Source organism: Propithecus coquereli, unplaced genomic scaffold (genome assembly GCF_000956105.1).
Source record: "Propithecus coquereli isolate 6110/MARCELLA unplaced genomic scaffold, Pcoq_1.0 Scaffold372, whole genome shotgun sequence".
NCBI classification, from domain to species: domain Eukaryota; kingdom Metazoa; phylum Chordata; class Mammalia; order Primates; family Indriidae; genus Propithecus; species Propithecus coquereli.
The window spans coordinates 1,401,563-1,522,390 of NW_012149419.1; the positions used below are offsets into that span (position 1 = coordinate 1,401,563).

Consider the following 120,828-nt stretch of genomic DNA (forward strand, 5'->3'; position numbering starts at 1 on the left):
AATCTCTATTCAATAAATGGTGCTGGGAAAAGTGGATAACCACATGCAGAAGATTGAAACTGGATTCCGACCTCTTACCTCTCATAAAAATCAACTCACGATGGATAACAGACTTAAACCTAAGGTGTGAGACCTTAAGAATTTTAGAAGAAAATGTTGGGAAAACACTTATAGACATTGGCATAGGCAAAGAATTTATGAGGAAGACCCCCAAAGCAATCACACCAGCAACAAAAATAAATAAATGGGACCTGATCAAATTAGAAAGCTTCTGCACAGCCAAGGAAACTATCATTAGAGTAAATAGACAACCTACAGAATGGGAGAAAATATTTGCATGCTACACATCCAATAAAAGGCTGATAACAAGAATCTATATAGAACTTAAGAAAATTAACAAGAAAAAAATCAAACAACCCCATCAAAAAGTGGCAAAAGGACATGAACTGAAACTTTTCAAAAGAAGACAGAATAATGGCCAGCAAACATATCAAAAAGTGCTCAGCATCTCTAATCGTTAGGGAAATGCAAATCAAAACTACAATGAGAAGGCCAGGCGCAGTGGCTCACGCCTGGAATCCTAGCTCTCTGGGAGGCCGAGGCGGGCGGATTGTTTGAGCTCAGGAGTTCGAGATCAGCCTGAGCAAGAGCGAGACCCCGTCTCTACTAAAATTAGAAAGAAATTAATCGCCCAGCTAAAAATATATAGAAAAAATCAGCCGGGCATGGTGGCGCATGCCTGTAGTCCCAGCTACTCGGGAGGCTGGGGCAGTAGGATCACTTGAGCCCAGGAGTTTGAGGTTGCTGTGAGCTAGGCTGACACCACGGCACTCACTCTAGCCAGGGCAACAGAGTGAGACTCTGTCTCAAAAAAAAAAAAAAAAAACTACAATGAGATATCACCTAAGTCCAGTGAGAATGGCCTTTATCAAAAAGTCCCAGAAAGACAAATGCTGACGTGGATGTGAAAACATAGGAACACTCTTACACTGCTGGCGGGACTGCAAATTAGTACAACTCCTGTGGAAATTAATTTGGAGATATCTCAAACAGCTAAAAATAGAAATACCATTTGATCCAGCAATCCCACTGCTAGGCATCTACCCAAAGGAAAAAAAGACATTCTATAATAAAGACATCTGCACTTGAATGTTTATGGCAGTACAATTCACTATTGCAAAGATGTGGAAACAACCCAAGTGCCCATCAATACATGAGTGGGTTAATAAAATGTGGTATATGTATACCATGGAATACTACTCAACTACAAAAAACAATGGCGAATTAGCACCTCTTACATTATCCTGAATAGAGCTTGAGCCCATCCTTCAAACTGAAGTATCACAAGAATGGCAAAAAAAAAGCACCACATGTACTCGCCATCAAATTGGTACTAACTCATCCACACTAAGGTGCTCACATGGAAGTAATATTCACTGGGTTCCAGGTAGATGGGAGGTGGTGGGGGAGGAGGGTAAACTCACAGTGTATGCAGAGCACACCATATGGGGGAAGGGCAAGCTTGTAGCAGGCAGGGCAGGCTTGAGCGAAGCAAAGGCATTATATGTAACCAAAATGTTCGTACCCCCATAATATACTGAAATTTAAAAAAATAATAAAACACAAGACTTAAATAAGATCCAGGGTTTCACAACATAATACGCAAAATTTCCAGGATATGATAGAAAATTACTCATCATACCAAGAACCAGGAATATCTCAGCCTGAATGAGCAAAGACAGTCAACAGATGTTCCAGTTATCTTACAAGGATCTTAAAGCAGCCACTGTAAAAATACTTCAACATACAATTACAAATATGCTTAAAGCAAATGAAAAAATAGAAAGTCCCAGCAAAGAAATAGAAGATATAAAGAATAACCAGATGAAAATACTCCTGAACTGAAAACTATATTAAACCAAAATTTTAAGTGTCAGTGGATGTGCTCAACAACCAAATGAGGAGAAAGGATGAAAGAATCAGTGAATTTGAAGATAGAACAACCAATTACCCAATCTGAAGAACAACAGAGAAAATAGACAAAAAGTTTTAACATGAACAGAGCATAAGGACTGATGGGGCTATAACAAAAGATCTAACATTTATGTCATCAGACTCACAGAAGGAATGGAGATGAGGACAAGACAGGAAAAGAATTTGAGGAAATAATAGCTGAAATGGCCCCAAATTTGGCAAAAGATATAAATGTGTAGGTTCAAGAAGCTGAGCAGACCACAAACATAATAAATAAAAAATAAAATGATGGACTTAGGCTCTAACACATCAGTAACTACTTTGAATATAAATGGTCTACTTTGTTTATGATAGGCAAAAATGGAAACAACTAAAATGTCCTTTAATGAAGAATAGTTAGACATTAATATATCCATATCATGGAATACTCTTCAGCAATGAAAAGTGATAAACTATTTTTTTGGGGGGGAGCAAGGAGATAGTTTTTATTTTATTTTATTTTTTTTATTCCAGGGTATTGTGAGGGTACAAACATTATGGTTACACTTTATGTCTTTGCCTCACCCAAGTGCGGGTTAAAGACATGCCCTTCCCCCCCTACAGTGCTCCCCGTGTCCTTTAATTGTGGATTTACCCCCCCTTCCCCCTAATCTCTAGAGAGTATTTCTGCCATGCGATAAACTATTGGTACAACAGCTTGGATAGATCTCAAGGGCAACATGCTAAGTGAAAAAGGCCAATCTCCAAAGGTCTCATACTGAATGATTCCATTTACATAATATAATCAAAATAGCAAAATTTTATGTAAAGATGGGAAAGATTAGTGGTTGCCAGCAGTGAGGGATGAGGGTGAGAAGGAGGTATATATAATTAAAAGAGATATTTTTGTGGTGATAAAATAGTTCTGTATCTTGATTGTGGTGATGGTTACACCAGTTTACATATGTGATAAAATGGCACAGAACTGTACACACACATTGTACAGTGTCAACTCCTGGGTTTGATATTATACTATAGTTATAAAAATGTAAATATTGGGAGAAAAGTGAATGAAGCATACATAGGACCACTCTGTACTTTTTTTTTTGTCATTTTCTGTTAATCTGCAATTATTTTTAAATAGAGTTTTTAAAAAAAACTCACACAAACTAATCCAGCTAGAACTCATATCTCCTCGCCTCATGATCCAACGTTTTTTCAACGTCTTGCCTTGTCACTATCAGTCTGTCTGCCCTGTGAGTTGTCCTGGGGCCAGACGAGACATGCAGGCTGGCAGAGGCCAGCATCCCAGATAGGATACACATGTGTTTTCCCCATTTTCCCTCACTCCTTTCCCTCCTAACACAACTGTCACAGCAAATCAACTGTTCTTTTCTATTGTACATGACTTTTATTTATGTCATGTCGGTCTTTTACCATTTACTAGGCTATGTAACAGAAAGCCCTTTAAATGTCAGCTAGAAATTAAATGACTTGAAAATACTTGATTATTAAAAATGGATCAAGAAGGAAGATGACTCCTGGAAAATACCTCATACCCTTTGTAAGGCAGTGTGACTCAGCCTTTGGAGTCAAAACTCCTTGGATTCAAATTCTGACTCCATAATTAACTAACTTCTAATTTTGAACAAATCACTTCCTTAAAATTGACTTTCTTCACCTGTAAAATGGGGACAAATGGCAGTACCATTTATATAGGTTTGTTTATTCTTTCAAAAATTATTAAGCACCCATAGTGTACAAAAAACTATACACTAGGTACTAGGGGTGGAGCAGTGAATGAAATACATTTGTACTAATCTTCATAGAGCTTTTATTTTACCAAGTGAAAGGAATCGTCATCATGCAATTAATTGTGTAATTACTATTGTGATACATGATACAGAGAAGAAATAGAAGGTGCTAGGAGAGCATAAAGGAACCTGACCAAGCTAGGAGCATCAAGAAAGGCTTCTCTGAAGAAGTACTGTTTAAACTGAATCCCAAAGGATGAGAATGAACTAGGCAAAACGTGGAGGCAAGGGGCTGGTCCAGGCAGAAGGAACCACTGAGGAGGAAGAGAGCTTGTGAAGTTTAGCGCACCAAGCGAAGGCCATTGAAGCTAGATGCTTGTGAGAGGCGAAGGGGGCCGATTTAGACTAGTGAGGGAAATAGGGACTAGAGCATGCTGGACTGTGTAGGCTAAATTAAGGATTTGGGACTTTAATCCTAAATATAGAAGGATGGTACTAAAAGATATCAAATACGATCAGATGTGCAAGCTGAAGCGAATTAGAGGGTGCAAGTATGAATGCAGGGAAACCAATTAGAAGATTCACAGAATAGGAGAGAGGTTGTGGTCACAGGGACTGTGAGGGTGGCAATTGAAGTGGAGAGGATGAGAAATATTTAGGATGTACAATTGATAGGACTTGATAATTGGATATGTAGGGCAAGGAGGATGAGGCCACAGTTTCTGGATTTTGCACCTGGAAGGACAGTAGTGCCATTTTTTGAAATAGGAAAAATTGGAAGAGGACCAGGTTTATAAGAGAAGAGCCCCTCGTAGTTAAGCGTTATTTTTTTATTGATGGGATTTTGAATGGCAGCTTTAAGCAAAAGCGATATTATTTGCTGTAAAATGTTAAATAATTGACTTAGGAATTGTCCACTGCTGTGATAGGAAGCCAGGTGTTTTGCCTTCACAGATATCCACCATCTGCCACTCCTTCATGTGTGGGTACATGCACACAAGCACACACACGTGCACACACACACCCTCTCCTGTTCACACCCTACCTACCCCTGGCTTATTAGCCGCAGTAGCTTCCGTTTCACAAATGGCCTGGTTTGCATTTCCAAAAGAGAATGAAGGCTGTCTTGGTCAGAAGTGCCCCCGTGTGGGTTCAGTGGTTGGCTGTGTGCATTCAGAGCCTTTGAGCTTAAGCCCTGTGTTCACAGAACACAGGCATATCAAATTCGAATAAAACTGTGAGGGATAGGCCATTTTTGGAGTGATAGAATCACAACCGGTCATGATCTCAGTGGGCTGGTATTTAAGTTGAAAGAATAGCTACGGGGTGTGGTGGTAACTAGCTTTTCTGTTGCATCAGTGGAAAAGACTCAGGGCTAGAGGGTCTTTACCTAGAGGTTTAGATGACTGTGAACTCAGTATGTCAGGAGTGTGACATGACTTCTGGAAAAAACTAAAGTCATATCGTACAGTTAAATGGTGTTCAGAGCAAGAGGATGATGGTCCCCTGCAGAATAGAGAGTAGCCTGGAGGGTAAACAGGTTGGAAACCATGCCATGTACAAAACAAATGACGAAACTGGGACTCCGTGTACATGAGAGCTATTTTGAAATTCTGAAGTTCTCCTAGGGAAAGGGAAACAATCCTGTTCTAGTTGCCAAAGAGGAAAGAAAAGGCCAGTGACCGCTGGAGTGGCAGGCGTCCACAGGGCTAGAGGCAGGAAAAGACACTGACTTAAGCATAGTAAATAATCGGAATTCCTTAAAGTTGGAAAGGCCCGCCTTGGAGGACGACTGGTGAGCACTCTGGCTGGGGACGTCAGGCCAGCATTAAGGAGCCCCTGCGTTGTTTGGGAGGATGAACTAGATAATGACCACAGTGGGGCTTTTCAACTCTGAGAGTCTCTGATGTTCTCAGTTCTTCAAGGTCCTCCCTCTAGTGTAGCAGTGATGATGTTTTTTTTTTTACTCCACCCTTTACTGCTTAATTATTTTCTCACTGGTGTCAATATACCTGCTTCCACCTCCTTTTTCATTGGTTTTTATTATTTCCTGGTTTTTGCCTTTAATCCAGATAGAGGTTACTTGGATAACTTCATGATCATAAATAAATACCTACAGAATTATAGAATTTGAGAATTAAAAGAGATCTCAGAGATTAACCAGTTCAGCCTCATACCAGGAAAGATACAATGGTGTTGGGGGCGAATCACCAAACACAGTCAGATGTCCTGACTTCACGATATTGTGTAAGGTGCTTAACTTTTCTCAGCTTCTGTTTTTCCATTTGCAAAATGGGGTTAATAATAGATATATTAGAGGGCTTCTATAAACATTTAATAAAATAAACGTATATAGAGGCACCTAGCTCACCATCTTACTGAAGTAGACTCTCAGGAAGTATTAGTGAAAGCCAAATCCCCATTTTACAGATGAGCAACTAGAGACACACAGGTCATGCTGGTACTAGCGGCTGAGCTAGAAGGGGACCCAGGCTTCTCAGCTCCCTGGACAGTGCTCTTAGCACACCGAAGCTGCTTTGTCAATGCCTCTAGAAGCTACTCATTCTTTCACTGGACAAATATTTAGGCTCTGGAATTACAGAGACAAACTGTAGCTCCCAGTCTAGCAGGAAAGACAGATAAGAGATATTTAAAATGTCATGTGATACATGCTACGGTAAACTGGAATGATATGATTCAACATTTGTAACAAAGAGTGGTCTAAGCATCATGACCGTTAAGGCATGTACTATAAAGTTCGCTGACATTTTACTTTGTTAGGATTTTGGCTACATAAAATATATGAATAGAGACTCAAAGACATAAATATGTTAGAAAGGGCAATGATATTTAGGATAAATTGTAATGTCTTCAATATTGTCATAATACTGTCTGTGGGATAAAAAGAAGGGGAAAATTTAAGAAAAGCTAATGTTGAAAAACTATGAGCCCTTCCTGTGTCATTTCCTTTTATATTTTCAAGCCAAGTAAATCATTGAGGTAAATATCTTTCAGCAGTTCTATTTTTAATACATAATATAACATGGGCATAGATGTTTTATAAAATATCAGTGGCAAAAAGATCGTTGCATGTTTAATGACAGTGTAGCTATAGGAAATAAAGCGATGCCAGCAATGTAGGAATCTGTATCTGCTGCTGGAGCCCTCCCACGTTTTTGCCTTCTTGCCTTCTGTACTCCGGCACCGTCTTGACAGGAGTTTTCTAAATCCCCCTTGCTTCTCAGTGAACTTAATTCTATTCTGACCATTGTGAACACACTGCACAGCTTGGAAAATACGTAAACCCAGCTACAGAATACTAAAAGTGAGTTGTGTAGAATTACCGCTGATTACCAATTTTCTCTCTCATAGAATCCTGTCACAGAACAATAGATTTATACGGCTAATAAAAGCATCCTTTTTTATTGCAAACAAGAATATAGCAAGTATTTGAAACCACTTTGTGATGGGAAGTAGTGGGAAAAAAACAGTGCGAGTTTGGCTTTTAAAAGTGATAATAACTTTTAATTTAATTTTGCTAAAAACATTTTGCCTCTGGGCTTGGTCCTATAAATACCGAGTTTCTTTTTGAAGTAGGTTTAGAGAATCAGCACCAGTACTTACTCCAGCCCTGGTGGTTTCTATATCCTCAGCAAAGTCCCTTCCTCCTCTGGACCTTGATTTTCCCAAAGAGGAAATGAAAAGATTTGATTATAAGGTTCTTTCTATATCTAAAACTATATAAAATATCCACAAATTTTAAGAAGGCCAAATATCTTTGAGGGGAAGGAGAAAATTTGCAATAAGATTATGTAGATGAAATCACCTTGTAATTTCCTGCTATTATAAGAATAAAGTAATAACCACACTAGTATATTCTAAAGAAATATACTAAAGGAAATACCTTTCATCCATTTGAAAAGAGAGTATGGTTTTAGATTTCTGCCTCAGGGGAGACAGACTGAGAAGGGCCAAAGTCTACATAGCTCTGTCTTTTCCCAGGCCAGGCTGGGTATGTATACACCAGCAGGTGGTAGTTACAAGCACTGCCGCATACTAGGAAAGTAGCCTTCCCAGGCCCTCCACAGACCACCCACCCCAGGATGGAATGTGTGGCAGACTCAGGTAAGCCAAGTGTACAATAGAGCAGGACGGGGGGTTGGGAGGACGTTGCTTACACACCTTTCCTAAAGGACAGGCCCGTAGCTTACAGTGTGCCTTTGGCTCAACAGCCTGCTTGAATTTAAGTTAAGTTCAAACTCAAATGTTGGTCTATGAGCAGATATCAGAACTCATGTAAGTGTGTATCTCATCTATTAAAGTTGCCCCAAAAGAGCAAGCTGCTCACGAGTTATTTTTCTCTGGCAGCTAACAGTGATATCCGACTAGATGAAAGACAGCAATGTGGTGTACTGCTTTGAACAGAATATCCTTTACAGTATGGATACCTTCTCCTTAAAGTTTCTTTTTATCCGATCTCATTTTTAAGGCTAGAAAGAGCCCTTTTGTCTCACTGAAGATGAGCCCCTCCTTACCTTAATTCTGGCAAGTTTGAAACTCTTTCGTAGATGAAACATTGGTTTCTGTTAAAACATTGCTGATGGGCACTCTTGTAGCTCTGGCTCAGGTGATGCAAAGGCAATATTTGTAACCAAAATGTTTGTAGCCCCATAATATTCTGAAATTTTAGAAAAGAAAATAAATTTTTTAAAAAAGAATTTAAACCCAGCAAAAGAAAAATCTATACAAAGGGATAAGGAGATTTTCTGGGACTATTTGAATAAAATAATGTCCTGTGAAGGCAGACCAAAAAACACTCTGTCAAAGACTGCAAGCAAAAGAACGCTATTCTCTGTGGTAAAGAGCCAATACTAAATGAGGGAATTATAAAAAAATGAAATTTTCTATGAAAACGTTTTCTGTGAAAACGATGATGAGGTGATTTAATGGGATGTACGGCTCCCTGAGACTATTAGAGAAAAAGGAGATCACGGAAAGACTGTCCACTGTAGTAAAGGCCTGTAGACCCAGGCCTGCCATCCCAGGATTCATCCCAGCAGGCGGAACAAGGGAGGCTTGGCTCCTGCCGGGCCACAGGGGTTCTTTGTATAACTGCTACATTGTTATAGAGGCTTTTCAATGTGTGTTCACTTCATGAGAAACTGACAAAATGGTGTTTATAAAAGCACAAAGCCCCAGTGAAAACCGGACAAGGTGGCTCATCCCTGTAATCCCAGCACTTTGGGAGGCTGAGGCAAAAGAATCAGTTGAGACCAGGAGTTTGAGACCAGCTTAAGCAACACAGCAAGACCCCATCTCTACAAAAACAACAAACAAAAAAACAGCTGGGCATGGTGGCATGTACCTGCAGTCCCAGCTACTCAGGAGTCTGAGGCAGGAGGATCGCCAAAGTCCAGGAGTGTGAGGTTGCAGTGAGCTGTGATCCCACCACTGCACTCCAGCCTGGGTGACAGAGCAAGACCCCATCTCTTCAAATAAATAAAAAGGCCCAATGAGATAGAAAATCAAAAGTTGTCACCTACAGGCAGAAAAGATAAGAATAGTGTGAAAATATATATCTGACTTGCTTTACATTGAGCTGATTCTCTTGGGGTGGATTAAGAAGAAGTGGCATTTGGTCCCCAACCACATTTATAGTTCCTGAATAATAAGATTAGTATATTTCCCCCAGAATTATCCCAACAGCCCTTAAATATTTTCTTACTCTTTTGGCCAAGAATAATGCTCTTGTTTTATAATGAAAGAGATATCAATAAGGCAGTGTTTGGCCCATGACCAATTTTCACTTCCTCCACCAGAGACAAAGTTGCTCCAGAATCTTCAGTAAAAGAGATACCCAGTGGGAGGGGGTCAGTGTGGGGTACGGGAAAGCACACGGGCTTTAGAGTCTTTAACAGATCAGGTTCAAGTCCCAGCTCTTCCATAACTAGCTATGAAACTTGGTCATGTTGCTTGATATCTCCAAACTTTGATTTCTTAGTCTGTAAAAATTAAATAAGATGATACAAGGAAAATGCTTAAAAATTTGGCATTGTGAAAAAACCCAATAAACATTTGTTTTTATTCTTCCTTCCCTGCCCCATAAGTGTGGCTCATAATTTAACTTGTGCTTGACATCTGAAGGTTGTCATTTTGAGAATTAGCAGTTATTATAACACGGATTTGTAATAAAAAATAATTTCATAGGAAATAAAGATGAATGAGTCTAAGTGTCCCCGCATTGCAATGCCTTTTGCATTCTTGTATCTCTCTCGTCTTGTGCTTCCAGAATTAGTGTCACATTTCGCTACTGCCTACCTCTAAAATGGTCATCACTTTTCTTTATATTATTCCTTCTGTTGTGTAAACCGAGAAACCACAACTTACTACAGTATTGTAAACTCAGAGTCTGTAGGATCTGAATGAAAGCCTGAGGGTGAGCAGAGCCTCCCTCTGCTCCCTTGGCCATGTATGTGTTAGGTATTCAAATGCTAGGTGAGCAATTGATCAAATAAATGATGTCATTGTAATAGTTTGGTATCTCCGAAGTCTTTTTTATTTCTTCTTGATTCTGAACTGTATTCTTAAAAGATGTAATTACTGGATAAAACACTTCTAGATAAATAAAAGATTGCTAAAGACACCATGCATACATGCATAATGTTTTATTTTAAATATTTCATGATGAAAACCTGTACAAGGTTGTTAGGGGAAAAAGGAATATGAAAATTTGTGATGAATGAAGAACTCTGACATTACCCAGAAATGTATTACTCTAGTGTGTAAAAGAAAAAGAAAGTGATGTCTTTAGAGAATTTACTGAGTTAATTTTAAAATGTGGCCAACTGAACACATAAATTACATTCTGTCCAGAGGCCCCACAGACATTCTAGTATATAGATAAAGTCATAAACCCTCAAAGAAAGAGCACAGGAAGGAAAGGAAAACAAATATTTTTAATCTGGAAAGCAGATGATTGAAAGACAATTGCCTAAAAGCTAAAGCCTAAACTAGCAGGAGGAAGTATGGCAGAAGAAAATTTGTGCCACAGAATCCCAGAAGGCTCAAGAATTAGAGTTAGCAACTATCTCAGAAAATGAGGGTGCAAGTGGGCTGAAAAGAGGAAGAAGATTGGTTGAAAGTCTAAATAAGAGGCACTTAGGTGCCCGAGATCCCATCTACATATATAGCCAAATAACTGCCCTCCTCTACCTTCGTGGAGGACACTAGCTTGAACAGAGTTGCTCGGCATGGGCAACCAGGCGCAGTCATGCAAAAACAGAATGATTCAGTGAGGATCTATCCCAGAACAGTGAGACAGACACTCAGCCCTCTTCTCCTGTGAACTTCTGGGAAAGCAGGCACCATGTTATATACTCCGGGTTAGGAGGATATGGGGTTCCATTCTATATAAGGAAATTACCTGTCCTAGGAGATCAAACCTATACATATTGAAAGTTGGGACTCCCCCCGTGGAAAAGCTGAACCTCCGCCTCATCACCCAAATTAAAGTCCCTCACCCAGAAGTTTGTATCCAACTTGTGATTAGATCCACATTGTGATACACTGATTGATGTATCTGTTCATCAATCCTAAGTGTGAACAAAAAGCCCAAGATTAACCACACATTTGAGGAAAGCCTTCAACCTGAAGTACAGAGAAAGAACTTGAAGGAAACAGAGACCATGAAAAAACAAAATCTTTTTAAAAGTATAATTTCACAAAGATGAGAAGATACTGTATTCATGAACGAAAAATAAGATACCATAAAAACAAAACATATAGGAAGCCCAAAAAAGAGCTCTTAAAATTTAAAAATATAGTTGATGAAAGGAAAAACTCAGTAGATGGACTGGAAAATAAAGTTAAGGAAATCTCCAAAGAATTAGGACAAAACACAAAAAGATGAAAAACGGGGAAAAAGATATTTTTTAAAAAATTAGAGAGGGTGAGTCCAGATTCAAAATCCAACACAGAAAATTAATGGGAAGAAATTAGCAAAGAAGTAATGCAAGAAATTTTCCCAGAAATGAAACATATGACTTTCAAATTGAAAAGACCAGGGTGTTTTTGTGCAATAAATGAAAGAAGACTTTCTACCAGGGCACAAGAAATCAGGGATAAGAAGTTCCTAAGTTTCTAGGGAGGAATGTACAGGGCATGCACTGAAACAGTAGGAATTAGAGTGGACTTCTCAACAGCAGTGTTTGAACTGGAAAACAATGAAGCAGTCCTTTAAAACTAAAGAAAAATGGGTTCCAACCAAGAATCCAACAATACCATCAGTCAAGTATAAGGATAGAATAAAGATATTTTCAGACACACAATATCTCAAAATGTTTCTTCCCATGCACTCTTTCTCAAGAAGTTGTTAGAATATGTCCTATAACAAAATAAGAGAATTATATGGGAAGAAAAAGAAGGCATAGGATCTGAGAAATAAGGGCATCTAAGGCAGAGGAGAGATGAACGGGATCCTTGGGATACAGATGAAGGGCAGTCTCAACGTGAGAGCCGAGAGCCGTGTAGCAGGCCTAGGGAGCAGCCAGTCCAGAGTAGAGCAGGAGGATGGCAGATTTCAGGAAGAATCTCTCCACTGGGGGAAGAAAAAGAATCAACAATCCCTGATGTGTCTGAACTTGAGAGAAAACTTCATTTTAACCAGAAAGCTTGACGATGAATTAATGATACATAACTAGGAAATTCAAGTATGAAAAAAATGGTTATATAAGTGAAACCATAAATTTGGACAAGAAAATATAATCATTTGTTAAATAGACTACCCATGAATATTTGCACAGTCATAGTGGAGAAAACAATATCACTATGCAGTCAGTACTGTTGTGTACGGAATATTCTGATTCTCTCTCTCTTCCCAAGTACATAATAGGGTGACGTTTCCTGGATCCTTTGTGGTTGAGTTGAACTGTGTAACTAGTTCTGGCCAATAAGTTGCCTGTGTTTATAAAGATCCTTCTTTTGGATCCAAGTAATCATTTTATTCCTCTATCTTTGATAGAATTAGTACAGGTAAAGAGTGAAAATGAGGCAAAGGCTGGTTGTCACTAAATAAGTCTTATTTGTGGAACATAATAGTTTACTAAATATTTTCCCATTCATCTTCTTATTTGAACTTCACAGTAGTCCTGGGAGATAGGGAGATGCAGAAAGCAAGGAATTTGTCTCCAGTCCTACAGCTGCAGAGCCAGAACCCAAGCCCAGGTTCTGTCTCCAAGCCCCGCTTTTAATGACCACGTTACTTCCTATGAACTGTTCACAGAGAGTGCTGAACGTAACCATATGTACTAGGAAAAGACCATTCTGCCATTTTTTAATAAGAAATGCAAATTTAACCCAAATAGAGGAATTTAGGTTAGATATTTTTAAAATTCACTCTAACAAGAAACAATGCTGTCAGTTTATCAATTGGTTTGTTTTCTGAATTCATATAATTTTTAATGTAATTTATTCACTTAAATATTGAATATTTACTACGTGCCTATGCATATACTACAAATTTTATGTGCATTAACTCATTTAATCCTCCTAAGAACTCTAGCACATAGGTACTGTCATTATCCGTCTTATTAGGATTTAGAAGTATGAATAGTAACCTTCTCCAAGGTCACCCAGCTAGTGAGGGCAAAGCTGAGATTTGAACTAGCAATCTGACTTCAGAGCCAACACGCTTGAACATTTTAGATTGTCACCTATAGAATTTCAAAATTATTTATGATTCCAGAAATGTTCTAAATCTTCTCAGTTTTTGGTGGTTTTATTGAAACACATTTACTGTACTTTTTTTCATCTAGGTTTATGTTCCAGATAAAAATAATGCTATTTTGGGAAGAAATACAAATAAACAAGTTTTTGAAGGCTTAACAACTGGACTTCTCAAAGTCAGTGCTGTGGTTTTTAGCTGCCTGATTGCCAATCGACCAGATGGAAACAGCCGGCCAGTTACACCAAAAATATCAACACAGGAAATGAAAAACAAACCCTCACAAGGTGATGCTTTTAACAGTCGAGTTCAGGACCTTATCAGGTAAAATTGCTAGATTTCTTAAAACTTTATTCTTTCGTTTAAAAAATTATCTTAAAATAATTTAAATCTTAGGGCCCACGTGATGACAGTGGCTCTCGAAACACTATCCACAAATTCCCAGTGGAGGAGTTTGAACACCTTGTAGATTTTTCTCAGATTTATCACCTTCAGTCCACTGCCACTTCCTTAGCTCAGTTGCTCGGGCTCTGGCAGTAGCAGATGGTGTGTCTGTCTGTCTCTTTTCCACCTCTTTAAAATAAGTTCATTTTCCTAATTATAAAAATGATACGTACTTAATGACAAGAACAATTTAGAAAACACAGAAGAGGACAATGGATTTTTTAAAAACGCATTTTGTACAGAAGGAAAATTCTCTTAATGAAGAGCAATATAGTTAGAGCTCAGCTGTCATTCTTGATATTTAAACATGTGATATTAGAATATGTAACGTTGGAGCTTTTACGATTTCCTTGATATCCACTCTTTCCAACTCAGGGAATTTCTGAGAATCCCCCTATCTCAGTTCACCTCTGGTTATAAATTTGGTTCGGACTTAAAACAACAATAATAGCTACCATTTATGGAGTTGCCATTACATGTAAGTTATTGTAGTAAAGGCTTTGCAGCCCTATAAGTGGAGGATTTCTAATTCAGACTTTGTAGGTGAGGAAATTGCTCAGAGAGATTAAGTGCTTTGCCCAGGGTTGTATAATAAATAAAGTAAAAATCAGATAGGAGATCCGAGACTGGAACTCATGTCTATCTCGACTCGCAACACCTGTATTCTTTCTACTACGCAAATGCAGCGGTTTCTGACACCTGTTAAAGGTCAGCCCTGCTTCCTTCTAAGGTCACCTTTTCTCCAGGGAAATTTACTCCTACTTTGGCATCTGAACTCATTTTCCCTCATGAATTTTGAATCAGGTAGGACATTTAATTTCCCAACAGGGTTCCATCTGGTGTTAATCAGTTACCTATTCCACCTATCAGCAACTCTTCTGTGGTCTGCATTAATCTCTGGCTCCCAAAACCCATGCAATTTATTGCTCTCTGAAGCTTATGGTAGGTTAATAGGAGTGGGAGAATGCCCTCCTCTGCATTTGCTTCTTTTGCAGTTCATAAATTTCTTCTGCTTTCTTGTAGTACTTTCTCAGGAGCAGTTGTTTCATTCAGTATCTTTCTTACCCTTGATGACTTTGTTCACTTATCCCTTCCATCTGCCTGCCCTCTTTCCCCAAGTGTATTTATTGCCAGAGAGCACGAGGCCTTTTGGGTCTACAACCATTTATCTTACAGCACTTGACTTTTAGCCTCCCTGGCCTTGCTCTCAGTTGCTTGATCCCATTCAATTCCCCATGTCCTTCGGTCATTGTAGAACTTAGCCTTCTCTGCTGATGAATGCCATTCTGTCCCAGCATTCTCCCTTGGGCCACCCTGTGAAGCAGCAACCCTGCATTCTTGTCGTCCAGACAACTTAGCCACATGCCTCAGCTGTGATGAGGCGGAAGACCCAGCCAAATGCTTCACTGCAATTCCAGTGGGCCTTCCAGGGGAAAATACGAACATTTTCACATATTTAAAGAAAGAAGGTATTGGGGTGAAAAACTGCAGTGGTAATCTGCCAAACCTAATAACTCATGGGACTTAAAAAGGACGATTGACCACCGTAGTACTTCCGAATAAACCCATGCCAATCTTTCTCTGATTTGAACCACATTGGTGGTGAATATTGTTTTCTTACAGTTAATGCATTGTTAGTTGTCTCGATGATGCCTGTGTATAGAACCACAAACCATATCTCCTATCTGCCTAGTGTAGCAAACAGAACATGTTTAATCATGTCCATACTTGCTTTCTCACCTTCCCAGATATGAACTGACAAGAAATCTCACTCCACTCCTGTTACCACCTGGATACTTTTGTCAGCTGTGAATTTGAGTGGAAAGGGTTCCAGTAGAGTCTTTGGAGTTGTTCTGTGGCCTTTATCCTTGATGTAGAACAGGAGCAGACCCTGACAGCTGTCCCTTCCTTCTCATCTGGCATAGAGAGGTAGGAAGGTATCTAAGAGAGATAAGATAGTTACAGTATTTATTCTTATTATTTTGCATGGTTTAGTCAAGTTTCTACATCTAAGGGATTCTTGGAAAACATATTTTTATTTATTTATTTACTTTTAAGAGATAGGGTCTCACTCTGTCACCTGGGCTGGAATTCCTGGGCTCCAGTGATCCTCCCACCTCAGCCTCTCAAGTAGCTAGGACTAAAGGGGCGTTCCACCATGCCTGGCTAATTTTTTTATTTTTTTGTAGAAAAGGATCTCGCCATGTTGTCCAGGCTGGTCTCAAACTCCTGGCCTCAAGTCATCCTCTCCAAGTGCTGGGATTACAGGCATGAGCCACCGTTCCCGGCCAGAAATATTTTTCAAAGTATGATCACTTGTACTCATTTTGTGCCAGACACTACACGAGGTCCTGGGATACAAAAACAAATAAAAAGGCCTTTCACAGTATATCCAACCAATATCATTCGGCTATTAAAGATCCAGATTTTTTAATTTTTTTTAATCGACACATTGTAATTGTACATATTTATGAGGTATAATTTGATGTTTCAATATATATGTTTGTATAATGATCTAATCAGAAGAGTTAGTTTATAACCTCATGCATTTGTCATTTCTTGTGGTAAGAACATTCAAAAGCCCCTCTTCTAGCTATTTTGTAATATACAATACTTTATTGTCAACCATAGACACCCTACAATGCAGTAGAACACCAGAATTTATCCCTCCTGTCTAATTGTAACTTCGTACCTGTTGACCAAGCTTTCCTCATCCTTCCTTCCTCCCACCCATCCCCAGTCTCTGGTAACCACTGTTCTACTCTCTGGTTCTAAGACACCAACTTTTTTTTTTTCTTTTTGGATTCCACATATGAATGAGATCATGTCATATTTGTCTTTCTCAGACTCCTGGCCTCGAGCAATCCTTCTGCCTCAGCCTCCCAAAGTGCTGGGATTACAGGCATGAGCCACCGCCCCTGGCCCATCTCTATTTGTCTCTCTGTGCCTAGACTACTTCAGTTAACGTAATGACCTCCAGGCCCATCCATGTTGCCACAAATAATGAGATCTTATTCTTTTTATGGCTGAATAGTATTCCATTGTGTATGTACGCCACATTTTCTTTATCCAGTCATCCATTGTTGGATACTTAGATTGATTCCTTATCTTGGCTGTTGTGAATATTGCTGCAGCAAACATGGGAGTGCAGATACCTTTTCCTTTTTTTTTTTTTTTTTTTTGAGACAGAGTCTTAACTCTATCGCTCCAAGTAGAGCTTGAGACCCTGCATCATCGTAGCTCACTGCAAACTCAAACTCCTGGGCTCAAGCAATCCTTTTGCCTCAGCCTCCCAAGTAGTTGGGACTATAGGCACATACCACAGCACCTGGCTAATTTTTCTGCTTTTAGCAGAGACAGGGTCTCGCTCTTGCTCAGGCTGGTCTTGAACTCCTGAGTTCCAGTGATGCTCCCACCTCAGCCTCCCAAAGCGCTAGGATTACAGGCGTGAGCCACTGCGCCCAGCCTATCTCTTTGACATACTGATTTCATTTTCTTTTGATATATATACCCAGTAGTGGGATTACTGGACCACATGGTAATTCTATTTTTAGTTTTTTGAGGAACTCCCATACTGTTTTCTGTAATGACAGTACTAGTTTACAATCACACAACCGTATGTAAGTGTTCCTTTTCTCCACATCCTCACCCACACTGTTTTCTTTTGTCTTTTTGATAATAGCCATTCTAACTGGAGTGAGGTTATGATTGATCATTGTGGTTTTGATTTGCATTTTCTTGATTATTAGTGATGTTGAGCATTTTTTCTTGTACTTGTTGGCCATTTGTATGTCTTCTTCTGAAAGGTGTCTATTAAGATCTTTTAGCCAGGCATGGTAGAACGTGCCTTTAGTCCCAGCTGCTCAGAAGGCAGATACAGGTGGATTGCTCTAGCCCAGGAGCTCAGGGCTGCAGTGAGCTATGATCATACCTGTGAATGGCCACTCCACTCCACCCTAGGTGACATAATGAAACCCTGTCTCTAAAAATAAATAAATAAATAATCTTTTGCTCATTTTAAAATTGGGTTATTTGGTTTTTTGCTGCTAATTATTTAAGTTTCTTATATATTCTGGATATTAACCCTTTGTCAGATGTATAGTTTGCAGATTATTTTCTCCTACTCTGTAGGTCATCTCTTAACTCTGTTAATAATTTCTTTAGCTATGCAAAAGCGTTTTATTTTGATGTAATTCCATTTGTCTAGTTTTGCTTTGTTGCCTATGCTTTTGAAGTCTTATTTAAAAAAGCCTTGCCCAGCCCAATGTCATGAAGCATTTTTCCTATGTTTGCTTCTATTAATAATAGTTTCATAGTTTTAGGTTTTAAGTCTTTGATCCATTTTGTGTTTATTTTTGTATATGGTAAGAGGCAAGGGTCTAGTCTAATTCTTCTGAATATGGATATCCAATTTTCCCAGCACCATTTATTGAAGAGACTGTCCTTTCCCCATTGTGCATTCTTGTCATCTTTGCCAAAAATCTGTTGGCTGTAGGTATTATTACATGAATTTATTTCTGGGCTCTCTATTCTGTTCCATTGGTCTGTGTGTCTGTTTTTATACCAGTACCATGCTGTTTCGGTAACTATAGCTTTGTAGTATATTTTGAAATCGAGTGATGTGATGCCTCCAGCTTTTTCGCTCAATATTGCTTTGGCTATTTGGGGCATTTTGTGCTTCTATATGAATTTTAAATTGTTTTTTCTATTTCTGTGAAGAATATCATTGGTATTTTGATAGAGATTGCATTAAATCTGTAGATCGCTTTGGGTAGTTTGATCATTTTAACAATATTAATTCTTCCAACACAAGATCTCTTTCCATTTATTTGTGTCCTCTTCAATTTGTTTCATTAAATTTTTATAGTTTACATTGTAGAGACTTTTTACTTCATTGGTTAAGTTTATTCCTAGGTGTCTTATTTTTATTATTGCTATTGTTAATGGAATTGTTTCATGATTTCTTTTTCAGGTTGTTCACCACTAGCATGTAGAAACACTACCAATTTTTGTGTTTTGATTTTGTATCCTGCTAATTTACTGAATTCATTTATTAGTTCTAACAGCTCCTTGGTAAAACCTTTAGGGTTTTGTCTTTTTTTTAATTTTTTTATTTTTATTTTTTTTTAGATAAAATGTTTATTCCTCTTTTTACAAACCTTTGTGTCCTGGGCTGACTTTCAGTAGGTTGCAGCAGGGGGGCTGCTCTGCTGCGCACGAAACCCGGAACTGCTTGCAGATTGTCTGCGAAGGGTTTGACACCGCGGTTCGCGAGGGAGCGGCCGCCTTTCCAGCTGCACCCCGTTTTCCAAGACGCGGGGTGCTGCACTCCAGACCGGTCCGCCGTGCAGCACGGGGTGTGTGGGCAGGGACAGCCGGGGACCTGCTAACGAGGCTATAGGAGGCCAACCCAGGCCAACCCAGGCCAACCCAGGCCCCGCGGCGCCGCCGTGTGGTTCCGCCTGCGCGGGATCGTGACCTAGAGGCGCTCAGCCGTGATCCCACAGATGGTATCTTCGCCCCACTGCTCCTCAGCCAGGGTTTTCTGAATGTAAGATCGTATCATCTTCAACAGGGATAATTTGACTTCCTACTTTCCAATCCGGATGCCTTTTGTTTCTTTTTCTTTTCTAATGATTATGGCTAGGACTTCAAGTGCTATGTTGAATAGAAGCGGTGTGGTGAAAAGTGTCTCCTTCCTGATCTTAGAGCAAAGTTGTCGGTTTCTCCCTGCTCAGTAACGGTGTTAAGCTGTGAGTTTGCCGTGTATGGCCTATATTGTGTCGAAGTACATGCCTTTTGTATCTAACTTGTTTTTATCATGAAGGAATGTTGAATGTGATCAGATGCTTTTTCTGCATCTATTGAATGATCATATCATTTTTCTTTCTGTTAATGTGGTATATCACATTTATTGATTTGTGTATATGAAACCATCCTTACATCCCTAGGATGAATCCCACTTGATCATAATGACCTTTATAATATGCTGTTGAATTTGGTTTGCTAGTATCTTGTGTTGCATCTGTGTTCATTAAATATGTTGGCCTGTAGTTTTCTTTTTTTGTTGTGCTCTTCTCCAGTTTGGGAATCGGGGTAATACTGGCCTTACAAATGACTTTGGAAGTATTTCCTCTTCAATTTTCTGGAATACTTTGAGAACTGGTATTAGTTCTTCTTCAGCTGTTGCGTAGAATTAAACAGTGAAACCATCAGGTCCTGGACTTTTCTGTGATGGAAAACGTTTTATTACTGATTTAATTTCCTCACTTGTTACTAGTCTATTCAGATTTTCTGTTTCTTCATAACTTAATCTGACGTTGTATATGTCTAGGAATTTATTTATATCTTCTATGTTATCACATTCGTTGCTGTACAGTTGTTGATAATAGTCTCTTATGATCTTTGTATTTCTGTGGTGTCAATTATAATGTCTCCTTTTTCATTTCCGATTTTATTTGAGTCTTTTCTTTTTTTCTAAGTATAGCTGACAGTTTGTCTATTTTGTTTATCGTTTCAAAAAATCAACTCTTCATTTTCTTGATCTTTTGAATTTTTTTTAATCTGTATTTCATTAGTTTCTGCTCTGAGCTTTTATTATTTCCTTCCTTCTGCCAGTTTTGGGTTTAATTTGTTCTTGGGTTTTTCTTTTTTTTTGTTTGTCTATTTTTTAGTTGCTTGAGGTTTATCATTAGGATATTAGACGTCTGTCTTCTTTTTTAATGTAGGTGTTTATTGCTATAAACTTCCCTCTTAGGACTGCCTTTGATTTGTTCCATAGGTTTTGGTATTATGTGTTTCCATTCTCGGTAGTCTCAAGGAATTTTTTAATTTCCCTTTTAATTTATTCTTTTTGGGGTTTTTCTGTTTGCTTGTTTTTTTTTATCTTTTTTTTTAATTTCAGAATATTACAGGGGTACAAATGTTTAGGTTACATATATTGCCTTTGCCCCACCCGAGCCAGAGCTACAAGTGTGCCCATCCCCCAGACAGTGCATACTGCACCATTAGGTGTGAATATACCTGTCTCCTCAACCCCCCACCTGCCTGACACCTGATGAATGTTACTACCATATGTGCACATAAGTGTTGATCAATTAGTACCAATTTGATGATGAGTGCATGTGGTGCTTGTTTTTCCATTCCTGTGATACTTCACTTAGCAGAATGGGCTCCAGCTCCATCCAGGATAATACAAGAGGTGCTAGTTCACCACTGTTTTTTTCCTTTTAATTTCTTCATTGACCCATTGGTTGGTCAAGAAGCATGTTACTCAATTTCCATATATTGTAGTTACCAAAGTTTTTCTTGTTGATTTCCAGTTTTATACCATTGTGGTCAGAAAAGATACTTGATATGATCTCTATCTTCTTAAATTTGTTAAGACTTTTCTTGTGGCCTAATATAGGACCTGTCCTGGAGAATATTCCCTGTGCAGTTGAGAAGAGTATATATTCTACAGCCGTTAGATGGAATGTTCTGTAAATATTTGTGCCATTTGGTCTATGGCGCAGTTTGAGTCTGATGTTTCTTTGTTGATTTCCTGTCTAGATGATCTATCCATTGTTGAAAGTGAGGTGTTGAAGTTGCCTACTATATTGTATTGCCTCCCTTTAGGTTTAATACTTTTTGCTTTATATATCTGGCTGCTTCAGTGTAGAATGCATATATAGTTATAATTTTTAATATCTTCTTGTTCAATTGATCCCTTTATCATTATGTAATAACCTTCTTTATCTCTTTTTAATGCTTTTTATTTAAAGTCTATTTTATCTGATATATGTATAGCTACTCTTGCTTGCTTTGGATTTTTATTTGTATGAAATATCTCAGAACAGCACTGCAAAACTGAAGAACAACTATATCTATCAAAATCAAGAGCTGTTGTATCTATCAAAATCAAGAATTGTGCTGACCCATTTGTGCTATTCAGTCTAGTAGCTCCGTTCCTTAGCCTGAACCAGGAATCAGGAAGGTACCACTACCACAGATGTGGGCTCCAGAACCACACTATCTCAACTAGATCTATGCCGCCCAAAAACAGATGCCCAAATCCTGTCTCTCAGTCTCCAAAATATTTTCATAAACCAAATGTCTTTATGACTACACCTTACAAATGGAAAAATACACAAATGTGGCTCCCACTTCATTTTTACCTTCCAAATTTAAATGTACCCTCTTAAAGCTTAAATAGACACATATAGCTAGTACACTGTACTGGACAACATCATTCTATATTCTTAATTTTTTCTAGTTCTAACAGTTACTAAAAGAGGAGTGTTAAAAATCTCCAACTGTGATTGTGGATTTGTCTCCATTTAGTCAGCCAGGTTTCGCTTTGTGCATTTCAAAGCTCTGTTACTAGATACACATTTAGAACTGTTGCATCTTTCAGATGAAATGGACTTTGAGCATTATTTCTCTTTGTGTTAAGTATTCCTTGTTTTGAAGTCTAGTTTGTTTAATATTATTAATATGCCACACCCAATTTCTTACATTTGCTCTTTGGTCTTTTTTCATCCTTGACAGATCTTTTTCCTTGAAGCATTTTAAAGATATCATTTCTTTGTCTTCTGGCTTCCATTATTTCTCATGAGAAATCAGCTTTTATTCATGTCATTTGTCTTCTGTAGGTTATATGTCCTTTTTCCTTGGGCTGCTATCAAGATTTTTCTTTATGTTTGAGTTTCAGCAATTTGACAATAGTCTGCTTAAGTATAGTTCCCTTTGTATTTATTCTGCTTGAGGTTTGCTGAGCTGTTTGAATCTGTAAGTTGTTTTTCCACCAAAACAGAAATCTATTTCAAAAATATATTTCTACAAAGAAAACTTCAAGTGAGATGGCTTTACCTGTAAATTCTATGAAAGACTTAAGGTAGAAATAATACTAATCACAAACAGACTCTCTCAAAGGAGAAGAGAGAATACTTGTCGGCTTGTATATTTTTTAAAAAGCTTACTATAAAAGGATAATATATCACAACCAAGTGAGTTTATTCTAGGAAGGCAAGGTTAGTTTTTAACATTTAGAAATTACCATATTAACTTGCTAAGAACCATAAAAGGTCAGAGATTTTACCCTTCTTGCATGCTAACAAGTTAGCCTGCCAGTTTCATGGATGCTAGCAAAAGATACAAGGCTCCTGGGTCAGAGACAAAGGACCTTATTACTCATAGATAGCAAAGCAGTTTGAGCTTTATGTTCTCATCAGTTTAGTTTTCTTGTCCCACAGGAACAACACATGGTGGGCCCAGATAGATGCTGCACATGCAGCATGGGTTTGTATCACAGCTGAGGAGACCCCACACATTTAGGAAACCCCAGTCTTTGCTAATGGGCTAAAAGCAGACCTGCTCAACCTTTGCCCAGAAGGTAGACATTATTATACTGGCCAGCCAACAAACCTTCTCTTTGCTCTAAAGGAAGACACCATCTCTAAGAACATTCCCTACCCAAACATTTTAGAAAAGGTTTTCCAGAACAAAAGCTGTTAGTTTATATGCTCACAAGGTATGCGGAAATGTGAGACCCTTGGAGGATTATCTCTTGACACTGACCCCCTCAAAAGGAAACTATGTGATTATCTCATTAGATGCAGAAAAAGCATCTGACAAAATATAACATCCATTCATGATATTAGAAAATAACCCAGCAAATTAGGAATAGATGAGAAAAACTTATAGCTAAATTATATAAGTAATAAAAGATTGAACATTTTTCCTTTAGGATTAGGAATACGCAAGGAGTATTTACTTTTGCCACTTCTGTTCAGCATTGTACTGAAAGCTTTAGCTAGTTCAATAAGAAAGAAAAAAAGAAATAAAAGGCATAAAGTTTGTAAAGGAAAAAAGTAAAACTAGTGTTATTTGCAGTGTCACTATTGCATATATAAAAAACTATGTAATCTACCAAGGGAAAAAACTATAATACTAGAACTAATAAGTAAGGTTTGAGCAAAGTTGCAATATACAAATGCAACTTATGTAAAAATCAGTTGTATTGCTATATATAACAACAAATAATTAGAAATTAAAAGTTAAAAAGCAATGCCATTTATAAAAGCATCAGGAAATATCAAACATCTCCAAGAAATCTCATGAAACAGATGCAACAATTCTACAAAACATTGAGAGAAATTTTAAAAGGCCTACATAAATGGAGATATATCCATACATCAGAATTCTGTTCAATATTGTTAAAATATTGTTTCTCCCCAAATTGATTTATAGATTCAATGCAATCCTGAGCAAAATCCCAGTAGGCTTTTAAAGGAAATTTATAAATTCAGTTCTAAAATTTATATGGAAATGTTAAAAATCTAGAAAAGCCAAAACAATTTTGGAAAAGAATAATAAAATCAAGAGGACTTGCCTAATTTTGAGACTTACTGTAGTAGAATTACACTAACCAACACAGTGTGGTATTGGTGTAAGAACAGACCAATAGGTCAAAAGAAAATTGAGAGCCCAGAAATACATAATCCAGACATATATAGTCAAGTAATTTCTTTTTGGCTGATCAAGCTTTCTTTTAAAAATAGATTATTTTTATAGCAGTTTTAAAAGTTCACAGCAAAATTTTGAGTGGAAAGTACAGAATGTTTCCATAAACCCCCTGCCCACACATACGTACAACCTCCCCGACTATCAACAACCCATATTAGAGTGGTACATTTGTTACAATCAGTGAAGTTACAATGATGTCATTATCACCCCAAAGTCCATAGTTTGCATTAGGATTCATTCTTGGTATTGTACATTCTATGGATTTTGACAAATATATAATGGCATGTATTCATCATTATAGTATCATATAGCTCCACCTATTTATCCCTCCCTTCTCCCCAACCACTGGCAACCTCTTGTCAATTGATTTTTGATCAAGGGATCAAATTAATTCTGTGGGGAAAGGAAAGTCTTTTTAATAAATGGTGCTGGAACAACTGGATATCCATATGGAAGAAAACTAACCTCTCACCACACACAAAATTAATATGAGATGGATTATAGATCTAAACACAAAAGTTGCAACCATAAGACCTCTAGCAGAAAATAGGAGTATATCTTTGTAATTGTGGAGTGGGGAAAGATTTCTTTCGATACAAATACTTCACAAAAGAAGGGCAAATAGCCAATTAGCATATAGAAAAGTATTCAGTATATTAGTTATCAGGGAACTGCAAAATAAAATGACACCAAGATACTCTTTCAAATCCAATAAAGTGGCTAAAATAAAAAAGATTGATAATACCAAATGTTGGTGAGGATGTGGAACAATTCGAGGTCTGTAACATTACTTCTGGGAGTATAAAATGGAACGACAACTTGGGAGAACTGTTTAGCAACTTGTAAAGTTTAAACATATCTATCCTATGACTCAATAATTCTACTCCTAGGTATTTACCCAAGAGCAATGAAGAAAACATGCCCACAGAAAGACTTGCCCATGAATTTTAATAGCAGTCTTATTCATAGTAACCAAAAACTTTAAATGACCTATGCATCCATCAACAGAAGGGATAAACAAAACATGACATACAAGTTGAGTGTCCCTTATCTGAAATACTTGGGACCATAGTCTTTTGTAATTCTTACTTTGTTAAATTTTGGAATATTTGTACTATACCTGCTGGTTGAGCATCCCAAATCTGAAAATCCAAAATCTGAAATGCTCCAATGAAAATTTCCCTTGAGCGTTGTCAGCACTCAAAAAGCCTGGGATTAACCTGGGCAATAGTGAGACCCCATATCTACAAAAATAAAAAAATTAGCCAGGCGTGGTGGCTGGCACCTGTAGTCCCAGCTACTCAGGAGGCTGAGTCAGGAGGATCTCTTGAGCTCAGGAGTTGGAGGCTGCTATGATGACGAGCTATGATGATGAGCTATGATGATGCCACCGTACTCTAGTCCTGGGAACAGAGCAAGACCCTGTCTCAAAAAAAAAAAAAAAAGTTTGAGATTTTGGAGGATTTCGGATTTTCAGGTTTGGAATGCTCAACCTGTATCTATGCAATGGAATACTAAGCAACGATAAAAAGAAGGAAATTACTGTCCCATCTGACACATGCACCAATATGAATAAATCTCGAAAACATTAAGCTTGGCAGAAGGAGACAGATATAAAAGAGCATTTTTGAATGGTTTTATTTATATGGAGATGGGAAGGGATTCAATAGAAAGCAAGGGAACTTCTGGGATTATACATATGTTCTATATCTTGTTTTGATTAATGATGATGTGGGTTCGTATAGTTGTCAAAACTTGTCAGACCAAACACGTAAGGTTTGTGCATTTATTATTTGTAATTTATATCTCAGTAGAAAGCAATTTGTTGAAAAAAATCACAAAAATAGCAGAGAGAAAGGACAAAGATTATCACACATGTGATTATCAAGAAGACAAGAGATGTGGAAGATAGAATTAAAGTGTTGAATAATTGGTCTGACCAAATAAGGAAACAGTAGAAGTGCAACAGAGAAAATACAAAGAAAGAATAGAAAAACACTGTTATAATGAAGGAGAACATGAATTAGCCATAGATGAAGGGACCGACTTCACCGTGTGCGGTATGTATCATCATCCCTATTTCAGAGACAAGGAGGCTGAGACTCAAACAGGTCAGGTCACTTTTCTAAAATTACACAGTAACTTAGCTTGAGAAGACATGTCCTTGTCTGAACTATGGCAGTAACAGTTGGGATGGAAGCAAAAAAGATTCAGGACTATTTTATAGGTAGAAATAACCTCTGTCTACCTTAACCTTGGACCTTGTCTATCAGGGGAATTCATTTACAAATCTTAAGATGCCACCTCTTCTGAGAAGCTATCCATGACCCACTGAGCCCAAATTAGGCCCTCCTGCTATACTGTAGTAATACTTTGAACATACCTCTATTACAGAATTAATTATAAAGTATAGAAATTTTGTGTCAGCCTCTGTGTTAAGAGGATCCTGAAAGTTAGTATCAGCATCATGCTTAGAAATCATTGAAGGGATGAATGCATGATTACAAATAGTTATTCCCAAATTTCTTGCGTCACTGTGAGATGAATGGTGACATTCACTTGGACGAGAATATTGGGAGGAGGAGATTTCAGAAGAGATAATGAGGTTTTATTTGAACCTATTGCTATAGGGGTACTTTGGGACTCCCAAAGGGAAATACTCATAAACTAGAACTTCAGGTAAGAAGTTCAGAAAAGAAGTAGGCCTGGGGACAGAATTGGGAATTAGTAGCATATCAAGGATAGTTGAAACCATGGAATTGCATGAGTTTACTAAACCTCATTCAAGGATAGAACCCTGGTAAGCCATTATTTCAGCTGTGGTGTGAGGGTGGGTAGCTGGACAAGGGTGGACAAAGAAGAAGCAGTAACTCTTTACATATCACATACATAAATATCCCTTTCAGTTTATAAATTCCAATGGCAGAAAGCTACAAAAGGACTCATTTTAAGTCTCAAATGGTAAAGCAAATGGAGAGGCTCATTTACGGGACCGTTCATAGCAGCATGTTTCCCAGGATGCATGCTGCAAAAGGACTAGGAGGTTTTCTATATTAAAGCTTTTCATCCTGGATATGGTTTAACAGTCTCAACACTGTAATTTCAACCTAACAGTTGCAATGTAAAAGATATGCTGTGCTTGATCTCAGTATCCATTAGAAGATTCCACGTTCTTCCTCAAAGCTATGAAGTTGGCAAAATGAATTTCTCCACACTGACCTTTAGAGCCATTTAGTTAAGCATCTTCTTAAGCAGTCATTTAAAGATTGACCGTGCAGTGATTCAAGACCCATGCAGTTTGGAAATACATTAGTCTGGCTCATTACTGGGCCATAGATGGCCCAGTAACCAAAGGAGACCACACTCAGAAAGGACCACCTGCTCAACAGTGGTTGTTTTGGTTTGCTTTGCTTTTTCTGTGTTTTTTATCTCTTTCCTCCTTTCTGGCTATTTCAAGGTCAGTATAGGAAACCCATTTAAGCCATTTCATCCTTACTGGGTAGTTTTGAACCTTTGTGTGATCACTATGAGTCTCGAAGGGGTCTCAGAAATAATTTTACATCCTTGTTTTTAAAATTTAGACCTCAATAAGGACCCAAAAAATGCTTCAGAGAAGTAGCATATTTAGGGGAAAGGACACTCTTAACAGGAGTCAGAAGATCTTGGTTCCAGCTCTCTTGCTCAGGCTGTGCTCGGCCTCCCTGAGCCTCAGTTGCCCTGTCTATCAAATGGGGATGGCAATACCAACCCCACATCATAAATCAGGTTTTCTCATACCCCGCTGATGGAACTGTAAATTGCTTCAACGTTTGTGGAATGTAGTGTGGCTATCCATATCAAGAATCCTAAAAATATACGTACCCTTTGACTGAGAAATTCTACTTCTGGAAAGTAATCTGAAATATGGCAAGGATTTGTACACAAAAATGTTCAACACAACATGGTTTATGATAGTGAATATTGAAAACAACCAAAAGTCCAAAAATATTTCACTAATAGAATATTCAGCCATTAAAAAAAATAATGTTTATGTATCCAGTCAAACCTCTAGAACCTAGATCATTTTACTGGAAATACATAGTTCAGGAAAAAAGATTATGTGACACCACAGGGATATAATCAGCAAAATTCAATGTCTAGGACAGGATATAAAATAAACAACCAGGTTTCATCAACAAATTTTCAAGGGAGCTAAAAAAAAAAAAAAAGAAAAAGAGGTAATTTACAGATTAAAAATAGACATAATACATATTAACCAGTCACAATGTGTATTCCTATTTGGATTCTAATTTTTTAAAAAAACTATTAAAAATGTTAAGACATTTATGATATATTTGGAAATTTGAACACTAGTTACTTGATGCTATTAAGAAATTATTGTGATTTTAGATATAATGGTATTATGGTTGTGTTTTCTTAAGCTTCTATTTGTTAGAGATACAAACTGAAACATTTAAAAATGAAATAATTCGATGCCTTGAATTTGCTTAAACACACAAAATGGGTGTGGATGGGGGTGGGATTGGCCATGGGTTGATGGTGGTCAGGGCTGTGTGATAAATGCTTGGGGATTTGTTGTCCTATTCTGTCTATTTTTGGTTTATGTTAAAACTATTAATAATACAATTTTTAAAGATTTAAAATATAATGTTTACAAAGATATTATCATGACAGAGAAAGGGCTTAAAATAGTAAGTTGAATGAAATTCAGTATGTTAATCATGTGGAGAAAGAATCAAATAGAAACTCATGAAAGGAAATTTATCAAACTGTGGTTGTCTTTAAAAGGTGAAATTATGGCCAACTTTTTCCACTTCTTTTTCTCCTTTTGCTTACTATTTAAATTTCTATAATGAGCCTATATTACTTTTATAATCAGAAAAAACGATTTTCCACTTTCTGTGGTTAGAACTCTTTTAGAAAACTAACTTGAAATAACGTAAGCAAAAATAGTGAAATGGCTTGTGTACCTGGGAAGGTCAAGGTTTGGAGCTAGATACCGAGGCTCTAAATACAATCATGTGCTACATGATGACTTTTGGTCAATGACAGACCACATATACAACAATAGTCCTGTGAGATTATGAAACTATATTTTTTCTATACCTTTTCTATGTTTAGATATACAAATACTTGCCGTTGTGTTACAGTTGCCTACAGTATCTGGTACAGTAACATGCTGTACAGGTCTGTAGCCTAGGAGGAATAGGCTATCCCATATAGCCTAAGTGTGTAGTAGGCTATGCTATCTAGGTTTGTGTAAGTACACTCTATGGTGTTCATACAACAAAAAATCACCTAATGATGCATTTTTCAGAATGCATCCCTGCATTAAGCAGCACATGACTGTATGCCATTAGGGCTTTGTCTGTTTCTCTCAGTTCTACTCATCTCTACTTGGCTTTATTCTATAAGATTGTTCTCCATGTAACCAGTTGGCTACCAGCAAATCCCCAGGGTTGTATCTCTTGGGTTAGATATCCCCAGTGGAAAGAGATTTTTCCTATGATCATATATTAATCCCACAGAAGATGCTAATTGGTCCTGCTTAGGTCATGCACCATCCTGGAACTAGTCATTATGACCAAGACGATGAGTACTTTGACTGTTCTGGAGCAGATGCTCACTCCTGCTTTAGCAGGAGTGTACTATATTTAACATCCTCCCACCCCCCAGACCACATGGAATAGGAGAGAAGAATGTTCTGGGAAGACAAAAACCAAAGCTTTCACAGTCTGCTCCCTCATAGCGTTCTTGGGATAGATAATTCATTGCGATAATTAAGGTAAAAACACTTTCTTAATTGAAAAGTTCTGTGCAAATATGAAAGCCAATTTTAAAAAGTCTAATTCTATTAAATCAAGTTATAAGATCCTCAGTGAGTACATGTATCAATCTACCTGTTTCCTTCACTTAAAAGGGATGAGGGCTGGTGGTCATCACGTCATACTGCCCAATCTCAAAACCGTAGCGGTGCTCAGCAGCCCGGGTCGACACATTTCCTGATGTGGAGGGAGAAACGGGGCATTGCTTTGCACCTTCTCAGTAGGGAACTTGGAGATGGCTCCAAACATGAATTATTTGTGAGATTCTCCTTCCTTTTACAAAAAGGTGTGTTGGTAAATGAATAGCATTGGGAATCACCGTACACTTACAGAAATCTCAATTCCTTTGTACGTGTCTCTGAAAGTTAATGGGTGGATTTGCAGAACTGCTATACTTGCGGTCCTACCCTTCCCACGCATGTAGATGCAGCAGCATCGCACGTGTATGAAAGCTCTAAGCTAAGGTTGATTTATCCACAGGGTCCTTTATAGTCTTAAAATATTCTTTTCAATGATTGCTGCTTTGTGGACTAATAGAAGAGTTACTATTGTCATTCCAGTTTAATAAACAGCTCTAAAAATCTGTTAATTGGATTAAAAAAATGGAAGTAACCTCTTAAATGTTATTGTCAACCCTCAGGACTGGTACTTTTCATAACAGAAATCAATCCGATTCTCACTATTTGTTATGCTCTTCATGGTGATGGGGTTTTTAAAAAATGGAGAACCTACAGTTGGCATTAACAGTTTAGTTGTTAGAAGAGGGCCTGGGTTGAATCATTGTACCGTATCTTTAGATTCCTTGCATTCTCGTGAGTTTGGCTCCCTAGTATTTTTTATTCTTTTTTATGGGCACATAATATTAATAGTTGTATATCTTTATAGGGTACATGTGATGTTTAGATACAGGCACACAATGTGAATTAATCAAATTTGGGTAATTGGGGTATCCATCACCTCAGGCATTTATCATTTCTTTGTGTTAGGAACATTCCAGTTCCACTCTTTTAGTTATTTTAAAGTATGCCAAACTTATCGTTGATTATAGTCACTTTGCTGTGCTAGCATTCTATCTAGTTCATTCTATCCAAATGCTTTTTAAGAGCATAAAGGTCATTATAAATCACTTCATCTCTTGTCAGACTCTTTGGACCAGTAAAAATGATCAAATAATCATTTTTATTCATTTTTCTTGAAATGCAATATCAGAACAACGAAGAAAGAGAAGAGAGAAAAAAATTCTTACAGAAATAGTTGATTATTCAGAACTAAATCTAAGGAAATTATTACTTGAGATGCTTTACTTAAACCTGTGTTGAGGGGGTCCAGGCCCATATATGGTAAAATTTGTCATTGAAGGTGAAGATGCTGAGTCTATGCAAATTGATACATTTCTCCCCCACATATAGCTACACGGTGAACGTAGGTCTGATCGACAGACTGTGTGCCTGCTTCCTCTCGGTGCAAGGCCCGGTGGACGAGAATCCCAAGATGGCCGTGTTTCTGCAGCACGCCACAGGACTCTTACACGGAATGTGCACACTATGCCTGGCTGTCACCGGAAGGTAAGGCCTCTACTCAATCTCAGCCTACACTCAACTTTCGGAACACCTCTTGAATTGTGCCCATCCCAGGGCCATTTCACAGGGATGCAAGTGGTCATCTTGGCCCCCTTTCCTCTTTGTTCTTACTCTGTCATTGGCTTTCCATATTGAGATGTATATTCTATTTCTCCTTTTTCTTGGCCACATGTTCCTGCCAGAGTCTATACTTCCTGTTGGTGTTGTAAACTTGACTATCCCTGCTGGAAGAGACCTAAGAAATCATTCAGTCCTTCTACTGAGACCCAAAGCACTCAAATGACTCTCCTTGAGTCAACAAATCAGTGACAAAGCTAGACCAGATCAAGCCCCAGCACGACACGACACAGCCTCACGGCGCTCATCACCATCGTTCGCGTGCTTTCAGTTACAGTCTTCTAGGTTTATTTATTTTCCCTCCGTCCTTTCTTCCAAAGTACTTCCACGAATAAGGGAAGAGAGCCATCCAGATACAGTAGCTCTCTGAAGTCGCACATGACTCATGGGCATGATTCAAGCCAGTGTGCCATGGACTACTGGCCTGGTGGGGCTCTTTAGACCCCCACCCCATCCCACCCTGTGCCCTGTCATCAAAAACAACAATTCTCTGGGAAAGACAGGGGAAACCCCCATGTGTTCTTCTCTTTCCTCCCCACCAAATCAGAATCATTTACAACAGTGACTCCGTGTTTCTGAAAGGCATATGACATAGGGGGCATATTGAGGATGTTCAGTAAAATAATTTTCTTACAATTAAATTCTAAACAGCACTTATATATATTACGTATTTTTAGGGACTTTTCTAGAAGAAAACTAATTATTTGAAACTTCTAAAGTCTAGCTTCTTAAAGAAGTATTATCTATCTGTATTCAATGTACACAGAACACCAATGACTATATTTGGAACATTTTAAGAGAGGGGCCAGGCGTGGTGGCTCACACCTATAATCCTAGCTCTCTGGGAGGCCAAGGTGGAAGGATTGCTTGAGCTGAGGAGTTTGAGACCAGCCTGAGCAAGACCAAGACCCCATCTCTACAAAAAATAGAAAAATTTGCCAGGCATTGTGCCATCGCCTGTAGTCCCAGCTGCTCGGGAGGCTAAGGCAAGAGGATCATTTGAGCTATGAAGACGCCACTGCACTCTAGCCAGGGCAACAGAGCAAGACTCTGGCTCAAAAAAAGTAATTTGTTTTCTAAAATAAACATCTTTAACATTTTTTAGTTTGTTACACATAGGATCCCTAAACCCCCTAGTTCTTCCTTACTCTTGCCAGGCCCTCACCGTCAGTCACATTTCTGGTCAGATTAAGACTGAGACGTCAGGTAAGCCAAGCATGGGCTGTATTCGGTGTTCCAAGTTTGTCTGTTCCTGTCAAGAAATGCAGACAAAGCCTACCTTCCAGGGATTACATGAGAACTCAGGAAGTGACTATTTGTGAGTCTGTGACCTAAGCAGGATCAGGTGGCACCGTACTACACAGAGGTTGGCAACAGTAACAGAGCTCCGTCCAGTGCAGTGGGACGTGCCAGCTCGGAGGCCGCCCTTCTGCCCAGCTAGTTCCCTGCAGTGGCCAGACCCTCCCTGGGGTATCCTCTCACTCAGGAGACCCTTTTGGTCCTGGCTTTTTTGTATACACAGCATTACAAACCTGTCAGTATCTCAAATTTGCGTCAACTGTACTTTTTTCTTGAATCCATGAAATTTGTCACAAACATAGGTAATTCTACATGTGGTGGTTGTACAGTTTGTGGACTTCAGCTTTCATTTACACACAGATTCAGTCACTTGAAATCTGTGGAACTTGAAAGAAACCTAAAGGTCCTTCACAGTCACGCATTTTTATAGGGAAAGCAATTGACTTGAATTAGGACCCAAGATTTCTAGCTTGGTGTTCCTACACTCAACTTTATATTATTCAAAATGCAGGAAGCCAAATGTCATTTCTTTGAAAATTTTCTGTTGCAATACGTACATAGAAAACAGGGCCCTCTTTTCTCTAACACACACAGTCATGCTCTTGTCCTGAAGACACTCACTGAGCACCCGCCTTATGCCAGACATCAAGCGAGGTACTGAAGACACTGCCCTCAGGGAGCCCAGGTCTCGTGTGGGGCAGCCTTGTGACAGTTACAGCGCGAAAGCCACAGCAGAAGAGAGTGTGCACAGCAGAGGAAGTGAAGCGCTCCCGAGGAGGTCAGAAAAGGCTTCAGGAGGCAGAATGAAAAGGATCCAGGACAAGTGGAGGGCAGAGTTCAGCTGAGAAGAGGGGCATACTGCATGCGTTGTGTGGTATAACAGATGTGATCGGTGCCTTTGGTTCACCTGGAGGTCACCTGCCAATGGCTTCCAGTATTTCTCCACCTAACGCTATGCTCTGGACAAGGCACTATTTGCCAGAGTACAAGGGAGTTAATACCTCCAGGACTGAACCTCGAATAATAAATTGGGGAACAGCACGCCAGCTCTCCTAACCCTCGGTGGGACAGTTCTGAGGTGTGCTCCGTGGTCTCTCAGAGGCCCGGCAGTGACGTGGTCATTAGCGCATCCTCGGCCGCTTTCTGCCGCCCGTCTCCCTGCCCGCTTCCCCACGGACAGCCCGTCTGCAGCCGTGTTGTCGTCTCGGGGTCTGCAGTGGGGCGGCCCTCACCAAGAGCTCGGGACACGCAGGCTTTGTATCGCGTTCGGGCTGACGGGCAGCAGGGCGACTGTGGCGAGTGGCCGGAGATGAGGCATCAAACGAGCTGTGTAAATGTGAGTTCTCGGGAGCCTCAAAGGGATGAAAGGGCAGACTGGCTGCAGAGCGCGTAACAGGATCAGCTCGCTGCCGCGGAGCCCTCACTCCGGAAAAGCGCAGACGCCACTGGCGTGGCGCACGCCGGAGGCAGACGGGTTGCAAAGAGGCTCTTGCATGATCCAGACGAGAAATGCTGGGATCTGCAGGGTCAGTGCAAACAGAGAGGACCAAATACATTAAGAGGAAGTGGAATAAATGTAGGGGAGGTAACACAGGGCTTGATGATGTGGGAGGTGAGAGGGAGGGAAGGGTCTGGAGTGACCCCAGGGTTCTGAAAATTTTGAGTGGTAGACAGTAAAGTCTCCAAATGAGGGCATGTAAGCAGTTTTTCACAGTGGAAATATTATCGTAGATGATACAGGATTATCATATACATACGTGGATGGACTTTGGTCTACTTGGATAATCCTTAAGCATGTCTATCTTATATTTATTATATATTTTATACATATAGTAAATTTTATATAAAAATTTAAAACAAAATTTTATATTTTATATATTAGATATCAACTATATTTGTTTCTATATAAATATATGGATTTTGAATAAATCAATGATTAGCTCTTGGTTGTTTTTAAAAATTCTTTATCCATTTTTCCCCAATATAATTTCCTTCTTAAACTTCAGTTGCTCGGCAAATTTCTATTAGTAGGACTTGTTTAAAAAAAAAAAAGATTATTTTAGAAAAAAGGTCCAAGTGGTTCCTGGCTTAATTTACCTAGGAATTCTCATCCTTCAGTTCCCAACATTCGCTGAACACCACCAGACCACAGGGATACAGGGAGTTTGTTCTACCTCTCCAGATTTGTTTATCTCCGGTATTTATAGATCGTTTCATACTGCTTCCCATTTCTTCATGGGAATTATATTTCTAAACTATAAACTACAGTGACCTGTTCAAGCATTTTGTTATATATATTAAATACAGTTCTGCTCTAGGTCACAGCCGTATCTAAGAAGAAACGTAGCGCAGGTTTTGCTTTATTGGAGTAATTCACATAATGCCTATTTTGGCTACCAGAAGCCAGCCAGAGCCAGAAAGTCAAGGAAGACTTGTCCTCAGAGCCCTTTTGTGACTAGCAGGAATGAAAGAGAAAGAGGAGCCAGAGAGGCCTTCAAAAATTGCGTCTAGTACTAGCAGACCCTGAGATAATTAAGCAGCCTAATTGATAGCATGAGACTTTGAGTAAACACTCTGCAGTCTGCCGGGCCTGGCCTTTGTGATGGTGATTAGCGCAGGTCTGCCTTTGCCCTGCTCTCCTTTTGTGCAGTTAATCTTCTAATTTTTACCTAGGTTTTCTGAAAGACAATTTGGGTGTCAGAATTTGTGCTGTTAATCTTTGCTTCAATGTGGGGGAGAAAAGCACTAGCCAATGACTTTTGTACCAGGCTTGGTTTTGAACAATGAACTTGTATTTCTTTAAGTAAAAATTTAAATTGTGATCCTCTGGTGAAAAGATTGATTTTATGTTAGGACTACTCCAGAATTTTATATATGGGAATTGTTCACAAACTGTAATTCTTAATCACTTAAGCAAAATGCAACAGTTTGTAATAGGACTTTCAGAAATGCCTATTTCTTTGGCCTTTACTATTATCAGTTTTCTGTTCTTGATCCTACAAGAAGTAAAAAGAAAAGGATGGTTTTCAAATCTCAGGACAGCAACTCAACTGCCATAACTGGATGAGGCTTATTGAGTTCCCCTTAAGGTGCCTACTCCTTAGCACAATTAATAGGATCAGAACAGTAATGAGTGATTATAAATTGCAGCCAACACAGCCCATTAACTTAGTCAGCAATCATTTACTGTATTCACAACTGTGCTAGAACAATGGCAAGAGTTCTGGGAGGCAGTGGACCCACAGTAAAAGCGTTTACAGTCCTTACAACTACACTGAAGAGAGGAGTTTGTAAAACCTGGCTCCTTCTGATCCGTTGGAGAAGACTATTCTGAATTCTAGAATATTTTTACACAAAAAGAAGTTTCTTGTTATATGTATTTGTGTTTTTCATTTTCACGTTCCTAAACTACACTAACAAAATGTGTTCTAGCCAACGTCCTGGAAACCTGTGCCGTGAAAAGATAAGAATGATTTGTGATTTAGCCTATTAATTATGCCGTTATAAATGAGTGCTTCTCAAGTGTTTAAGGATGCTTGAAAACCATTTGTTCAAGCAAAGGTAAACTTCAACTCTGCCTGCCTGCCTGCCTGTTCATTCATTCACTGAACAAATATTTATGTAGCACTTGCTCTGTGCCAGGCCCTGTGCTAGGCTTGGGGGAAAGCAGAAATGACTCAGACATCAGTTGTGTTCTCAAGGACCTCGTACGCTAGTAGGGCAAAAAAGATGCATATACAGATAGCCATGGCACAAGGCAGAGAGTGATAGAAAGGATAGAAGTATCAAAAGCACTTAGCATGCTGCCCGGTGTATAATAAATGCTTAACAAATGTTGGCTACTATTATCATCTTCATCCTTGATGGAGTTCAGAGAAGGGAGAGATCACTCTTCGTTGTTTGTAGGGATATGCTGTTTTCCAGAACAGCTAAAATTTAACCTGGGCCTTGAAAGATGGAAAGGATTGGAACATTTGGAGTTGAGAAAAAGGTGGACCAAGAAAATAGCATAAACATAGACATCAAAGCAGAAAAATACGAAGAATGGATAGAGTACTTGAGCCGAAATTGAGATGTATATGGTGGTAATTTTAATGTCTCCCAGATTGTCATGGAGTTCAAATGAGACAGTAAATGTAAAAAGACTGTGAACTACCTAAAATATTTGCTGAGATGTAGTGGTGACAGCAGTGTCATTAAATGCCTTTGAGTGTGGAACTGGGCCTGCCAAGTACCATATTTTGGGAGTATTGGGCAGGTATCACGTGGAGGGTGCGTTAGAAAGGAGCCAGAAAGGGAGGGGCCGGTACCAGTTGTCCAGGCCAGAGACAAAAGGAATGGAAAGAAGAATGTCTTGAAAAATCCTCCCACAGATGCTCTTTTTGTATGTATCACCCGCCTCTGCACGCATCCAGCTCTGACTTCGTCATCTCTGTCCCATCTCTCCTCCTCGTACCCCAGATCAGATCCGCTGTCACCTTCTGTCAGCAGAAAGGAAACTTAAAGTCACCTAGCCGGTCTTTCATTCAGGTTTGCATCTTTTCAACCCCCTGCCAATCTCCATTTAAACATTTCCAGTGCAGGGCACTTGTTACTTACAGAGGAGTCTGTTCTGTCACTGGTGAGTTTTTGATGCTTAGAAGTCTCTCCTTACACCGAGCTAAAATCTGTCTCCACCACTACCTACTAGTGCTAGGTCCACTTGCTCCTAGTCTCGCCCCACCTCCTACTTTCCTTTGCTTTTCTTCCAGTTACTATGTCTGTGTAACAAATTACCCTAAAACTTTTTTTTTTTTTTTTTTGAGGCAGAGTCTTGCTCTGTCGCCCAGGCTAGAGTGCCATCAGCCTAGCTCACAGCAACCTCAAACTCCTGGGCTCAAGCGATCCTCCTGCCTCAGCCTCCCAAGTAGCTGGGACTACTTGGTCACACCACTACAGGGTCACACCACCACGCCTGGCTAATTTTTCTATTTTTAGTAGAGACAGGGTCTTGCTCTTGCTCAGGCTGGTCTTGAACTCTTGAGCTCAAGCGATCCTCACTCCTCGGCCTCCCAGAGTGCTAGGATTACAGGCGTGAGCCACCATGCCCGGCCAAATTGCCCTAAAACTTAATGGCATAAAACAACCATCTATTAATCTCACAGATTCTGTGGGTCGGGGATTCTGTCAAGGTACAGAGAGGATGGGTTGTTTTTGTTCTGTAATGTCTGGGCCTCATTTAGAAGACTTGAAGGCTGGAGGTTGGGATCATCTGAGTGCTTGTTCATGCATGTCTATAGTTGATGCTTACTGTTAGCTGGGAGCCTTTTGATGTGGGGTCTCTTCGTGGGTAAATTTGGGCTCCCTCACAGCATGGTGGCTGGGCTCCAGGAACAAGCATCGTGGCAGCGAGAGAGCAGCTGGAAACTCATCACCTTTTTTGACTTAGCCTCAGAAGTCACACAGCACTACTTGCACTGCACTCTAGTCACAAGTCATGAAGTCCCACCGAACTTCAAAGAGAGGAGAAGTAGACTTTGCCTCTTGATGAGGAATATGAAGGTTCTAGAAGAGCATGTGGGACCAGAAATATTGCTGTGGTTATGTTTTAAAAATATAGTCTGCCACTGTTCAACCTCCCCTAAAAATAAAAGAGTCCCTAGTCTCCTGTTCTCAGCTGTCTTCCCTTCTTTCTTGTTTGGTACTGTCAGCCTACTCCTAAATCTTTCATTGTCATTAGTCACTGTCCTTGAACAAAAAAGGCTTGCTGGTATTGGGAGACAGGCAATGAAGAGAATATAATAGGACTAAGCAAGTAGAATTAAGGTAAGTAACATTTGCTGAGAACCTTTTGTGTGTCCTGGGCTAAGTGTTCCGTGTGGGCTATCTCCCCACAAGCTCAGCAGTCCTGCTCACACTGTCCAGGGAGCGGTCTGGCAAAGGAGCGACTGTCCCTATCCTCCAGATCTGGACAGTGAGAAGAATGCAGAAGCAGGAACTTCTGCGCTGTCTCTGTACTCACATTGGGGCAAGTGCTAGTATAAAGACATCTGAAAGATCCATCCCAGCTGACAGAAAGTGCTAGTTGATTCAGAGGGACAGAAAAATGACTACTTCACTGGTACAGTTCAATTCGAGTGCTCACCATGTGCTAGGCATTATGCCAGAGAATGGCCCACAGGGCCAGAGTTTCGGGGCAGCCCGCGCTGCCTTACCATTCTCATAAGGGTTGGCGGACGATGACGGGAGACCGTCAGTACATGTGCAGGCCCACTAGGCTGAGGGCAGCGGAATATGTCCAGGATACACTTGCGGTTGGACTCCCACTGGCTCTAGCAGTTTGGGGAGGGTAGGATCCCAAAAGGAGAATCCACATGTAGGGTTGTGTTGAAGAGGACAGGCTGGGGAGTCAGAAAGATGTGGGTTCAGTTTCTGCTCTCCCCATTTTATGACCTGTAGCAAGTTCTTTCACTTTTCAAAGCCTATTCGCTCACATAAAAAAGTGAATTTGACAATTCTTCCTTCACAGAGTTAGACAAGGCCAGGGCAAATGGAAGCTAACACATCTGTCACTCTGACCTCTTGCCCAAGGTGCTCTTTTTTATATATACATCGATTTGTTATATCCTACCTTGTTCCAGAAAGATTTGCAGTAGCTTACAGAAGTATATACATTTTCATTCTTTAAAAAAAATGATAAGATTAGAACAAAAGAAAATAGGTAGGAAAGAATAAATCAAGCCCGAGCAAGTAAGATTAAGGCACAAACCATATTCCTAACAAGGCTCTGCTAGACATTTCCACTTGGAATTCCTGCCAGGAACTTGGACTTCACTGGCTTTCACCCAAATTGGCTGCTCTTCCTGACTACCTTGTTCTGCTCCGGATTCTGGTCATCCGACCAGATTCAAGACCCAAACCTTAGTCATCTTTGACTTCTCTCTCCCAAAATCCAACCCAGTCCTGTCTGATTCAGCCAAAGGGATGTTTGCCTCAGAAATGCGAGATGGAACATAGTATTTATACCTCTTTCTTGATACTTGTCTATTTCTGTTAGGTTTCAGTCTGAAACTGTGAGTTCTTGGTGCACCCATGGTTGAAGAATGACCAGACACGCCGAAGTTAGGCAAGCACAAAAATGAGGTTTATTGAGGAGAGAAAGATAGGATTATAGGGCAAGAGCAAGTTATAGGTTTACAGAGCGTGGTACATACGCCATGGATGGTGACCAGACCCATTGTCGCAGCAGGGCAGGCAAAAGGAAGGGCAAAGGGAGAGAGCTTGGCTGTGGTCTGCATCTGATTTTATGGTGTCCGGATAGGGACCTCCCTTGTGGTTCAGAAGTCACCATGGAACCACTTTGATTAGACAGTTGGGAGTCACATGACCTGAGCCTTAACTACACATGTGGGTTCTAGGTCACTTTCCAGACTTCATGGTAACTGTGTGGCTTGGCCCATGGGCCAGAGGGTCCACTGCTTTCTTTTGCAGCTGGTGTGCCAAGTTCTGATTGGCAGATTCGTGGAGTATTTCCTCTTCCCCCAGGTATGGAAAATTAGGGTTGGGCAGGACCAAGGCAGGGGCAACAGCACCCACTTTCTCCCTAGGAGACCCAGAATCCCTCACTATCTACCTAACATTTCCAGTTCATTAGTTCTCTTGCCCCATGTACATACTTTTTAAAAGATTTCCCTAGGGAAAGAAACTAACTATCCTAGCAGCTCCCTTTCAGGCACCTAGCACCTGAAACAAAACAAAACTAGAGCTGAGGAAATAGGTGTTAATGGGCAGTGCCAGCAAATACCAGTGTGCGCCATTGACCTATGCCAGGAGCCCATTTCCCGGGCCTATTCTTAACACAGGAAGAAGGGCTGTCCACATCTCATGTTCTTCTTTTTCAAGAAGGAGACATTCAAGGCCCTCATTTCTTTGGCATGCCTTGCTAAGATCAATCCTCCCTTACTTCCTTCCATTTCTTTGGCAAATATTTACTTATCACTGTTTTTTGAGCATGTGCCGTATGCCAGACACTTGCCAAGGTTTTGAGGCTTGATTGGTGAACAAGATAACACTCCTATGGAGCTTATACTTTAACAGGAGAAGAAAAACAATAAACCAATAAATAAATAAGATCATTTTAGCTAATGCCAAGTGACATGAGAAAATAAAGCATGGTGATACGACAGAGTGATTTGGTCAGGGGTTCTATAGATGGAGTGGTCGGGGAAAGCCGCTCTGGGGAGAGGACACTGAGGATGAGAAGGAGCCAGCCATGGAGAGACCCAAGGGAAGGGTGTTCTAGCTGAGAGGAATGGCGAGGTCCTGAGGTGGGCATGTTCCAGAAACCGAAGGTGATGTACTGGAAAGTGAGGCTGAAGAAAGACAGTGGTAGGAGATGAAGTCAGGGAAGGGCCAGGAAGTGAGGACAGAAAGATTAGAAATCTGAGTTCTACTCTGAGTGTGATGGGACGCCACTGGAGCATTTTAAACGGAAGAGTGGCTTAACAAGTAAAAAGAGCATCTGTTTACTCTGCGAAGAATGGATTAGAGAGGCAAGGACGTAGCCAGAAAGATCATTTAGGAGGGCACTAGAGTCATCAGGTAGCCCCTGATACGACAGTTTTTTCTCCCAGTTACTCACGCAGCAGAAGCAATTTCCTCTGCTTGACAACACTGCATAGCCTCTGGCAGAGCCCCGCAGCCTCATTTCCAGATCCTGAAGATAAGAGAGGCCCAAAGTAGCAACTAGACTAGCGAAAACCTGTGTCAGCACAGGGCCCTTTGCTGTTCACGGCATGAGAAAACCAAAGCTAGAAAGGGGAGCAGCGTCCCATCTGGGAGGCGGTATTGCACAGGCCTGGCCTGCAGTTCCAAGACCTAGGAGTGTGTCCTGTTGTCAGTCCCCAGAGCTGCCTGCCTTCTCCCCCATAGGCCCCTCCCTGCCCTGTCATCCATTCAGCCTTAGTTTTCCCAAGACCGTCCTGAGCCTGTCACCTCTTTCCTCCCCCACTGTCCTGGGTCTCCATTCAGAACTTTGCCAGAGCCCAAAGTTTCTTCTTAGTGGCCTCCCCCTGGACCCTCCATTCCCACTGTGTCTTCTGGCTCTTGCTCTTTCTCCATCCTCCTCCAGGTTGTTGATCCCAAACAACAAGAACGTCCATGCTGATTTCATCTCTGTCACTTCCATTCTCAGGAAGGTTCCCTCTCAAAAATTCCTCTTTGAGTTCAACTGAAATTCATAATCAAGTAATTGGAAATTTTCCCAGGAATCTGGGCCTGTCTCGTGTGCCCACTTTTTAATTGTTCCTGTGTTTTCCCTCTTCTCTAACCCAATGTCCTGACGGTCTTACAGGGCTCACACATACATGTATCCACCTTGACTTTTCTTTTTTTGTTTTTTTCCACCTTGACTTTTCTCTTGCTCTCACCGCTCCACTGGCGTCCCCATTTCCTTCAACAAGGAAATGTCCTTCAACAGCTCCAAATTCATAATAAATCTGCATTAAACAACCCATTTGCTACAGCTACTGTATATATATTCATGACATAAAGGTTTCCAGTGGGGGAGAGGGCGGTGTGCTGTGTGTGTGTGAGAGAGGGAGGGCGGAGAGGGAGGGACTATAACCTTCAAAGTAGATTTACGTCTATTATAACTTCTCAGAATTGAGCAGAGGCTCAGACATCATCCAGCCTCACGCCCAGCTGAGTTTCCAGGACCCTCTGCCACTTCAGTGGGTGGACTCCCCCTCTTCCAGGACGAGGAGGGACATGTTGACAATACCTCACCAAACAGCCCATTTCACTTGGGGATTCTAATTATTAGAAAAATTTCTATAGGTTTATCTAATATCTGCTTCCCAGTAATGTCTCTACCCTGGGTCACAAATAGCAGGTGAAATACTCCTTCAGTTTGAAGATAGCCTTCGTGTCCTCGCGGTGTGAACTAAATTTCCCAATTCCTTCAAACGTTCCTCAGGTAACATTGTTTCCAGATACTTTAACCACAGAAATCACTTTCCTCGGGAACCTTCAGGCACGTGGGCGCTGCACCCGCCGCTCTGTCCCGCAGGCAGCGAACCCGCTGCGTCTTTTCTCCCCGCTTCCTGTTAACAGTCTGTGCTTCATCCCCTGCCGTTTACCCCCTTCCCATCCTAAACATACGCAGTTAGCTTTTGTAATCTGAAAATAGGACTTAAGGGTCATTTCTGTATATATCATCCTGTTTTTAGTCCTCGTATTTATTTCTAGGTAAACTTTATTTTTATTGATTACTTTCTCCTCTTTGAAACTATCTTCACTTTGCCTCTAGGACACCATGCTCTCCCGGTTTTCTTCTTACTATTTTTCAGTTTCCTTTGCTAGTTGCTTCTCATCTCCCCAATTTCTCAACATTGAAGTATCCCAAGGCTCAATCCTCAGACTGCTACACACATTTACTCACTAGAATGAGCTTCTCATTTTAAGTATATCTATGTGTTGGTAACTCCCAAATATCTCAAGGCCGGACCACTCTTCTGAATTTAGGCTTACATATTTATTCAGCCATTCAACAAATATTTATTGAATAGATACTATGTGTCAGATACTATTCTAAGACCTAGGGATATATCTGTGAAACAAAAGAGACAAAAATCCCCACCCTTGGGAAGCTCATTTTGCACAACTTCCAATGCAGTATTTCCACTTTGATGGCTAATAGGCATCTCAAATTCAACAAGTTCAAAACGGAACTCCTGGTTTTTCCCCAGACTGCTCTCTTCGTGTTCTACCCCACTTCTCTAAATGGCAACTACATTCTTCCAATTACTGAAGTCCAAAACCATTGAGCCCTTTTTCACTCCCGTTTCCCACACCCACATCCAAGCTATGGGGAAATCCTGTTGGCTTTCCCTTCCGAATATTTTCAGAATCCAGCCGCTGCTCACCACATCTACGGCTACCACCCTGGTTCATCCTCCGTCATCTCCCGCCTAGGTGATTAAAACAGCCTCCCAGTTGGTCTCCCTGCTTCTGTCTTGGCCCTTCTAAAGATTTTTCAGCCCAATAGCTATAATGATCATTTTTAAACCTAAGTCAATATTCCATCACTTCTCTGCTCAGAACCTTCCAGTTGCTTCCCATCTCAACAGCAAACACCTTATAATGGTCTCCAAGGCTCTGCCTTCTCTCCTCTGTCGTTCCCTCCCTGACCTCATCTCCTGTTACTCTTCCACTTACTCAACCTGCTCTAGCCACACTGGCCTTCCTGCTTTTCCTGAACATGTCATGCACACTCCTGGCTTCAAGCCTTGGGGTTTGCTGCTCCTCTACCTGAAACACCCTCCCTCCAGACATCTACATGACTTCCTTTCTCGTTTTTTGTAGAATTCTGCTTAAATCATACTTTAGAAAGGGGTTCCCCAACCACCTTCCAGAAAGTAGCATCACACATACCCCTACTTCTTCATTTCCTTGTGATATCCTCTGCTCCCCTGGTTTGTTTCTTATGTCTTCCTGCACTAAATTGTCAGCTTTATGAGGAAAAGGTCATAGATTTTATTGCTGAATCCCAGTGCCTAGAATAGGGCTTGCCCTCTAGTAGGCCCTCAATAAATATTGCTGAATGAATGAATCATGAATGCGTAGGCCCCCTGCAGCAGGCAGAATGACGCCCCTCCGCTGATGTCTACACCCCAATCCCCAGAGCCTGCAAATGTGCCCTGCATGGCAAAAGGGTTTTGCAGATGCGATTAAGGGTTTGAGACGAGATTATCCTGGATTATTCAGGGGCCCAATGTAACCACACGGGTCCTTATGAGTAAAAGGGGGAAGCAGAAAGTCAGCATTAGGGAGAGATTAGAAGACACTCTGCTTCTGGCTTTCAAGATGGATTAAAGGGTCACAAGCCAAGGAATTCAGGCATACTTTAGAAACTGGAAAAGGTAGAGAAACCGATTCTCCCCTAAAACCTCCAGAATGAACACAGCTCTTGTTTGAAGATAGCTCAATGAGATCTATTTTGGATTTCTGGCCTCCAGAACTGTAAGATAATAAATTTCTATATTTTGGAGCCACCAGTTGATGACAATTTGTTCCAGCAGCACGAGGAAACTGGTACACCCACTTGCCCCTAATTAGACTGTAACCTCCTTTAGAACAGGGGCCTGGTCTTCCTTGACCTTGCACATCACGAGTGCTCACTGTTCCTGGAGCACAGGTGATTTGGCTTTTTACATAGAGTACCTGACAGAGCATCCCGCCTCTCTGTGCTCACCGCAAAGCCTGACGAACGATGCTGCCACTGGACGCAGCTGGCTTTCCTGGAATATCCTGGGACGTGAGAGCTGAAAGCTGGAGTGCTGCTGAGAAGTAATTCATCCCTCCTTAAACAGTGAAGTTCTCCTCCGTCCTTGGGAGAGACAATAACTTAATCCCACCCATTCTGATCCTTTTAGTGCAGGTCTGTGGGTTCAGGGGCTAAAATCAGAGGTTCTCACAAGATGCCTCAGGGATTCCAGAACTAAAGGCATGAACAACGCCAGACTCCAAGAAGCAAGGAAAACAGTCTAGATCATCAGCACTGGAGGAGCTCAGAGTGGATGTTTCCAAGCCAGAAGTCTGGGAACTAGGGAAGTGAGAGCAAACAAACCAGGAACAAATGGAGAAAGGATTATAGAGTATGGAACTGTCACAGCTACATTTTTAGGCCAACTAAGGCCTGGTACATAAATGGTTTATAATACCAAAGATGGAACGGATGGCACCTGATTTGTGCCCTCACAAATCACTACTGGCTTTGCCCCACTACACTCTCCTTTAAGGCAAAGTGGTGTTTTCAGGCAGTGTGCAAGAATATTGATGGCCCAGTTTTAGTTTTTCCTAATTGAATCTAGCTTTTAATGAGCAGAAATGAATATCCCACTAAGATCTCTAGTCCTAGAGACCAAACAAAAACACCTTAAACTCTGGTAAAATTAAGAAGATCTCAGAGTGTAGTACATAAAAAATCTGATTTCTCACATCTTCCCTATATTTTTAAAGAAAACTTTATAACCCATGCCTGATATGAATAAGGCCTTTTACTTTTTTATTATAAACATTTAGGCTTAAAGTGATTATAACTGACAGTTAAGACCAACAGGAGCCAGTGGCCTGTTCATGGACAAATTATCTGTACTTCAGGCTAACTCAAAAGTAAACATTCTCTAAAGTCCCTTCAGGTCTACATTAGGAAGCCAACCCTCTCTCCTCTACCCCCAGTATACTCCTTGGGTTCACTTTAAAGTGAATGGCCTTTTCCACAAAGCAGTATTATTTAATATATGCATTTTGAATCATTTCCACATCTGAGTTCTTGAATGCTTACTTAGTTGAATTTCCTTGGTCAACATTTAGATTTCATTAGGAGAACACTTGCAAAAGACTGGGCCGTGTTGTTTTATAATCTGTCAGATAATCTATTAAATCTATTAGTGTTTTCCTAAACGATGGTGCAGGGGAGGAGCTGTTCTGTTGACCTTCACTTACTTTTTTCTTTTCTTTTAAATTGCATTTATTCCTTGGAAGAGGAAATAGCAATGAATTCATGGCATTTAATAAATGCTCAGAGACATTAAGTATTATGAAATGTTTTAAATGATAAAGCTATATTCCTAAAAATCTCTATTAGAATGTCCTGATAGTTTAAAAGCAACACAAGCAGTTAGGGGAAAGGCAGCATTCTGAATCACAGAGCAGTGAAACTATTGTCACCAGCAATGATGTCACTCATCCCCAAGGTTCTAAAAGCCTATTAGAAATGAGCTTTAAGGAGAGATGTCTTCCGACTTGTCATTGGTTCTAAAAGGCAGTCAGTGTTAAATAAACACAGGCCCCCTCTTGGAACCTATATAATAAACTCAGACACATTAATCTCTACTCACGTCTCTAGTCAGGGTCTGACCCCTAACTCTTTCAGCTTTAATGGAAGGAAGTAAAGACCAACTGACATTAGCTAACAGAAGTTTATGTAAAGGTTCAGATGTACCTGTAAGCAAATAAGTATATTTTCTTAAACTTTTATTTTTATTGAGTCCTATAAAACAAAAATGTCTCTCCACAATGATACAAGATCGCATTACGCTCTCTACGTACTTTAACAATGTTCGATACCACAAAATTTGGTTTAAGAGCAGGCATAGAGAAAAAAGAAGAGATTGCCTCCTGTTTGGCCTGGATGTTTTGCTCCTTGGACAAAGCACTAACCTCAAAGAAGTCAAAAGGTCTGGGTAGTACCCCTGCTTTTGCCACTAACAAGTTTGTGTGACCTAAAACATCTTACCTTATCTCTGTAGGTCTCAATTGCTTCATGTGTACAATGAGAAGAGTAAGACCTTCTCTACCAACTATTATTATGAAAAACTGCAATAAGAATGAGATAAGGTAAAAGATGTGAATGTACTTAGCAGATCGTGCCATACAAATGATATGACAGTATTTTATAAGACTGCTTCTTTCTTGAGAAGAGAACAAGGTATATAAGGATGTCATATCACATGGTCATATTCTTAGCAATATCAGAAACAGTACACATTCAGGACATAAATGTTTGCCACGATTATTAAATAAAACTCTACTTTGATGCAACTAGCAAATTAAAATGAATAAAGTGATCCCTTTGGAAAAAATAAGTTATGAATTGGGAAAACTAGATAAGATACTAGAAACTTGCCCTCCTGCACCTCCCAATTCTTATTTAATTAGTGGTGTCTCTTGAGTGCTTCTGGGCAAGTTAGTGAGGTAAGCATAGATCTTCGACAGCTCTCTTCTATCCCAGGCTCCAGCTGAAAGGAATGGCAAACAACACCCCGTACACACATACACAAAATAGAAAACTTATATTAGTGTCAAAAACTAGGAAAGGGTATTATCCCATGCCAGAAACATAAACACATTCCTGCTCAATATTGGGCACATCGTACCAGATTAAAGGAAGATAGTGGGAATTTGTAACTTCCTTTCCTGAGAAAAACTGAGTCCCACGAAGAAAGGCCACTGGCCCATTTACAACATCACTGAGGGACCTGAGAGTTTGTACAGTGGTTAGAGCAAGTGGCTGTCATCACTCCAGACCTTACATCTTCGCAGATCGAAACCCTGTGGAGGAAAAAGGACTTCTTGCCAACCATCTCCTTCCATCCCATTTGCTCCGATTGTGATATGTGCCGTCCCTGAATCATGCTGAATAGCCAGAGAAATAAAATGTGCAGCTTACCCTAGGCCTGGGCAACCCTGAGCCATAGTAAATAGGGAGAGGGCCCTGCCAGAAGCACACTGTCCTGGTTCTAGAAAAAAAAAGAGTAAATGAAGGCTTGGCAGCCACATATACTATAACTGCCTGCTCTCAATCACTAGATGCTTCAGGTATATGCAAGTTCAGGAATTTGGTTTATTTAGCAAACCCTTGCTGCTTTACTATTGATTTGGGGACTTCATTGGTCACTGCCATTGTCTCTTCATGCTCATTCATAATGTTACCTGCCACGGTTGCTAGGCTGACTTCGTGATGATTTGTTGTAGACCTAATCCAGCACTTGCTTGTTCTTGAGACTCTGGGCCCCACAACCTGTCCTGCCATTAGGTGTTGGAACAGTGCCTCCAAAAGCTGTTGAGGGTCTCCCTGTCACAGTGTACCAACACACTGCTGGGTTTTTCAAGCTTCGTGCTTTTCTGATAGCTGCCTCCCCTAAGAAGATTCCCTTTGTGCATCCAGAAAGGAAGCTACAGTGTTTTGGACCTGTGAGTCCCAAAAGCTCTCGTAAGACCGTCCCGTCTGCCCAGATGAAGCACTGAACGAAGCGGGGCTGCCCAGGCTGCAGCGTGTGGGGAGGGCGGGTGGCAGCCTCGCCCTCCGTCGCCGCTGCTCCCACTGCCTCCTGTCCCGGCGGAGGAGAAGGGAAGCCACGGCACACTGGCGGGGAAGGCCGCATTCACTCCTTGAGGCTTCTTGTTACCTTAGTACACAACTCACATGGTTTGTTTTTAACGGTCTGCTTCTCTTGTTCCATTTGACCTATAAAAATGCTGACATCCTTTAAGTACATTTCTCTCAAAGAACTGAATGTTTCTTTGTCAGGTCATACTGCATATTTGACAATAATCGTCAGGATCCCACAGGGCTGACAGCTGCTCTTCAAGCCACAGACCTGGCTGGAGTTCTGCACATGCTCTACTGTGTCCTCTTCCACGGTACCATCTCGGACCCCAGCACTGCCAGTCCCAAGGAGAGTTACACCCCAAACACCATCCAAGTGGCCATTCAGAGTTTGCGTTTCTTCAACAGCTTTGCAGCTCTTGATCTGCCCGCATTTCAGGTACCAAGCCTTGGTTTGTGTTGATGTTAACCAACCAGGAAGTAATTCGTGTAGCTATGTTGTGAGGTTCTTCTCCTGGATTGGGGCCTAAGAAATAAACTACAAAAAATGGAATTATAATATATGTACCATTTACTAAGCTACTGTCTTCTGGGAACTGTAGTAGATGCTCTTCATGTGCTTTCTCCTTTATTCTCGCAGTTAAGAAGCTGGCAGTTAAGTATGATAATTTGCCCAAGGTTACATGTCACTGTGCCAGGACTAGTACCATGATTCTCTGACCCCAAAGCCTATGCTCACCCAATGCCACACTTTTGTCTTGAATTCTTTACATAAAGGCATTATCATCTCATCAACTTTTAAATAATAAGGAGAGTTTCTTATATAAACAGAACCAAAATTAGATAAATTGTTTTGATTGATATGACTCTCTATGGATAATTTAACTGATTTGTGTCCAATGTAAAGTACATGCATAATTAAATGTGCAAAGCCCTATAAATTACATATTTATAGCTAAAGAAAGAAAAATTGCTTGATGCTATAACACCAGACTGTCAGCTTAGAAACAGATTTTTTTTTCGTGTAGGAAATTTAATTTTCAAAAACACAGAACCTTTGGAACAGAGCAAGCACCAAGGAGTAGACTTTCTCTTTCAGTTTATTAACTGTCAAGTGATTTTGTTAAAAAAGAAACAAACTTGGCAGATGATGAACCCATAATTTAGATGAATTGCTTTGCTCAGAGCGAGAAAGGTTAGAGAGATACAAATGTATGAAATAGTTGTCTTTGCCATTCCGAGATGGAAGAAATACTTCTGTTTTGTAGCTGATGACAAATGTGCAACTCTTTGATGTCATTCTGTTCAAAAAAAGGAAATTAGTAAGTTGTACCATTGGATCTAGTATCTTTCAATTTTATACAATTAGTTTATCCATCATAAGAACAGAAATCACTTCCTTAGTGTTGTTTGCAAAGCAGTTGATGGCAACTAGCTATACAATATGTAGAGTCCTGGAGTTTATAGCCACACCAAAATGGGAGCTATCTGCTCCAAAAAATGTCGATGGTTCTTGCCTCAGGGTTGAACGTAACATTTGTGCCCATCCAAGCCCATTGTGTTCTGCCTGGAAGCAGCTTGGAAACCAAGGGACCCTAATTTTATGTGCTCAGAATACGGAGTTCTTTGTTTCCATAGATTATGAAAAAGCAAATATCTAAAAACGTCTCTTAGCTTCTAGTTTCCTGGGTCTTCTACCAGCATTTATACTATTGCAGGATACTCCACATCTAGGTTAACTCAGCCATTCTGTCAGTCACTCTGAGTATCAGGGAGCCCCAGGTCCCTGCTCCCTCCCTTCTCCTGTGAGCTGGTGGCCTTTGTAGCCTCACTCAAAACGGAGCACCACTGAACTTCAGCCAGACCTATTGGCCTTTAGGCATGCTGGCCAATAATGTTAGAAAAATCAAAAGCTTATTTCTGGAACCCTTCATGCCCAACCAAAGTGAAAACCAAGATTTCTCCTCTCCACGTCTTTTCCCACATGCAGCCCGAAACTATCTCCTACTTGAGCCACTTTTGCCAGAAACAGCAGGAAAAAACACCAGGGCGGCTCAAGAGTGATCAGCTGTTTTCAGATCAAATGCCCTGCCTCTTATGTCCTTTCTGGGCCAGTTCTCACAGTTCTCTAGTACCTTCGCGGCTTTCTTCTCTCTCTCTCATGCAACTCTATATTTCTTTCTCAGTTCTTTCCTGCTTGTTTTTCTTCTTGTTTTACCTCCGTTCTGCCTCTCCTGTCTTCTTTTATTTTAGTCAAGCTTTCCATGACTCTTTCTCATTCTCTCCCGAGCCACAGTTCCCAGACACCTTTTACCTGTAACCAGAGCATAGGCCAGGAAAGCCTGCGAGGATCTCTCTCTTCCTCCTGTTCCTTTGACCTTGCAGGGTCCTGGCTGCCATTCTTTTGGTGCCCAAGATCCAGCACATGTTTCTCTCTGACTCCTCATCCGCATGTGAGAGGACCTACATGCCCAGAATTTAGCATCAGGGCCTTTAATATACTTACCAATGATTAGCATATTGTTTCTAGTTACTTTTAGGCATTTTAAAACAAACAAACTTAGTGAGGTAAAGAAACAACCGTTTTATTATGATCATAGATTCTATGAGTACAGAATTTGCACAGGGTCGTCACAGTGGAGATGGCTTGTCTCTGCTCCATGATGTCAGGGCTATAGCTGGGAGCTGAAATAATCCGGAAGGCTTCTTCACTCTCACATTTGATGGCTGGGATAACTCAGAGACAAGGTTCATGTAGCACTATTCGTCAGAGCGTCCACATACTGCTTCTCTATGTGACTTGGTCTTCTCAAAACATCATGGTGTCCTGTTTCTGAGTGGGAGTGTCCTAAGAGGAAGCTTCCAGAAAGCAACTATTCCAAGAGAACCAGACAAAAGCTGCATGGCTTTTTATGACTTAGCCTTAGAAGTCATACAGTTACATATCAAGATAATTAAGCATGCTTTATTGATTGAATCAGTCATAAGCCTTCCAGATTCAGGGGAGAGAGACATAAGCCTCACCAGCTAAAACAAAACATCTGTCTACAAAGTATATAATGCTCAAGTAAATTAAATACACAGTAGTTGCACTGTAGAGCAATGGGTGCATTTTGGAGACAAGTACTGTTTTTATGATAGATATGATCAGAGAAACTCCTGGTCTAGTTCATCAAAACAACTTATATGTCAAAAGTAAGATTTTAGGAACTATGTATGTAAAGGACAGGAAGAGAGATTTTAGGTGCAAAGAAGGAAGGTGTATATCTCAGCATAGGTGTGACCTCAGAAAAATCTGAGAAATAATGTTTGAATTGCCTGGGAGGCTCAAAGGAACTGAAGAAGAAAACTGAAATGAGATAAATAGCTTGACCTGCTGAAGAATCAGACAAGATGGTGCCAGACATGCTGATGGTTTGGGTTCCAATGCGTCACGAGAGCGCCGAGCTGCTGGAGAGGCGTCCTCATCGGACCCCTGGATCTGGAGTCAGACTGGCCTGACTTTGAGCCGCCACACTGCACTTCGAATTGTGCGATCTGAGACAGGTCATTGGAACTGTAAGACTCAGTTTCCTTATCTGTAAAATAGAGATTAAAACCACCTACCTCACAAGACTGAGGATTAAATATGATTATATAAAGGTGTGTGCTAGCTAGCACATAGCAGGCCCTCCGGAAATGTGGACTGACTCAGTTTTTGAAGATGAGGAATTTACCCAAACCATCTTACAGAGTTGAGTCAGAAACTCAGGAACTAAACGCAGCCCTCCCAGTGCTCCTCCACGCCTCTTCAAAGCCACAAGCCCGTGTGCTTGTCTTGTGCGAGAATCCATCATGTAGTAGGAACAAAAGGTTATCCGTAGACGACTTTCTTAGCAGGGTCCATTTCATTGTATACTAATCAGGCTGTCAAAATATTTTTCTCCCTTCAGCAAAGAGCCTGATTTCACTCTGAATTCATACTGGCGCAGATGGCCTTGAGATCAGGCATATTGTATATTGTATACACTTTGACAGTTTTTACAATTGAAGGTGGTCTCAAGAAACAAATCAATGTACTGACTTGGCAATTAATTCTGGCTAAAAAGGAAATACAGTTTCCTTGAAAAATTGGTTTAATTTTTATATTCAAGCTTCCATGTCCTTTGACCTGCTCTTATCAGCGAAGGTTAAACAGAGGGCACTGGGTCACAGCATGCTGGACGCGACTAATTAAATAGGGCTGAGCTGAGAAGGTGTCGCTGCTTGATTTAAAGGAGCAAAGCCCTCCTAAAGTCTCTTTGGGGCTTGAAAACCATTTTTTTGTTTCAGGGCTGTGAAACAGACAGAAAGCACTCTTAAAATTTAGCAGTAATTTTGTTTCAGCAATACTCACTAAAAGGACCCTGTTTCACCCACTGTTAGGTAAAGTAAATTCATCGAGACTTCCAAGCTGTAACATATCAGACCTGGTTCAAGCCCCCCAAGACTTCACATCAAGAGATGAGTTTAAAATGCTGCCTTTTCCCACAGGCCAGCAGCGGTGCTTCATTCCAGTGTGGGCTGCGAGTGTGTTCTGTGGGCTTCGCCTGTCCCCTTTGCCCTCCTGTCGCTCTGTCTGTTTGACATGTTTATTAAATAGAATCTTCAGGCTACACAGACTCAGACTCTCCTCCTGAGTTGCCCACCGCCGACAGCCCTTTGCCTGTCTGGAGAAAGGATCCCAGAAGCCTCGTTGCTGAGGGGCTTCATAGCTTGGCGGGGATTTTTTGTTTTGTTTTTTCACATTCTTTTGGGAGCCTTTGGTTTATAGTGCTGTTTACTTGAATAATACCTAGTTATTATGTATATTTCTGTTCTGTGTGAATGTAAATAACTAATTAGAAATATATATTTATCTCTGTGTACAAGAAAATATTTTCTCCTTCAGGTAAAAAAAAAAGAATTATTAGAAGTTAGCTAAATAGTAGATTTATAGGTGAATTTTATTATTTTTATACTTTTCCAAATTTTCTGCAGTAAGAGTATTTGTATAATTAGAAAAATTGAACTATTAAAAACGGAGGCCGGGTGTGGTGGCTCCCACCTATAATCCCAGCACTTTGGTAGGCCGAGGCAGGAGGGTCACTTACAGCCAGGAGTTTGAGACCAGCCTGAGCAACATAGTAAGACCCTGCCTCTACAAAAAATAAAAAGATTAGCCAGGCATGGTGGCATGTGCCTGTGGTCCCAGCTACTCAGGAGGCTGTGGCAGGAGGATCACTTGAGCCCAGGAGTTGGAGGTTGCAGTGAGCTGTGATGACACCACTGCACTCTAGTCTGGGGAACAAAGCAAGACACTGTCACCAAAAATAAATGAATAACTATGCTTTAGGTAGATAATGTTTTGATCCACATGGTACAGGAATTTGGTCTGCTGTGCTCAATTCTCTGTCCCTTTCAGGTTAAACATTGCACTTATTATGGTCATTTATTAGAGCAAGAACCCCTGAACTGAACTGTTAAGCATAGTGCTGTAGAAATGGCATGTTTTTCTAGCACCGTGGCAGAAAGGGCACAGGGCCCAGTCTTTGTGATTTGTAGTCATGGCTCTCCCTGGGCTGGGGAGTTCTAACTGCCCCTTGTCTTTGTCAGTCTATTGTAGGGGCAGAGGGCTTGTCCCTTGCATTCCGGCACATGGCCAGCTCCCTGCTGGGTCACTGCAGCCAAGTCTCCTGTGAAAGCCTCCTTCATGAGGTCATCGTCTGTGTGGGCTACTTCACTGTCAACCACCCAGATAACCAGGTAAGAGGCCCCGGCGAGTGCCTTAGACTGCTCCCCCGGCGCTGAGAGTGTGAGGTATCGGAGTGAGAAAAGGCAGGCTAGCCTGCTGGAACCCATCTGTGCTGCGTGAAGCCCTTTAACCAGGCTCCAGGGATATGTCTCTAGCTTCTTCTCTCCAATGAGATTTGATCAGCACTAGATTAGCACTAGGGCCTCCTCTTAGAGCTTTAACAATAAAATACCTTTAATAAAATATTCTTAAACCATACAGAAGCCTGTGTTCCCTTACCACATAGATTCTGCTGCTCTAGCCATCCATCTTTTGTTTCGATAAGGTGGCTTGCATCTTTCCACTTGGGTCACTTTCCAAACGGTATCACAGTCTGGTGCTCTATGAAACCGTTCTGGACTCTTGGCTTCTGCCTACGTGCTCAGAGGCTTCTAGGTGGTGTTGGATGAGGGGCTGAGAGAACAGGATCAGCCTCTACTCCCTGAGTCACTCGAGTAGTTTTGCTTTTAACTGCTTTGATTATCTGACGTCTTAGCAAGACTGCATTTGTAAAGAGGGCTCTACTGCTTTAAGAAGTTGGAAAATCTGTTACAGAGTTTGTAAAAAATAATAATAATAAAGCACCTTGTTTCTCTTATTTTTGTAACCAGAGTCATGGCATAACTAACATATCAAGCAGTAATTACTGACAGCCTCGTTTCTCTAAAGCCCCCTGCTCAGCAACCTTAATTGCATAGATCGTAGCTAAGAAAAAGGCCTCCGGAAAACCCCTTAACCCGCACTCTCAGCTTGCTGATTCTGTGGACAAATCTCTAACAGGGGTGTTGGCTAGGCGCATGGGCCGCAGTAGACTAGGCCAGGGCAGGCGGAGGAGACGGCCGTGCTGCGGCACCCGGCGCCGCGGGCGGAGCGGCAGCCCTGAGCGGGAAGCAGCGCAGGCGCGCGAGCTCGGAGATCACGGCCATCGGTGCTCAGAGCTCGGAGATCACGGCCATCGGTGCTCAGAGCTCGGAGATCACGGCCATCGGTGCTCAGAAGCACACTGAGCCCCGTTTTTTATTTCCCAGATGATCGTTGATGTCTCTAATGCTGAACCTGAGTGAGCACAGAGGCAAAGCGTGCGTTCAGTGCATTCCTTTTAAGAAGGCTGAGGAACGAGCAATCTGTTTTAGAAAGATTTCCATGGTTAACATACAGAAAATCTCGACCCCGCCAGAGTAAGTTCCGTACACAGAAAAGTTCCTCTTCTGCAGACTCTGCTGACAGGAGCATGGAAGGCAGCTTTCTCCCTCCCACCACAGCAGCACTCGGGCAATGTCCTTCCCTCCCAGGGCCTCCACCTGGGCGCCTGTCCTTTCTGGGGACCAGGCCCATCAGGTGCCGAGTCGCTCACAAGCTGCTCAGGGAAGGAGAGTTGAGGGAAATCTTCCGTGTGGATTTTTTTCTTCACATGCATCCATTCGACCTACCAAACTGCATTTTATTTTCTTTTAAAAGTTTTTTATTTTTCTAATGAAAAAAAAAATGATCCTTATTTATTGTGAAAAAGACAGGGCCAGCATAAAGAACAAAACGGAACCACAGTTATCCTGCTCTCCCGTCTGAGGCGGCCAGTGTTAGCCTTTCGGCAGGTTCCCCGCCGGCCCCTTTCCTACGAGTAGGTTGACGTGGCCGAGGTCGTGCGGTACAAACGCCCTCGTCCTGCTCGCTCGGCATAATGTCAGAATCGCTCTTTGTGAGACTTTTTCGTCACCTTGTCTTTGTCAGGCGTGTGAATATTTTTAATGGCTACATGGCTTTATCTTGTATGGACATTCATGGTTTACCTAGCAATTTCCTGTTTCATACTTAAATTGTTCCCGATAGATCATGACACTGTCTGCTGCATCGGAGAGAGGGGAGGAATCTGTGTGGTAACGTTTCGTCGTGTGCGGTTCTGTAGCAGAAGGTGGGTCCTTTCAGTGCGTCCCAGGCTAGTGATGGTTTGAAACTTTTTGCCTAAACCACCTCTGTTATGATAAACTTACTGAACTCAGAACTTTGTGGGATTTCAGAGGGTTTTTCTGCAGAGACTGGATCACAGACTAATACTCTCCTTTAGATGAAACACACACTCCGGTGCGTTGGGGCTCTCCAGAGTGAGTGGGAACTGGGGGACTTGCGTTTGGAGAGGGGCGGAAGACCTGGCTCCCAGCTGGTGGGACAGCGGCGGCGTGGCCCGCGGGTGGAGAGGAGAGCGGAGGAAGTGAGTGGAGGCAGCACCGGGCGACGCGGGAGGCGGACGCGGAGCCGAGACCCTGGCACTTGTCAATCGGGGAAGGAGAGGACGCAGTGGGGTTCGGCGATCACTGCTGAGAGGTGAGCTCACTCTGAGGAAGAAATCGGAGAAGTGAGAAAAGCCAGACCGTGTGTTTCAGCACCTTGCCGCTTAGAAGGCTGAATATTGAACTCGACATCCACTTCTGATTTGGGAGAAGATCAGAGAAGTCATTTCAGCTCTGGGGCAGTTGCCGAAATGGAACAATCTATGAGAAGAAAGAATTTGATTTTTAAAAGCAGAGAAAGAATAAGAAACTAACAGAAAAGACAGTGACCAGAAAAGGCTGAGACACGGCACCCTGCGGGGACGCTGTTTCTGAGCACAGCCGCCTGTACTTGCAGGGCTCTTCATGCTGTGCTTCCCGCCTGCCGGCTCCTGAGCCTCGTTAGCACGTCCGTGAGGCTGTGGCCCAAGTGAGGAACTGGGCTCCAAGAGGTAGGAAGCTCCCTGCCATTACGCAGAGACTCACTGGGAGATCAGGGCTGGAATCCAGGGCTTGCAAAGCCCAACTCAGTGCACCTTTCAGATCGCCTCACACTGCGTAAGAAAGTCACACGTCACGGGCACCGTCCACTGCGACGGAGCCCGCTCACCAGACAGCACATCGAGGAGCTGCCATCCTGCCCCTCTAGAGGCCGACTTGGAAGCTGTGAGCCTTTCCGGGAGACTCAGAAAGATCCTGGGAAGGTATAAATGGACATGTTTTATGAGCACAAATGGACCGCAGTGGAGCAAGTGGAAGGCCTGGGTTCCAACCTCAGCTCTGCCCCTAGCTCGGGGACCTTTGATAAATCCTTTCCCTTCTTGAGGCCTGAGCATCTCTGACTATGCAAAGAAGAAGGTTGGTTCTGGAAGTGGATGGTGGCGATAGTTGCACAATATTGTACATGAACTTAATGCCACTGAACTGTGGGGATAAAAGTGGCTGAAATGGCAAATTATATGTTATGTATAGTTTACACAATAAAATAAAGCAAATAAAAAAGAAGTGGATTGTACTAGATGAGTGCCCCTGTGAGCCCCATGAGTATGTGACATTTTAAAGGCTGAGACTGGAACCACAGACAGACCAGCATGATCTCATGGGGACTCCAAGCCATTTCGTGGCTTTTCAGATCTTCCTCGCCCTGTCCAGATTCTGTCTGCAGCAGGCAGCTTACTGAGCTGCCTGCCCACTACGCGGCAGCTTACCTTTGCGAGCCTCATCTGCTTCGGCGCCCCCAGCGTTAATAGAGGGGATCCACTGGCAGACACTCATAGCAGGGACTCCTCACGGGTGAGGTGTCGGGGGCCTGGCCCTGGGATGCCTTCTCCAGCACAGGCCCTCCCCAGCAGCAGCAGGCCGTGCTCAGCGGCGCGTGCTGGGCTCCCGGCCGGTCCTTTTGCAGGGCGAGGGCAGGGTATGGGAATAGCCTCAACTTGCTGAGGTGGTGACTGCTCCTTCCCCAGTAGAGCTGGGAAGTTTTCTATAACTGAAAAGCTAACTGTTGGTTTTCATTTTAAAAACTGGGTCTATTAAATTCCCTTCCTACTTCCCCTACCAAAACCCAGTAATTTGCTAAGTGAGCACTCACTAAGGGACTGTGGTCAGTGCAGTTTTAACCGCTCGCCCCAGCTTCAGTCGCAGGTTCACGGAGCTTCATCCCGGATGGGCGCTGGGAGATTTCCAGTCCAGCTCCCCCATGTCGTAGGTGGGGAAGCTGAGGCTCAGAGAAGGAAAAGGAATTACCAAGCAAGAACTAGCAGAGCCCCGCCTCACCACCGGCAGTCCGGTGAGTTTACAGCTCACTTCGATTCTTACGAAAGTGAATTTATTTTGCCTGATGCCACTTTCTCTAAATCAGAGGAATTTCATAAAACTTATGATGCTTAATTCATTTAAAGTTTCCATATCATTAGTCACGGGTCATGTTAATTTGCAGAGCCGGTTTGTCCACTGGGGATCCTCGAGTTCCCACTGGGGAAACAGCTGGCGTCTTTATAAGACAGGGGACCCTGAAATCCTACTGTTGTAAGGTTGTTTGATTAGGTAACTGCTTTGCATAAAGGATTGGCGCTTTCTGTTTGTTACCATTTAGTCTATTAACTGGAAGGATTGAGCCCCATGACACCAAGGATGACTTCAGAAGAAAAACCTGGATAATAAAAGTAATGCCCCATCCTTGATGGAACGAATCATCTGTTTCCTATAGGGTTGCAGTTTCTAATTAAAATGTTGTTGTTTTAATCAAAAGCTTCCCTGTATTTTATGGCACTTTCGTGACTCCCTTTAAATTCCTTCCCATTTAATTATTATAATGAACATAATTAGTATGTGCTGTCAGCCCTTCACTTTATTTACATTTTGTATTGGATAATTAAATGTGGTCTGATAATTAAATTAACTCCAATGACAGATGATTTGACTGCCTGCATATTACTATATTGGGAGTAAGCACCTTTGCATATTCATTTTAGTTAGCAACTGACTTTTTCATCTGGAAATGCCCCATCGATTCCAGCTGTCAGAGATGGAGTCTCTGCTGATAGCTGAAAGCAAGGGTCCCTTTGTCTCCCTCCCCCATCTAGCTCCTCTGTAGTGAAGTCCCTGAGGATCACGCAGCTGTCTGGTCCACGCCACACGTGCCAAAAGCTCCTGAACGCCCCTGAGTAGGTAAGAACAAGCGAGCAGGCTGCACGTGAGGCTGCTGGAACTGGGTTTTGCCTCAGCTACGTGCGCGCATTTTCCAGGCCTTTGTAATTCGATGACTTTGTAAGAAACCTTAAACATTAATTTGACTACAGGTTCCTAAAACGAACCTGTTGTGCTTACCTCAGGCGTTTCCCTGCACATAGAAACAGGAGCAGTCTCCTAGCTGCCTCCCATCTACGGGGGAAGGAGACACAGTTGTGTGTTAAGAATGGCAGTTTTCCAGAATCCCATTCCAGCTTTTCAAACTTTCAAAAGTGACCTAATTCCTGCTCAAGCATTCTTGTTTTACTCATTGTCTTTCTCAAAGGCCGATGGTCCTAGGTCACACCCGCTTGGTAAACTCCCCCAGCCCCATCCCAGTCCATGACTGAGCTCAGAGTGGACACTCAGCACTCAAGGCCTTTCTGTTCTCCCAGGGCTGGCAGCTCACTCTTTAGCTGTCACACAAGCATTCAGCTTTCTGTATTTTCTTTCTTTGTGTGACAGATACCAGTCCTTTCATGAAATAGAAATGCATCATGTCTATGGAAGAGCCTAAGAATTTCAACAGTATAACCATTTCGGAGCCAAGTTACTCTTAATATTACAGCACCAAGAAAAAATACGGGATTTTTTTCCCCAAAAGCAGAACAAAAAATTCCTAATTAAAAATAACTTCTGCTTAAACATTTATTTTAAGACTTCCAGTGAGTGACGTGGCTAGTGCTAGAATAGAGAAATCTGCCAGTTAGCAATCTCAGCTAGCTGCATTAAAAGTCACCAACTTCACAAAATCAAAATATTATAATAAAAGATGGCATTTGTTTCCCTCATCATTTTGGTGAATTTTCCTACACAAAGGCAGTTTGAAGCGCCACATGCTCATACCAGGTACATGTTTTAGTCCACAAACCTCTGGAGAGTTCGTAAAGGACTCCTGGCTTGCCCAGGTGGCTGCATGGCCAGGATGTCACCTGGAGTAGACAGCGGCCAGCCCAGGGACCTGGCACTGAGCCCTCAAGAGCGCATACTTAGACTGTTGCACTCAACTGAGAAAGGATCTCTCTTCCCCCTTTGCAGGGATCACTTCCCCATTTGTGACCAGCTGTGATTTCCACAGATCTCCTGCGTGTGGCGGATGCAGTAGTATGAACCGTTAAAGAAGTACCTCAGTGGACTCACTTTGACTGAGTCTGCAGTCGAGGTGTCCAACCTGATCTCTGATGGTACAAAAAGTCAAATGTCACAGTGGTTAAGAGCATAGGCTCTGAAGTCAGCTGGCTTTGAAATGCCTGCTCTGCTCTTTCCTACACTCTGACTTCGGGAAAGTCACTCAACACTGAACTTTAATTTCCTCGTCTGTGAAATGAAGGTCACGATACCCCTCTTCCCAGGTGGTTACAGGAATCAACGAGACAACATAGGGCCTGACGCATGGTAAATGCTCACGAAAGGCAGCTGTTGGCACCCTGCTTGCCTGTTATCACCATCTTCCTGGCACTGGTAATACTTCTGATTACCTGGACATCTTAACAGTAGGCTGAACTCATAATTATGGCCTAGGGATGGGAGAAGAAACAGGATTATGCAGATAAACTATCCTGCCCTCACCAGTCTTCTCAGTTTCTCATTTTCAGGGAACTCAGATTCAAAACACACCAATAAAATAAGTGTCATGAAATCTAACATCACAACTTTAAAAGATAGCCATAGCTTCATCTCAGTTGAACTATAAAAAGCTGGGATATACAAATGGCCAACAAAATATTTTAAAATGCTCAACATCGTTAATCATCAGGGAAATGCAAATTAAAACCACAATGAGGCCGGGCGCGGTGGCTCACGCCTGTAATCCTAGCACTCTGGGAGGCCGAGGCGGGTGGATCGCTCAAGGTCAGGAGTTCCAGACCAGCCTGAGCAAGAGCGAGACCCCGTCTCTACTAAAAATAGAAAGAAATTATCTGGACAACTAAAATTATATATATAGAGAAAAAATTAGCCAGGCATGGTGGCTCATACCTGTAGTCCCAGCTACTCGGGAGGCCGAGGCAGGAAGATCGCTTGAGCCCAGGAGTTTGAGGTTGCTGTGAGCTAGGCTGACACCACGGCACTCTAGCCTGGGCAACAGAGCCAGACCCAATGAGATACCACCTTACCCCCATCAGAATGGCCATTATTAAAAAGTCAAAAAACAATGGATGCTGGCATGGATGCAGTGAACAGGGAAGGCTTACACACTGTTAGTGGGATGTAGACTAGTACAACCTCTATGGAACACAGTTTGGAAATTCCTCAGAGAACTAAAAGTAGACCTGCCATTCAATCTAGCAGTCCCACCACTGGGTATCTACCCAAAAGAAAAGAAGTCATATCAAAAAGACAACTGCACTTATATGTTTCTAGCACAGCACAGTTCACAATTACAAATTTATGGAACCAACCTGAGTGCCAATCAACTGATGAATGGATAAGGAAAATGTGGTATTTAGATACCATGGAAAACTACTCGGCCATAAAAAAGAATGAAGTAATGTCTTTTGCGGCAACTTAAATGGAACTGGAAACCGTCATCCTAAGTGAAGTATCACGGGAATGGAAAAACAGATACCCCATGTACTCACTTATAAGTGGGAGCTAAACAATAGGTATACACAGTCACACAGAGTGGTACAATGGACTTCGGAGGCTCAGAAGTGGGGGAGAAGGAGGGAGTGAAGGATGAAAATTACCTGTTGGCTGCAGCATACGCTATTCGGATGGTGGTGCACTGAAAGCCCTGACTTCACCACTACACGATTCCTCCATGGTACAAAAAAACCACTCGTACCCCGTAAATCTATTGAAATAAAATAAAAAACAAAGTCTCTGAGAGTCTTGCAGTAAAATAAATAAATAATAAAATAAAATAAAAGGTTGAGAATCCACTAAGCTCCTTCAGCAGTGCCATGAGATCAGGAGGTTGAGTAGGGTCATTGTGAGAGCTTGGTTTAGCCCGGGGTGTCCTGAAGTTAATCGTTCCCTTCTGAGCTCCATCCCAGGACCGGCCTCGCTTCAGAGCAGCAGCAGACGCACAAAGAGAAGCCAAGCAACAAACCCTCAGCGCCCTCTTCCCAAGATACCCAAACCCAGACTCTGAACAAGATTCAGAGACAAATGTGCTGCCAGGTCAGCCGAATGCACAAAACTCAGTTATCCTTTGCTCACATGAAAATCTTCTACTGGGATGTCGAATATACAGAAGAAAATGAGGCCAGAAGGAATCTTTTGTCAAAGTTTAACTCATGACCAATGATAAATACCATTTTTCTGGGCTTGCCTTGGCCTTCAGTCATGGACGGGGCTTTATAATAAATTATTCCGAGATAAACGGTACAGACTTAATGTGTAACCACAGAGAAAATACCTCTCCTGAGATAGGAAATTTTAGATAAGACCTCATCAGTCACAGAAAGCCCATCGCCATGGAACAGACGCTGATGCAGTCCTCAGGACTGGGGGATCTTTTACAGCGCTACAACTGTGTGACTCTGGACAAGTCACTTCTCTGAGCTTTAGTTTCCTGTTTGTAAAAAGAGTTAGGTTGGGTGCTCTGAAGGGCCTTTCCAGCTCTGATAGAGGATAAATATATAATTCTAAGATGAATTGGGAAGTCATGGCCAGACCAGCATTTAGATAAACTGAATCATTTTCATTTCTAACTACCGTAATCACAAATGCTCCATTCTGGCCACGCTGGCTCAGACACACCTTGCATCTCTCTCACCTCAAGCCTTTGTCTTTGCTGCTGCTGCCTGGAGCATTTTTCCTTCAGAAGTCGGCATGATTTGAGGGGCTCACTTCCAAAGGAGTCTTCTCAGAAGTCATGTTACTAGAGAAGCCTTTCCTGACCATGGAATGGTATGGAAAATAAATAATCAGCCCATGGTCACGGTTTTCCCTTTGCCCTGCTTAACTTTTCTTCACGCATTTATTACACCCTGACATTTATTTATTTTGCCTGTTTTATTTATTTTGTTGGTCTTCCTACCCCGCTAAAATGTAAGTACCTTGAGAGCAAGGTCTTTGTCACCAGTGCCTGCCACAGCCTGGTACCTAGCAGTTGCCTAATAAACACATGTTGAAGGAACAATCAGAAGTTGAGATAATACAATTCTCTCCTTATGTATACTGCTACAGAAAAGGTTAAAATGGCCCCAGATTTTGAAAGATACAGCACTTTTATTTTACTGACCAAATCTCCTAAACTGAGTTTTGGCTAAAAATTTAAGAGCTATTCCTTTGACACTATAATTTATTTATTTTTGAACCTTTTCTGGAACCTTTGCTGGAGACAGTAGCTTTGAGAGCCAAAGGAAACGACTGTGTTTGAGGTTTGGCAAATCCTGTATTTGAGAAAACAGCAACGTGTGAGGGAAAGTTTTGGAGGCAGACTCGGGTTCAAATGCCAGCCCCTCCTCTCACTCAGGTGCTGTCGGGTTGTCCTGGGTGTGGCTTTCCTCCGAGCGTTCTCATTTTGCAAGTTGTTGTGAAGATGAAATGTAATCCTCGTTGCTCAGGTCCTGACTCCATTTGACTCTTGCTGCTAGAGTGGATGCCTTTGGGGTCTCTGCTCACCAAATTGGTGGCATTATCACAATAAATCTACTCTGACTTACTACGAGTTGATTTTTTTAAAAGGTTAATTTCAAAATATTAAGGGGTGTAACTGTTTTTGTTGCATGGTCAATTGCATAATGCTGAAGTCAGGCTTTTAGTGTGCCCATCGCCAGGGTAGTGTTCATCGTACCTAATAGGCAAGTTTTCACCCCTCATCCCCCTCCTGTCCAAAGAAAGTTTTTTGACAGATATGCCCCCCTCTAAGAAAGTACACAATGGGAAAATCTACGTTTAAAGATACAAAATCACCGTATCATTCATTTTAATAGCAGGTTTCCTGAGGGCATTTTAAAATACTGTTAAATCTCCTCACATGCAGTTCCTCTGGGAACACGCAGTGCCGTCCACCGTCAGATGCGCACACCCAGTCAGAGAGCCCGGGCGTCGCGGCCGTGCAGACGGCATGCCCGCCAGCTCTCTGCTTCGAGGCGTTGTCGCGCGCGTCGTGGTTGGCTGGGAGGGGCGTGGGCTCGGGAGTGCTGGTCCCATCGTGCCTCTCAGTGCCTCTGTGATCCCGGACAGCCACCTGCCTTCCTGGTGCCTGTTTCCCCGCCGATAGAATGAGAGTTATATTAACAACACCTCATGGGGTTGTGCAAATCAAATTGGATCATTCACCCAGTGATCGTGGTATCCCCTGGCCCAGCACGAATGTTAACTCATGATGCTATTGCCGAAATTACCGTTGTCTGTCTCCAGATTCCCTGCTCCTAACGAGAAAATCCCTGGAGGGTCCACTCCAGCCAGCTCTGACACTTAGCATCACCTTAAAGAAGCCACCTCTGCTGTCAGAGCGTGCGTCCCCATCTGCTGAGAAACTGGAGAAAGCTCAGGGGGCCCACCTATCTCGGGGTCTTTGGGCTTCCACTCAGCACACCGTTCTGACACAGCCACCAAGGGGACTTGGGAGGGTCACTCTGGCTCTGGCCGGCTGCCAGCTCCCCTTCCCCAGAAGCGTGCCTGGTTCAGCTGGACACACCTGGCAGGTGGTAAACACATGCTTGTCCGGAAGGCGGCGAAGGGGAATCGCCACTCACCACTTTGGACTGTAGCAGTGGGAGGGAGAGACCTCGCACCCAAATAATTCTCTTCCATATAGGCAGCTGCTAAACTGAAAACACACCACAGAGATAGCTCAGAGGTGCACTGAGATTGTGTTAGGAAAAGAAACTGGAAAATGGCTCACATGAATCAATGTGAACATTTAATGGGCCTTAATTGGAACCGTATCCTACTATACTTAGAGCAGAGAGATGAAAGCAGAAGAAATCTGAGAGACCATTTATTTCACTTGAGAAAGCAGTAAACTGAAACTACAAAAAGATTTGATGACTGTTATATTTTTATGATTAAATAAAATTGTCATGGACTAGTGCTGGCGAGCCCATAAACGTTCCATGGAATGTATCCATGCTCTCTGGCTGCTGTCGGGTTGTGACTAGAAAACCTATCAGCCTGTGTTCTGCATTCGTTAACCCTGCTCTTCTCATACCACCCAAAAGCTCCGTGGTGAGGAAAGTTTGTCCCCAGTTCTCCTCACAGGAAATGTCCAAAACTCACTTGGAATATTTGCATTTTAAGGCATTATTAAATGCTGTCCACCCACCTCCCGATCCCTCCAACACGCACATCTCCTGTTCTTGCGCAATGGACGAATCTTTCTAGTGCTCTGTGCGGTGTGAGAGCGATCAGTTCTCTTTTCCTAGAAAATCAGAATAGGTACTAGTTGAGAGTTTTGGGGTGGCATATCTTATGTGATGACTTTTTTCATTTGTTCTTAAGGGGAAAAAAAGCTCCTTCTCTTTTTACCACGTTTAAGTGTAGAACCTGTGCTGGTATGGGCAGCGCAGGGCGCATACGTGTGCGACGACTCATGGCGCAGGATTGTGTTACATCTGCAAGTTCACGGCCTTCAGAGAGCATCTGGTGCAACTCCCCTCCTTGCCAGAGAGGAGAAGAACTTGTTCTAGGTCGCTGGAACCAGGCCCCACAGCTTTCTGTAACCAGCTATCCTCCTACCCCCACCCCCAGTGGAAAATGGGACACCAATAATGCAAATACACAAAAAATCCAAAATAAAATAGTGTCTCAAATTTATGATGATGTGGTGAGTCTATAGAATTTCCAAGGTCAGTGCTCTATAGACAGGGTTCTTTCTCAAATGTAAATTAAAGTGGAAACAGCACTTTCGGATATTGTCCCTGACAAATTATAGAACCTGGGACTTTTAGAGTTAGCCAAGCCTTTGAGAAAATCTAACCCAACCTTCTTGTGCTGTAAGATATGTTTGAAGAGAATTTAAAACATGCTTCATTTAAAAGGTAACTCTTCTCACAGAATAGACAATGTGAAAGAAGGAAAAAGAGGCTTTAACATAGAACAGAACGCTGGAGGGTGACTTATTCTTGGGGAAATGCCAGTATCGTGAGCTTTATGTCCAGATGAGCATTCATCACTCATTCTTTCTCTCATTTATCAAGTTTTACTAAATGCCCACCCTGTGTCAAGCCATGTGCTGGGAGAGGCAGAAATGAATACAGCCCAGACCTTGTCCTGGTGAAGTCCACAGCCGGGGGGCAATGCTGTCAGTGCTGACATTCATTCCTTCCTTCAACGAGTGTGTGATGCGTGCCAGGCACTGTTGCAGACACCCAGGATACAGTGGGAAGCAAAACAAACGAAGTCCCTGCCCTCACGTTGCTGATGTTCTGAAGGCTGGGGGAGACACTAGACCCTGGATCTGTGCTAAAGGGTCCTCTTGAAACTGTTTCCCAGTGGGGTGGTCCTTGAACTGGTACCTGAAAGTGGCATACTTGCCGGTAGCAAGGTAGGAAGGCCATTCCAGGTGTGGGAAAGAACACGAACAAAGGGACTGACATGTAAATGGCCTGGCAGGTCTAGGGAGCTACAGGCTGTCCACTCTGACTACAGCTCAGGATGTAGGAGGAAGAAAAAGAGCTAAGACTGAAGAGGCAGGCATGGCCCAAGTCATGAGGGACCTGTGTGCTGGCCAAGAACTTGAGGGTTGATGCTGTAGGAGACGAGGGGCCCCCAGCTGTTTGAGGATGGGGCCTGCCTAGAAGGCTCTTTGGCATCTCTCTGCTAGTGGCACCCGTTACACAGCCTGCAGAAGCGGAGAGCAGCTGATCAGCAGCCTTCTCGTGCGGTTTCCCTGGAGGACAGCAGCTCGCCCCTGCTGTGTGAGGCAAGCCCTTGTTTCTCTGGCACCACGTGGTTTCCAAGCCCCCAGCGTGGCGTTAGTTTCTCCCGATGACTCTGGCTGCTTTCCTCCCTCTTTCCCTTCTTCTCTCTCTCTCATCCTCCTCATTTTGCTGGTGCTGAAGAGCAGTGAATCCCTGGGACCACCGGGAAGAAGGCTGGTGCTTCAAGGGCCTGCTGCCAAGATCTCTGCGTTTAATCTCAGCCTGGAAATCATCTTATGGGAGAAGCAAGTGTGGGAGGATAAGAATTTGTTTGCACCACTGGTCAGGGGAATCTTATGTTTCTCTGCTCTGATCGATTGGATTCTATGTGTCGACAGACTCCTCAAATTTTTCTCCTGAGATATTAAAGCCACTTCTACACCCTTCCTACCTTATCCCTAAGGCATGAGATTAAAGAAACAATTTGTGTTTGGGGCATGCCATATTCTTTATATGATATGTGGAGGTCACTGGCCTCAAGGACCCTCTTGTCACATTGCTCCTGGGCCTGAGCTCCAGGCGTGATGAACTTGGCAGGAGCAATGTGGGCAGAGATACTTGGCCTGCGCACAGGCCTAGCCTGGCCACGCAGCTGCTGCGGCCTTAGCATCGTAGCGGGGCCAGTTTTGCAGAGAGGACTGCAACAACTATTGTACTCTGTGTCTGCTCTGCTAGAAAAAATATTCTTTGTTCCATGATTTACAGACTCTCTCAGTTGTCTCTTTTAATGAATTTAGATGTCTAGACACCTATTTTTGCCCTTCTGTTGAGGACATCTTGTCTCTGACAAGGAAAAAAAAAAACACAAGAATTCTTAGGCATTAAGGATTTGTCCTGCTGAGATTTAACTCTTTGTATACATTTCTGTCTGACTCCATGACCCACGCACCCCACCACACTGACCAACAGAACTGGTTTGGCCTGAAGTTTGACAGACCAGCTCACAAGGCGGGTTGAAAGAAGCTGCCCCTGCTCCGCCCGGCCCCTCTTCTCTGCACCTCTGTGCCAGGAGGCTGTTGGATCAGATAGGGTGCTGGCCGAAGTACCTAGTCTGCTGTTCTTGCAGATTCAAAGACAGTATTATCTGAGGACCTCAAAGGCCCTAGGATGGGTAGGCCCAGAGCTCCGGTGTGGCGTGTGCAGGACCCCCAGAGTAAGGTTTGGGAGCCAAAGCTCAGCCCTCATTCATCCGTTCCCCGGATAGTAATGAACACCTATTTACCAGGCACCATGCTAGGCACCACGCCACGTCCTGGGGATAGAGCTACGGACAAAAGCCCTGCCCCACTGCGCACACACCCTTACGACTGTTGAAAACTGGGATTCACATCAGGCTGTCTTCGCCTGAACAACTGCTCCTGTGTAGTGGGACCATGTGTGTAATTTAGAAACTTGCCAGAAGGCCTTCTAGAGGAAAAAAAAACCACACAACTGATAAAAATAACACAAAATGGAGAGCTTTCTGAGGGCAGACGGGATCGGGCACATTCAGGGCGGTGTGGCCGTAGACCAAAATGGAGAGCTTTCTAAAACCACTGATAGAGTCCTTCTAAATAAGGGGAGAATTCAGGTTCACTCTTAGATCTTACTAAAATCAGCAGATTCACAGAGTACAAGTTGGTTAAAACAGAACTTGACCATTCCCTTTTTCATTTCCTTGAATGTGAGTTCTAGAGACCTGGAGATTTTACCATAGGACACCATGGTCATAGCTGTTATGTATGTAGATTACTAGAAAATGTATTTTTTACTTGATATATATATATATATATATATATATATGGTAAGAAACTACTACAGAAACTCTTTCTAGTTTGTTTTTGTAATTTAGTGTCATGGTTTTGGTATGCTCAGGAAATGAACCATTCCCATATAAGTGAATTTTGCAGATGACCACATTTACCTTTAAAACACAATATGTGTTTAACAACTATTTCTGATCATGTTTATAATATTATACAGTTTTTTGCCTTCTTATATATTTTTGATGCCTTAAAAAATGAGTTCCTACTACTGTGTTAAGGCACATGGGGATTATGGTGTATATGGAAGGAAATTTTTAAAGTGTAGCATACTAAATAAAGGTAATTGGTTATAATTAATAAGATATTTTACTACAATATAGTAACGCTCTTAAGACCAACTAAAAAGGATGGAGATAATCACTCCTATGCCAAATGGTTCTGGGCAACTTTTTGAATTCTCATTTCTGCTTGAAATAATTTTAATTCCCACCCCTTCACTTATTAGTGTCAGCTGATGTTTCTTCCTCTTGTCAGTTTACTAACTGGGCAGTCTTTCTAATTTGCTGATTCCAATCTACTATAGGCAAGAAAGCCCATTTTTATCAGACTTGCATCCGAAATGTGAATTGGCACTGAGTTGGAGCTTGCAGAACTTTCCTGTGCATAACTGGTGTGGATTTTGTGGACCGTCTGGGCACTTTGTGAGGGGGGGAACATCTCTGACTTGGTGGGTGTTCCGTCCCCAGTGCCTCACCCGGTGCTGCCGGAGAGTCTCAGCACATAGTCGACAAACGCGCTAATCTCTGCTCAGAGGCCTGCTTGCTGCTTTCCTGGCGGTTGGCTACCTTCCAGGTGGCCACAGTTGGAGGAAAGGATCCCGCTGGGTGAGAAGAATCAGGACATTTTATTATATAACGTGCAGTGCGTGATAGACTCTCCACGCGCTTTCCTAGCCACTCTCCTTGGAATCCCATGGAGTGAATGCGACAGTTACCATTTTATAGATGTGAAATGTGCAAACTGCCCCCAGGCCTATTGCATTTTTAAACCAGACTTATGACCACTCAGTACTCTATCTCCACTTTTTGTTTGTTTGCAACTTAACTTTTGGGTAAAACTATACAGAGCATACCAAGTATTAATATTATAAATATATTTTACATGATAGTATTTGCTTCAAAAATATAAGACCAGGTTTGCAAGGCTCTCCAACCTGTCAGGGCTGCTCCTGAAGGCAGCAGCTACACGGCACAGCAGGACGCTGCTCATTGTGGAGTCACGTGTTCCAGCAGTTCATTCCTGAGAGTCTCTCCCCAGCACCAATCCTTCCTCTCTTTCAAGTTCTTACATCTGATAATTTGAGACAAACCCTTGGCAAAGCCCAGCACCTAGCCAAGAACTGGTTATTTGATACCAGGCCAAGAACAGTATAGGTTTTTGAAGAAAGGCCTTTTGTGTTAGTTTAATCTCTGTGTGTCGGTGGGTGTAGTCTATTTAGAATGGCAGCATGTCATCCTCATCTTCATCTGGGCTGGCAAAGTCATGTAAGAAGCTGACTAGTGGCCAGTCATGGCAGTGAGCTTAGGCCTGGCAGCAGAGAGCCCCCTGCCCAGGAAGGGGCGGCCTCATGAGTCTCACAGCCCCGGACAGGCCTGGGAGGTGAGGAGCCAGCGCTCAGAGTCGTGGAAATTTTCTAAGCCAGCTCTACCGATGGCTAGGTGGGGGACCGGGAACAAGTCTCTCGAACTCTTTGAGCATAGTTCCCCGTTATATCTCCCTGTCTACCTACCTCAGAGTTTAGAGACTCAGGTAATGTAGGTAGAAGGGCTTTACAGCCCATCGCGTACCGTCTCTGCCACCGACGGGCTTGCTGCTGTGTTGGGTGTTGCTGAGGTCTGGCAACTCGGTGTCCTAGAACACCCTGAGTTTCTTCATGTTACGCGAGACACCAGTGTTGCCCACATCCACAGAAGGGGGAGGTTCTTTTCCAGACCTCTCCTTGTAACCAGGCCAGGGATCTCTGAGTTGGTACGCAGGACCGTTGGGATCCCAATCCCAACTTCCTTCCAGGATAGGAAACAGCGTATCACAAAATCCACTGGTTAGGTACTAGATATGCAGACCTAAGGCAACGTGACGTAAACACCACTGAGGCCCCAAATTCAGAAAATGGCATCTAGACCTCATGAGAAGAGGTGTGGTATGATTTTTCCCCAAGGCAAGGCACCAGTGAGTGTGTTAACTAGGGGCCTCTGTCGCATTGTTTCATTCACTCCGGCAACTTTGAGGACCTCCTCTGTGCCGAGCCCTCCAGCAGAGCAATGGAAGACACAAGAGGGAAAGACACGTTCCTGCCCTTCTGGAACTGGAAATTAAGCTACATACACTTGGATATGTGATAGCTGCTGCCATGTCTTTGCGTTGAAAAGGAAAGACTTTTTGGCTGTGCTGCCTGGGAAGACTTCCTGGGCTTAAGGATTTCCTTAAGTGTTTCGAGAGAAACTCATCCTGGGTCTGAATCAGGAGCCCACAACACCAGCCTACTCGCTTTAGCTCTTCCTGCTCTATTTTCAGGTCGACGAAGCTAGCACAACAGCCTCGAGACGCACACACGCAGTACGCTAAGCCTCTGTTCTCTGTACCACTTACCTGTGTTTCTTGGATCTGCCTGTGCCGGGATTTTCTTTTCAGAGTTGTCAGAATGCATTTCCTACTCCACCACCACAAGATCCTGGCTGGCAGCCCCAGGACTGTTTGCATAGCTCTCTCCTGTGCAGACAGGGCCAGGGAGAGACCGCAGCAATGGCTTCCCAGGTGACATGAAGCTTGCTGATGATGAGTCCCAGCCAGAGAGCAAGGCCTACCTCTGCCAGTCCCTTTGTGCTAAAGAGTAGCCCTTCCGGAGACGCGGGCAAGAAGGATGGAAGGCATCACTGGGCCTCTCCGTGGGAGGGCTCTGGTCCTGCCCGTGTGTGGAAGCCTCATCCAGCAGGAAGCGTGGAGCAGCAGAACTGAGCTAACCAAACTCGTAGCTTCCATTGCTTTATACTTTATGGTCTCAGACGGTGTCTCATTGGATGCTCATCCAAACCCTGAAGGCTGCCACCTACCCCCGTTTTAGAGAAAGGCCCTGAGGCTCAAATTAGTTAATTGATCAAAGGCAGACCCAGACCTAGGGCCCAGGGCTACCTAATACCAGCACCCTTGTGCCGACTTCATGACTTAATGGCCACTGAGAGACAACTGGCCCAGGAGGAGCCGCTCAACTGCGAAAGCGATTAGCAGTAGCCTTTCTAATGGAGCGCGATTCTGGCCCAGGCGATGAGTAAGGGTTATGCTGTGGACTGAATTGTGTTCTCACAATTCTTATGTTAAAGCCCTAACCCCCAATATGATTGGACTTGGAGATAGGGTTTTTAAGAGGTAATTAAGGTTAAATGGGCCCTAATCCAATAGGATTGGTGGCCTTATAACAGAGAGAGAGAGCTCTCTCTGTAGAAATACGCTCACCAAGGAAAGACCATGTGAGCGTGTGGTAAGGTGGTGGCCATCCGCGAACCAGGAGGAAGGTGCTCACCGGGGCCTGACCCCGCTGGCAGGCTTGCAGCCCCCAGAACTGTGGGAAATACATTTCTGTTGTGCAAGCCACCCAGTCTATGGTATTTTGTTATACCAAGCCAACTAAGACAATCTGGTATTGAATCTATGAGCTGCTTCCTTCCACCAAAAATTCCTCCACCTACGATTTCCAGGTACCCACATCTGATCCAGCCTTCTAGGTCCCACCCACCCGCTCAGTGCCGCCTTCCACACACCTGAGTGAGACGTCTCTCCTTCCCATGGGGTCCCCTAGCCCCGTGTCTTCCCCAGGCTCCTTCGTATTATCGTTATCTTTGTCTATACTTCCTCTCCCTGAAAGCTAAAGCATGACCCCTCCCCGGCATGTTGAATCTTCTCTTGTGTGTTGAGGGAAGAGACTTACTTTATTCTCTTTGCGTCCCCATCGTATTAATATGGTACTCGGCACAGGAGGCACTCAGTAAACGTCTGCTAAAGTCAGAGCTCTCTTCTGACGCTCTCGGTGCACCCAACTATATTGCACTTGGTAGGAGACACAAAGCCCAGAGCCATAGGCTAATGGGTGGCCAGGTGTCAGTGGAGGGTGAAGGGTCAGCGTGTCCCCTCCTCCACTCCACACTCCTTTTTATCCCAGCGTCCAGATCCTCCTTGCCCGTCTCTCCACCATGCTGGAGCACCCATTGCCAGCATGCAGTCTTCCTTTTTTAAAAAATTAATTTTTATTTACAATTGACACATAATTGTACATATTTATGGGGTACAGTATGATGTTTCAGTGCGTGAATACATTATATAATGATCAAATTGGGGTAATTACCACATCCATCACTTTAAACATTTGTCATTTCTTTGTGGCAACTCTATTTTTTCTAAAGCCACTATTTCCAGAACCACTGATAGTTCCAAAAAGAGAAGGGAGTAGTCACAGGGTCTGTCTCTCCCTCTCTCCCTTCCCCAACCCCTCACCGAGGACACTAAAGAAAAAAGTGGTGGGTCACCAGGGCATTTGGGCAAAAGATGCCCTTCTTCAGGGGTTGTGGAATTATGTTCACCAGCCTCTGCTTAGAAGACCAAAAGAGGATCTGTGCGCCGTGATCTGCCCAGAGAATGATCAGGAAGGGCTCCAGGGAAGCCTTGAAGGACTTTCTGTGGTGTTCTGTGCAGTCAAGTTATATTTCCATATAATTTTTCTCAAATTCAAAATGTAGGAATCTAACTGTCAGTGAGAAAGAATATATTTACAGCTCCAGCATGCTTGGTCATGTTCTCTTTCTTTATTTGGGTACTTGGTGACACTGTTATATTCACTTTGTCAAAAGTGAGCTATTCACCTAAGGGGGACGGGTAGGTAGCTGTGGGTGGGTGTGTATATGTACATTGTATTTCAATAAAAAGTTTACTCTTTAAAAAATTTGCTACCTTAAAACCCAGAGCAATTGAGCAATTTGTCCAGGGTTACGCAGCTAGTTGGCAAATAAAATAAAGGCAGGAACCCAGATCTCCTACAGCACCTATTTTAGAATCACATCCAAGAACAAGGTTCAATTCCAATGTCTTTGGACCTGAATGTCGCTGGAAATTCCCCTGGAGCCCTACTCTGCATCTGCAGGTGGACATCATATTTGAAAGGCTGTTTCTTACTGTTATTGAGGCCATGCGTGCTCAATAGCTGATGTGCTGTGCTCTCTCTAGCCGATGACTACGGCCGCCCGAGAAATCTACAGCTAGGACACTCCCTCCGGCAGGTTCAGCACTCTGGAAGGAGACTCTGTGGGAAACCCCTTTGTGTTTGTGTTGGCCTGTGCCCCCTGAAAGATGGGGCCAGTGGCCTGGCCAGACTCAGGGTGGTGCATGCCTTAGGACTTAAGGGACATCCCTTTGTCTGGACAAAGCTAACAGACCAACAATTTTTTTTTTTTTTTTTTTTTGAAACTGGGTCTCGCTCTGTTGCCCAGGCTGGAGTGCAGTGGCATCATCATAGCTCACTGCAGCCTCGAACTCCTGGGCTCAAGTGATCCTCCTGCCTCAGCCTCCAGAGTAGCTAGGGCTACAGCACTTATTGACTTAGTTACAGTGCCATAAGGAAGGCAAATAGAGAGAACACCATATTGTAAATCTAAGATATCCCTCAGTTATGCACATTTTGTTTATTCAGCAAGACTCTCATGTCCCATGATGACTCTACTAACTTTCTATAGTTTGAGCAGTCCAAGGTGACATTTTACCGCCTAAGGCCTAGGAGCGAATGGCTGGATGAAATAAAACTGAGCCCTGCCCTCATCCCCTGAGCTGTCAAAAAGCCCTTCAGACAACTCTCTCCTGGTACTCAAGGCTCTGAGCATTAAGGTCAGGCTGTTGGCATTCCCAGCCTCATTTCCCTAACCCAAAGGGAAGTGCTTAGTCTGATTGCAGACTGTTCGCTGTGCTCAGGACATCATGCTACCACCCTTCTGTCACAGACCCACCTGAATTAGCCCATCAAGTCTTAGTGTTACAGATTGGCCCCTTCCTGGACCTCCTGAGCCCATCTCCCCACAGTGTCTGAAACGTGGCTGGAAGGACAGTGTGGGCTAGATGTCCTGTTCTGGCTTACACCCACGCCACTGGTGGGAGGGGGAGGTCTCGCCAGCCTTCAGAGACTCCTTGCCTGTAGCCTGGGTAAGTCTTACCAGGTGGTCCTGTGGGCAGAACTCCTTAGCCCAAGGCAGTCAAGCTGCCTACATCCATCTGCGTCTTCTGCAGTCTAGGCACTTAAAAGTAATGGCCTCTGGCACGTCATCTCGCTGCACTGTTGGTGATCTCTGTAAACAGGCAACAGATAACCAGCTCTGTTCCTCGAGGAGACCAAGAGGTCCTCACCCCAGTGAGGTTTAGGAGTCCAAATGGAGTAAGCTCCGGTTCAGCTGTAGTGCTCCATGCCAATTTACCGGGGACCAGGAGTTGTCTTTGAGCTAACGCTGTGCTTGTGCTAGCCAGACTGGCCGGTTTGGTACCTTTTCATTTAGCAGATCTTCCAATAATAGCATTTTAACAATGAAGTTTCAAAGAAAAAATTTGTTCTTAATTTTTGTCCCAAGAGGGAAAAAAAGACTTCTAATAATGGTATCATCATAAATTCTAAACTGGTGACCATTTGGCTATGTTTCAAAATTTGTAGCTAATAATTAAAATAAAGATTTGTGTAAATGCTTTATCAGTAAAGTAAATGGCAGGGCATATTCTTGTCGGCCAGTGTCAGAGATGGCAGCACATAGCTATGTGGAGGACTGTCACAGTGCGAGTCTTTAAAATTCCTCCTGGATTTGAAGGTATTAACAAGTCCCTATCAACATTCTCTAAAGGTTTTTGATGTCATTTTAGCTATTGAACGAAAATATGTGAACTATTACTTTGTTGATTTTGTTCTTAAACCAAACTGCATTATCATCTGAGAGTGTGTTCTTAAAGTATTGTTAAAAGTACTTTGAAAACTTGTAAATCCCTGTAATTTATGTTTCTCCTGCCTCTGCTGTTTCATTCCGTCCTTCTGGTTTTAATTTGAATGCAGTCCTGTCTGGGTGTGTACCTGTAAAATTGTGTTTTTCCAAGTACAATTTACAGTCTTGACCCTAAGTTTTACAGTGTTCCTAACCTTCTAGGAGCTTCCTCCTGGACCATGAAGTGGGCTTTGGGTCACCCAGCTCTTTCATATTAGAACTGTCTAATCAAAGTTACTTGAAACAGATCTGATTTTGACATTTCTTAGTTTATCATGTAGGCCTCGGGAGTGAATTAGGAGGGCTTCCCTGCAAGCCCATTAATTGCATTGCCCTATTTCTTTAAATGTACACAGTTGTAAACCTAGACTGCTTCAAGACAACAGTCTCATTTATCTAAACAGTTCTCCTTTCAGACTCAGTGGCACTGATGGAAACAAAGATAAGGAGTACGGATGGAGGAAGGATCTTTTGGAGCCTGAACTTGCTGAAACTGTCCCACACCTCTTACAATTCCCTTTTGTTTCCAGGGCTTGCCCACACACCCAATTGATCTGCATTCGGTATGTTCTGAGAGCCAGGTTAAGGGAGGACCGCGGTGGACAGGGCCGTAGGAGAGAGCATCTTACTTCCTGTGGGCGAGCTCCTTGCAGGCTTAGGGAACGTGACTGCCCTGCCTCGAGGGGGGCAGGAGCGCGTTGTCAGAGCGGTGCCTACTCTGAGGCCGCCTCACAGGCCTCTCCAGGCAGCCGCACCCTTCGCCTGGGTTACAGTAAGTTCTGAATGGCTGCAGAGCTTGCGGAATCTTTTCCTTAAGTTGAGGAATGAGATTCTGTTACTGTCCGCTTTTTCACGTGTCACCGAATCAAGCTCTGGTGAGAAGTTAGGAGTCTTGTCCGCAGGCTCCTTCTCCCTCGGCAGGTGCTCCAGGCTTCCCCCGGCCTGCGCGGGGCGGGCGGGCGGGCTCTGGCGGCTGACCTGCCTCCTCCTCGCTCCAGGTGATCGTGCAGTCCGGCCGCCACCCCACCGTGCTGCAGAAGCTCTGCCAGCTGCCCTTCCAGTATTTCAGTGACCCGCGGCTGATCAAAGTACTGTTCCCTTCGCTAATCGCTGCTTGTTACAACAACCGTCAGAACAAGATCATTCTGGAGCAAGAGATGAGCTGTGTTTTACTGGCCACTTTCATCCAGGTACCTTCTACTTTATGCCTAATTCTCTGGCTGCGTGTAAACTAATGCGCCTGAAAAGGACAAGTGACCCAGCTGTTTATTTTCGCCTTCCACACTACCTTTTAAACACTTGACATATTTCTGTGCTTAAGAATTAATTTCCAGAATATCAGGATAGTTTCTAAAATATCATCGATAGAACTGGGGTTGAGTGTTGAATAATTTTTACTTGGAAGATTTCCAAGAAAGGATATTTTTCCAGTTAGTGAAATGGTAACCTGCGGTCGGGAAATGTTTTTAAAAGACAGCCGGACTTCTTTGCAGCTTTGACTGTATGTTTGTCCTACTGGTAGTGTAGCTATAGGAAATAGATAATAATTGCTGAAGAAAGATGAATTAAAACCAGTTTATTTGTAAATTTTTAAATAAATATGATTCTTATATATATGTACATGTGTGTAAAATTCATTTATATTGCTTTTTTTAAAAATCTAAAACTTTTAAGTACAGCCTTATATTTTTCTGCTCCAGTTAAATTCTGTAGGACTAGAATCAGAATCGGTGCCATAGCAAAGTAATATTTCCACATCTAAATTAACTCAGTCAACTGACAATAGAAAAATCAAGTCGACTATTTTTTAACATTTACTAATGACTAATCATGTGACTTTTTTCCTGTTGACATTGTAGATCATTATTTGCTGAAAATCTCCCATTTTCTCTCAAATGTTCCACCATAAAATCAATGTTTTTCTGCTCTATGACACACAATGTGATTAGTACATGATGCTTTCTGGTCTTCTTAATAATGTATTAGTGTTGTTCCGCATTCTGGCTAATATATTTAATACATCTATCACTGTCAAAAGGGTAGGATGGCTCGAGTTCCCCAAGCCTTCTTCACCTTAGATGATAATTAGTTTACATTTTCTAAACTATCCTCTATTAGATAATTAATAAACACAACTAGAGCAATCATGTTTAGAAAAGTTTTATTTTCAGCTTAATTGTTCTGTTTGAGTCTGGGTTCCATTTTCTGGAAAATTTTTCAAGTCAGATATTCAGATCTACAAGTATGGATTTTGAAAAACTGTCTTATAGTTAAATTAAAATGCTAATAAAGTCTTACAGCATATAACCATCATATCAACACTTAGGGTTCTTCATATATTCTTAGAGCCTTAGGATTAAATTAAATAGAAAATACATTATGGATCATTTTAAGACAATCTTTTTAAATTCCCATTACTCATTCTTTTATTCAGCAGGTAGTATCTGAATGTGTAAGGTATGCTGGGCTCTGCTCTAGGCACTGGGAATACAGCAATGCATAAAACAGATAAAAATTCCTGCCTTCGCAGATCTTTCATTAAAATGGGGAGGAGTCAAACAAACAAAAATTAGTAAAACAAATAGCATGTCAGATGGTGGTAAGTGCTGTGCAGAAAAGCAAAGTGGGAAGCAGCCCAGGCCTGCAGGGAGATGGTGCACAGCTTTTTATGGCCTGAGCAGGGAGGCCTCAACAAAGACAGTGATACCTGAGCAAAAACAATTTTATATCTGTACCAACTTAGTTCCTTAAGTTTTCAACTGCTTATAAAACAATTTATAAAGATACAAATGATATCATAATCTAAAATAAGGATTTATTATTTTAAAAATCCACATTTAACACAAATTTTGTAAATGCTACAGAAATTTATTATGTTGCTTATTTGGGATAGCACGTTAGACTAGTAGAGTGAAATCAAGTTTTTTTCTATAAATAATTGTGCTCAAGGGAATGAATATACATTGGACTTTAGTTTATAAAATGGTTCTTTTCAGGCTGGGCAAGGTGGCTCATGCTTGTAATCCTAGTACTTTGGGAGGCCGAGGTGGGAGGATCACTTGAGCCCAGGAGTTTGAGACCAGCCTAGGCAATGACAAGACTCCATCTCTACAAAAAATTTTTAAAAAATTAGCTGAGTGTGGTGGCGCACACCTGTAGTCCCAGCTACTGGGGAAGCTGAGGCAGGAGGATCACTTGAGCCCAGGAGTTTGAGGTTGCTGTGAGGTATAATGACGTCACTGCACGCTACCCCCGGCAACAGAGCAAGACCCTGTCTCAAAAAAAAAAAAAAAAAGGAGCTGATGGTTTATCATAGGTTTCTGAAGATTTATATATTATATACTACATTTTTCACTTTCAATCTAAAAGTAAAATCACCAGACTTTAAGACTTAGGTACAGTACATAAGGGCTTTTATATTTGTACTTTTTAAAATGTTAAATATCTGTTCATATTTTACAATAGTAAATTTAGCTTAAAATTTTAGTTTATTAGATATAAAATAAAGTTGTAATTTCCATAGCAGGCAGCAACCTGGCCCCTGGTGATATTTAGCAAAATTTAAGTCATCACTATTTGGTTTAAATGTATAGGAACCCTGATTACATAACATCAGTTTCTTCAGCTTTTATATTTGGGCTCCAAATTATTCATGCAAAAGTGATTGCATGAATCAGAAGTGTATTTAAAGCCACCTTTAGTGAAATTCTTTGTTCATATCATTGGTATAAAAACACTTTTCTCTTCTCACATAGGATTTTGCACAGACTCCAGGTCAGGCAGATAACCAGTCTTACCAGCTCAAAGGTATGTCTCTATTGAAATTGTTTCATGTGTTTGTTAGCCAAATGGACATATTTCCCATCCTTTCCTCTGGAACTTTTAGAGAAATCAATTTAGTACATCACCTAAAATATTTCAGAGTCAGAGACCAAGTATACTTCAGTAAGTAAACTGATTTTGTCATGAAGCATTAGTATGTTAGAATATACAGAGAAATCTATAAAAAAGAAAAGGACAAAACATCTTTGTGTAATTATTCTCACCTCATGCAAGATAAATTAAATGGTGAATACAAAAGAACTACTTTGTAATACAGGAGACAATCAGATTATGAATATTGGCCTACATTACATAAAGGCTGAAATCACATGGGTTTGGTTCCTTATCCATGTTCAGAATAGTTATCAATGATAGTAGCCCATATGTTCCCCCTAAATTCAAATACTTGAACTTTTTTATTCAAAATACTTGTTTTATATGGAGAAAAAGCCATCAAATTAGCAAAGTCCAGAGGCCAAAAGATTTACAAATTTTTTCCGTATAGTGTTCCTGCTGAGTTCTTTCCTGTGATCAGAATTGGAGATTTAGAATTTTAAACTGCATTTTTACTTTTATAAATATTCTGCTACCCAGACTGTAATTGAGAAGTACATGTTGCTCTTTGTCTGGCTATTGTGACAGCATCCCTGATTAATGAGACCCTAATCCAGATTTTCCCCAATTTTTCCATCAGTTTGATAGTCTTTAAAGTGGCCATTCAGAGGCCCACTCCCAGCAGAACCCTTTGGGACACCAACCAAGAAGCCCTTATTTGGAAGGGGGCTTACACTGGACTCTCTCTTTCTCTCTCTCTCTCTCACACACACACACACACACACACACACACACACACACACACACACACACGAGTCATCTATAGTGGGCAGGCAGATGTTGAAAAGTACATAGAAGAAAATATAACTAAAGCTGTTACAATATCATGAAAAAAAATGTCATGTTTTATTGACTCAAGCACTCAGAAAAGTAAACAGAAAGCTATGCAGCTTTCCAGAAACTCAAGCGAACAGCACAGTCAGTACCGTGCGCCTAAGCCAGAATTAGTGTGCAAGTTCAGCTCTGCCCTGCCTCAGTCACAGCCCTATTTGTTCCTTAAAGCTGTTGGCGGATACTTGGGAGAAATCAGCATAATGTGTTACTATTTCTTACAAAAGAAAAAATCTTTAAAGTTTTGGATACATGAAAATACTTAGAAAAATCTTCTAATGTATTTATTTTTTAATCGTACAGCACTGTGGTTTTTGTTTTTGGAGGTTTTTTTTGCCAGTAAGAAGTACATTCTTTCTTCTGACTCTTTCTCCTGACTACAAATATGAGTCACCATTTGCTGCACACCTGGAAGACAGTCTCAGGAGCTGCCCATCCGCCTGGTGGGCTGAGGCCCGTGGAAGTCCCAGCCTTCTTTCTCTCCCAAGGGACCATCCTCTCTGATTTTCATGCTGTCCCAGTTACAGGCTCACACCACAGAATAGCAAATGGGGAGATGGTCTGCTTTGCTCAGAAAGGGTCATCACTATGTTAGCGACAGTTCATAACATGCTTACTTTTTGTTTTAAATGACGATGCCTCACTAAGTTGCCAGTTTGCACCTTGGACATCTGTTCCCCTTTTGCTTAGATGAAGCCATCATAAAATGTCTCAAGACATTTTTAGTTCATTGCTCAGGTAAACCTCTAAGTATAAAAGTGGCTCCTGGTAGCACCACATTCTTAGTGCTCAGGAGGAATCTGGGTTTTCAGACACCCACTACTGGCTGTCCAGCTGTGAGCTTGTCGCTTCACCTTTAACACCAGATGGGTAAGCTAATCGTTCCCTCTGCTTTGTCAGACAGGCAACTGAATGCCACATTGGAACAACTGTAAAGCTAAATGAAATTCATGCTTTCAATTAAATAGACTATTTCAGAAAACAAATATCATTTGTTGATGATGACAACAAATGTCACAGCTAACATGGCTAACTTAAGGATAGAATATGTGACTGTTATTTTATTTTGTTCACCGTGTATTTTTTTTTTAAGAGATGGAGTCTCGCTCTGTTGCCCAGGCTGGAGTGCAGTGGCCGTTCACAGCTCACCGCGGCCCTGAACTCCTGGGCTCAAGCCATCCTCCTGCCTCAGTCTCCCGAGCAGCTGGGACTACAGGCGAAAGCCACTATGCTGGCTTCTGCTTATTTTCTTATTCTGGGGTCCAAAAACAACTTTTTTTCATAATGTTTTATGTAGGGGTTAATGTCTGAATATGTTAGAAGCACAAACTGGATTGTGGTTTGAATATGTATTTTATACTATCGATAGATCAATATACATATATCACCTTATTTACCTAAAATGTGGCATGGTTTATTTGAAGTATATATATCTCCATTTTGTACTCAGATATTAAAATAAATTTCTTAAACTTCAATGAAAGATTTTAATTCTTTTAAACTTTTTTCTCCTTTTTTTTTTCCTCTCAGGGAAATGTCCTGGTTCCCAAGACTATCTTGAGCTGGCCAACAGATTTCCTCAGGAGGCCTGGGAAGAAGCGCGACAGTTTTTCTTAAAAAAAGAGAAAAAATAAATGTTTTGGTTGATTCTGTATTTGAGTACCCTTGTTAATATCTTAAATTCTTCAAAAAAAATGTTCTAATTGTTCCTTAAGAAACTCATTTTCACGTTTATACTCCCCCTGCACTGTAGATACGGTACATACTTTGCACTATTTATAATGACTGTAGATACTTCAATGTTCCACTTTCTAATTTTGCAAGTTGCGTTTATTTCATTTATGCACAATATCTTGGAGTTTGATAACTTCCATCCTGTGGTAATATATACTTTGCATTTGTAATATGGGTGAAATCAGAGATACAAAATTAGCAAGTCTGTTTTGTTCTTGTAATAAAATAACTTATCCTGTTTTCAGTGTTGACTTTTCATGTTAAGGCAATATAAATCTGAAAGAAAAATGTTAATCCCAACTCCTGAAATATCTTAATTAAAGACTGAATTAAAGTTTACCTGCTCCAAATTTCCCTTTTTAAGGTTTGGAGTAAAGATGTTTACACACTTTCCATTCTCGCCGCACCCTGTGTTTCGGGACTATCTGAAATGCGTGTAGAGCGTGTAGACGTCGGTCTGCTGAGCTTCCCCAGCAGACGACCCTGAGGACCCCCGTTCGCGCTGCAGAGCTGAAATCATCCCCCGGAACACAGATGAGTTATCTAAAAAATCAGAGTGAATCAACCCAGAGTATTTCCTCAAATAATTGTGAAATGAAGCAACGCAGAGGGAGGCTGAACAGAAGGTTCAGGGCTCTGAGTAGAGCTCTAGGCCGCTCCCGTGCAGCTCCCCGGCGCCTGCGGGTGTGACTGCTCCCCACCGCGTCCGCTCGTTGCCCCACCGCAGCGGGGGTCGGCGCTGAGCCGGGCGGGGAGTGACGTCAGTAATCGTCCCTGTCAGATACGGATCCAACATTACCAAGGAAAAAGATCTGGTTGGACAAAAACGGTCTGATAACGTGTTAGACTCAAGGCTATTGGAGGGGGAGGACTGGAAAACACGGAAGTTTTGCCTGTTTTTTAAAAGCAAACTTACCTAACGTTCAGGACACTTCTTTCTGGAGCCTCACAGAGTATATGTTGATTTTTATTTCTTTGCAAATCGAGAGAAAATAAAAAGATCCTCTTAAAAAACAAGGCGAACTCCCCGAGCGCCCGACGTCTTCCCGCCCCGCCCCGAGCGCCCGGCTCCGGGGCGCGGGGTCTCGGGCGGAAAAGGATCCGCGGGCCTCGGCAGGATTCCCTGCGAGGCGCCTCACAGCGGAGCACACTTCTCACCTGGCGGGAGATTCGCCAAAAAGCCGCCAATGGTTGGGACAGCTGTGATCAGCCTCCCGGAAGCCACGCCCGGATTCGCGATCAAACGTCTACGCGAACAGTCCGCTGCCCCCGGCCCGGGCCCCGCGACTTCCGCGCTCGGGGTGGGGACAGCGCAGCGCCCAGGTGCGGGACCCGGCGCATCCGCGCCCTGCCAGGCTCGGGCCGCGGGAGGACCGCGCGGGGCGACGCGACGGCCCCCTCCGGGCGCAGTCCGTGGAGCTGGCGGTGCGACTGGCGCCGCCGGAGAAAAAGCAACCATTCTGCCCGGTTTAGAGCCCAGAATTGGAGTCGAACGGGGAAGAACTGCGAGGACCGGGAGCGAGGGCGCGGGTGGGCGCGAGGCCGTAGCCCCGGGAATTCCCTGCACCAGGCGCTCTCCGGGCCGCGCCCCCGCCGCCCAGCAGGACGTCCGAGCCCGGGTCCGAGGCTCGCCCGCCCTCCGCACTCCGGCTGCGGCGGGGCTGTGGCCTCGAACCCTGAACCTGGCCCCCGAGCCCAGGTCTGGGCCTCGGCCTCCCTAACACCGCTTCCCGCCTTCCCCGGCGCAGCTGGGAGCCCACCTGGGTCATCTCTTCCCGGGCTCCTAGCCACGCTCTCGGAAGTCTCGAGAACCTGGGAAGAAATTCCTCCTCACCGTCCCTACTCTTCCGCTCCCCTCCCCGCGCCCCTCCGCACCCCGCGCCCAAACCCCGATCTCCAGTGCTCTGCGCTCAGACCACGCCGAAGCGAAACGCCCGTTCCCAGTGGGGAAGCGCTCGGCCCTCCGCGCTCCTGCCCGCGCCTGGGCTCGCTCAGAGCCGCCCTCCTGCCGGCTGCCCCGCTCCACCCAGCGGCACCGAGACCCGGGCCGAGGGCTGGGCTCAGCCAGGACTCCCGCCGCCCCGGCGAGACTGCTGCTGGGGCCCGCAACGTGCTTTTACATGGAGCCACCCCCTACCCCGCTCTGCGTCTGCATCCCGACAGTATTTATTTCCTTGGGCCCTTTCTAGCGCTCGTTACCACCCCGACCTGGCTCTGTTTATCCGCGTCCTCCACGCACAGTCTCCATCGACCAGGTGCTGGTCTATGATTGGTCACACAATCCCCATTATTGCACTGAATCCTAGTATTTGCCACAAAGTTTACTTTCACATCAATCAGACTCATTTAAAAGCCTCTAATCTAACTCACGTCAGCTTAATAAACTCTCTGAATTTCCTGCTTTTATCACAATTCCATTGGGAACTTTTCTGCAAATTTTTCCGTCTATCGTTTCTTCCCTCCAGTGTGCTGCCATTCCGCTAGTTCTCTGGCCCTCTCTGGTGAGCACTCGTGAGGAAGCACAGCTAACTAAGTGTGGCCGTCCATGCCCTCCCCTAAGCAGCTGCAGCAGAATCTCAAATTTTCTACGGAACAATCTTAGACAATGTCTCATTTAAACCCCGTATTTGCAACTCTGACAAAATTGAACTTTAAGTTATTCCATATGCAAAACAGAAAGGCTGATTTCTGTTCCACAGCCCATTAAATATTAAAGTTTGTTGGGAATACTGCCACAGGGACTCTGAATTTCCCAGAATTATGCAGTCTTTCAATAGGGATTAAATTGTGTGGTGTAACAGCCTGGGAAGCCCTTTCCTGCCTCAGTTACACAGAGCTATCCAAATTATTAGCTATGTCTTCTGAGAAATTCTTATTCTAAAGTGAATCCAGCTAAATAGCTAATGCCCATTTTCCCTCTATGACAATTCATCTTTTATTGAACTGAGTTTTTACTACACAACTGGGTATCTCATGTTAAAAGTTCAGTAAGCATAAAATACAACACTTGTGATTGCTCAGGTAATTTAATTTACAGGAAAATCCCTACTGTATTACAGAAGATGTTTAAAGATGATGTGGGAACCAGTAAAACTGATATTTATTAATGTAACTAACCAACTATAGATCTGACACCTCACTAGGGACCATTGTAATAAGGCTTCAGAGTTAAACCCTTTCCCTTGGAAACTCATAGAAACCCACCCTTTGGGTGGCTGGCAACTACAGGACAGAAAAGCTTGTAATATTTTATACATTAATACAGAGAGATGCAGGCATCTTAACACACAATAACCACTTTTATGTGGGTAATTTCCCAATATTAAAAAAGATACATACACATAGGCTGGTCGCGGTGGCTCACGCCTGTAATCCTAGCACTCTGGGAGGCCGAGGCGGGAGGATTGTCTGAGCTCAGGAGTTCGAAACCAGCCTGAGCAAGAGCGAGACCCAGTCTCTACTAAAATTAGAAAGAAATTAATTGGACAACTAAAAATATATAGAAAAAAATTAGCCGGGCATGGTGGCGCACGCCTGTAGTCCCAGCTACTCGGGAGACTGAGGCAGGAGGATCGCTTGAGCCCAGGAGTTTGAGGTTGCCGTGAGCTAGGCTGATGCCAAGGCACTCTAGCCCGGGCAACACGGTGAGACTCTGTCTCAAAAAAAAAAAAAAAAAAAAAGGTACATACACATAAATATCCAAAAAAGGAATTAGATTTTTGATCTATGGATAATGAGGGAAGACATAACTAATTAGAAAGGTAGATGTTTCCATCCTAGCATAAAAATACTGCAGTCTGTCAAAAGCAAAAATTCAGAGCTAATTAACAACCATTAATGAAATTCTTTATTCAAGAACCCGGTATTTCCCTTTTAATAAAAAAACGAGAAAACTGAATATTCCGGATAAATCAAAAGTTTTTGAAAGTAAGATTTATTAGTTTAGTCCTCTGTCCAACGGTCAGCCAAGAGGGTAAAAGAGAAATCTGTATTTCTGTTTGGAACGGAATGGTCTAAGTTACGGGAATGAAGCCTCAAAGAACCCAGACCTGATTGCTAAAGCCGTTTCTGGGCACTTGAGAGGTAAAGCTGGTCCTCATTAACCCTGCGTATCTCTTCCCTTATCTCCGAGTTTGCAGCACCGTTTCCTAAATCTTCAAGAAAAGGAATGTTCCCTTTAATATCTGTGCTAGCATCACCCTAACTTTCAGGAAGTAAAACATAAACGGGGCTCAACTTTCCCACCTCCTCCCGTTTTCTTCCAATAATTGCCAGCGAGCCTTCCACCGCGACCCGGGGCGGGTGCAGGGCGCTGCGGCGGGCTCGCTGGTCACCCCGCGGCCTGGGCCGCGCGCGCAGCCCGGCTCCCAACAGCGGCACCGTCCTCCGCCCAGCGGCTGCCGCTGCCCCTCGGACTCGTTTTCCTTAACAGCCTCTACCTAGGCTGAGACAGCAGCCATCCCCCGCCCAGGTAGCGCGCTGCCCTCTTTCAGAATAAACCCTGGACAAAGGATACGCTGCGGGTCATTTAAGTCGAGGGACGAGGACACGGCACCTCGACGCCGGAGGCTCTTCCGGCAGTGGCGGGCGGCCTGTCGTCCGGTGGCTTTCGCGTCCACCAAGCGAGGGCTGGTCTGGAAAAGGACCCTCCCAGGCCGCCAAAGGGTTAAATGTCTGCGAAGGGTAAACCCGAGCCTCCCGCGTCTCGCGCTGCCCGGGGCCTGCTGCGATTCCGTGTCTCTCGGTTATTTCCTGCGAGCGCTAAAGCCAGTTCTCAAGAAAACAAGTCGAGGGGTTTGAAATGTCACACCAGGTGACCTGGGCAGGGCACATCCAGGGGCCATGGGCGGCCCCTCCCGCCGGCCGCCCCCGCCCCGCAGCTCGGGTCTGGAAAGAAAATAAACCGAGGACACGCCAGACTGGCTCTGGGTGGACCGACTCTCCCGGCAGCCGCGGCCCTTCGGCGTATCGCTTGCAGGTGATGCCAAACGCAGATAAGCGGCCGCCGCCCGCCTCCTCCGTCTAGACGGGGCGCTAATGGACGCCGCGACACCGATCACGTCGCGCACCCGCTCCGGGGACGGCGCGCGGGGCCGGGGCGGCGAGGCCAGCGGGGTAGAGGCTCGTCCTCGCGCGCCCGCCGCGCCCACAGCACACAGCAGCATCGCACCGGTCTTTGCTTTTTATTAAGATCAAAATATCGGTCCCACTGTGAACCGGCTGTTCTCACAATAAATAACAATAACTTACGTTTGTTCGGCAAAGGCTCACACACTGTCCTCCGTCGAATGATAATTTAAAACATTTTCAAGGAAAGTCTCGTTCTACCTTTTCGCAGCAACCATGCGCTTTGGGGAGTCGCGTCTGCTCCTCGGTCGTCCCTCCACGTCCCGCCAGCGCCGGGGAGGCCGCGGGAGCCCGCGTGGGCGGTGCGGGAAGGGAGGACGGGCAGAGCTGACCCTAGCGAACCCCGGCTTCTGGTTTTGGAAAAATAAAAGTCCTCGGAGGAGGGGTCTCCAGTCCGGTGACAGCAGCTTGCGTCCCGGCCCGGGGCCGTGGCTGTCCTGACCATTTCCCTTGGTCCTCTCTCTTTAAATAGCAGTAACGATTACATAGGCGGGAAAGCTCCCGCCCGGGCGGGCACGGCCTGAGCGTGGGTGAGTCTCATGCAGGGAGCATGCGAGGTCCGCGGGCTGGCAGGCAAGGGTCCCCTCACGTCTCCACGGGACTCGGCACCATACTGTTGGGGGTGTCCGGGAGCTGCGAGGACAGGGAGGTCACGTCGCTGCCGGAGGAATTGCCGAGGGAGCCGGACTCGGAGAAGGAGACCTGCGCGACGGAAACACCAGGAAGCAGCGCATGAACACGCCCCGAGCCACCGCCACCGTTCCAGGGCCTCGTGCTCCAAGTTGGGCAGTGTCCCTTGGAGACCCGCCGCCGGCTGGGAGCAGGCCCTGCAGAGAGGGAGGCCAGGTCCCCAGGCGCAGGCAGGGGGATTAGCGCGGGGGTGCGGCTGCTTAATCCCACGACCTCTGGCGTGCTCACTTTAATCCAGGGAGACCTTGTTTCAGGGTGAGGTTGCTCGCCCCGCCACTCTCCCCCTCCCCCATCGCCCAGGGCCGTCCCCTGCGCTCATCTCAAGCAAACCCCCCTCCTTCCCGCCTTGGCTAAGTGGCTAAATCCTCAACCTCCAGAGCCCTGCGGCCAGGGTGCGTAGCAGGGCCTCACCAGCTGCTGGAAGGCGGGTTGGTCCAGGTCACTCTGGAGGGCGAACTCGCTAAGCGCTTTCCACGGTGGCTGGTACGTCTGTACCTCGACTGCGCTGCCCTGCACGGCGCTCTCGTGGCGGATGGGGCTTCCCGCCACCAGAGGCGTCCCGGTCAGTCCCTGGAGGCTCTGTGGGGCAAGCAGAAGGCGGCGGCCTTCGAGTTAGTCGAGTTAGGTCTTGCCTTTCATGCCTCTTCGAGACTGGGGCTCCAGGCACTGGAGTACGATCTGGGGCCTGTACTGGTTTGGGGGGCGGTGCACGCTCAGAAGAGCCCTGCTCCTCGACTGAGGATCTGCTGGGGTCTGCAGACCCCACCATGGGCCAGCCCCGGTGCTGGGAGCCAACTACCCAGGAAGGGGAGGCGAGGCCCACGCTCCCCTCCCTGGCCAGGTACACTAAGAGGACACAACCTGCGGACACAGCACACGACCATCCATCTGCCCTGGGCTCCTCCTGTGCCGGGACCCCCAACTTGGGGCTGCCACTCGGACGAGGAGAGGACCCGGCATCATACGAAATAATTAGGAAGCCTTAAACCTCGAGACAAGCCTTGCTCCGAAGGTAAAAACACAAGCTATTTGGAGAGTCCAGTTCTCCTGGACGTCCCCAGAGCGCGCCCAGAAAACGACGCGCAGGTACTGCGGGCGGAACCCGCGGGCCCACCCAACCAGCTCCTCACCGTCTTGTCGTTGTGCTGCTGCTGCTGCAGCTGCTTCATGAGAATGGATTTTTTCTTGTCCTTGCAGCGCTTGTTCTGGAACCAGACGCGGATGACCCTCGGGCTCAGGCCGGTCATCTCCACCAGCTGCTCCTTCATGAGCGCGTCCGGCCGCGGGTTGGCGGCGTAGCAGGTCCGCAGCGTGTGCAGCTGCTTCTCGTTCAGCACGGTCCGCACGCGGGTCGTCTTCTCCGCCTGCTTGTGCACGTGCGGCCGCAGCGAGGGCTGCCGGGCCGCCCCGGGGTCTGCGAGCACAGGGAGGGGCGAAGGGGGAGCTCAGCCCACCGCCCGCCCGCCCGCCCGGCGCGGCCGAGCCCTCCCGGGCCCGATTTCGTTTCTCTTCTATCCGGCTTATTTCGTTTTACTATTAGTCTCTTTCTCCATCCGTTCGCCGCACCCGGAGGGCGCTGTGCATTTCGTCCTTTCGACCGCCGCAGGGCCGGGCTGCCCGCAGCGACCTCTCCGGAGCTCAGGCTGGTCTTGGGAGCCCCGCGACAGGCCGCTGCGGGACAGGGGCGGCCGGCGGGGCGGCGCGGCGAGCGGAGCCCTCCGGAAGAAGTCCGAGTTTCAGAGGAAGAGGAAGGAGGCGCGCCCCGGACTCTGGGCGGTGAAGACGCCGATGCGGACCCTGGGAGCGGCGCTGCGGGGCACCGCGGACCTACAGCCCGCTCCCGGGGCCTGCGAGGGCCATTCCCCTGGTTCAGAGCCCGCTCCGACAGTGCGGAGACGCGGCCGGGCGCTCGGACCGGCCTCCAGGGCCCGAACAGCTCCTTCCTAACGCCCCTCGGGCCTCTCCCCGGTCTCCAGGCCCCTCAGGCTCCAGGCTTCCCAGTCCAGCAGCCGCACTCTCCTGCCTGACCTCGGGTTCCCTCCACCCCTGGGGAACAGCGCGTGATCCCTACAGCCCACAGGCGGCAACAAGAAGAGCGCCTCTGAGATCTGAGACAGGGGTGCACCCCTCCACCCTGTTCCACAACCCCACCCAAACCTGGTCTGCACACTTGCAGATATATGCTGAGCTGTTTGGACTTCTGTCTCCCTGCAGGCAACCTAGGTCCGGACAAATATTTACAAATAGCCCATCCAGCCCAATTTCCTCATTCTATGGGGAGGAAATGGAGAGCCAGAGAAGAGAAGGGGCGGCAAGGCCACGCGGCACCCGGAGGCTCAGCGCGGTCTGCACATCTGTGCTGCAGGCCATGGCTGCCTGGGGGACCCGCAGGCCTGGCGCTGAGGTACCTCTTTCTCACCACCCCCATCTGCCTGTGGCTACACATTCAGACCCCATCTCGGGACAACTCCTGGTCAGGACACAGAACATCCAAATGAGGTGTTTTCAATGACACCAAAGTCCACGACGTCTTTACACTTCACCCCCCAGGAGAATCTGGCTAAGTTGTTCACCAACCTGGGCAACACAGACAGCCCTCTTTGCTGGGCTGTGGGCTTTCACGGCCATTTTCGCCGGCTGCTGAGCCCCCGCCCCGCTCCCAGCCGGGAGCTGTTACTCGTGTACATGCCCCCGGGCAAACCTGCCTTTCCCAGTGACAATCACACACACTCACCGAAGAAATTCTGAATGCAAGCCCCCAGACAAGCACCACGTAAGATTTCCTGTTGTCATTCACCCTGCTGCTCCCTGCACGGCGTCCCGCGTATTCCCGGGTACGGAGAACACAACTGTGCACAGTTCCCCCAGCTCACACGCTCACAATTTGTTCCCCGCACACGCGAGCACACAGCTGCGTCCTTAGCACACAGTTCACTCAAAAGGAAAACCACCATCCCAGAAGACGGACAGCACTTAGGTGACAACTTCCTAGGAACACAAGCACCCTGCACGCGCACACACCGCTCCCGGCGCGGCTTACCTGGCAGATGCAGGCCGCGGGCGCCGGGGAGCGGGCCGGGGCTGCGCGGGCTGCCGGCGGCGGCGCGCTCGAGCAGGAGGCCGTGGTCGGCGCGGCAGAGCAGCTCGTGCTCCCGCAGCGAGAATTCGTCCCCAGGCAGCAGCTGGCGGCTGCACACGGAGCATCGGAAGCACTCGATGTGGTACACGCTGTCCCGCGCCCGCATCACCAGGTCGCTGCTGCCGAAGCCCACCTGGCACTTGGCGCACTTGATGCCGAACAGCCTGCGGGCCCAAGGCGCGGGCGGCGTCGGCGGGGGCCCGCGGCCGCCCTCGCCCCACCGCCGCTGGCGCGCGCTCGCAGGACGCTCGGTGGCCCCCTCGGAGGCGGCGGTGGCCCGCCCGCGGGGCCTTCCCAGGCCAGGAGGCGCGCCGCGGCACGCGTCCGGGCGCAGGCGGCCGTCCCCCGGCGGGCAGAGGGGCGCGGACGCCCCGCAGGGCCCGAGCCCAGGCCCCGCGGGCGGCAGCCAGCCCGGTTCCCGCCGGCCTCACCTGACGTAGTCCCGCTTGCAGTAGGTCTTCCCGTCTCTCACGAAGCACGTGCAGGTCTCGTCCAAGTACTGGCTGCACTCGGCGCACTTGAGGCAGGCAGCGTGCCACTCGAGGTCGGGCGACACCCGCAGGATGAACTGGTCGTGGATCTGACTCCCGCAGCCCACGCACATGGCCGTCCCGGGCTTTTCTGCCGGGGAAGGGCGCGGGCCGCGTGAGGCCTGGTGGCCCGGCCCGGCCCTCCAGCCCCCGCCCAGCCCGCGCGCTCGCTCGCTCGCTCTTCCAGGAATTGCCAGCGCAAGGCAAGGAGATGGGCCTTCCAAAGGCCCAGGCAATTGAAAACGAAAAAGATACAATCTCCTGAGCCTGTCAGGGCTGTCTCTTGCGCCCGCCCCCAAATACCCTCGCAATTACATTCACTGAACACAGTCACTTTACGGACGTGTCCTGTAACTAACAGCCAACGTGAAGGTGAGAGGAAGCGAGTCCCCGGCCGGCGCCGCGGAGCCTGGGCGCCCACACAGAACCGGGCCGTCCGGCGTCGCCGCCGCACACTCCCACTCGGCGACCGCCCAGCCAACACGGGCACACCAGCTTTCGGCAGAGTCCGGCTCATCCTCTCCGACATTTCTTAGCTTAACCGTCCCAGACCAGGCTGCAGGAACCGTCCTAGCTTTCAAAGACCGAAAGACAGGCAAACAAAAACCCCACACCCCTAAATCAAACCTAATTGCCTTTGCGCAAAACAGAGGCAGATTTCGTAGCCTGAAGTCAGCCGAGCCGGCTTGAGAAACAGTGTTTACTTATAAAATAAAACAATGGCATTCCAAAGGATAAGCAGTCCTGCAGGAGAAATGCATTCGTTTTATTTTTTCTCTTCTAAAGTATCCTGTCACATAGAAGCCACTTGTAGAATCCGCTAAACATTCTTCTGCATTAGAGATCTCGCATATTAAGCACACGCACACACACCCGCACGCAGGAAGACTTACTCTTGGAATGATCCCCCATAGCACCCAGAAAAGAATAATGAGAAATGATATCCACCATGCAGGAAGGAGAGGTGCGCAAAGCGCGCGGAGGGCAGCAGGACCAGGGGCGCGCGCCCAGCGTCCGCTCGTGCTAACTAACTCGGCCCGGCCGACTTGGAGCGGCGATTCCGCACCGGCCCGCACGCAGCATGACGTCAGCACGCACTCGCAGGGCTGGAGCTGGGGGCGGGACCTGTGGCGTCACGGAGCTGCCCCAGCACCGGGGGGACGCGGGGCGGTGCGGGGCCTGGGGCGCTTGGGCGGGGTGGCCCGGAGGGCGGGGGTGAAGGGGGATTGGCTGGGAGGAAGCGGCAGCCCTGATTGGCGCGGAGCGAACAATGGGGCGCAGCCCCCTCCCCCGAAATCTGCAGGGAGCGGCGCCCGGCGGGTCCGGCAGTCCCGGCTGGACCTGGCGTCCCCGCCGCGCTGCCCTGGGGCTCGCGGAGCGGCTTCCCTGGCGCGCTGGAGCAGGGTGATGGGTGCTGGGGGCGGGGGGCTCCCCTTTAAAAGCTCCCTTCTCTTATAAATAAAAAATTGAAAGTCCGCTCTCGGGACGAGTGAGCCGGGGAAACGGAGATCCGTTTGGACGTGCCCGTCGTCGTCCGGCCGGTCACCTTCCTCCCTCGTTCCTTTGTTCTTGGGGCCCGAACTGCAGAGAGAGGTCCGCGCAGGACCGCCGGCTCTAAATAAACTCCTTTCGCACTTGTCACCCGCTGCCGGTGCAAACGCAGGTTGGCGCGTCGGGTGGGCGGCGCCAGGACGAGAGTCCGAAAACGCTCCCGGGACGGGTCCGGTTCCGTCCTCGCTGCTGCGGCTGCTCCTTCGAGCCCGTTCCCCTTTCTTCTTTTTCTTCTCGTTTCACCATTATCATTATTTTTAATTTGACAAGGACCCCCCACCCCTTCCCACCCGAAGGGCACAGCTCCTTCCGCGAATGCTGCCGGGGCCGCGTGCGAGTCTCGCGTCCAGAATGAAAGATGTTCACGGACTCTCCGGCTTCCTTCCGCAACCAGCTGCCGCGCAAATAGCCGGGAACGGCCGCGCCGGTCACTCACAGCACTGCGGGCGGGCGGCCCCCGGCCCTTACGGGACCCGCGACTGTGAGCGAGTCCCGGCGATCTTTCCTTCGGAGAAGTCGCCGTGGGCTTTGTTTGAAAGGGCTCGAAGACCGGCCCGTGAATTAGAGATGACGTTGATCCGCCCGGTGTCTGCTGTTCCCCATTAAAAGGGGTGCCGAGAGCTCGGAGCGCGCCCGGGTGGGCCGGCGGAGCGGGGCGCGGTGTCTCCGCGGGAACCGGGGCCGGGCCCCGAGCGCAGACCGAGACCGGCGCTCGCGGTGGTCACCCCGCAGCCGGCGACGTTGCCACCCGCCACGCTTCGCGCCCCGGTCCGGTTCCGAAAGGCTTGGACCACGGCCTCCACCTTTGGAACCGGTAGTCTCCTCACTGGTCGGCTCTTTGTCGCAGCTTACCAACCCCTCCGCCAACAGGCCATTTCTTGCGTCTCTGGCCGCTGATGCCCCAAACAGCGCTCCCCGCAGTGTGTGCGGGTCCGGATTTGGCAGAATGCTGCGTCTCAGGGAATGTATCTATGTAAACAAACGGGGGGAGAGGAGCGAGGGGACGGGATATCTGCATGTGTCTGCACCAGGTCACTTGTGTGACTCAGGCATCTTATTTTAATTCTCCTTCTCTCGGTTTTCTCATCCGTAAAATGGGGTTAATAACAGTAGCTGTCTAATTAAATAAAAAGTTCTCTGGGAAAGGCTTAGAACAATACCTGGCACATAGTCAGTGCTCAGTATGCGTTAATTATGAAAATCATCATTATGGCTGTATCTTTGTGTCAGGAGCCTCCATGCACACTGTGCCCGAGTGCCTGGCTGTCGGAAGGAGGTCTAATTCTATCTCTGTGTCATCTGATAATTTCGTTGTTTATCTCGATGTGCACTTGCTCTGTGTGCATCTGCTGTGCTGATGGGGTTTGGAAATGTGTGGTCTGCGCATAGACTTTGTGCACAGGTGATACCTGTGAATGTGGGTGCTCATTCTCAGAATTGGGAGGGGACACATGGCGTGCATGCCCCAGTGTGAAGCCGGTAGGCACACCCAGCCTGCCGGCCTTCCTCTCAGCAAGATCCTGGGCCAGGCCTGGCTCCCAGCACCCTCTAGGTCCTGTGCCAGGCCAGGAGCCAGCAAATGAATAATTCAGGGATGCAGGCAGCTGGATAGAAGGGGGCAACTCCAGACTGGAATCCCAGGCCCAACCTTTAATCCTTTCCTGCTCAGAGAAGGTCCTCCTTCCTGCCCAGAAAAACCAGTCCTTTGAAACTGTGCTAGGGAGGAAGGGGTAGGAGATGGTCGCCTCTCCTGGGATGTCAGGAAGTCAGGTCAAGAACAAATATTTGTTCAGTGCCATCATGTGCAAAGCCCCTGTTATTAGCCTATTAGGTCTTTACTGCAGTGCTATGTGGTGGGTAGTATTAGACCCATTCAATCCCCTAGGAAACTGAGGCTCAGAGAGGGGAAATTATTGCCTCAGGTTACAGGGTAAGTCAGAGCTGGCTCTGAACCCAGGTCTGTCTGGCTTCCCCTCCCCTGCTTTTTTCACTGTGCCATTGAAGACCCACAAGGGCGTGGCTCCACCACGCGCCCACTTCTCTCCTCTCTGGAGCTGGAAAACCAGGGACCTGTTTCATGGTCCCTCCATGTGTGTGTTCTGGGTCGCAACCACCCCTGGGAGACCAGCGCTGAGATGAGAGAAGAGAATAACTGCCTGGCACAGCCACAGGCCACCACTGATCTGACCCTGCCCGGGCTCTCTGCCTCCTGGCGGCTCCCAGGGTCCCTTTGTGGGGATGTGGGGGTCACAGGCTCTCCAAACCCCAGGATACAGCACACTGGAGACCTAGGTGCCTCCTCTCCGGGGCTTTAGAGCACTCTCTTCTTACTGGGAAAGCAGCTGCAGCTCCATAGCTCTGCGGTACCCCATACGCGGAGCCCCAGCTGTGACCCTCCTGGGGAGACTTCAGAAGCTCTGAGAAGTCTCCTTGGTTCTTTGTCCCTAAAATCTCCTCCACCACATCGCTGCTGCTTAAAACTTTGCTCACAATTCTCCTAAAAGGTAGGCTTACTGTGCAAAGGTCCCTGAGAAAGAAAAGAACAGGTGGTCACTCTTACTATGGTGATAGAGCTCCTACCCTGAGGACAGGACTTGAGAAAGTTCAGGCTGAATATTTATCAGGTGCTGCCTCTAAAGAGACAATCACCGCACTTAGGGCAGGGATTTTGGGCTCCATAGTTCAGAGGTCCTCAGGCAGGCAACAGACTGTGACAGATTGGACTCACCACAGATTTGCCAAGTCAAGGATTCCAGACAAAGGTCTCAGCCTTCATCCGCAGATCAGGGAAATTAGGTTCCACAGAGCCCTCACAAACTCCATATTGCTACCAGAACAAAAAGACACCCATATTAGGAAGAAAGACATAATAAATATGCTGGGATTAGAAAAAGCACGTACGCCTCAAGTTCACAAAAATATCCCTTCAGTGAATGCAAAACTAAAAGTGGTTAAACGTTTGATAGGCATCAAGGCCCTGAAGTTGCTGCAAGGACTTCCAGCAGAGGGGGACTGTCAGCACGTCCCTCCCTCGGGAGCCTGGGGACTCAGCAGTGCAGTGGCACAGGACACCTGTGGAGCAGAGAGCAGTTAAGTCCTAATGCCAGAGCAGCTTCAGATTTGAAAATGCAAATTGTTTTTATTTAAAGATGGTGAGGCCAGGCGTGGTGGTGCATGCCTGTAATCCTAGCACTCTGGGAGGCTGAGGCAAGAGGATCGCTTGAGCCCAGTTTGGGGTTGCAGTGAGCTAGGCTGACGCCACAGCACTCACTCCAGCCAGGGTGACAGAGTGAGACCCTGTCTGAAAAAAATGAATAAATAAAGATGGTGAGAATGTGTTTTCATTAAAATATATTTTAAATACCAAGACCCAAACCAAACCAAAAAACAAAAACAAACCTGAGGGAAAGAGCAGGGACACACTAGGCTGGGAGCCAGGGGCTGGGAGCAGACAGCCAAAATACGCCAGGTCACCAAAAACAAACTGACCTTTATTATTTTATACTTTTGCTTAATCAATCCTCCCCATGCTTCCTTTTTTTCTTCTTTCCTTCTAGAACTCTAGAACGAGAAGGCTGGAAGAGCCTTGGGAGACTCTCTTCCAGAACTTTGTTGGACAGATAAGAAACTGCAGCCCAGGGAAGTGTCACTCTCCCCCTGCCTGGCGGTGCAGAGGGGGCACATGGAAGCTCAGACCCGCTTGGGAGCCCAGGCAGCTTCTCCAGGCCACACACACTTAACCTTCCCCAAGGCAACTGCCTTCGGTGCTTACTGGCTGGAGACGTTCCCAGGGACAGAGGTGCTTTGTCTCCTGATTTGCATGGACTCAGGACGGGAGGACTGCCGGCCTAGCCTCCACCTGCACTCCCGCCATCATGCTGGGAGCACGAGCCCCCCCTCCCCCCGCCCGCACACTGCTGCCCTCATCCTCACATCATCCCAGGGAGCAGTTGCTGTCATTAAGACTATCTCTGCTTCACAGATGAGGAAACTGTGTGGAGAGGCGAAGTAGCTTGTCCCGGGTTACACAGCCGGTGGCGCTGGATTGGAACGAGGCTCTCTGCCTCCAGGCCTTGCGGAACCGTCACACCATACCGCCGCCCACTCACTCACAAAGCGCACCGTCCACCCAGCGCAGGGGCCATGTTGCTGGTGGGAAGAGCGCTAATCCTCACTGTGGACATCGGAAAGGAAACAGAGGCCGGGTGACCTGTTACTCAGCATGGAAGTGACAGAGATGGAGCTGGAAGCCAGGTCCCCACACCTCAGCTGGGGCTTTTCCTGCCAGAGTCCATGTGGATGGGTTTTCTGCCATTGTCAGGGGCCAAAAGCCCACCCTCCTTCCTGAGCCACTGGACCAGGCCTCCCCTCTTGCTCCTCCCTCCATCCCGCCACCCCCTCCACCCCATTTCCACAGGCAGTTGGAGATGCTGCAGAGAGCAGACCAGAGAGGGCCTTAGCATTCACATCGCCACCTGCCGTAGGCTTCTGGAGTGGGGACTGGGGCCTGTGTTTCAAAGAAGCAAGTGAGACCTAGGGGGAGAAAGGAACTTGGCAAGTCAGGGTCAGGGGCCAGGCCTCCCAATATCCAAGCCCTGTGCTCTCTGCCCCCCTGCCCCAGGCTCCCCTGAAGCAAACAGGAGCCCACTGGCACTGCCGGCCCCTCTCCCCTTTCTCTCCTCCCTATTGGTTACTGAGCGCTTGCTGCCAGTTGAGCCCTGGGCTAAGAATCATAAGGTCTCATTGTAAGTGTCTGGCGACCTCCTGAGCAGGATCGGCCACATAGTCTGCAGATCCCAGGCAAAACGAAAATGCGGGCCCCTTGCTCAGAAAGGATTAAAACTTTCCAGACAGTGATGGCAGAGCGTCAAACCAAGCATGGCCCTGTGTGACCGCACAGGTTGCATTTCCACGAGGCCGGTCCTGCTTCTGAGCACTGAGGCAGGTCCTGATATCATCTTTCAGCATCTGAGAAATAAATAAACCGATAACCTTCACAAGCCAATACAACGAGTAAAGAGGTGGGACTGAGCCTGAGACTCAAACCCACAGCACACACCAGTCCGTGATACTAATCATGAACTTGTGGCGCTCAAGTCTGTCCAGATGGGAACGGTTTTGTTTATTTGTTACTTTGCTTATAGTGGCTATGTGCCAAGGTCACTCTGCATTAAAACAAACAAACAAGCGGTAGTATATAGAACTCTTGTCCTTGAGGAATGGTGGGGGTGGGGAAGCCTATGGGAGGCAGAGAAAAGGACCACATGGGGTCATTCTAGAAGGGAGGAAAACAATGAACCCCTTTCTAAAAATAAAATGGGAAAAGCTGTGTGTGGTGGTGCAGGCACCTGTAGTCCCAAGTCCTCAGGAGGCTGAGGCAGGAGGATGGCTTGAGGCCAGGAGTTCAAGTTCAGCCTGGGCAACATAGTGAGATCTCACCTATAAGTACACACACACACACACACACACACACACACACACACACACACATATATATGGGAGCTTTTGTTTCTTTTCAGATCATACCCTGAATGTAGCCCCAGGGATAACCTGCTAAGCCCAGAGCTCGGGAGGGGTGGAGAGATGCCTGGTGGCTTCTGGGAAAGTGGCATTTTCCCCATCTTTCCAGAAGGGGGAACCTGGGCTGGCTAGCATGGCCGGGAGTGGCTCTGAGCAGCGTGGCCCAGGGCACTGGTATCCCTGCCTGGTTTCTGTCAGCTGCAGCCTTGCAGGACCTGCCTTCTAGTGTTCAATTTTCTTCTAGAAATACCTCTCCCCTTGCTGAGACCCACGTACTGGGCAAAGTGAGAAAAAAAGGGGAGGAAGGAAGGAGGAGAAGCTGAGCTCTAGCGGGAGCCAGGACCAGGCGGCTGTTTGGCAGAGAAGCCAGCCCCTAGCCTGTGGGCCAGGTTTCCAGCTGTGGCCTTCACAGAGACAGGCGGCACAGCAGGGAAGGAAGACGAGGGCAGGGAAGGTGGGTGCCGGGGCAGGGAAGGTGGCTTCGGCACCCACCGTGGAGGGTGCCACAGTGAGCAGTGACCTGGGGCTACAACAGGAAACAAAGGAAGGAGCACAGAGTCAGGGGTTGGAAAGGCTTCCTGGAGCCTGGGCACCGCATCTGAGCCCTGGAGGATGAGTGTGATTCCTCCAGGCAGAAAAGGAGCAGGAAGGTTTGCTAGGAGCAGGGAACAACCTGGCAGACAAAGGGAGGAGGCGTGAGGGTCAAGTGCATTTGGAGGAGGGGAATGGGAGCAGCTAGGAGAGGCTGGAGTCGGGGATGGACGTCGGCAGGGGCACAGGGCAAGCCACAGGGGAGGACCCCACAGCCACCCGAGGCAGGCCCGTGGGGCTGGACAAGCACAAAATACTGAGAGAGAAGTTGGGTGAGAGTGGGGGAGGCCTGAGTGCCAGGCTGAGGAGTTCCAAAGGGATTCTCTGGGCACAGGGAACCTGTCGTAGGGCTGAAGAGATTCAGATGGGAAAATGGCAGGAACATGGCTATGGCAGGGAAAGATTAGTGCACGAATGAGTCAAGCAAGGCCAGAGGGGACAAGGACACAGTGGAGAGGGCAGGAGACTTGGCAGGAGGACGGTGTGCACGTGACCTCTGCTTGGCTCCTGCCTCCTCCCCAGAAATGGGCAGGTCAGGAAAGGCTGGCTTGGGGGAGGTCTGGGTGGATGATCAGTTAATCTCAACCATTTACATGGGGTGAAGGGAAGCATTTCTATTTCTAATGCTGAGGAAAGAGCAAGAGACTATCTTTCACTTGTAACTCACCATTAAAGATACTGAACAATACATGTGGGTTGAGGTAGAGACGTCACCACTGCAGGGAGCATCCTGCTTTGTGAGTCGTGTCATCCTGGGCTGGGAGCAACTTCGGAGTCAGTGACCATGAGCGCAGGATCAGAATTGCCATGACTCATGAGGTCCCTGCATTTCCCTTTAGCAGATTCTAATTTCTAGATTCAAATTAGAGGAACTGCCAGCCCTCAGAATACCATTTGACTTGAACGTTAATGATGCCTGTTTTCGTTATTTCCCCAGCAGGAAAACTGAATTGTTGCAGTAAGCTTCTCTGTCCTGCACAGCGGTGTGCAGGTTTACGTTGTGCAGACTTTGGGGCCCCTTCACCAATCACAGACACTTGCCTTTAGGGTCCTAAAATGAAAGTAAAACAATTGATCATATATTCTCACACAGGAGATTGTCTCTTCATAAAGTTATTACTGTCCTTTTAAAGATTTATAAGAATGTCCTTTATTCTTTCCAACATGCAAAAGGAGCTAAATATGTGGGATTTTTTCTCGTAACGAGGACCACAGATTCTTGTCCTACTTTGTTCATCACTTGCAACAAACTAGGAAAGCTAAAACCACTCCGAATGTGTAGCTCTAGCCAAAGCCTACCAAGCAACAAGTTCTCAAAAGAACCTACAGTAGATCCTCTTTCACTGGAAAACATCTCCTGGAGGTTAGAGTTATCAGTAAACTCCAAAAATAGATAATAAATGAGATAATATTAAATAGCATCTGGGTTGTCACCTCTTGTCCAGTGGGATTATCCGGTGTCTAATCACGGACAGATTGTGATTAATGTGATTGTGGATGGGGCATTAATCGGGTTCAGGAGGGAATGCAGTCAGATTTTTGTCTGCTCTGATCGTGCAATGGCTTTGGAGGCAGCAGAAAAGCAGCTTGTACCAGATTTTGCCGCATCACTGTGATGAGGTCTATTTTGATCAGCTTGAGTTATGGACAATATAAATTATTTATAGCTGCTTTAGACATGCCTTACACTTGTAAAGACCTTCAGAACAAAATAATAACACTGCACTTGCTGTGTAGGCATCTTACTCAGCTACATGCCAGCGCCCACAGCTTATAAAAGCAAGAGGGAGGAGAGATGAACGGCCCGCAGGTCCATCACACAATACCGGCCGAACATTACGAGAGTCAAGAGGTTGAGCGAGGCCCAGAAGAGGAGGCCAACTGCTAAAAGAAGAATGGCCCTGGCCCTCAGGGGGGGAGAAGATGAAACCCAGAGTCAGGAAAGCACAGGCAGCCACAGAAGGCAACACGTGGCGAGGGGCAGGCTGAGCGTGGAGAATTCCCTGGGAGCTGGACGGGCTTCAGAAAGCAGGTGGGATTCGAGCTGGGTCTTAAAGGGTGAGAAAGCTTCAAGTGTGGCCTGTGAGTGAGGAGGGAGAGTGCTGGGGGCAAGGGCTGGAAGGCAGGCCTGCCCTGGACACAAAGCAGGACCCCGGGTTAAAGAAAAGGTGCTGTCATTTACAGCCACTGTCATGTGCTGGGAGCTGGTTGGGAGTGACACATGTCATGCAGTCCCTGCATATCAGCAGAGTGCTTTGGGCTAAAAGAAAGCCCAGCTAAATGTGGGTGGCGTGAGCAGGAAATGGGCTGGCTCAAACAACATGGACGGAGAGCTTGGTGACCCAGTGGCTCAGCAATGTCACCAGCAGGTTCTTTCCGCTTCCTTGCTATACTGTCCACAGACGCAGCTGCATCCAAGCATGATTCTCACTGTCACAAAACAGCCGTCCAAACACCCGGGACCGGATGCCTCCTTGGAGAAGCTGCAGAATCCCCCAGAAAACCTCTTTTCTGTTCCATTGTCCCAAACTGGCTTGGATCTGCCATTCCTGAACCAATCACTTGCAAGGAATTTGTGGTTCCCTTATCGGCCGTAGACAATCAGCACAAGCACATGCACTTCCCCAGTGGGTGCCGACCAATGTTTAAGAACTAACTGGCTCTCAGCCGCGCATGGTGGCTCACACCTGTGATCCCAGGGGTTTGGGGAGGCCGAGGTGGGAGGAACGCTTGAGCCCAAGAGCTCGAGACCAGCCTGGACAGCATCGTGAAACCTCATCTACAAAAAACAAAAACATTAGCTGGGGGTGGTGGCAGGCACCTGTAGCCTCAGCTACTCAGGGGGCTGAGGCAGGAGGATCACGTGACCTCAGGAATTCAAGGCTGTAGTGAGCTATGATTGTGTCACTGCACTCTAGCCCAGGCAACAGAGCTAGACACTGTTTCTAAAAAAAAAAAAAATGTAATGATGTAATGATAAAACCACAAAGGTACTAGCTGAAATTATATGTGACCCTCTAGATAGCCTCAGAATGAGAATGGACCTTCCAAGTTGCCCAATGAAAGCAGACTCCGGATGAGAAAGGTACGCAGATTGGACTACATAAAAATGCAATGGCTGTTTATTATTTTGACAGATAAAGGAGTTGATACTCTTGAAAAAAGCTTTAATGTCCTAAGAACTCAAATATCCATAAGAAAATGATGAATCCTCACAGAAAAATGGGCTGTAAAGAAGAAAAAAATATGATCAGTAATACATAGAAAAATCATGGTTTTGTAGTCGTATTAGTTATTTATGCTGCATGACAAATTACCACAAACTCGGTGGCTTAAAACAGCAGCCACCCACTCTGTCACGGTTTCTGCAAGTCAGAACACGGGGTGTGGCCAAAGTGGCTTCTCTGCTCAGGGCATCACAAGACTGGGGTCAGTGTGTCGGCCAGGCTATGTCCTCGGGTGGAGGCTTAACTAGGGAAGGGCTTGCTTCCAGGCTCCTGCAGACGTGTGGCAGAATTCATCCCCCTGCAGCTTCATTCCATGACAGTTTGCTCCCTCAAAGCCAGCAGCAGAGAGAGCATCTCCTCTGCTATGAGTTCCTAACCTCAAGGAGCCCTTTGAGAGGGCTTACCTGATTAGGTAAGGCCCACCTAGGATAATCTCCCTTTGATTAAGTCAAAATCAACTGATTAGGGGCTTTAATTACATCTGCAAAATCTTTTCACTTTTGCCATATTCTACTCTTGTTTCTAACAAGATATAAGCATTTAAGGGGAGGGTATTGGACAGGGTGTGACTCACTGGGGGTCACCACAGGGTGTGTTTACCACATTAGTAATTAAAGAAAAGCAATTAAAATATCATGAATTGCCATTTTTGGTCTCACACAATGGCAAAGACTTAAAAAAAAAAAAACCAAAAACCAAAAACCTGAAAATTCCCAGTGTTGGCAAAGTGTGTGAAAACCAGCGCTCTCCTAGCCTGTTGGAGGGAGTGTCAAATGGTATACCATTCTGAAAAGCAGTTTGGAAAATTTGTCAGAGCCTTAAAACTCTAATCTCTTTGACACAGCAAACTTTCTGCTAGAAATTATCCTAAGGATACCATCAAGTTATCAAAGAGGTTGTACAAAATTTTTGTTAAATAAATAAATATAACTCCAATTTTGTTAAAAAGTTAAATGATAAATTCAGGAAATGGAATAAGAGGCCATCTCAGAGACTATTACATTTATTTTCTCTGAGAGTGGGGTCATAGGGAATGTTTACTTTGTTTTTTGCAGGTCTGTAAAATTTACCAATTATATATGACTTCAGGGTGAAAATACCCTAAATGACATTTTTTTAAAGAAAGGAAGAGTGAGCCCTGAACAATTGCAGAAGGCCTCGTGAATGAGGTGGGGATTGAACTGCTCTTGCATGACAGTGGTTGTCAGACTTTTGGAATTCAAGGACCAGGAAAAACCAATGGGGATGGAAAGATATGTGTGCTTTGTTAAGCTCCGACTTAGACTTCAATGTTTATATATAAATCTCAAGCTTCGCCTCAGCACTGTGAAGGCTAGTGAGATGGGAGGCTAATGTGATAACGTAAGGAAACCCCTTTGCCACTAATCCCATGAATGATATGTGTCTTCTCTAAGAGCCTGAACTGTGAATATTTCAGCACAAGTAAAATATCAATAAAGGAAAATTCTTACTATTTGGGACAACCAGGAGGAGTCAGAATACACTATAGATGATTTTAAACTCAAGGTCACCTTTTTAATACAGTACATGCATGTCTATATGTACACCGCATTGAACTTCAACAAAATCAACAAAGTGTACGAGTCATCCCCAAACAGAGTTCTCACCTCAGTTGCTTCCACGCAGAGAGAAGGAGTCCAGGAATTTAGAAGCTTGGCTGTTACTATGCCTACAGATGCAGCGAAGGTCAGAAAGAACAGTTTTGGAAAACAAGTAGAGCCACCCTCACAGGACTGTAAACACGGTCAATTTACTTGGTATATCTTTTCCCACAGACGATTATAATGGTTGTCTTCATTTCAGTTGGGATCCTCAATGTAAATTCTCAGCTTCTAAACTAAAAACAGCAGAGTCCTCCAACTTGTAATTGTCACATTTTGGGGGGTGGGGAGATTCCCTACTTCCCCCAGTGGGAATTATTTAGATTATGGCTATGCCTTCAATTAGCAAGGACTCCTTTTACGGAGTTTTTGTTTTCTTTCTTGTAGGGAGAAAACTTATATTTCTTGAGCACCTATATGACCTTCTAGAATGCAAGCCTTTGAGGGCAAGTACTATGTCTCTATTCCAGGCGAGATGAGGGCCCACTCATGGTAAGTGGTCAGTGAATGGCTGTTGAATTAATGGTTCCAGGTGTCCCTGCTGGGTACTTTCCATCACACATAGGTGCTAGCCAGCCTCTAAGACAGCCCCCAGAGATGCCTGCCTCCTGATATTTTCACCCTTGGGTAGTCATCTCCCACCTGTGCCAGTGTTGATTAGTGTGATCAGAAGAACGTGGTAGTCATGATGGCAGGTCACTGCTGGGCTTAGGTTATAAATGACTGCGGCTTACACCATGGACTCCCCACCCCACTCTCTCTGTCTTTCCAGCTCTATCTGTCTCCATGTCTGTGTATCTCTCTGATAGAAGCCATATGGAGAGTTCCCCGTGGTAAAGAACTGAAGCCTCTTGTCAACAGCCACGTGCAAGCTTGGAAGCAAATCATCCAGTCCCATTTGAGCCTTCAGCGTGGCCAGTGCTTTGAGTGCAAGCTCATGAGAGACCTAGAGCCAGATCCACCCAGCTAAGCCACGCTGGTTCCTGACCCTCAGAAACTGTGTAAGATACTAAATGTTGTTTCAAACTGATAAATGTTGGGGGTGATTTTTTTACACAGCAATAGATCACTAATACAACATATAATCCCACACGTTTCTCACCAAACGCTATGAGGAAGGCATTAGCTTCACTCTGTTACCAATGGAGTCACAGAATCAGCGAGATTAAGGAACTTGTGTGAAACATCTCAGCTAAAAGTGGAAAAAAACTGAATACAAACCCAGGCACCTGCTATGTCTCAGAGAACAAAATTATCACATTCCTCTTGCTAAAATAAGCTTACCCTTAAAGTCTGTCACTCTGCTATCATTTGGGATTTCAGCATCTGGTAATAATAAGAGTAGTAATTATTAAAAATATACCACGGGAAGCTGTTTGCATAACCCATAAGTGTTCGAGGTTTCACGGTCATGATTTTCAAACAGAGAAATGACAACATGTGGGAGGGAACAGATAAGCTGAAAGGAGAATCTGAGAGTGGCGCAGTTAAAATCATCTGTGGGTATTTTTAGCCCAAAGAAAGAAGTCCTGTTGGCAGATGTTGCTAAAAAGACAGGTCCGTTTTCATGCACTGTATTCAGAAAGGCAGAACGTCATTGCACAATAATTGCTTATTGAGAACACCTACAAGCCTTGGAAACACAAAGCCGGTTTTAGGAATACAGGCCCATTTCTATGTGGCTATTTAGAAACAGAGGGAGGGACCACCCAGAAGCAGCGCTCTGGGGTCCAAGCTCCATCAGTTTCCAAGTGTTAAGTAGAAATTGTGGGTCTGAAGTGCAAACTCAGCTTCTAGACACATCCCGGAGCCTCTCCTCCCATTCAGGTCTGTGGCAGCTACAGAAAGTAGTGAATTTGAGCCACACAGATGGATAATAGAACTGTCGGGTGTTGAGCATGTTACATTGGGTGTAAAGTAGTGGCTGTCACACTCATGGAGTCCTGAAACACTGGTGGGTGGAGGTTGGTCTGTGAGATGTTACAAGATATTTGTGACTATTAACAGTTAAATAACTGGCCGTTTCAAATGATTTGCTTTTTTAAAAGGACAATATAAATGAGAGGGTTTGTCATAACGCCCCTCACCCTCCCAGGGTTATGTGTGGGTTAGCAGTTTTAGCGAGGTGAAATTCACATACTGTGCAATTTACCCACTTAAAGTGTACAGTTCAATGGTTTTTAGCATATCCACAGAGTTGTGAAACTGTCAACACAGTACGTTTCAGGAAACTCTCACCATCTCCAAAAGAAAGTCTGCACCCATCAGCGGTCGCCCCTCATCTCTCTGTCTTCCCAGCCCTAAGCACCGCTGAGCTACTTTCCGTCTCTGTGGATTTGTCTATTCCAGACAGTTCCTGCAAACTGAGTCATACGATGTGGTTGTTTCTGACTGGTGTCTTTTATTAGCATAATGCTTTCAGGGTTCATCTATGTTGTGGCACGTATCAGTACTTCATACCTTCTTATTGCTGAATAATATTCTATTGTATGGATATACCACGTTCTGTTTATCCATTCAACAGCTGATAGACATTTGGGTTATTTTAATTTCTTGGCTATTATGAAATACTGCTACATTTGTGTATAGTGTTTTTTTAAATTTCACTCCGCTTTAATTACAATTATGCATTTTAAGTTCAAATGCGTGATTAAAGGTGAAACATTCATTCAGAATAATTTGATTATAAGACTGGTTAGTTGAAAGCAAAGACTTTTCTATAAAAATTTCATAATCTATTTACAAAATTAAAAAAATCAATGTGATCCAAAACTGTACGTTTTCCTTTGATGTTGGTAAAATGAAGAGCTTTTCCTGGTTGTCTTCGTTATCACCAGTTTTTCACACAACAGACCAGCAAACGGCGTGGTACTGATAAGGAAAACCCCCATCTATTACTTGGCACATCAGCCACTGGAGACCCCACCCCTCGGGAAGACCCGCATCAGCATAATACTAACCTATTACCTGGCCCATCAACTGATCTACTACCTGGCACATCAGCATAACACTAAGTCTACTACCTGGTGCATCAACATAATATTAACCTATTACCTGGCAGGCATTGGCCACCTGAGACCCCACCCCTCAGACCACCCCAATTTAATAAAAGTGGGAAAAATCAGGCAGACAGGGCTCAGAATTTGGTGGCGAGACCCCTCTGGGCCCGCTGGCCAATAAACTTTGATTCTCCGACTCTCCGTGTGCCGCTCGGTTTGTCCTCGGGACCACCCGCTGTGACACTTGCTGTAACACTACTAGTCAGAAATTGCTGCAATGCAGGAATTCGCCGGCAAGCTGGCCTCTTTCAATGGGCAGACAGGCCCCTCGCTGCTTAGCGTCTCCACATACCCGCCCTACCTGCCGGAAGACACAGCCATTGTCCGCGGCCGGCGCCGCCCCTTCCGCTCGGGCCGCCACGCCCTGCTGGCCGAACACGCGGCGGCAGCTCGCGAGTCCGACGTGAAAGCTGTGTGCGCGTTTTTGTGGGACGTATATTTTTAATTCTCTTGGGCATAAGCCTAAGAGTGGAATGGCTGGGTCATGTGGCAAGTCCATGTTTACTATTTTGAAGAACTGCCAGGCTGTTTACCAAAGGAGCGCACCATGTATGAGGGTTCCCCGGCAATGTGGTAAATTGGGATGCTGTGCCTGTGGGGGGTATGTACTAGGCATTGAGAAACACGGGGGAATCGGTAACTACAAGGACAATGGCACTGAGTAGCAATGGCTAAGCTCCAGTACAGGAAAAAAATTATAAAAGAGCAGGAATGATTAACAGGTAATTGAGAACCAGGAAAAAGCTAGAGGACCTCCTTGACAGCATGCGGTGAAGCAAACTTCAAGAATCTAACCTTCAAGGATCATTTCCCATTTAATTCCCAGTGTTGTCCCTGCAGAAACCAGATTAAACCTGGAAAGTGACAGTGGACTAGCACAGTCCACACGAGTAGCAGCCCTATTGCAGCCGCCACACCAGTTCTGGTATCTTTACCAGAGGAGATGCACACAGACGTGGGTACATTTTATGTGAACATTGATTTGGTGAATGGGTTCCTTTCTGTCCCTGGGAGAAAAGAGGATCAGAAACAGTGTGCACTCACATGGAATGAACAACAGTGTGCATTTACAGTTTTGTCCCAGGGCTATGTTAACTTTCAGCATCTATCACAACACAGCCTGAAGAGATTTGGACCATCCGGACATACTGCAAAACATTGCACTGCTCTATTACATCCATGACATTACACCAGTTCAGCTGGATGGACAGGAGTGGCTAGCACGTTAGAGGTCTTAGACTGACACAGGTACTCCAGAGGAGGGGAGATAAGTCTTATAAAAACTCAGAGGCCTGCCACATAAGTCAGATGTTTAGGGGTCCAGAGTCAGGGGCATGCCAAGATAGCCCACCCAAAGAAAAGGACAAATTATTGCATCTTGTACCTCCCACCATGAAGAAGAAAATATAACACTTGATAGGCCTCTTTGGGATCTGGACACATTATATTCCATATCGGGAAACACTGCTCCAGCCCATGTACCAGGTGACACAAAAGGCTGCCACCGTTAAGTGGAGCTCAGAGCAAGTCAGGCTGCAGTGCAGACAGTTCTGCTACTTGGCCATTTGTGTTCCCAGAGATGGTGTTAGTGTTATCAGTGCTAGAAAAAGATGCTGTGTGGAGTTTATGGCAAGATCCACTGGGACAATCACAATACAGGCCCCTACAGTACTAGAGAAAGGCCTTGCCATCTGCAGCAGAGATTTACGTGCCTTTTGGGGGAAAAAAAAAAAACCTCCAGGGGTGCTACAGGGCCTGATCACAGGATACCAAGTGACCAAGGGTAAGGAATTACCTGTCATGAGCTAGGCTCTCTCAAACCCACCAAATCATAACATCAGGCAGGCAAGTAATAAAATGTCCTAGGATGGAACTGGCACATCCGGGACCGAGCACAAGTAGGACCAGAGGACATGGGCAATTTGCATGAGTTGGCAGCCTAGACCCCACGGTCACCACTGCTATACTAGCACCTCTCTCCCAGTGCCTACTTACAGCTGCGTGTAGGATCGTTTCAGTTAGCTGGCAAGAGGAAGAAAAAAAATCCCATATTTGGTTGATGGAGGGTTTGTGCAGTATGTGAGTTCAGGCTGAAAATGGATGGCAGTTGCATTATACATACCTCACTTAGGGACGACCTTGAAAGGCAAAGGTGAAGGAAACCTTCTCCACAGGCAAAGCTTCAGGAGGTGTGCCTGGTCATCCGCTTTGTGCAGACAGAGCAGTGCCCCAAGCGTGGGATATATATGAACTCAGGGGCAGTGATGAATGGCCCACTTGGCTAGCCAGGGGCCTGGAAGAACAAAGATTGGAAGATTGGGGGCAAGAGGTCTGGGTAGGGGCATGAGGATGGATGTATGGAGTAGACAAAGTACAAAGATCTTTCTATTACATGTCAGCATCCACCAGAAAGCATCTATTATTGAAGAGGCACCAAGTAACCAAGAAGACAAAAATATCTTGGCCAGATGACCTTTGCCAGCTTCTGTCATCAGCCACCCAGTGTTGACACTAAGGGGGCATGCATAAAATGACCACAGTGGCAGAGAGAGAGGCAGTATGAGCCCAAAAGCATGGGCTCCCCTTACAGAGGCTGATCGAGCTACTGCTGCTGCTGAATGAGCCCCTGATGTGGCACTATTTCTCCAGGAGACCAGCTGGCCCCACAGTGGCAAGTCGACTCCATTCAACCCCTTCTATCCTGGAAGAGCCGTGATTCATCCCAACAGGGAAACACATACATTCTGAGTACCGTTTCCCCTTCCTGCCCACAGGACCTTAGTCAGCGCCGCTATCTGAGGACTTACCAAGTATCTGATTCACCATCACTGTATCTCCCGTAACATTGCATCAGACCAGGAGCCCAATTCACTGCAATGGAGGTACAGAAGTGAGTTTGTGATCACAGGATTCCCTAAGCAAGTCACAGACTGTGTCGTCCCAGTGATGTTGGCCTGCTGAAGGGCCACTCGGAGCACCAGCGTGGAGGCAGGACTTTATGAGGATGGGGTTCATATATCTTGAATCAAAGATCTTTATGTGGAGCTGTGACTCTGGCCTCTGCAGGGTGAGAGGTCTTTGTCCCTAAAAGGGGACTCTTCCATCAGAGGACACAGCAAGAGACCCATTGAGCCATAAGCTACAGCTGCCATCTGGGCACTTTGGGCACTTCATATGCAGGGACCAGAAGGCAGGAAGAGGAATCATCTTGGCCAAGAGTCATTCCCTTGGTTGCCTCTTAGTACTCCCTTGCCCACTTGTGACAATAAGCAGGCCAGTGCAGCAACCCTGGCATGAGAAGGGCTTGGTGCTCAGTCAAGGGCTCAGATCTTCGGTGTGCAAGGCATTGGGTAAGCCACAGAGACCAGTGGAGATACTAGCTGAGGGGGGATGGGAATTTAGAATGGATGATGAGTGCCCAGGTGTGGTGGCTCCCAACTGTAATCCTAGCACTTCGGGAGGCCAAGGCAAGACGATTGCTTGAGGCCAGGAGTTCAAGACCAGCCTGAGCAAGAGTGAGACCCCATCTCTACAAAAATTAAAAAATTAGCCAGGCGTGGTGGTGTACTCCTGTAGTTCCAGCTACTTGGGAGGCTGAGGTAGGAGGATAGCTTGAGCACAGGAGTTTGAGGTTGTAGTGAACTGTGATGATGCCACTGCACTCTAGGCAACAGAGGAAGACCCTGTCTCAAAAAAAAAAAAACACAAAAAACTGGTGGACCAGAGGTATGATTGGTGGGGAAGGGAATTTCAGACAGAAGGAAGAACAAAAGCTGAGCACGGGGCCTTTGCAGTGCTTTGTTGGTTCAGACAAAGTTCTTGCTCCAGAGAACTTACATTCCAGTGCAGGGAGATCAGTAATAAACAAAAGAAGAAACACGTGTATCCTGTTAGGTGGTGATAAATGCCAAGAAGAAAAATCAAACAAGATTATGGGGAGTTCAGGGGTGTGGGGTGTAGTGGGGTGCTATTTTATGTCGGAAGGCCAAGCTCGTCCTTTTGGAAAATGTGGTTTTTGAGCAGAGGCCTGAACGAAGTGAGGAAGTGGGCCGTGCAGGTGAGGAGGGAAGAGCACTTCAGGCAGAGGGGACAACCAGAGCACAGAGCCCTGAAAAGGAGCAGCGAGAAGGCCCATGTGTGTGGGGCACAGTGAGAGAGGGGGACGGTGGTAGGAGAGGGAGCCATTGTAGGGCTTTGAGCAGAGGTCACGATTAGTCTGTTGTTTGGAGAAGAGACTTCTGGAAGCATAAGTAGAAACAGAAAGACTAGTTAGAAGGCTTTGCAATGATCCTGACAAGAGATGATAGGGGCCTGAGTGAAGGTGGTGGTGGTGGAGGAATAAAGTGGTATTAGTGGGAATTGTTAGATTCCAGAATCTTCTGAAGGTTGAGTCAGTGGGACTTTTTGGTAGACTAGATAAGACTGGAAAGGTACATTGTTGCTGAATTGGGAATTAGACAATTTCTGAACATATCACTCCCCTGCTTAAAACTTTCATGATAAAATCCAGACTCTTTGGAAAGTCATTTATTAATTTGTTGATTCATCCAACAAATACTGATTGGATGCCTACTATGGGCCAGAACTGTGCTGTGTGTTGTGGACACAAAATTTAAAAAGTAGGGCCGGGTGCGGTGGCTCACGCCTGTAATCCTAGCTCTCTGGGAGGTCGAGGCCGGCGGATTGTTTGAGCTCAGGAGTTCGAGACCAGCCTGAGCAAGAGCGAGACCCCGTCTCTACCAAAAATAGAAAGAAATTAACTAGACAGCTAAAAATATATAGAAAAAAAAATTAGCCGGGCATGGTGGCGCATGCCTATAGTCCCAGCTACTCGGGAGGCTGAGGCAGGAGTATCGCTTGAGCCCAGGAGTCTGAGGTTGCTGTGAGCTAGGCTGACACCACGGCACTGACTCTAGCCAGGGCAACAGAGTGAGACTCTGTCTCAAAAAAAAAAAAAAAAAAAAAGTAGGACATATTCTCTGCCCTTACAGATCTTAGTCAGACAGACAAGTGACCAGGTCATTACAACCCATGTGACAATTGCTACGATAGGGGAAGCACAGGGGGAAATAGAAGCATGTGGAGAAGGTGTCCAATTTGGTGTTAGTGTGAGGAGGGAAATCGAAGCTGAAGTTTCAAGAATGAATAAGTTTTAACCAGTCGTAGGAGTAAAGGGGGGGTGCAGAGAGTGGGGAGGCGGAAGGAGCAGGCCACTGGAGGAAATGAAGGAAGTTCTGTATGGCCACTGGAGGGTGAGGGGGAACGGATCACAGCCTTGTACAGGGCTTAGAATTCGTGTGAAAGGTTTGGATTTTATCTTAAAAACAATGGGGAGCCATGGAGATATATTAAACAGGTCAGTGACATCACCAGTTTGCCCTTTTGAAAGAGCTCGTCTGTTGGGTGGGGATGGATCGGGGGTGAAGACTGGAGGCTGGGAGAACAGTAAAGAGGCGACTGCAGCAACCCCAACACAGAGCCGGGTAGAAGAGAGCCGTGGATGGATTTGGGGGCTGTTTGGACGTGGAATTGCTAGGACGTAGTGACTGACAGGATAGGGAATAGGGGAGAGAAAAGATTCAGGTATGACTCGCAGGTTTCTGGCCCGAGCAGCTGGGTGGAGGTGGAAGGTGCTCCCTGAAAAGGGAGTACAGAAAAAGAATTAGGTCTGGAGGAGAACGCCTGGTCAGCTGAGGACAAGCGGCTTCAGGTGCTCAGGGACATTCTGAGGAAATGCCCAGCAGGCGGTGGACACGTGGTTCAAAGGTCAGGAGAGATTTGGGAGCCACGGGCATTGAAGCAAAGGTGTGGGTGGGACTGCCTAGTACAGGTAGAGTGGGGAGAGAAGACGGTCAGAGTGGGTCCCAGCCTTATCTCCAGTTGTTCTGTCTCCTTCTGCAGGCAGCACTCAGAATTCTGCCCCTTCTCTTTGGATCTTACCATCATTTTCCTTCCCTGTTTGTGCCCACGCGGTTTCTTCTAGACTCCAGCTCAAGTGTCACCAATCGAAGTGAACTCCTCTCCCCAACAGTAATGCTATATTTGTTTGTACGTTTCCTGCAGAGTCTCGTGAGTTTCCCAAGAGCAGGACATCTTGCTTTTATTACATCCCCGTCACCTGCCAGGGTATTAAGCGCATTACGGGCGTAGCGCTGATCCCGTGAAGAAAAGAGCAAGCCAAAGAATGAACGGAGTGAGAGGGAGGCTTCATGCGGAGGCCAGGAAGCCGAGACGGAAGGTCGCTCGGACGGCGCTGCCCAGCGGCTGGGCTCCGTCACCCGCGAGCGCTCCCGGCTCTGCCCCGCGGCTGCGCAGGCGGGCGTCTAGCGGGCCGCCTGGAACAGCCTCACCTTTGCCCCACTCCCTCGGCCGGCCCCTGACTTCCCGCCGTCCCCATTGGCTGCGCGACCGCCCAATGGGCGGGCAGGGACCGCGGCTCGCTCTCCGGGCCTGGGCCGTCTGTTCTCGTCCGCGCGTCTCGCGAGCGTTGGGGCGACTGGCGGAGGCTGTGCTGCCGGGTTCGGCTCTCCGCGGCTGCGAGGTCTGGGTGCAGCGGGATCGTAGACCATGTTCCGAGCGGCGGCTCCGGGGCAGCTCCGGCGGGCGGTGAGTCTGGACGGGGAGGAAGAGCCCAGTGACGGCCCAGCCTCAACCTGCCGCCCTGCGAGGGTCAAGTCGAAGGTCACCGGCTCCCACACACCCGAATAGCCCTCGCGTCCGCAGGCCCATCCCGGCCCGGGGCTCGGGCCTGAAGTTCTGGGGCCTGCCCTTGACCCCTTCCGGGCTGCTAGCTCCGGGCAGAAGTCAGAGGTCAGGGTAAAGGTGACCCAGAGTATGAACGTGCGCCTCTGCTGCCCCTCCTCCGCGCCCACCCTCTCCCCAGCCACTTCTCTCCGTTCCAAGTTCGCTCTTGGCACGTTCGGTTCTCCAGGTCCCCCACACTTGCTTCCACACGCGAGCAAAATGTCGCCGCGGGGATGCCTTCTTGGGGAGAGTTTAAAGTCTGAATTCCCCCGAAAGCCAACATTTTTGGAAGAGTTAAACATTTTCACTGGGCGCCTAGTGCCTACTCGGACCTACTCACTGTCAAGGGCGGGGGGTTGGGTGGAAGGGCGGGCGGTGTGCTTATGGAAATTCGCTCTTTCTGTCTTATAGAGCAGTGCTGAGTTTAAGTGTATGTGTAAAGCCAATGATCCAATTTGACCGCTTTAGCCAGTTTCGAAAGGCCGACGTCTTTTTATAATGCAGGCTGTCCTGCTTTTAAACCAGCAGATTGTAGGTTAAATAGCCAGGGAAATGTTGAAGTAGTACGTTTTTGATGTTTCAGTAGTGACAAACCACACTTCTCTCTTCTATTGTGAGAAGCACTGACAGCAAATACATTTTTGTCCTAATGGTGTGATAAAATATACTGTGGATTCTGTAAATTTCCTGAATTACACTTAGGTTAAATGAGAAACAAGATTGCTAAACTTGGGTCAGAGACTTTCCTGGTGTTTTGTACCTTTTCTACAACTTTTTTTGTGTGTGTGCATATGCGTTTTCCCATCCACAACTGAGACTTTTCTTCCTGAGATACAGCTGCCATTCGTTCTAGATGTCTGTAGACATCTTTTTGTTTATGCTTGTTTGTTGTTCCATAAAAAGTCCTGAGACCCTCTTCCTCTAAAAAGTTAAAACCCACATCTTTCAGGTCAGTGTTCTGTCTTTCTCTCAGGGGAGTTTTTTTTTCTTCTTCCTAGAGGATCTAGACATAAACAAATTAAAGTCATGAATTTGGGAAAATTCAAGGAATCAGAGCCAGACTTGCAGAAGAATCCTTGCCTTTGCAGCAGTTGGAAGACAGTTTTATGGACACGTTACGAGTTTGACATAACTGAAATGATAATTGTGCTAGTGGTGGGGAATTTAGGACTCAGTAATTTTGTAGAGCTAACAGAAGAAATGGAATGATTAGTTAAGTAATTCTTATTATCCACACCATTGGCCAATATACATAGACAGTATTTTCAGATCTTCATTGTGGTTTCCAAGGACTTTGACCTTGACTTATTTTTAAAATTTGAAATACAGTAGCTGCTTTAAAGTCTTTAAGAACATTTGAGGGATTTGAATTTCAAGCATAAGAGAAATAGTGGGAACACTTCTAAAATGGACACACATAGATACATATGCACATATTTAACTTTTTAAATTTTGAAATAATTTCAAATGTACAGAAAAGTTGCAAGAATAGTACAAAGAATTCTCAAAATCTTTCCCTAAATTTCACCACCTATTAACAGTTTGATACATTTGCTTTATCTCTATGTTTATATACATATTGCTGTCTTTCTGAACCATTTGAAAGCTGCAAACATGCCCTTTACTCCTAAATAATTCAGTGCATATTTTAAAAGAACAAGGAGGTTCACTTTTCTAACCATACTATACTTGGCAAAATCAGGAAGTTTAACAATGATACAGTGCTATTTTCTAATCTGCAGACATTCAAATTTTGCCAACTGTCTCATTACTATCGTTTATAGCAATTTCTCTTATTCTAAGATACTCCAGATGCCTTACATAGAGTTTTCATGTCTCTTTAGTCTTTGTTAGGAAGGTTCCTCAGTCTTTCTTTAGCTTTGATGACCTTAAAAATTTCGAAGAATATAGGCCTCCTATTTTATTGACTGTCACCCAATTTAGGTTTGTCTGGTGTTTCCTCATGATTAGAGGTTATGTTTTAGCAGGAATATGGCAAAAGTGATACTGTGTTCTCAGTGCGTCATGTTAGGAGGCACGTAATGGTGGTTTAGCCCATTATTGGTGATGTTAACTTTTAGTTACTTGGCTAAAATATTGTTTGCCAGGTGCTGTCAACTTACTACTCCTCCCTTGGTAATTTTTAACTAATTTTTGGGAAGATATGTTGAGACTATGTAATTCTCCTGTTCCTCATGAAACTTTTACCCACTAGTCTTAGCATCTGTTGATGATTCTTACCTGAGAAGTGATTACTTTGATGCAAAATGGTTATTTTCTAATTCCATCATACCTTCTACATTCATTAGTTAGCATTCTTCTATAAGGAAGAACATTCCCTTCTTGCTTATTTATTTATGGATTCATGGATCCTTATTCAGTAGGTTATAATCTGTTACTACTTTTATTTATTTATTTTTATGCTGAATTTGTCTCATATTTGTAATGTGGGAGCCCATTCAATCTGGCTCCTCTTTGCATGTATTTATGATGTCATAAAGTCAAAATAGCTAATCTCAAATCCCTGCTCTTGAAATTTAAAAAAATTTGTTCTGTAGCTAACCATGAATGCATTTAGGAAGAAGATGCACTTCCCAAAAAACATGTTTTTAAAAATAAAGTTAAGAACGGTATTTAAAAGATTACTTTAAACTGTTAATGCAACAATGTGAATCTAGTTAGCACTACTAAACTGTACACTTAAAATGGTTAAGATGGTAAATTTTATGTGTTTTTTTGCCACAATTCTTTAAAAAAGAAAAAGATTATCTTAAACTGTTAGAATGTTAGTTCAGTGACTTGCTCCTGTTATCTAAGTTCCATTTTCAGTTTTGACTGTTTTGTGCTATTGAGCAAAGTCCTTCATCTTTGTAGGGGGGATGTTCTCAAAGTCATTTGTTAACAAAGGTAGTTTTTACATCTACAATAAAAAGCTAGAGAACACACTAAGAAGAAAATAGGCATTTGCAATTAGTTGACATTCTTGCAGGGATATTAATCTGAATTATTGTTATTTTATTAATTTGTTTTTGAAATTTGTTGACTAATAAGAAGATGCCAAAAAATATTTTATGTGGAGAGTGAAGCAACACTTTGAAGGTCGTTCGAGTGCTATTGTTAGTCTGTTTATTGCCAGACCAGAAAGAATCAGTATTCAGAAGCTATGGAACTGGTATGAAGGAATATGGCAGTTTTCAGAGTCCACTGCCTAGCATTAATGAATGAGATTGAGCTCTATAATTTGCATGCAAATTTTAGTTTCTTTTGAAAGAAGAAAGAGAGCCAACTTTGGCATGGTTCTAAAAGAAAATTTATTTCATAAAGTGAATTCAGTAAAATTATGCTGCCTGCCAATGTGTCTACTAAGAGTCTTGTCTGTTTTTAAAGTGAAGTAAATTAACTGTTTTTAATATTATAATCAATGTCATATGAGATTTCTAGTCATGATTAAAAACTGTATTTTATTACTAAAGAGGTTAAAGTATAGAAATGTAACATACATTTTATTATTACAAAATGTATGTTAAGATAGGGATAGGTGACTTTATATATTTATCCTTTTGAGTAGGACTTGGAAAAATTTTATAGCTCATTCCTGCCTTTTTTTTTTTTTTTTCCAAGTTAAAAGCAAAAAGAGGTTAAAGTATAGAAATGTAACATACATTTTATTATTACAAAATGTATGTTAAGATAGGGATAGGTGACTTTATATATTATTTATCCTTTTGAGTAGGACTTGGAAAAATTTTATAGCTCATTCCTGCCTTTTTTTTTTTTTTCCAAGTTAAAAGCAAAAAGAGGTTTATTTAAGTGAAACAAGCCAGGCATAGAAAGTCAAATATCTCATGTTCTTACTCATAAGTGGTTGCTTAAAAAATGTATACACATGGATGCAGAGAGTGGAATGATAGAAAATGGAGACTTGGAAGGGTGAGGAAGTGGGAAGGGATGGATGGTAAGAAATTAGTTAATGGGTACAATATACATTAATTGGGTGGTGGATACTCTAAAAGCCCTGACTGGACCACAACACCATCTATGCATGTAACCAAATTGCACATGTACCCCGTAAATTTGCACAAATAAAAAAACTTAGTTTCCAAAGAGGGTTGGGGTAGGGGTGCAGGTTAAAATATTCTTACTGTAATACATTAGGTTATGAGTGGATTTGTAAGGGTAAAGGAAGTAGGGAGTTAGATTCTAGCTTTTTTTTCTTTTTCTAACATCTGTGGTAGTGAACTGTGTGAACATACAGTTGAAGTCATAGCAGGAACTCTGAAAAGCAAAAGCAATGTGAAGAACTATTGAGGCTGAAGCAAGGTGTGATGGTGTGCACCGGTAAGACCCAGCTACTCGGGAGGATGAGGCAGGAGGGTTGCTTGAACTCAGTCAGGAGTTCTAGGCCAGCCTGGGCAACATAATGAGACCCTGTGTCAAAAAACAAAACGAAAAACCAAAACCGTTGAGGTTGAATGAGAGAAGGACCAAAATGTGTTCCTTGGACTTAGCCATAATAAATTTGTTGGTAACTTTGAAGAGACTAGTTTCAGTGTTGTGGAAGTGAAAGCCAGTTTGGTATGAATAAAGGAGAAAAAGGGAGGTAAGGCAATAGAGTTCATGTCTGTGGACTTTATTTTCAAGAAGTTTGGCTCTGAAAGGGTGCAAAGAGGATTATAACCTCTTTAAACCATGCCCACAGGTATACAAGAAGTATACCACTATTAATAATGTCTCATAAAGGCCAATCAACTTTATGTGAGTGTGTGGCTAGTATGAGAAAAATCTTGTCTCATTTTACTTTTTGGAACCAAGTCTAATCACTAGTGTAGATAAGTTCTCTAAAAGCGTGATGGTCTATCTGTTTTTCTGATATAACAAGTTTGTATACTGTTCAGGTACCCTATACGTACTTAGGCGATTAAGTTATCAATGACATAGATATAGTTGCTTTTTAGTTTTTTATTATTTGGGGAAACTTTTTCACTTAGTCACTAAATATCCATTGAGTGCCAGCTAGGTACCAGCCACAGACATAGGTACTGAGTTCACAGTGGGGAACAATTCAGACCTAGTCCCTGTCCTTTGTGCAAATAGACTAAGGAAGAGAGATATTGAACATATCATTTTAAGCGTGATCAATGTTACAGAAAGAATGGGTAGAGGGTGTTTGGGAGAGTATAATGAAGAAGAGGTTTAATCTAGTTAGGAGGCTGGAAAACACTGAAAGGATATCTGTGAAATTATTTTGTAAATTGAGGTTCTTTAAACTATTGTTGTTGCGTGATAAAGTAATACATAAAGGTGAAGGATTTTCTTTAGATGAAAACGTCACTTCATTTTTGAGTTTTGTCTATTTTAAATCACTTTATTGTTTTAATTCTGTTCATATCATATGCCTTCTTATTAGCTCCGTGTTTTGCTTTTTTAATATGGCATTATTTTCAGGGTTAAACTAGAAACAGAAATGAAAGCATCAGTCACATTAGTTTGATTATTCAAAATTCAAAAGAAAAGAGTTCATGTGGATTCTGCCTAAAGTAAGGTGAAACATGCTAAAGGGGCCCTGGAAATTAAGAAAAACTAATTCCGGAGTAACTGGACACAATGTGTAAAGGAAGATCTACAGCCTCCTTGTTTTAATTCCTGACAATTCTGAAGGGCCAGCTCCAGGGCTCCCTTGGGATCGGCTGAGATCTTTGTTGTGGCTGTATTGCGGTTCAACTTCTCTCATTGCCCCGTCCTACTCCTTGATCTTTTCACTGTTTCCACAGCTTTGCCTTTTCCAAAATGTCATATAGTTGGAATCACTCAGCATGTAGCCTTTTCAGACTGGTTTCTTTCACTAAATAATATACATTTAAGGTTCTTCCATGTTTTTTCATGGCTTGATAGCTCATTTCTTTTTACTGCTGAAAGATATTTCTTTGTATGGATATTTATTTATTTAGTCACACACTGAAGGACATTTTGGTTGCTTCCAGGTTTTGGCAATTATGAATTAAGCTGCCATAGACAGGTTTTTATGTGGACATAAGTTTTCAACTCATTTGGGTAC

The 120,828-nt window shown here is 44.6% G+C and overlaps 2 protein-coding genes across 2 annotated transcripts; one reads left to right on the forward strand and one right to left on the reverse strand.

Moving 5' to 3' along the window:
• The first annotated feature begins 13,524 nt into the window (after nt 1-13,524).
• On the forward strand, nt 13,525-82,893 carry LOC105816469 (S phase cyclin A-associated protein in the endoplasmic reticulum-like). Its single transcript, XM_012651901.1, has 7 exons — nt 13,525-13,752; nt 31,613-31,768; nt 49,272-49,509; nt 54,684-54,833; nt 77,471-77,662; nt 80,228-80,279; nt 82,770-82,893. The coding sequence occupies exons 1-7, from the start codon at nt 13,694-13,696 to the stop codon at nt 82,871-82,873; spliced, it is 951 nt and encodes a 316-aa protein (XP_012507355.1). The 5' UTR covers nt 13,525-13,693; the 3' UTR covers nt 82,874-82,893.
• Nucleotides 82,894-88,408: 5,515 nt separating this feature from the next.
• On the reverse strand, nt 88,409-93,561 carry ISL2 (ISL LIM homeobox 2). Its single transcript, XM_012651872.1, has 6 exons — nt 93,353-93,561; nt 92,361-92,550; nt 91,831-92,093; nt 89,921-90,204; nt 89,202-89,369; nt 88,409-88,802 (listed from the first exon to the last, which is right to left on the reverse strand). The coding sequence occupies exons 1-6, from the start codon at nt 93,408-93,410 to the stop codon at nt 88,686-88,688; spliced, it is 1,080 nt and encodes a 359-aa protein (XP_012507326.1). The 5' UTR covers nt 93,411-93,561; the 3' UTR covers nt 88,409-88,685.
• Between the last annotated feature and the right edge of the window lie 27,267 nt (nt 93,562-120,828).

Coding starts and splice junctions, on each gene's coding strand:
- LOC105816469 (XM_012651901.1), top strand. CDS start 13,694: ATGAAAAACAAACCCTCACAAGGTGATGCTTTTAACAGTCGAGTTCAG. Junction 31,769..49,271: donor TGCCTGGCTGTCACCGGAAG/GTAAGGCCTCTA, acceptor TTTCTTTGTCAG/GTCATACTGCATATTTGACA. Junction 77,663..80,227: donor TACTGGCCACTTTCATCCAG/GTACCTTCTACT, acceptor CTTCTCACATAG/GATTTTGCACAGACTCCAGG.
- ISL2 (XM_012651872.1), bottom strand. CDS start 93,410: ATGGTGGATATCATTTCTCATTATTCTTTTCTGGGTGCTATGGGGGAT. Junction 92,094..92,360: donor TGCAAGCGGGACTACGTCAG/GTGAGGCCGGCG, acceptor TTGGGCCCGCAG/GCTGTTCGGCATCAAGTGCG. Junction 90,205..91,830: donor CCGCGGCCTGCATCTGCCAG/GTAAGCCGCGCC, acceptor CTGTGCTCGCAG/ACCCCGGGGCGGCCCGGCAG.